Consider the following 109,010-nt stretch of genomic DNA (forward strand, 5'->3'; position numbering starts at 1 on the left):
GAAAATCTATATAACCGCAAGTTATGGGTTCTTGATGCAAATTTGTTCCTCATGAGGAGAGGCATCTCTGTGCAAAGTTTCATGTCTCTACGACATACGGGGCATGAGATATGCCCATTCAAAGTTTGCGATTTCAGTCGGTTGCTATAGCGCCCCCCTTTGGCCAAATGATATTGCTTCATTTGCATCCTTCCATGACCCTCTTCCACTTTGCCAAATTTCACATAGATTGACCAAGTCAGTTAGGACAGACAGAGTTTTTGTCATTATAGAGTAAGATAAAGCATTACTAACATCCCCTCCAGCGCTGTAGTGGAGGGTACACTGTACACAAGTATACGGACTATACCCACCCCTTTTTCTGTCTGTTGACAGTATACCCACCTATCAGCCAAAAAGTCATTGGACTATATAGAAGCGTATACCCACCTCCTTCTCAGTAACATGCCTAGAAGTAGCCTACACCCACCTCATTAACTACAACTACTGATCCCCTCGGATTTTCTCCTTCGCTTTCCTCCACAGGCTTGCTAATAGGGCCGCTGTGATCTGACTCCTGACCTCTTTGCTGTTGGTTCCTTCTAAGGCTGCTGATGATTGTTGTTGCTAATGGATACAGTTTATTGTAGTGTAAATCAATGTGAATACAGTAAACAACAGTGAACAAAAGTTGTTCTAAAAAAAAAAAGGTCACAATGAGGAAGTGACACAATACTCAACACAGCAAGTAGCTTCTCCATTTGTCTTTCACACACATCAGCTCAGAGACTCTGACAGTTCACAACTGAGAGGGGACAGGAAAAAAACTCAGGATGGCTGAATGCAGATGGATTAAAATGTCTTTAATTGTGATACTGCTTCTTCAGTTAACAGGTGAGAACACATGCAACAAATGCATTGACAACAAACATTTAAAAAAAATATTAATTATTATCATCAATATCACTTTCTTATCTAAAGACAGTCTGGTCTGTTTGTTTTCCAGCGAGGTGAATAGTGAGTTTAGTGAACAATCTTTTGTTGTATCTAAAATGATCTTCACTCTGACATTGGTACTGATTTGTTATTTATCTTTATATGTCTCTCTCATTTTCTTAACAGCAATAACTGAACAGGGCTTCCTCTCCTTCACTGCCAGAGATGGAGATGATGTCACTTTGTCTTGTGAAAATGTGATGGACAGTCAAGATAACTGTGACAGTGTTACATGGCTCTTCACTGATTCAAGAAGCAAAGCAACAGTGGTGGTTGTTAGTGGTGGGCAGATCAGTGAAAATGCCAAAGCTAAATCAGACAGACTGAGTGTTACAGCAAACTGTTCTCTGGTTATAAAGAAAGTCACACGTGAGGATGTTGGACGTTACACCTGCAGACAGTTTGATGAATCAGGAGAACAAGGTCAAGATGCTGTGGTTGAACTGTCTGTTGTTGACAGTGAGTATTTCCATCATAATGTTTTCAGCTCAAACTGTCTTGTTAGAACAATATACTGAAACATTACAATAATTATGATTACAGTGATGAAGTTCATTTTACTCTTGTTGTCTTTCTCTCACAATATCTCCATCTTCACCAGTGACTGAACATGAGTACACTGATGAGGTGACATTAACCTGCTCTGTGAGGACATATGAACGATGTCCACACACAGTGAAGTGGCTGTTTCAGGGTCAAGATGCCACTCAAGACCACCAAATTATAAAGACCTCACAGTCTCTCTGCTCTGCCTCTGTGACCTTTCTGACTTCTCTCTACACATCAAGATATAAGTTATTTACATGTGAAGTGACTGATGGTGACAGAGTGCAGGTGTTTCCCTTCAGATCTCAATCCTCAGGTGAGAAACCAGGTGAGAACATGTTGAGCTGTTTAAAGTCACTTCAAACTGATGAGAATAATCACCTCAAATATTTGTTTGTTTTATGGATTTGAAGTTTGAATATTACATCACAACACTTTGAGTTGTGTTCATCTGTTCAGGTGAGGACACAACAACAGCAGCAACAGCATCAACAACAACTGAAAACAACACTACAGCAGGTGCCAATGATCCTTCACCAGAACCACAAGGTAGTGACTCTGTATCTACATTTCTCTGACACTCGGTTGTGGATTTGAAGATTTTTTCTTATTCAGTCAGATCTCAGTCTGACCACTAGATTCACAGTCAGCAAAGACATGCAGGCAAAATAACTTTTAGATACTGACAAACATGTTTGGTCTCTGTTTTGTGCAGTTTGGGGTTTTCTGGTTTGTGTTGCATCAAGGTTGAATGTTTTGAAATGCTGTTAACAAATCAGTGTTTTGAAATGTTCATTACATCCATACACCCCCAAAGACAGAAGCAAACACATTTGTTGGAAAGTGAAAAAATAGTTTGAAGATTTTTCTTTCTGTTACAGTAACTTGTCCTTCATTTTTTTTATTGGTAATAAAAAATACAAAAGAGATGTTTCAAAGTTTTAACACCATATTCTAAATATCCATTACTAGTTTTTTTTGATGAGCTTCCATCCACTTCTCAGCTGTGATATGTGGTTAAAAGCCCAGGGAAGAACTAGTAAGTCAGCCTTCAGTTAACCATGTTTGTTTTGTCATTACTGGATGCACTTTTTGAACAAATTTCAACCTGATGAGGACACAAGGTGAAAATTAAGGGGCTCACCAAAGTTATCAATTCACCCAGAGGGGAACATGAATGTCTGAAGTTCATGGCAAACCTTTGTTGAGACATTTTACTAAAACCCAAAAATCAAAAATCAACCTGCTGGTGGCACCAGAGGATCACCAAAGCATGGCTTGATGCATGACTGATGTGTTGCCAATAACTTTTAGCTCTTTTGTTTTAAAACAATATAATGTAAATATTTTTGTAGTATTTTCTCACTGTATTTTTTCTATTCTGCTTATGTCTCTTGACTTTTACTGTTTGTTGTTATGCACAAATACACCAAAGCAAATTCCTGATGTGAAATGTGGCAATAAACCAGATTCTGATTCTTCTCTGACATTATTTTTCTGTTGCACAGCTTGTACAACTTATTGGTCTGCTCTGGACTACATCATGTTGGTGATGCGTGTGGCTGAACTCCTCTTTATAACTGTGATCACTGTTCTTCTCATCAGAGCTCCAGGTGAGAAAATTCACACCAACATTTGTTCAGACTGATGAACACAAACTGTAAGTTTAGAGCTGACATGTTCCTCTGTGCTTTATTTTCCAGGGAACCAGAGACCACCTGATGACAACACTGTGAGTAAAAAGCTGTAAAAATTGTTGTCATTTTAAGCTGTGAGTCATACTACTGTGACACAGGACTGTGAATGTCTCACAGTTTTAAACTCAGTAAGAAGCCCAACAATAAAGTGTTTAACTCCTGCAGCCAGCCAAGTAAAAAGCAGATAACACAGTAACTGATGGTGCATTCAGGTTCTTCAAACTCAACTGTGGACTGTTCAAACATCAACATTCAGCTGGGAGATGTGGGAGTTATCATAACAAAATGATGGACTGATCAGGTTTAAAGTTCAATATTCATTTGTTCCATTGTTTCACAGGTGCATCATGACGGCACAGTAAAATATGAAAGCAATGGAGACCCTTCTGTTTCTGCCAGATTCCACTGATCAACAACTTCTACACTGACATCAACTCACCAGAGAAATGAGTCCACTGCTAGACATGTCTTCACAGCATTATTTTACATCAAAACATGATTAATAATTTCATCTGGAATCTTAGATGAGGTCTGGTTAATGAGGCCAAATATTAAAGCCTTGATTTTTTTATGCCTCCATCCCGGCAAAAGCCGTAGCCAGAGACATTATGTTTTCAGGTTGTAAGTCCGTCCATCCCATCCTCATGAACGCATTATCTCAAGAATGCCTTAAAGGGAATTTCTTCACATTTAGCACAACCATCCCCTTGGACTCAACAATGAACAAATTAGATTTTGGTAGTCATAGGTCAAAGGTCATTTTTCCATTTTATTCGAATGCTGAGGAGCACCTTGAGGGAATTCTTCAAATTTCAAATTTGACATAAACGTCCACTTGGACTAAAGAAAAAACTGATTAGAATTTGGTGGTCAAAGGTCATGGTCACTGTGACCTCAATAAACATGTTTTTGGCCATAACACAAGAATTCTTACACTAATTATGACATAATTTCACACAAATGTCTAATAGGATATAATGATGAAGTGATGACATTTTATATCCAAAAGGTCAAAGGTCAACTTCACTGTGACATCGTAATATTATGCATAAAAACACATTTTTGGCCGTTACTCAACATTTCACCTGAGGAGCAGAAGGGGAGACAGTTGTTAAGATACTGAGTTGACACTAATGTTGGGTGCCCACCTTTAAACTGTGCTGATTCTGTGCTGCTGGGGGGAAGATATGTGAAGCATTCAGCATTCTTTTCACAGATATGGATGTAAACTGTGCAGGAAATTTGACTGGGACATGTTGGTATACATCCACAGGGTAGTATGTCTAGTTTCTAATTTCAAGAAGCTTGCTGTACATTTAGGTAGGGTAACTTTCTAAGGGCAATATCCATTTGAATTTCATGAGTAGTTTATCATGACCTCACTTTTATGTGCAGGAGAACTCATTTAATTCACTTTGATGTGGGTTTGCTAATCTGCAGAGTATGAATGAGCTTTGGTTCTTAATGAAGTCAGTAACTGTTATCTTAATTATAACTGATAATACAATCTGCTGAAAATAGATAGTGAACTCTTGCTTATGTGTATACATGTTATATGTCATGTCTATGACAATTAAAAGTGAAAATTCAAATTGACTTTGGAAAGACAAAAGTCAGTTTATGATCCCACCTTCTGTTAACAGTGGCATTTTGGAAGCGTTTTGGCTTTGTTAATTCTCTCTCTCTCTCTCCCTCTCTCTCTCTCTCTCTCTCTCTCTCTCTCTCTCTCTCTCTCTCTCTCCCTGTGTCATATGGATTACTGTTAATTTATCATGTTGATCTGTTCTGTACGACATCTATTGCACGTCTGTCCGTCCTGGAAGAGGGATCCCTCCTCAGTTGCTCTTCCTGAGGTTTCTACCGTTTTTTTTCCCTCGTTAAAGGGGTTTTTTTTGGGGAGTTTTTCCTTATCCGCTGTGAGGGTCTTAAGGACAGAGGGATGTCGTATGCTGTAAAGCCCTGTGAGGCAAATTGTGATTTGTGATATTGGGCTTTATAAATAAAATTGATTGATTGATTGATTGATGGTTAATGTGATAAATGTTTAACAGACACAGTAACTTCATATTGATTGATTTGAATGCTGTTTCAGTCAACATTTAAATCACACTTTCTAAGATGGAAATTTAAGACAAAACCGTCAGTAATAAAATAAATGAGTAGTGGCTTGGGTACTCTTTCTGTAGAAGAAACGTTAAAGGAAAATCACAGGTCTGAAACTGTTGAAACAGCAACTTTGTGCAGCTTTCAACAGATCGAGTAACCACATACACCTACACTTTTAGAATCAATAGTTTAAGCGACTTAAGATGGGCACAATGAAAACAACAAATCATCCTCAGATAATGCATGCAAGGACGCAGTACACCCATACTCATAGCCCATAGCTCTGGTTCTTAAACTGGTTCCACTCAAGATTCTGGGAAATGTGATGTTATCTAACAAACCAGCCTGCGTTTCCACCAGTTTTGAGGGGGACCATTGTAATCAAGGATGCATCATCAACAGAGGGCATTGCACTATGCACAATGGCAGTAAACAGTAATAGCAAGATGGTGTAGGATGGATTGTATTGATCACCTGCAAACTTTTGTTCTGTTATTACGGATTTTTTATCCAAAAAACAAGCATAAACTGACTATTACTGAAGACTCCATCCTCTTTTCCAACCTGTAAATTATGACACGCCACTGATGTCATCATAGTTTGCACTTGAGGTCAAGGAAAACTTGGAACCAACCTTTTAGGTCCTGAACTCATTTATTTTTGGTCAAAATGCTCCAAAATGTTCACATTTAGATGTGCGAACTAGAATGGAAAATGGTGGTGGGATAAGGGGGTACCAGTCAAACCATCCATTTCCAGAGATTTAGACAAGGATAGACCATTCGCCAGTTTCCTCCACCTTAAACTTTATGTTCCAAGAAATCTACCAAAAGAAATTTGAAGCTATAAAACCCAGCGCTCCTCTAGTAGTGAACCCTCCTCTGCTGCAAAATACAAATTAAAAATGCAACCAAAATGACTTTCAATCAGTGAAGCTTCTTTAAGAGGTGCTCATGGTGGATGTGTCTCGAGTATGGTGTGTAACTGTAAAGGGAGGTTTCAATAACTGCTACTGGGGAATATTACTGACCCAAATCCACATGCGGGCAGCAACTGTCAGTGTGGATCATACAATAATGTATTAAAACACAAGTTAAAGCAGTTAAAAACAAGTAAAAAAAAAAAAAGAGTCCAAGTCTGTAAGGGAGAATAAAATGTCACCAAGCCCTGGTTCCTGTGTTAACAAGGGTCCATGCAGGGCCTAGGAAAGAACAGTCCATTCCCAGCTTCACGCTGTAGTCCCTCCTCATCCAGAGGCTTCTTCAACTGGTGGAATCAGAGGATGGTATAAATCAGCAGATTTATCAATCTCAGTGCATCTAGAGTTCATAAAAAAGATAGAATTAAGCTATAAGAGCTATATAGGAGGAGTCAAAATTCCTTCAACACTGCAAATTAAATGACATACACTTGCACCCTGTAAAAGCTTAGAGAGCTCCCACCTACAAATAGTGCCGCCACCAGGACTAACCACACATACATCCTCTGACACATACATCACCATGTGACAGATACACATGACCACCCACAGTAATGTAATATAAATGTAAACACATCTCAGACAGTGTTAAAGGTCCCCTATTGAGAAAAGTCAGATTTCCACATCTTTTTTAAAAATAAAGCGGGTGCTATATAAATACTGTGAAGGTATCAAAACACTTAGTCCTCAGAGTAATGCAAACAGTTTGTGTTCAGAAACTGTAAACGAGCCGTCAGGATTTCTGTGAATTTGTGATGTCACAACCATACTAAACATGAACATTTGAAATGGCTGCTTTTGTATTTCTTATTGTAATGTTTTGCAATGTATGTGACATCAGCTGACAGGAAGCAAGCCAAAATGTCTTATAACCACTAAGATAGACAGCAGTTTATCTTTGCTGTTTGCAACAGCTTCAGTAGCATTATATTGCCACATGAGGAAGTGACTCTTTAACCACAACTGATATCTACTGCTTTCCTGTGAAGGACACACCAGAACAGCAGAGAATACATAGAAGAGGCACGATGGCTGAATTCAGATGGATTAAAACATCTTTGCTTCTGATACTAGTGCTTCAGTTTACAGGTAAGGATTCACCTCCGTTTAACAAATGCATTTGTTTTCCTTTATTTTCAAGTTAAGCTCTCTGTTAGGTGTGGCTCTGCTGCATCTCTCTGCTCAGACAACATGTTCATGCCAGTCCTCATGGTTGTATGTTCTGTAGTTATTTGGACATGATATTCATATCTATTCTGTGGATCTACTACTCTATTTCATACACAATGGACCCAGCCTTTCACCTCCCTCGGCAGCCTTACATTGCAAACACAAGTGAAGCTCACTGTATGCTGCTGAATAATCTATGGCACTTTTTAAAAGTTGTGTTTTTACACGCATGCCTTAAAATGTAATTAAGTACTCTGATTTTAGTTTATTTTCCATATTTTTCTCTTATTTTCTCAACAGCAACACTTGGACAGTACACCTCCTTCATTGTCAAAGATGGAGATAAGGTCACTTTGCCTTGTAGGCCTCACAATAAGGCAAAAGATCAGGATGATAAATGTGGCAGTACTACCTGGTCCTTCAGTTCAAGATACTCAGAAGGAGACCTGGTTTTTCATGGAAAGATATATGAAAACACAAAATCAGACAGACTGAGTGTTACGGCAAACTGCTCTCTGGTTATAAAGAAGGTCACAGCTGAGGATGCTGGTCAGTACATCTGCCAACGCAAATCAAGAACAAATCAGGTTATTCTGTCTGTTGTTACCAGTGAGTATTTCCATCATAATGTTTTCAGCTCAAACTGTCTTGTTAGAACAATATACTGAAACATTACAATAATTATGATTACAGTGATGAAGTTCATTTTACTCTTGTTGTCTTTCTCTCACAATATCTCCATCTTCACCAGTGACTGAACGTCAGGACAATGATGAGGTGACATTAACCTGCTCAGTGTCACCATATGGAAAATGTGAACACACAGTGACGTGGCTGAATGAGGATGAAGATAACAATGATATGATGACATCACAGTCTGACTGCTCAGCCAGTGTGACGACTTCTCTTTCTGAGTCAAAGCATCGTGAGTTTTTCATGTGTGAAGTCACTGATGATGTCAGCAGAAACACGAAGCAGTTCATCTATTTGGACTCAGTCAAGAAAACAGGTGAGAATCTGATGAGCTGACGTGAAAAATAACAACACCTTTTTTTTTTTTTATAAATGTTAAGATGATGTCGCTCTTTTTCATTTAGTAACTGCAGATGGTAAACGTAAGATATTTTCTTTCTTTTTTTGTTTTCTTATTTCAGGGGAGGATGAAAAAACTATGGGGTGCCGTTTGTAAAGTGTCTCACGCTGAAAATAACATCAACATTTTGCCACATTTAGCTTCAAACAATGTTTAAAAAAGTATTGTGATTTTTTTAACGTCACCTTTTACCACATTTACAGCAATATTTGTTAAATTAGAAATATATTAAATAGTTAAATCTAAATATTAAATGTGGCACCTAAATGTTAAATGCTAAATCTAAATCTAAATCTAAATATTAAATCTAAATCTAAATGCTAAATCTAAATCTAAATATTAAATCTAAATCTAAATCTAAATGTTAAATCTAAATGCTAAATATAAATATAAATATAAATGTTAAATCTAAATCTAAATCTAAATGTTAAATCTAAATGTTTTGGGTGAAACTAAATATTTAGCTAATATGCAAATTCACACTGCCGGTCACCGGAAGTACCAAAATAAAAGCTCGAGATGGTCAGACTGTTTATAGAATCAAATAACGAATTAAAACCAACTTATCGGGGGAAATGGACACTTGAACATACATTAGCGTGATAATAACTACCTAAAATAACAAGAAACGTGTTTGGAGAAATTTTATTTATTTATTTATTTATTTATTTATTTTATTTATTTATTTATTTAGATTTAACATTTAGATTTAGATTTAGATTTAATATTTAGATTTAGATTTAGATTTAATATTTAGATTTAACATTTATATTTAGATTTAGATTTAACATTTAGGTGCCACATTTAATATTTAGATTTAACTATTTAATATATTTCTAAGTTAACAAATATTGCTGTAAATGTGGTAAAAGGTGACGTTAAAAAAATCACAATACTTTTTTAAACATTGTTTGAAGCTAAATGTGGCAAAATGTTGATGTTATTTTCAGCGTGAGACACTTTACAAACGGCACCCCATAGTGACTTGGTCCCATCTCTGAATATTAAATCACAACAGTTTGAGTTGTGTTCATCTGTTCAGGTGAGGACACAACAACAGCAACAACAACAGCATCAACAACAGTTGCGACCGCAACAGCTTCTGCAACCAGTGATGCTTCAACTAAAGGTAGTGACGCAATATTTTTATGTAACATTCTCTAGAATCTCTCTGTCTTCCTGTCAGTCTCTTTCTGTCTCCATACTGAGAAAATACATGTACACGTCTAAAGAGATGTGGTTTAAGCTGATTTTGCTCTTTTTAAAATGCTTTTAAAAAATCTCTTTTAAAAAAGAATAACATTGTATTTTTGCATTGATTTTAATGAAAGGAAATGTGAATAAAAATGATATGGTCAACTCCAATCTCTCTCTCTCTCTCTCTCTCTCTCTCTCTCTCTCTCTCTCTCTCTCTCTCTCTCTCTCCTCCTTTAAGTCTAGAGGATGCAAATAAAATGTTTTTAATGTGTTTATTCTCTTTCCAGGTTGGTGGTTGAGGTTCTTCATTGTGTCTGTGGGTTTATCAGTGCTCATAATAAGTGTTGTGGCAGTCAACATGTGGACAAGAACTAAAGGTGAGAACATTCACAGATAAAATGTTTCCATGGATTTTCACTGTGGAAACTAAAGTCCACTCTTTCTCTTGTCTTTTCAGAAGAAAACACAGATGGATGAAATCACTGTGAGTTTCTACAACTAAATAATGTCATGTTTTTACAGTTGCTACTTTACACACTCTTCATTATAAAGTGTAGATAGAAGACAGAAGACAACAATAAACAGGACAAGTGAAGTGGATTCAAATACAAGTGAAACATGACAATATAATGCAGTTCATTACAACAGCGACACAAACTACAGCCTCCAAAGAGACCACAGATCTGAATCAACACCTCTTTGACACAGTGTCAATAAAAACTGAACATGATGAGGTCCAGATTAAAGGGCGGCTTCACCTAAATGACATCACATCATACAGTATGTTCTCACTTCACCTCCAGTGTCTTTAAAATAATGCAGATAGTTTTGTTTTATTACAAGAAACAACGTCCATGTTACTCTGGATAATGTACAGGATCAAATCTAGCTCCAGTGCAAACAGTCCAGCAGCCAGTCAGATAAAGATCAGATCAGACAGTGACTAATGGTGCGTTCAGGGTCTGCTGACTCAACTGTGATAACCCTCCTTCTCAGACTGCACCTGCCTTTATTGAGGTGTCAAGATATTTCTTATTTTCTTGTGTTAAATGTGGGACAGTGGGCGCCTACAGATCACAGAGGTGGGACTGGGATTGGAAAGTGTGGCTTTGATTGTGTTGTGTTGTTTGTCACAGGTGCGTTATGATGAAGATGATGGTACAGTGAACTATGAAAACATCAGACCTTCTGATGGAGTTTGACCAACACTTCTGCCTCCATCAGACTCCACTGATCAACTCATCACGTTTCACACGACCAGTTAAAGACTGGAAATAACAACAACAAAAAAGAGAGGCTTATTATGTTATTTTAGTCTGATGTCTTTTCCTCCATCAGCTGTAAAAACTTTTCTTGTCTGCAGTCAGGTCAGAACGCAGCAGCTGGATTTTAACATCATTTAACAGCAAAGAGCGTTTAACTCTTGTTCACTTCCTTAAATTGTCTTCCAGCTGAAGATTTCAGAGCTGATTTTAGGATTTACTGCCTGTTATTGAAGCTCCAGCAGCTTGAGCACACTTTCATGTCTCTGTGTGCAGAAGAACTCATTTTAATCCACTTTCATTTAGCATTGCTGTGAACATATTTGTTGGCATGTCAATGTGTTTGAATCTGTTTTCAGCTTTAATGGAGTCAGTAACAGTCTGCTCTTTATTATATCTGATAACAATATAAAATAAAGAAATGTTTATCACTTCATTCTACACTTCGTCTTGTGACTCTTTCATGTACTAACAGTGTCATTATACAAAGTAAAACATCATCCAAAGAAAACAAGTCGCATCATTACAAATATTTATTTTAACCAACAATCTTCACACTTTCAGCTTCCTCAGTTGTCGTCTTCTTCTTTTCAGGAGGTGAAACACGTCACTGTCACAAATGCACTGTGGGACTGGACACAGTGTGAACTTGAGATTCAACATGAGCATTAATACACTTTGACTGTTGCAGCATTAAACTGGATCACTGACTGCACAAACATATAACTGTCCTATGAGATGGTTTCAATAAAATGTAAAAATAGTAACATAAGGGTAATAGTTTTTGGCTGTTTGGACGTCTGTAACAAATTCAGAGATAAAATTAAAGCTGCAAGCAGCGTTGGGAGGGACCTCGGCCCCCCGCCGTCGTCCCCCAGCTCAAGTTGCAGACCTAAGCCATGTGACCTAATGAAACTTTGACATGTGCGATGATCAAACAACACACACACACAAACACACACAGGCCTGTGTCTGTCAGAGTGAAGCCATTGTTATGCTAATTAATGACCACGTACTTAGGTGACAGCACAGGCACTTCAAGTTCAGTTTGACTAATGACTAATGATAACAGAATCAGCAGGACGCATTTGACACCACAGCAGCAACACAACCACACACACCACACTATCCAGGCACCGCTGTGATAGAAGTTAACCTGCAAGACAGTGGAACACAAAGGCTCTGGAGAAGAGGCCGAGTTACTGATATGCAGTACGGCAGTTAGTGATGAGCAGAGAGGGAGAGAAGGGAGAGAGAGGAGAGAGGGGGGAGACAGAGAGACAGAGAGAGAGAGAGGGGGGAGAGGGAGTGGAGTGTTTGTGTGTGTGTGTGTGTGTGTGTGAGTGTTATTGTGTCGCTAAAATTTGCAAATTATGAGCTGCAGGTTGCTCTAAGGTTACATTATTTTTTTTCTCCATGTCTCTCTCTCTCTACATATATATATATATATATATATATATAATATAATATATCTCCCTGTCTTTCTCTCTCATACATACACCCACAATGAATATTTGGTATGCATACTCTGACTAGGAGTTAAAAATCAACAAATATATATATTTTTATGGTTGTTTTTCAACAAAGACAAAAAGTCCTGAAGGGGAACAGTGTCTATTTTTATTGAAAATAGAAACTGCCCCAAAAATGATAATGCATCAAAATTGGTGTTGTTATTTATCATTCACATATCACAGACTGTGATAAATAAAATAAAAAAAATCCATCCAACATTTATTATATAGTTAATCTTAATTCATGTTTTTTTCATTAAAGTAACAGTGACTTCATGTAAATAAAATGGCAAATATATTGTGAAAATCCTCAAAAGGAATGAATATTTGATATGCATAATCTGAGAACAAGTTGCTTAAAAGATTTAAGCAAAAAAATGTAGAGAAATATGTTAATATTTAATATTTTTTTGTTGTTCACACCGTTCCGAAGGGGACAGAAGAGTTAAAAATGCAAGGTTCTTATGAAGGTGGTGTGAGCTTATAATTTGAAACTTGTAGACACAAGCCATGTGACCTAATGAAACTTTGACATGTGTGATGATCAAACTACACATCCATATTCATTTGAAATCATGTGACCTAGTGAAAGCTTGAGTGATATGTACTGGCTGCTTTGAGGATCTAAGTGCAGCAAACAGACACAAATATATACTAAGACCTACAAATGTTGAATTAAAATCTGATTGTATACATATGTGACACTAATCATATGTGTATAATAACAGTTGAAGTATGACACACACAGACAGACAGACATAGACGGCCGAGTTCTCAACATGCAGAGAGGGAGAGACGAGAGAAAGAGGACAGAGGGAGGAGAGAGAGACAGAGAGAGAGAGCAGCTTAGCAGCAGCAACATATGTCAGGTTATGCCACAGCCGGCGGGACAACCATCACAACACCCGACACACCTGTCAATATTTACAGTCCTTGTAACTCACAATCTACATTTTTCTTTATTCAATTTTTTTCTATATTATATATTGGTGTATTGTATTGTAGATTGGTGTATTTTGTATTATATATCATATATTTAATCTTTTTTTATAGTTTTCTGACTTACTTTTATTATTGTACTTTATTTGTAAATTTTAATGTCTTTGGCAATATTGTTAATCTACAGTCATGCCAATAAAGCTTATTGAATTGAGAGAGAGAGAGAGAGAGAGAGAGGGGGGGGGATAGGGAGTGGAGTGTGTGTGTGTGTGTGTGTGTGTGTGTGTGTGTGTCTCTGTGTGTGTTCGTGTCTGTCTGTGTGTGCCATACTTCTCCTGTTATTACACACATATGATTATTGTCACATATGTATACTATCAGATATTAATATATACTTCCCACATGTTGTACCACAATAGCCAGAATCATAAGTCAAACTCAATTTTAAAAACTGTAAAGGGTTCTTATGAAGGTGGTGTGAGCGTATATTTTGAAAGTTATAGACATAAGCCATGTGACCTAATGAAACTTTGACATGTGTGATGATCAAATCAAACCTCTGTCGTTTTTATATTTATTTGTTTTAATAACATTGTGCACAAGGACCAGACTGTCAGTCTGTCAGATCAGCTCTGAAATGTTTAATGCTCATAATATGTAGGTCTTATTGTTTACATTTTAAAAATCTTTATGACGCTTCAAAGACGTACTATCAATGACTAATAATCTCTATCAATGATGTTATTAGTCACACTGATGGAACATAATTCCTATAGCCTAATATTGCAAATTATTTGTTAATATTTCTGAGTGAGCAATGGTGCAACATTGCAGAGTCTTTAAATTTACTACATCTGTAACTGAAATACTGTCACTGAATGCTATTGAGTCAAGAAACAAATATCGATCAATCAATCAATCAATATCACAAATCACAATTTGCCTCACAGGGCTTTACAGCATACAACATCCCTCTATCCTCAGGACCCCATGAGACAGAAGGGACGACAGAGAGAGATGCAGGAGAGATGATCATGACAGTAGCTTACAACAACATTAATGAAAGCAATAATATTAAAATTATAATTCTAGCAATTGTGGTACAATATGTTGAATTAATATCTGATAGTATACATATGTGACAATAATCATATGTGTATAATAACAGTAGAAGTATAACACACACAGACATAGACGACCGAGTTAGACATGCAGAGAGGGAGAAAAGGGAGAAAGAGGACAGAGGGGGGAGAGAGAGAGAGACAGAGAAAGGGGGCAGGAGTGGAGTGTGTGTCCAATATGTTGAATTAATATCTGATTGTATACATATGTGACACTAATCATATGTGTATAATAAAAGGGAGTGGAGTGTGTGTGTGTGTGTGTGTGTGTGTGGGTGTCTGTCTGTCTGTGTGTCTCTGTGTGTCCGTGTCTGTCTGTGTGTGCCATAATTCTACTGTTATTATACACATATGATTATTGTCACATATGTATGACAAAGTTTTAGGAATGAGTTTGGTAAATGTTATACTGTCATGTCTGTGTGACCACACACTTCACTCTGACAGTGTGTCAGAGTGAAGCCTTTGTTATGCTAATTAAGGACTGCATGCAGCTCAGACACAGAGCAGAATGGCTTGAAACTTTCTCAAACAAATCCTTCCAGATTCCAAACCGTGGGTCCCATCTTCAATCTGAAAGCATCACCAGATAGATAAATTTGTTCTGAACGCAAACATATAAAGCTTGTATGTCTATGGACTGAAAAATGTCACCTTAATCACAAGTTTACAATGTGTTGGCCCTCATCTTTTCTTCCAGAGATCATCATGAGGAGTTGTGTCCTGCACCTTCTAACGCTTCTAAAATCCAAACTGTTCAAGTTATGACAAAGTCCTTCACAAGTAATGTTCAGCAGGGGTAGAGCTGTAATTTGTGCAAGTTTGAAGCAGTTATGATAAACGGTGTAGGAGCAAATAATTTTTGTTCGACAGAATTTGTGAAAAACATCACCTTACATTCAAATAACATCACACACACAAACACACACACAGGCTTGTGTCTGTCAGAGTGAAGCCATTGTTATGCTAATTAATGACCATGTCATTAGGTGACTTCAAGCTCAGTTTGACTAATAACTAATGATAACAAAATCAGCATGAGGCATTTCACACTACAGCAGCAACACAACCTCACATGTCACCAGCCAGGCACCGCTGTGATAGAAGTTAACCTGCTGCACATTTCTTTGTTACTCAGGACTGTCTTAAGTTACTGAATTTTTGCAGATCAGTCATTTCTTTGAGCATCACTTTTTGTCTTAACGTTCAAATATTACACTGCACAAATTCATTCTCAGCTCAAATCAAACCTCTGTCGTTTTTATATTTATTTGATTTAATAACACTGTGCACAAGGATCAGACTGGCAATCTGTCATAGCAGCTCCCAAATGTTTATTGCACATAATGTAGCTTACAACAACATTAATAAAAGTAATAATATTATAATTATAATTCTGGCAACTATAGTACAATATGTTGAATTAATATCTGATTGTATACATATGTGACACTAATCATATGTGTATAATAACAGTAGAAGTATGAGAAACACAGACAGACAGACATAGACGGCCGAGTTCTCAACATGCAGAGAGGGAGAGAAGGGAGAAAGAGGACAGAGGGGGGAGAGAGAGAGAGAGAGAGAGAGAGAGAGAGAGAGAGGGGATAGGGACTGGTGTGTGTGTGTGTGTGTGTGTGTGTGTGTGTGTGTGTGTGTGTGTGTGTGTGTGTGTCCGTTTCTGTCTGTGTGTGCCATACTTCTCCTGTTATTACACACATATGATTATTGTCACATATGTATACCATCAGATATTAATATATACTTCCCACATGTTGTACCACAATAGCCAGGATCATAAGTCAAACTCAATTTTAAAAACTGTAAAGGGTTCTTATGAAGGTGGTGTGAGCGTATATTTTGCAATTTGTAGACATAAGCCATGTGACCTAATGAAACTTTGACAGTTTGTGATAGAAGTTAACCTGCAAGACAGTGGAGCACAAAGGCTCTGAAGAAGAGGCCGAGTTACTGACATGCAGTAACAGGACACGAGAGAGAGAGAGAGAGAGATGGGGGGACAGGGAGGGAGAGAGAGAGAGTTTGCTGACATATTGACATATCTCACATGTTCACATACTTCCTGTTTGTGGCAGACAAAGTTACAGATTGCACGAAGTATACATAATGTTGTATGCATCAAATACACAGCATTTAATTTTTCTGTCAATTACATCAAAAGAAAGGTGTTTGATGAGACTACTGTGTTGTTGAATGTAACATGTCCTCAAAGATGTATATTCTTTCCTGATGTTTGTAACACTGTTACTGACTTGTACTTGAAATGAGGTGATTTACTGCAACCCTCCAGGTCAGTCTCTTGGGTTCAGAGACATAAAATTGATAAAATACATGGAAATACTTTTAAGGTCATTTTTAAAGTAATTTAAAACCTCATGTGTGTGTGACCACACACATACACACTTCACTCTGACACACAGACTGTCAGAGTGAAGCCTTTGTTATGCTAATTAAGGACTGCATGCAGCTGACACACAGAGCAGAATGGCTTGAAACTTTCTCAAACAAATGCTTCCAGATGCCAAACCGTGGGTCCCATCTTCAATCTGAAAACATCACCAGATAGATAAATTTGTTCTGAACGCAAACATATAAAGCTTGTATGTCTATGGCCTGAAAAATGTCACCTTAATCACAGGTTTACAGTGTGTTGGCCCTCATCTTTTCTTCCAGAGATCATCATGAGGAGTTGTGTCCTGCACCTTCTAACGCTTCTAAAATCCAAACCGTTCAAGTTATGACAAAGTCCTTCACAAGTAATGTTCAGCAGGGGTAGAGCTGTAATTTGTGCAAGTTTGAAGCAGTTATGATAAACGGTGTAGGAGCAAATAATTTTTGACAGAATTTGTGAAAAACGCCATCCTACATTCAAAGACCGACAGCTCACTTCCTGTTGGAGTTAGGTCAGGGGTTGCAGCGCGACATTTGTAGGTCTTTATGAGACGAACGAGACAGTTTTGGTTTGGTCTTTCTAAGTGGTTCCTACCTGTCGCACCGGGCATTTTAGTGTGTCTAGGTGGCACAACAAATCATCAGGAGGTTTTGGCGCACATCACCTGAAACGCGCCATAACATCCAAACCAGTCGAGATTGAAAAGTTACGCACAATAATTGATAAGGACACGTTGAACAATAATCTGTGCGAGTTTGAAGCCGATACGATAAACGGTGTCGGACTAGTTGATTTTTAAAGGAATTTCTTTTTTTGAGGAAAAATCTTACTTTGAAAGGAAATAGCTCACTTCCTGTTGGATTTAGGTCATGGGTGCGAGTGCGTGATTTGTAGGTCTTGATGAGACGAACACGGCTGTTTTGGTTTGATCTTCCTACGACGTTCCTACTGGCTGCAGCGGCCATTTTAGTGGTCTAGACTGATAGGTGGCGCTACAGAGCCCATTTTGGCACTTTTCAGAATAATTTTTTCATTTTATAAAATTTTTCGCCAGTCCTGACATGCGTGCCAATTTTGGTGAGTTTTGGAGCATGTTTAGGGGGTCAAATTCCAGTTGAAAGTCGCGTACGCTGAAAGAAAGAAAGAAACAATAATAATGATAATAATAATAATAATAATAATAATAAACACTACAAGAACAAGAGGGTCCTCGCCCTTTCAGGCCGAGGTCCCTAATAATAATAATAATAATAATAATAATAATAATAAACACTACAAGAACAAGAGGGTCCTCGCCCTTTCAGGCCGAGGTCCCTAAAAATAAAACAGTCTAAAAGTCACTCTGAGGAAGTGACATCATACTCATCACAGGAAGTAGCTGCAGCGTCTCTCTACTAAAGCACTATGTTAGAAACAGTTTGAGCATCAGAACAAGAGAAAGAAGAAGCAGAGAGACAGAATCATGATGGCTGAGTTCAGACAGATTCAAATGTCTTTATTTCTTGTGACGCTGCTTCAGTTTACAGGTAAGAATATATTCTGTGTATCACATACAGTATATGAATGGAAGGCACATCAGAAAAAAATAACTTCAGTAGTATTAAAGGACTTTCTTTGCAAACTGTCTTGTTTGAACAATATACTAAAACATTACAATAACTATGATTACAGTGAGTGAACAATTTCCATTTATTGTCAAAGGGATGATGATACATGGAAACTGTCCCTGGTGTTAATTTAGGATACTTCAGGTCAGTGTGAGCTTCATACCAGCTCATGTCGGCCATGAGTGAGGGAGGTGCCCACATAAAGGCAACAAGTGACCAATGAGAGAGTAGGAAGATGATGGTTATGATGAGGAAGTGACACTTTATTTAGTACAACATTTGTCTTTAAGAAGAAATTTATTTAGAGACTGACAGGTAGAGGAAGCAGACAGAGAGGCACGATGGCTGAATTCAGATGCCTTGCCACTCCGACGGCCCACAGGCCCAGAGGGTAGTTGAACACAAACCACATCATTTACACAGCTTGTATGTTACATGGGCTACTCATGCCGCATATCTTTGGAAAGCTAAGATTCTTGTGATTCAATTGATGCCAACCATTTCAAGATATAATCATCACAGCAGGTACAATCAACGCCTTTGTCAGACTACAAACAAACACTTACAAAGCTGACATGACTCACCAATGAAGCCTCATAGTCATCATCCAGTCAAAAGTATTTCCACAAACATGGTCTTGTTACGTTCACAAAGGTCCAGTCGATCGAATCCAGTGAAGTATTTAGTCCAAAACACATTATTATACCAGTAAATATCCACAAAGGATCAGCTGGGAAACATCACATTTATTCACTTTACATGGAGCTACAGTTAATACTGAATCATGCTAAATGTTTGCCGAATGTGTTAGTATCTCTTAATAAGTCATCAGAAATCAGAAATCATCTTTAGAAGGAGCAGATGGTACCTTAAGCTAGCTCGGGACATGTTAAGCTAACCATATTTTAACGTAGCAAGGCAAGCTAATTGCTGGCGTGCACGGTTGCTTTGAGATGGCTGTCAGAGATGGCAGAGGTATGATCACATGATCCCGTTTGAGCAAAAACAGGTGGTGTGTTCCACGTTTTATTCCCCAGTTGCTCTTGGAAAGAAGAAACAAACACTGTAAACAAACTGTTACCAGTGGAAATCGCCGGTTTTGGTTCAACGCCAGAAGTTGCACCCATAATTCACGCAAGGTATCATGGGGGCTAGGAATAAGGTGGATAGCCAATGAAATTCTGAAAACAACGGTATGCTGTTTTACGAGGTGGAACCAAAGCTGAAACAGCTAATCGCATGCATAACACAAAGTACAGTGTTGTGCGTCAAGTGCAAAGAGTGCAGAGGAAGTCTGAAGTTAGCCCACAGTGTCACATCGAGGTCCGTTTAGAAAACAAAGGCTGACGGCTGCTGCTAGGCCGGACGGGTGATAGGATGGTTTTCACTGCAGCCTCTTTCCTTTCATTATCTTTGGTATTTGTTTTGTAGAGTTGATAGGAATAGAAGGAGTCAGTGTAGGCTACCCTTTTGTCAGCCATTATGGCTTCAGGGGCAAGGGGGGTTGGGGATGAGGGTGGTGGGAGCCGGGGGAAGGGAAATTCTGAGCAGAAAAGAGTTGCTTCCGGCGAGAGACCAGACACTGAAACGCCAAGAGCGGGAGAGAGTAAGGTGCAGAAAGTCATGTCTGAGGAGCTTACTGTCCTGTTTAAAGTTACAAGTCAGGGTAGGGGAGACACAGGGTTTAAGGCACTGCACCCTTAAAGTAACATCTTCCCTGGAAAGTAAGCTAGGTTAGGGATTTCAGGCAACGGTACGGTCAGATGGCCGTCTTAAAGTCTTCTGTGTGGATCAGAAACAATATGAGGCAGCTTTGAAGATGACTAAGCTGGTGGATGTGAAGGTAGAGGTGGTTCGTAGGCAGATTCAGGGAGTGAAAGGAGTAGTTTATGGAGTGTGCGCCCGCCTGACTGATAAAGAGATTTTGGAAAATGTGAAGGGGGGTCGAGTGACTGAAGTCATGAGATTTAAGCGTAGGGAGGGAGGTGAAGGCAATCCTGTGGTTCTGCTAATGTTTGCGGACAGTGCTCTCCCGGAAAGAGTGTATATCGGGAGCATGGCATATAGAGCAAGAGAGTATGTAAGACCTCCTTTGCGGTGTTTCAAGTGTCAGAGGTTTGGGCATGTTTCCAGAGCCTGTAGAGGAAAGCAAAAGTGTTTGAAATGCGGCAAGGATCATGACATTAAAGAGTGCAGAGCAGATGGCTTTAGGTGCTGTATCTGCGGAAGAGATCACGCTGCAACTTTTCATGGTTGTGAGCACTTTGACAGAGCTAGACGGGTTCAGACAGTGAGGGATCAGTCCAAAATGTCTTACGCTGAAGCAGTCAAGGCAGTTTGGAGGGAGGAGGGAGGCAGTCGTGCAAGTGCTCTGAGTAAAGCGAGATTAGTGGGGGGGAGTCAGAGTGCGCCCCCTTCAGTCTTGCCAGTTTTTTCTCAGGATGTTCCGATGTTCAGAAGGGAATCTTTCTTAGCTTTCATAGTGGATGTGTTTGTGGGGGCTAGAGGTTGTACTTCGAGGTCAAGCGTTATAAAGCTGGTTGTTGACGCAGCACAAAGGTTCCTTGACACAAAGCAGTTACCAAAGAAACTACACGGGTACATGTTTGAGAAAATGAAGGGTAATTCACAGGGAGTGAGGTCCGAAGTCAGTGAGTCGCCCGTGGGGTCGGATGATGCTGGTTATTAGTATTTTAATGTTTTATATCTTACAGTGGAATGCTCGGAGCTTGATAGCAAATGGACAGGAACTGAAGAGGTTTGTCGCTGCATTTAAAGATGCGCCAGAACTGATATGTATTCAGGAAATTTGGTTGAAGCCCTGTCTTGATTTTGTAATTCCAGGATATGAGTGTTTGAGGAAGGACAGGCCTGATAAATCAGGTGGAGGGTGTGCAACATTTATTAAAAATGGACTTCAGTATAGAAAGCTTGAGCTGTACACTAATCTTGAGGGTGTGGCTGTGGAATTGTGGAATAGCAGCAGCTCAGTAACTGTGGTGAATTTGAATAATCCCTGTGAACGCTTAATTTTGTCTGATTTAGATGGGATAATGGCGCAGATCAAGGGTCCTAGTATATGGGTGGGGGATTATAATGCTCATAACCCCTTATGGGGCAGTAATAAAAGGGATCACAATGGAGTGGTGGTAGAAGATTTTATAGATAAGAATGATTTGGTTGTGATAAATGACGGGAGGCCTACCAGGTTCCATTTTTTAAGTAACACATGTAGTCATATTGACTTATTGTTTGCTTCATCTAATTTAGCCAGAGTAGGAGAATGGGATGTATTACATAGGTACACTATGGGCAGTGATCATTTTCCAATTCTTGGTCGGTTGGTAGAGAATTGAGGTGGAGGATCAGGGTGTCTAATTTCTCTCGGGCTGACTGGGAAGGCTTTCCATTGAAAGCCCAAAGGTTAGTTAGTGAAGTAGACAGCGATGGCTCAGTGGATTCTTGGAACGCTTCCCTGAGTGAAATGATCCATAAGGCAGCTCAGTGTACTGTTCCCATGAAACAGAGTCCCAAGTCCCATGTATTGGTCCCTTGTTGGAACAAGGACTGTGATGTAGCCGTAAGAAATAGGAATAAAGCGTATAGACAATTAAGAAGGCACCCAATGGCAAGTCACGCTGTAGAATATAAAAACACAAGGGCAATAGCAAGGAGAGTAATAAAGAATGCAAAAAGAAACTGTTGGAGGAGGTTCTGTGGAACATTAGGACCTGAGACCCCAGCAAGAGACCTGTGGTCAGCTGTGCGTAGGATGTCAGGGAGTGACAAAAAAAGATCTATGCCAGTGTAGTGTTGCACGGTATACCGGTACTAAAATAGTACCGCGGTTCTAGAGTATTCCAAACGGTACTATACTGCATTTGGAAAATGCCAGTACTTTGAAATTGATTCAATTCATTAATTTAGTTCATTTATTTTACTCATTTATGCACACAAACACCTTTCTTGTTCCTACTGGAGCACAGATTGCGCAAGTGGTGTGTGTGACAACACCTGTATCAACATCCGCAGCTGGTGCACGTGAAGAAAGACAAGAGAAAGTCTGCCTCGCAAAGGGAGACAACACGCAACACATGGTTCTTGAACTGGTTCCACTCAAGATTCTGGGAAATGTGATGTTATCTAACAAACCAGCCTGCATTTCCACCAGTTTTGAGGGGGACCATTGTAATCGAGGATGCATCATCAACAGAGGGCATTGCACTATGCACAATGGCAGTAAACAGTAATAGCAAGATGGTGGATTGTATTGATCACCTGCAAACTTTTGTTCTGTTATTACAGATTTTTTATCCAAAAAACAAACATAAACTGACTATTACTGAAGACTCCATCCTCTTTTCCAACCTGTAAATTATGACACGCCACTGATGTCATCATAGTTTGCACTTGAGGTCAAGGAAAACTTGGAACCAACCTTTTAGGTCCTGAACTCATTTATTTTTGGTCAAAATGCTCCAAAATGTTCACATTTAGATGTGCGAACTAGAATGGAAAATGGTGGTGGGATAAGGGGGTACCAGTCAAACCATCCATTTCCAGAGATTTAGACAAGGATAGACCATTCACCAGTTTCCTCCACCTTAAACTTTATGTTCCAAGAAATCTACCAAAAGAAATTTGAAGCTATAAAACCCAGCGCTCCTCTAGTAGTGAACCCTCCCTCTGCTGCAAAATACAAATTAAAAATGCAACCAAAATGACTTTCAATCAGTGAAGCTTCTTTAAGAGGTGCTCATGGTGGATGTGTCTCGAGTATGGTGTGTAACTGTAAAGGGAGGTTTCAATAACTGCTACTGGGGAATATTACTGACCCAAATCCACATGCGGGCAGCAACTGTCAGTGTGGATCATACAATAATGTATTAAAACACAAGTTAAAGCAGTTAAAAAAACAAGTAAAAAAAAAAAAAGAGTCCAAGTCTGTAAGGGAGAATAAAATGTCACCAAGCCCTGGTTCCTGTGTTAACAAGGGTCCATGCAGGGCCTAGGAAAGAACAGTCCATTCCCAGCTTCACGCTGTAGTCCCTCCTCATCCAGAGGCTTCTTCAACTGGTGGAATCAGAGGATGGTATAAATCAGCAGATTTATCAATCTCAGTGCATCTAGAGTTCATAAAAAAGATAGAATTAAGCTATAAGAGCTATATAGGAGGAGTCAAAATTCCTTCAACACTGCAAATTAAATGACATACACTTGCACCCTGTAAAAGCTTAGAGAGCTCCCACCTACAAATAGTGCCGCCACCAGGACTAACCACACATACATCCTCTGACACATACATCACCATGTGACAGATACACATGACCTCCCACAGTAATGTAATATAAATGTAAACACATCTCAGACAGTGTTAAAGGTCCCCTATTGAGAAAAGTCAGATTTCCACATCTTTTTTAAAATAAAGCGGGTGCTATATAAATACTGTGAAGGTATCAAAACACTTAGTCCTCAGAGTAATGCAAACAGTTTGTGTTCAGAAACTGTAAGCGAGCCGTCAGGATTTCTGTGAATTTGTGATGTCACAACCATACTAAACATGAACATTTGAAATGGCTGCTTTTGTATTTCTTATTGTAATGTTTTGCAATGTATGTGACATCAGCTGACAGGAAGCAAGCCAAAATGTCTTATAACCACTAAGATAGACAGCAGTTTATCTTTGCTGTTTGCAACAGCTTCAGTAGCATTATATTGCCACATGAGGAAGTGACTCTTTAACCACAACTGATATCTACTGCTTTCCTGTGAAGGACACACCAGAACAGCAGAGAATACATAGAAGAGGCACGATGGCTGAATTCAGATGGATTAAAACATCTTTGCTTCTGATACTAGTGCTTCAGTTTACAGGTAAGGATTCACCTCCGTTTAACAAATGCATTTGTTTTCCTTTATTTTCAAGTTAAGCTCTCTGTTAGGTGTGGCTCTGCTGCATCTCTCTGCTCAGACAACATGTTCATGCCAGTCCTCATGATTGTATGTTCTGTAGTTATTTGGACATGATATTCATATCTATTCTGTGGATCTACTACTCTATTTCATACACAATGGACCCAGCCTTTCACCTCCCTCGGCAGCCTTACATTGCAAACACAAGTGAAGCTCACTGTATGCTGCTGAATAATCTATGGCACTTTTTAAAAGTTGTGTTTTTACACGCATGCCTTAAAATGTAATTAAGTACTCTGATTTTAGTTTATTTTCCATATTTTTCTTTTATTTTCTCAACAGCAACACTTGGACAGTACACCTCCTTCATTGTCAGAGTTGGAGATGAGGTCACTTTGCCTTGTAGGCCTCACAATAAGGCAAAAGATCGGGATAAATGTGGCAGTACTACCTGGTCCTTCAGTTCAAGATACTCAGAAGGAGACCTGGTTTTTCATGGACAGATAAATGAAAACACAAAAGCAGACAGACTGAGTGTTACAGCAAACTGCTCTCTGGTTATAAAGAAGGTCACAGCTGAGGATGCTGGTCAGTACATCTGCCAACGCAAATCAAGAACAAATCAGGTTATTCTGTCTGTTGTTACCAGTGAGTATTTCCATCATAATGTTTTCAGCTCAAACTGTCTTGTTAGAACAATATACTGAAACATTACAATAATTATGATTACAGTGATGAAGTTCATTTTACTCTTGTTGTCTTTCTCTCACAATATCTCCATCTTCACCAGTGACTGAACGTCAGGACAATGATGAGGTGACATTAACCTGCTCAGTGTCACCATATGGAAAATGTGAACACACAGTGACGTGGCTGAATGAGGATGAAGATAACAATGATATGATGACATCACAGTCTGACTGCTCAGCCAGTGTGACGACTTCTCTTTCTGAGTCAAAGCATCGTGAGTTTTTCATGTGTGAAGTCACTGATGATGTCAGCAGAAACACGAAGCAGTTCATCTATTTGGACTCAGTCAAGAAAACAGGTGAGAATCTGATGAGCTGACGTGAAAAATAACAACACCTTTATTTTATAAATGTTAAGATGATGTCACTCTTTTTCATTTAGTAACTGCAGATGGTAAACGTAAGATATTTTCTTTCTTTTTTTTTGTTTTCTTATTACAGGGGAGGATGAAAAAACATCTACAAGTAAGCCAACAACAACAGCAACTAAACCACCAGCAACAACAACAGCAACTAAACCACCAGCAACAACAACAGCAAGTAAACCAAAGTCAACAGTTACAGACAATACAATATCAATAGACAATAATACTCTAGCTCAAGGACAGGGTGACTTAATCTAATAATATTTATATGTTTCAAAACTCATGTACCATTCTCTCCTCTTGTAGCTCCTGTAGATGTTTTTTTAAAAAAGAAAGCTGCAGCTAAAGGTTGTTGAGATAAGTTTCTCTTTCCAGGTTGGTGGTGGTTCATTATTTTGCCCGTGGTTTTAGCAGCGTTGTTTGTCGTGGTGCTCATCAGATGGAAGAGAAGTAAAGGTGAGAGCGTTCACTGATGACCTAAATGTTCTGATAAACATGCATTCTCACCGTGGAGCTAAATTTGACTCCCATCTTTTGTCTGTCTATCTTTTTATGAAACAAAACGCAAGTGGACGCAAACACTGTGAGTGTTAAAATGAATCACATTTTATACATTTGACCGCTGACTGGCTGTTATCAGGCCATTATATGAAACTTTCTGCCAGAAAGATCTAGCATGGGCCTTAATCCCATCTGCGAGGAAGTCTAAGCAGAGAGAGGGGGCGTAGTGGTGGTGCACAAACACAGGACTTTCCCCCAGCAGACCGAGGTTGTAGTCCCATGTGAAGCTGATATTTACGCCAACCACACTTTTTTTCCTAAACCTTACCAAATCATTTTGGTGCCTAAACCAAAGAAGAATGAAAGAAAACCTACAGAATAGGTTACAACCATTGAATGGGCTGATAACAGCACTCTATGAAAAAAATAAGGGCGAGACCAGAATAGAAAAAAGTTGATTAGAATATAACCAGAATAGTCAATCTGTACATATCCATGTTACTGAGCAGTCATTATGTTGTGTTCATTGTGTAGGCTGATCCTGAGGATGGTGTTTCTTACACCTCTGTCAGTTTCACCAAGACGACCAACAGTAAAGCCCAGGTAAGCTGTCTGACTGGTTACACTGTGTCCAAACTGGATGCGAGTATCAGACTGTCGCACTGCATGGGGTGTCTGACAGGAGTTCAGCTCAAAACGGCGTCCTGCCTTGCATCGCGTCACTTGTGGGCAGTTAGGACATTAGATCTAGTTGTGATTCTGTGTCAATTTGTCATGCTGTCCCCCTTTTACTCCCAGGTTCAAGGAAATGTTGGTGACGATGAAGGTGATGCAGTGACCTACAGCACAGTGAAAGCTTCCTCTTCTGCTTGAACCTTCGTTGATTTCAGCAACTTCTACGCCACCACCAGCCAACCAAACATAAATCTGACACACAGTTCTCCAGGCTGCATGTAGGCCAACGAGCATGCCTTGAAACAGTAGATGAATCTTGCAGGTCCACTAGATATGCTGTTACCCATCATAGCTTTTTTTGCAAAGGTTTGCAGAAACATTCGCGTGTATCTTCAGAAAATAATAACATAGTAGTAACAGTACATTACACATCCCTTCAATGTGGCTTTCTAGCTTAGCATGTTGTTAGCTGATGGTGCTAGCTGGTTATGTTGTAGGCAGAAGTTTGTCCGTTGGTTGCTTTGTTGCTTGCGAAGGTGAAGAAGCTGAGGAAGTTTGTTTGGTTTAAAGGGTCAAGCAGCCTGCTACCAATGAATGCAACTTGCTAGGTAGCTTAACGTGGTGTTAGCTGGTGATACAGGATAGATATGTAGCCTGATTCAGAGGGCACAGTGTGAAGGTACAGGTAAAAGGGGATGGGGTGGTTCTGTTGAGCTCTCTCAGTGTTGTGAGTCCATCTCAATTATACATCAGTTATTTAGATGGACTAAGGAGACTTGCCTGCACTCTTACACTCACGCAAGTTGAAACCATGCTCCTCTTTGTTCTCTACAAGATCTTCCTCAGGGTCCTGTATATAGAAAGCTGGAGACCTCCTTTGTGCCCTGCAGTGCAGGATTTTTGTCTTGCAGCTGAGTATTTTTGCCTGAGTGTGCACAGTTGCTCCCTCTTCTGTAGAAATGTGAAAAGACATCATTTATAGCCATGCAAGGAAAAGTTTCTAATATCAGAGAAGTTGCTAAATAGTGAGTAGGCCTATTGGTAAGATTAGTGGAACCAATTAAACAGTGACTGTGACTGGCAGTCAGATAAAACTCCCTATTAAGCCAGTTAGACCAGCCATTGCCACCTAGCTTAGGTAGATACAGTGTAGATATAAGGTCATCTCAAGTCTGCTTGTGTGAGAGCAGAATTTAAAGGCAACTTAAAGATAAGTTGGATCAATAATAATGGATGATATCTTTAAATATTCTTATTGTAATTTTTTCTATTTTCTTGGCTGTTTCAGTATTTTGTCTTTCTTTGATTGTTGTTATGCACCAAAATACAAAATATAAGGCAAACTCCTTGTATGTGGAACCATAGTTGCCACTGTCATGCATTCGCCATGAGAGTCACGCAATTGGTTGATTTCCCACGGTCTTACGCCACATCTCCCATTTCTCACTCGAAAAAAACCTTACCTACAATGACCAATGATGCTCTCCTGGTAGTAAGAAGGGGAAGAAGAAATATTTCAAGTCTTGCATTTCTGACCTCCAGGTATGTTGGCATGTGTGTGTTGTGAAGTAGTTAGTGCTGAGCTTTTAAATCTTATATCTAGGGGCATGGGTAGCATAGTGCATAGTGGCCCATATACAGACTCTTGTTGCAACAGTCATGGGTTTGATTCCGACCTGCAACCATTTTCTGTATGTCATCCTCCCATTCTCTCTTTCCCCATTTCACTCTGTCCTATCCATTAAAGGCGAAAAAGCCTAAAAAATAACCTAAAAAAAAACAACTTTACATTTAGTTTCTTATATATGTTGTGAGAGCATGTAAAGGCATGTGGAGAGTTTTGTAAATGTCAAAAATGCTAAATTAGCAGCAAAGAGTACTTTATGTTAGCAGCTAAATTAAGATAGTAGCCTATTGCTGTAGCAGCCATCCTTTCAAGCAGCTGGGCAGAGATAGAGATAGGCGAAAAATTCCGCTGTCATAAATTTTGGGTGCTAACTGAGCATATGCTCATTGATGGACATATTTAGCAGAATTGAGCCATTGTTTGTTTATGTGATTGAAATTATGTGATTGGAATTGCACTTACGAGTTCATGTGGTAGGCACCACACTAAAATGGTGTAAAACAAGGCAGATTAGAAACATGATTCATGACAGTTGCAAGAGACAAATTTATATTAATATTGACACAGCATTTATTTTTTAATATAAATTTATGTCCGTGTAATAGGCCACATTATGTTAAATGAAGATTTTGTGGTTACCAGTTGTATTTGGTAAAGAAAAGAAAAATGAAGTATTAAAACATTATTGTCTGATATTAATAGATAATAATTAATAGGTATTAACGTGTAGGCCTAAACGACAAACTGTGGTCGGCCCTGCTGAATCTCACTCCAAGGTTTTGAAAAGTTGGCAGCCCTGTGGAACCCTACATGGCAATAAACCTGATTCGGATTTCTTTTAAACAAAGGTGACTTTTCTTTATTTTATGTTTATTTTTATAATTTCCAGACTAATTGCTGTTAGTACTTGTTGTCCAAAAGTGTTTGTAGTAAGAAAAGATAATGTAAAAAGTACAAATAATAACTAAACATTGGTGTCCTGTTTAAAAATAAATGAGTTTTCCATAATAAACTTGCTGCATCTCTGTTCAGTTTGTTGTGAACGTCCTGGTATAAAAGTGTCCAAAGAAAGAAAGTAGGATGTAAGGTAAGACTTTCTATGAAAACCACATAATGCATCATGAGGGCATTCATAGTAAGTTAGGATACATTCATAATGTTCTATTACCCCTTTTTAACAGTCATGGGCTGGCTTGGCTTGGTTTGGTTTGGTTTGTTTGGTTTGGGCTGTCAGCCCACAACAACAGGGATTTGCATTTCCATTACAACAGGGCTACCTTCTTGAAGGTGTGTCTTAAACTGATGATGGCTTGTCTAAAGCCCAGTTCACATGACACGATTTTCACCCCGATTTTGCGTCACGGAGACTATCGTAATCTTTTGAGTGTTCATACCTGGCGACGTGTGTTTCTGTCATCGGGAGTCTCGCCAACTGCGTTACAACCTGTGTGTGCACACCACAAGATTTCTCCACCGAGCCCTCGTCGACAGAGCCCCAGATAACGTGGTGACATCACCGAACTACGTTTTTTAACTTAGACATTTCGTAAAGACATGGATATTCTTCCCGGTGTTGAATCAGATCTGCCTCCAGGGCCTGGGTTCAAACACAACGCGCGGTAACACTTTAGTGATCCTGTGGACGCCGCCATTGTTGCTGTTGCTTCCCGGCTTGTCAGTGTTGCCAGATCTTGGGAGAGAAACAAGCAACCAGGGCTATGGAAACAAGCCCAAAAGAAGTGACTCCCCGCCCAAAGTTGCGGCTAATAAGCAGACCTGGCAACCCTGCGGCTTGTCTTCACATTTTTTCCATCCTCCTGCGTGGTGAAGTGGGACGTATCCTGCCTCTCATTTGCTGATGCTCTTTGTCAGTCGTGTCAAACAAAGCTTTCTAGCATGCCAGATATCCAGTCCCAGTCACAGACAAGGGGGGTGACTCGCTCATAGACTTGTTAACACATGAAGACTCGTCGTGGCAGACTATTTGCCGACTCACCTCCGACCCAACGTGGCTCTCAAGATCCTCTGCGACGTCAAAATCGTGGTGAAAATTGTAGAATGTGAACTAGGCTTTAGGTGATGACCTTTAAAAGCAGAGTGCTGATGGCTAAAGTCCCTGTTATTTTTGCTGCATGCGTTGTTCCACAGCAGGGCAGGAAAAAGAAGTTTGCCTGGTGGAGGTGAGCTGTTTGCAGAGATGCTGATGAAGAGCCTGTTGTCTGCAGCTCTTCATCAGCATCTCACTGTGGCTGTTTCTGCTTGTACTCTTCCTCCCTGCAATATTATTACATTTGTCTTAATTAAAGTAAAGCCACTAATACAGTTCCGCTAATTCAGTAATAAACATTTTTAAATTCCTATAGAGTCTTAAAAATAAAAGTCCCCCGTTATTTTGTTATGTAATACTTTTATTGTGAAGCAAGCAGCAAAATAAGGAAATGTTGAGTTTTCCAGCAGCAGCTTAACACAACTTCTAATATGGCAGAACATGAAACAGTAAAATAAAGCAGATATCGAAAGTGAAAACAGGAAGCAGGAGAGAAACTAAACTCCAGACTACAGAGATTCAGTTAGAAGCTCCAGACGTACTAAGAGCTGAACACACAGAGACTTTTAAAAACGCCTTCCTCTCTGGTGTCCTGCAGACAGAGGTGAGTAAGGTCTAGCAATACACAGCTTGTTTGAAGGGGAGGATGGGGGTCATTGGGGGTTGGCTGCGGACGGCGAGATGTCACTGCTACCCACTCGAGGGCAGGCGGCCCGGCTTTTGGACCCACTCTAGAGAAGGTCCATCTCCAGTGCTGCTTGGCATGGCACGGCGTGTCTAAACTGACAATAAATCAACACCAGTTATGTTATTATTGCGACATATTTTTTTGAAATATGATCCATCTGAAGCTCAGGTTTTGTTTAACTTGAGCAACTCTCACTATTCTTATACATATTTTAAGAAGCTACAAATTATATTTAGCTATACTATAAGCCTGAAATGCTTGGAAATCAGAGAGGGGAGAGTTGTTGCTATGGGAATGTCTAGTCTGGTCACATTGGTGTAAGGTTTTTCAGAACATTGTAGAACAGCGTATTGCAAGTAGTTGCAGGTTACAGCCTGTCACAAATCTTTGGTCTGAACTGGACTTTAGTCCCTCCCATCTGAAATGCAAGAGCAGAGGAGGCAAGGAAGAGACACTAGGAGAGAGGAGTGGAAGCAACATCAGTTTACCAAATGAGACATCTGTGCTTTGGTGCCCTCATTTTAGACTGACATCAATCAAATATGATGTGTGGTACAGCTTCAGTCTCTTTAATATGTCATTGATACTGAAAAGACTTCTGCAAAGGACACACCTATATATCCTTGCTCATAGCTCCTCTGACAAGCCTCCTCTCTCCTAGAGATGTATTTTATTCATCCTTCAAAATGGTGTGCAGAGATCGACAGGCAGGAGGACGGTGGAGAGTGGAGACGAGGAAGCACAAAATAGAGAAATGAAAAGACCTCCTTGTGTCCCTGCTCACTTTGCACAGGCCATATACCCTTCTGTCAACCCTCAGACTGCGATTCTTGAACCATCCACTAGATGTCCTCAGCCTTCTTACCAGTCTTGGTCACCTGACATCCCCTCTCACCTACACACCTGTTCCTACTTTCCTCACCAGCTGTGCAGTGCATAGACCAGCCTCTTTCCCCCAGTCAGTGGACAGTTTGTTAGAGTTCTGATGTCGCTCATCAAGCCTCTGTTTCTCTGTGATCTGAATCCTGTGACCTGAAATCTGTCTCTGCCTGTCTGCATCTGTTTCCTTCCCCTTTCTGGGTTGCCATTCTGTGGATTCTCACTCTCTTTTATTTGGACTTGCTACTAAACCTAGTATGTATGTACATTCACTTTTGTCACTAAATCATTAACTTCTCCTGTTTGCCTCGACTGCTGCATTCCAGTTCTTCATCCCTTATTTGAGGTGCCTTTGCAGACATTTTCGTAACTCGAGTTAGTTCTGTACTCATCATCATTGTTATTATCTGCTAGCAGTGCTGGGGTCTTGATGACCCTAAACATGAAAACAGTTTGCGCCAGCAACTGAGTTACAGTAGTTCAGTGTGGAAGAGACAGTTCAGTCAGACACTTAGCAATGTGAACCCTCCCAGCTGCTACAGTATCACCATATTGCACCACAGACATTCATTCATTCATTCATCTTCTAACCACTTCATCCTCTTGAGGGTCGCGGGGGGGCTGGAGCCTATCCCAGCTACATCGGGCGAGAGGCAGGGTACACCCTGGACAGGTCGCCAGACTATCGCAGGGCTGACACATAGAGACAAACAACCATTCACGCTCACATTCACACCTACGGACAATTTAGAGTTACCAATTAACCTAGTCCCCAATCTGCATGTCTTTGGACTGTGGGAGGAAGCCGGAGTGCCCGGAGAGAACCCACGCTGACACGGGGAGAACATGCAAACTCCACACAGAAGGGCTCCCACGCCCGGGATCGAACCGGCAACCCTCTTGCTGTGAGGCGAGAGTGCTAACCACCACACCACCGTGCCGCCCGCACCACAGACATCAAGAGTGAAATTCTGGTGGGTGAAGAGTTTGACTCTTCACCTGTCTGTTCATGTGTGCTGTCAAACATCACCATGAATCCTGTCTGGTTTCTAACATCTAAAGGAAACAAGTGGCATCATTGCAAACATTTATTTTAACCAACAATCTTCACACCTTCAACTTCCTTAGTCGTCGTCGTCGTCGTCGTCTTTTCAGCAAAGCTCAGAAAGAGCTTCCACCCTCAGGCCACAAGGATACTGAATGAAGACCCTGTCTAATACTAAACACTGATATTTATTTACTACATTATTTGAACATACAGATTGATAGAACTGAGAACTACATGTCAGTCAAATCATATTCACAGTTTCATGTTACATATGAATTGATTGATTGATTGATTGATTGATTGATTGATTGATTGATTGATTGATTGATCTATACTTAGAATGTATTTGTGATGGTAAGGGGTGTGGGGGGCAGCAACTTCTCAAGGTGACGGTCAGATTATTGCTGAAATAAGATGACCGTCACCTTGATAGACTATCCACCAGCCACAATTAAAACATCCATCCATTTTCTAACCGCTCATTCTCTTGAGGGTGGCGGGGGGGACTGGAGCCTATCCCAGCTGACATTGGGTGAGATGCGGGGTACACCCTGGACAGGTCGGCAGGGCTGACATGTAGAGACAGACAACCATTCACACTCGCATTCACACCTATGGCCAATTTACAGTCATCAATCAACTTATCCCCAATCTGCATGTCTTTGGACTGTGGGAGGAAGCACGGGGAGAACATGCAAACTCTGCACAGAAGGGCTCCCTCATGGCATTGAACCAGGAACCCTCTCGCTGTTAGGCGACAGTGCTAACCACTACACCACTGTATCACCCTCAATTAAAACATCTGATGCCACATTTTGATTTTTGGAGCTGGACGGTTCACTAGGTGCACTTTTGAAAGCAATATACCATTCAGATATCATTGCTTCACACAGATGCACTTTGCTCTCACTAACAAACAGCTGCTCCTCTCATCCATCGATCTGATCGGATCAGCTCTGATAGGATAGACTGATCAGTTACCCACCCCGCTACTCAAAACTCCACAAACTGCCACTGAGGGGGAACAAAAGAGGAGGATTGTATGCCCTGTGTTCATGGACTTGCAAAAACCTCTGACTTTAAAGAGGGGAGACAGATTGCTACACAAGGACACACAGGCAAGGAAAAGAGGGGGGAAAAAAAGAAAGTTAGTTGTTAAAGGTCAGAATTTTAGCCTCATCACTGGATTTGGGTCACCATCAACCTTTTCTCATTCTACCAGTGCTTGGGCAGTGACTTCCTGATGACACTGATGAAAAAAAGACATCCTTTCACGTCTGATACACAGCCAGGCACCTGAGTGCATAACGCTTACTGATATTGTTGGGGAAACGCGGCTGGACAACAACGTAAGGTAAGGGGGCAAAAAGTCAGAGTCGGAGAGTTGGTGGATTGGTCTAACAATAATGGACTTTCACGCAGGAGGCCGGTTCACTTCCAGTATAAATGTAAAGCCAAACCCTGTTATTTTTCTCTAAACCTAACCTTGTGCTTTTGTTGCCTAAACCTAACCACGTGTGTGTGTTGGCTAAATGTACCCAAGTGTATTTGTTGTTGAAGGAAAAAAAAATGTACCGACGTAGTAGGTTTATTCTGAAAGAGACTGTATGCAAACTGTACATTTCCTGTGAAAATGGAAGTGCATTTTGAGAACAGGCAATGCATGTAACAGGCTGATGTTGGCGTAATATCCCAGAACATCAACAACAGACACACCCAGGCTACCATGCATGTCATACGTCAACTTGGAAAGTCCATGACCAAGCGACGATATGTGACAAGGTGGGAGTGAGAATGTGTTGTCACTGTAGATGGCTACTGTTGTAACTCCGTCTGATTTTCACACTGAGGCCAACAGCTAGAGTGAAAAAGCTTCAGTCCTTTATCACCACACTGAACCACAGTTTCCTCTTCTGTATTTTTAAAACAATCTCCCCTCTGCATTTCTGCATCCCACACGCTCATTGCAGTTTGACAGCACGTTTGTCAGGCTGCTGTGACCTCTGACCTCTTATGTTCATATATTGTTGATATAAACTGTGGATTATTGTCTGGGTATTATGTGCTCAATGTGAGTCACTGTGGAGGAGCGATACAATGAAATGATGACAATGTAAAATAAAACAAATTTAAAAAATGACATTGTAAACTGCATATTCTGTGTGTTTCAGCAGTGTCCTGGCTTACGTTGTCCATCTTTGCCACAGAAACATTTCCACTGAGGTCTATATATTCAATAAAATGCTTCTAGGCTCCAACTATATAAATCAAAAAACTGACAACTGAGAGAGGAGACACAAAACTGAAGAAGCTGCTATGAGGAAGTCACACTTTACGCATCACAGGAAGCACTGTATAACCAGTGCAAAACTCAGGCTCAGAGACTCTGACAGTTTAGAGTGTGAAAACCAGAGAGAGAGAACAATGGTTGCATTCACATGGATTTACACTTTTTTTTTTCTGGTACTGGTGCTTCAGTTTACAGGTAAGAATACAAATTACAGATTTTACCTTCATCAATATTGCTAATAATATTTTATGAAATAAGCTTCATTAACTCAGGCAGATAAGTGGAGTGAATGCTGAGTTTAGTTCAGAGTCTTGAAGCAAAGAAAAGGGTCATTTACAGACATGTTAACCATTAACATATAAATCGAACTCAAATTTAAGTTGATTTTTTTTATGTTTCTTTCTCATTGTGTCACCAGTGACTGTCCAGACTCTGAAATCCTTCAATGTCACAGTCGGAGTTAGCGTCCAGCTGCCTTGTAAAAGTCTGACAGATGATCAATGTAAAAGTGTGACCTGGCTCCTGAGTCACTCAGACAACACAACAACACTGTTTGAAGACGGGAAGATTAGAGCTAATTCAGACCAGCTGTATGTTGCATCTGACTGTTCTCTGAATATAAAGACAGTCAGCCTCGAGGATGCTGGTCTTTATACCTGCAGACAGTTCAGATCAGGACAACAACACGGTGAAGACACTGTGTATGATCTGTCTGTTGTTGACAGTGAGTATTTACATCATAATGTCTTGTTAGAACAATATACTGAAACATTACAATAATTATGATTACAGTGATGAAGTTCATTTGTAATGATGCTATGTGCTGTAATCCTGTTTGACCTCTATGGATGGTGTTAAAACACACTGAGGCTGCATGAGAGTAATGTTAATATATAAAAACACTCTGTCACTGTGACCTTTATGACTGTGTGTGATGAGAAATTGAAGAGGATATTTACTGTAGAAAGTGCAGCAGTTTATCTTCAGCCTTTTGTTCTCACATTTTTAAATTAAGTGTTCAGATGACATCATTCTTTCACTGAATATGGTAAGATGGAAGATGGTAATTACTTTTTTTCATTTGTCCAGGTAAGGACACAAAACCAGGCACAATTAAACCAACGACAACAACGACAATTAAATCAACATCCAAAAGAACAAGCACATCAAAAACAACAACAACAACAACAAAGGCAACAAGCACAAAAGCCAGGACAAACACATCAGCAACTGCAACCAACGACCCACCAACAAAACAAGGTGACTTCACATTTCATATTTTTCTGTCTGTCTGCGTCTTAGACTCATTTGGAGTGTTTACACACATGTCTGAGATCAAATATGCAGTATAAGAACACATAACAGTATACTGAAGCTCATCATCGCCAAACCTTAATTCTCTTTCAGTTTGGAGATGGTGGTGGTGGGTCATCATTGCGTCTGTGGGTTCAGCAGTGCTCATAATAACTGCTGCGGTGCTCATCAGATGGAAGAGAGCTAAAGGTGTCATTAAACTTTTAGAGAAAAAGGAAGTTTGATTGAACAGTATTTTTGCTGTGTAAGCCTAAGTTGAGTTTCTTTGTCTTTTCAGGTAAGAGAACGCCAATGGATGAAAACATGGTGAGTTTACAGTAAACAATATAGAAACAGTGCAGAGTGCATTGTATTGAAACTACGTGGTTCCTCGTGGGGGGAAAAGAAATACAGTGTTAATGAAGAAAATAGCAATGTGAACAAAACAAAACAACACCACAGACTAAAGCCTCATGATGATGCCTATCCGTCATTGGTGCATGCTTATGCATTTAGAGGGTCATGGGGGGAGGGGGAGACTAGAGCCAATCCCAGCTGACACTGAGAGAGAGGCAGGGTACACCATAGACAGGTTACTGGTCAATCATGGTGCTGACGCATACACACAGTACAAGACCCTTGTTTTTCTGCTGTAATGTGAATACAGGTTCGGGAACTCATACCTGTAAAATCATCCCTTGGGTGTGGCCACACAGTGAGCTGTGGCAGCAACAGTGGCTCCTGTCTGAAAATCACCTTAAACTTTGAACTCATACGAAAAACCACTGACTAAGGAAGGTGGTTAAACTGTTGATCAGATCTGTGTTATCAGGGTCCTGCCATATGATTTTGACCTACACCTGCTGCCAGCCAGGCAGAGCAAAGTATTTTCCATGACCATGGTATATTTAGGCTATTGTTGAGCTCTTGCTTTTATTAAACAGTCACCAACGGCAATATGAAAGTTATAGACACATTCCAGTTTAATTAGATTTTATCAACATGTTCATAAAGCATTTATAACATTGTTCTTGAAAAGAAATAGGCCTTTTGGCTGCCTGCACATAGTGCCTCGTCATCTTTTCGCCTCAAACCTGCACGCTAGTAGACTTCTTTAAAAGATACCAGATGACAGTTCCGTAGACGCACCTTCACTTGTTGGTTCCCCTGTAGGTATGCTCTGCTCAATCCACTCCTCCATAGTTGGACCACCATGGAGGTTGAAGTTGACCCTAAATGCATCCATTCTGTAGCAGTGTGATAGCTAACTAGCTAGTTAAGCTAACTGAACTAAACAAACGACATCAAACAGTATAAATCCCAGTTACTGAGCAGCCCTTATGTTGTCTTCTCTGTGCAGGCTGATCCTGCAGATGGTGTCTGCTACGCCTCCATCAGCTACTCCAAGACGACCAACAGTAATGTCCAGGTAAGCTCTCTAATTGGTTGCACTGAGGATTGTACTGACTTACAACACATCTCCCCACTTACCTTATACTGGCGCTTGGTCAGTGGCCCTATGACGCTCTAGGTACCCGTCCAGCATCAGTTTTGGATGTGTAACAGATGGTGTGTCAGTTTCTGCAGTTTCCAGTTGTTACTATGCTCGCGTCTCTTTTTAAGGTCAGCACATCAAAACTAGGCTACTTGATTAGATTTAAGCCGCTTTTAAACTGCCTCTTCAAAGAGAGATTTCACACCGTAATGCCGCATCGCCGTTCTGTATAAATGGTACAGTCGTGGAATTGGGAGACAGAATTATCTTGCCTGAGCCAGGTACAGCGGTAGCAACAGTGCTGAAACGGTGTCTGTATAAATGGCAAAGCCAGCAGGATGGGATAATAGGGTCAAGGGTGTGACGTTTTGACAACGTGTTACGTGTGCAACCCACCACTGAACTCAAAGAAGAAGAGTGGCCGAAATGTCCGCATGCTGGGAAAACAATGAGGTCTTGGAGCTCCTTACCCTCTAAGCTGAGGAGGAGATCAGCGGCCATATAACAGGGACAGTAAATGATTGTTATTGCCTTGGTATGCCATTGTTGATGTTCATAAAGCGCTGCCGATGCATATGTTATAAGTCTCACTAGAGACCGACACTGTTGTGTTAAATGTTACGTCCATCACACCCCTTTTGATTCCGCGATGCCAGGATGCTGTCTAAAATAACACGTGGGAACGGCATCATGCTGCAGTCATTTGGTTCTGTGTAAAAATGCAAAGGCAAAAAAGACTTTGTCATGGCCCTGCAACGTGATGTCTGTGTAAAAAGGGTTCTAGAAAAAATATCATGGTTTGGTTTGAAATACAGTAAACATGCTTGTTACCAATGTAACTTAATGTGACGTATGTCACGTGGCATACCAAGTTGCACAAAATAACTCAACGTTAACTTTTGATTTCACATGGGACATCTGTCTCCTGCTTGAAAGTCCTGGGTTAATTTGACCCATCTGTCCACCCAGACCAACTCTTGACACAGACTTTCTTGCTCTTTATATTATGTCAGTTACTCTCGTAGATATACTTGATTTTAACCACGCATTCACATAGAGAAATGGCTGCAGTTTAAATGAATTGTTCACATACTTACATATGTTGTGTAGGTTAGGTTTAGGCAAGTAAGGTTACATAGGTTAAGGTTAGGAAAAGAAACATGGTGACAACACAAGTTCACTTGGTTTCACATGGTCCTGAACACTGGGGGAAAGTCCTGTGTTTGTTTGACCCATCCACCAACTCCATGTGATCACAGTCTTCCAAATTATGTGGGTTATACACACATTACTGGGTCATGATTATGTGGGTCATATGTGAATTGTGATGCATTACTTTTAGTAGGAACGGTGCACAAGAAGAGCCTGTCATGTTGCATATTGCTTCTTGCGGATATGTAGTGTTAATCTCCGAGAACATACAAAACCAACTTTCCAAACAGATGCAGGATACACGAGGCAGCCATCATGCACATGTGTAGTTAAAAGCCAATCAAGGTGCCAGGTTTAAAGGGTGCCACAGTGCGTTGCTATATCAGACAGTGAGAGTGACTGACCAAGTGTCAGTATTTCACAAGCTGGGAGTGGGAACCAGTATTTATCACTAAAATCTATGTCATTTTGTGATCAATTCTTCTTATGTCAGTTTATCTGTAAATAACTTTGACTCACTACAGGCCAGATTGAGGTAATGTGTATGTAATGTATATACTGTTTCCAGGTCCAGGATAAAGATGATGATGATGAAGATGATGCCGTGACCTACAGCACTGTGAAAGCTTCTTCGTCTTCTGCTGGAGCCTCTGCTGATCCCAGTGACCTCTACGCTACTGTCATCAAACCAAAGAGATAATATGTTATTTATTTATCGCAACATGTTGTTTTGATAACAATTGCATGGTTTATCATGCAGTTGTCACGTGAGTCTTTGCAGAGTAACGTGGTGTTAAGTTTCCTTTTCCTGATGTCAGACCTTTTTTGTGACGTTAATTCTCATTTATGTTGTTTTTTTTTTCAAGGCTTGCCTACACAAGCAACAAAATACACAACCTAGAAATGAGCATAATATGTCCTCTTTTAGCCTGTTTATCTGTTTATGTGTCCAACAATTTAGGAGTACCTGCTCTATGTTGTGCCATTCTTTGGGTCCTCCCTAATGCCTGTGTACGATAAACCCTCTGGGTATGATGTATTTTGTGGGATTGATTTATGTGTATATAACTACCTATGCAAGTACTTGTGACTTACTGTAAATACATGACATTTTTGTAACTATCATTTTTAGGAGTTCAGTCTAAGTCGTAGTAGTCGTAGTCGTAGTCAGTATTGAGGTGTTTCCTAATCCTTAACCCTTGATATAAATAAAAAATAAATAAATAAACTTGTAATGTGTTAACTGTCTGCTCCAGAGAGTCTCATGTGTTTCTGACTTTTATCTTGTCATCAGAGATCAAAGATATAACGAGGAAGCATCAGTGTATCATCATCTTATCTGTGCTCTTTAATAGCTGCTACAGTATCATCATACTGCACCGTGTCTGTCACCTGTCTGTTCATGTGTGCTGTTAAACATCACCATGAATCCTGTCTGTTTTCATATGAACACCATCTTAAGAAAGCAAATTGCATTCTTACAGACATTCATCTTGACAAACAGCTGTTGCACAACTTCCTCATCATCATCGTCTTTTAACCATGGGACTGAACGTGATTGTGGTTTGGTTGATAAAGCGCCTTGTAGCAGTCATGGTAGTACTAACAGAGGTTAAAGGTCACAACTTGAGCTTCATCAGTTGAGTTGGTTCACAATAGATGGCTGCTGTCTGTATGAAAGCGGATTTTCCCTCCGCCTAATCACTATGGCTAGTAGACCACTTTACCAGGTGGTGAGCAGACAACAGGTCCTTATATGTACCTTCAGTGAACAGCTGTAGCTTGTTGAATTCAGTCAAGTAAGTTTTCCTTAGGAGATATGCAATACTCAGTCTACTCCTCCATAGTTAGGCCACCACAGAGGTTGAATTTGACATTACATGTTTCCATTTTGTCTGTTAGCTCACTAGTTTGTTAGGCTAACATTTTCCTGTCACATGGAGTTTGCTCGATATCAGACAGAGCTGGTATGATACTGAACTGTGAAAAGGAATTAGATGTTTGTATGAAGAAATGATATCACAACTAACATTCAGTTAGTTTGATTGATTTTAACAATCCGTTTTTATAATCTGTTCCATGTCTCAGTTATTGTACATGTAAAACCTGCCCACCTAAAACCCTGCAGTGACTCATATTGCTCTAGAAACCAGCCAGGACATGGTGAGATCACTCACTGTTATGTGTGTTTGTTCTTTAAAATGTGTCTGTATAAGACTCACAGGGACTCTTGGAATTATAATGCAGCTAGGACTGAACTGAAAAAAAGAGATGAAAGAGTTTGAATTCATGTAAGCAGCCATTATGTTGTCTTCTCTGCAGGCTGATCCTGAAGATGGTGTTTCCTGTGCCTCCATCAGCTACACTGGTGATATTGTGTCATTGCTGAGCATTGTGTTGTGTTTATGTGGTGGTGGATATCATAATGTTGCATTTACTTGCATGTTTCTATATTTTCTTGTTGTGTATGTGTCGTGTTGTTAGAATGTTTTCTAGTTTCTGAGTAAAGATGATGATGATGATGATGATGATGATGATGAAGATGTTGCAGTGACCTACAGCACCGTGAAAGCTTCTTCTTCTTCTTCTTCTTCTTCTTCTTCTTCTTCTGGAGCCTCTGCTGATCTCAGCAGCCTATACGCCACCGTCATCAAACCAAACATATGAGTGGCCTCAGTTTAGTTACAGCTCATATTATTATTGTTGTTTTATATCGATAACTGATTCTCTTAAATGTAGAAGAGCTTTTTGTCCAGAAGGGGGTGCAGTAGGTCAACAGGTAGCACCATGTGGAAAACACATTGCAGCAGATGCAGTGCATCCCAGAAATATGCGTCTCGTCTATACAGACAGAGACAGAGAGCAGATTAAGTTTTCCTGTTAACATCAGGTTGTCCGTCTGTCCGTCCCATTCTTGTAATTTTGGTGGCCATAGGTCGAAGGTCAAGATCAATGTGACCTTCATCCATCTTATTCTCATGACCCTGCTATCTCACTGACACCTTGAGGGGATTTCTTCATATTATGCAGAAATGTCCACCTGGACTCAAGGGTGAACTGATCAGATTTTGGTGGTCAAAGGTCAAGGTCAATTTGACCTTGTCTCCATCTTACTCTCATGAATGCAATATCTCAACAACACCTTGAGGGAATTTCTTCAAATTTGACACAAATTTCCACTTAGACTAAAAAATGCACTGAGAAGAATTTGGTGGTGAAAGGTCAAAGGTCAAGATCAGTCTGACCTCACATCTTATTATAAATCTTATTATAAATTAAAATAAAACTTCACACGAATGTCTTACAAGTGAAAACGGAGAAGTGATGACATTTTATATCCAAAGGGTCAAAGGTCAAAGGTCAATTTCATTGTGACATTATAATATTTAACATAAAACACTTTTCCGGCTATGACTTAACGTCATATCTCAGAAACAGAAGAGGAGACATTTGGTCAGATACTGAACTGATGACATTAATCTTTGGCGTCCAGCCTTAACTGTACTAACTGTATAGATGTTCTGTGCTGCTGGGGGGAAGATGTGTGCAAAGCATACATGTTTTCACAGACATGGATGTAAACTGTAAAGGAAGCTTTACCAGTGAGCGGAGGCATACGACCACGGGGCAGTAATTGTAGTTAATGACTAAAACACAGCCACAAATCTTTGATCCATGTTGTTCACAACTGGACTTTAAACAGCATGAACTTTGTCGGTCAGCTATAGTACAACAAAGTAGGAAATAACAACAATAAAGACAACTGAAACACATAACAAGCCTATTTGTGGAAAACGTGCGGCCAATTAAGGCACTGTCAGACCTAGAGTTCCCTTGTTTTGGTCTGAATCAGGCACTCATTTTATTACAAAGTTGTATAATTGCCTAGAGATGGTTCGTGTTCTCACAACAGCATTTACGAGCAGATCAGATAAAATGCCTGCGCAAGAAAGCTGCTCTTGATTGGTCAGAATTTCCATGCAGGAAAAATCCAGGAAGTAAACAAAACGTTGAAGAAGAGTACACTTGCAAGATAAATGTGACACTTTCTAATGTCACAATGGAGGGACAACTACACAGGTTGATTTTAGCGCTGTTCATCGTGGACTGTATTGCTGTCATTGTTCACTTTAGTCAAACCATACAGTCTGAAAACGAGGCGCGGCTCCAACTAGAAAACAATGTTTTGATGCACTGGATGTGCTGAATGTGCATATTAAGGCAGCACAGGAGGAGGTGCACATTAATAATCCTCCAGGACTGTAACATGCTCATGTTTAACCCAAACAATGTGTCATGTGACTGCAGTTGGTTCAGATCGAGTTCAGAACATGTTCTCACCACAAAGGAACCACACAAGAGTTTGTAGGTAACTGGACTGAGACCACCTCTTCAAGAAGGTCTCGGTGTGTTTTTTTTGGTGAGCATCCGAGTGCGATTGTTGTGTTCCCACCTGCCCAAACGAACCGCACAAACACAAACTTGAGTTCGATTGAACTGAACCAAACAGGGCAGGTGTGAAAGCACCCTACAAGGGGTGAGGATTCAGTAGTCAGTGATAGTAAAAAAACAATGTAACAGGTTTTTCAGCTATTTTGAATCACCGCAACCACAAGAGATCCTTCAGCACACAGTCATAAATATACACACACGGTATGCTCTCAAATCTTTTAAGACAAATCTTAAAACTTACACGTTTTCAATGGCCTTTGGTTGTTTGTTGTGGTTTTAGTGTTTCATATTTTTTTTTAACGTATGTAATTGTTCTTACTGGTGTTATTCTGTTCTATATTTGTATACATTTAATAGTGCTATATATTTGTGCTATATTAATGACCTGATTTGATTTGATTTGATTTGATTTGATTAATGAAATCAGTATTAGTCTTCTTTTATTATATCTGATAACAATATAAAAGAAAGAAATGTTTATCACTTCATTCTTCACTTTGTCTTGTGACTCTTTCATGTGCGAACAGTGTCATAATAGTAAGTGAATGTCCGGCTTCTTCTAGTAGTCCAACCTTCCCTCTGTTGGGTTGAACAACTCTGTTCTCACTGAACACTCAAATCTGTCGAAATACAGAAAGAGATGCTGAGGCTAAAACCTCCAGACCTCTGCTGCTGTTGTTAACCACATTCTCACCAAATCACTTCTCCTTCAGTTCTCAGAAAAACAACTTCAAAGACACAATGAGGAACCAACAGGTCTCAGACCAGTGAAACATCATTTTATCTGTGTTCCCTCCCAGCTGCTACAGTGTCACCATATTGCACCACAGACATCAAGAGTGAAATTCTGCTGGGCGAGGAGTTTGACTCTTCACCTGTCTGTTCATGTGTGCTGTCAAACATCACCATGAATCCTGTCTGTTTTCTAACAACATCATCGAAAGAAAACAAGTCGCATCATTACAAACATTTATTTTAACCAACAATCTTCACACCTTCAGCTTCCTCAGTCGTCTTCTTCATTTCAGGAGGTGAAACACGTCAGTGTCACAAATGCACTGTGGGACTTGACACAGTGTGAACTTGAGACTCAGCATGAGCATTAATACACTTTGACTGTGCAACATTAAACTGGATCACTGACTGCAAAAACTGTCCTATGAGAGAAACAGTTCAAAAATTACAAAACAAGTAAAAATTTGTGAGCAGAATTTGAAAGAAGTAATCCTTTTGTGTGCATAGAAAAACTCTTAGATCTGTTAATTCAACTCGTGAAAAATGGAGGCAAAAACAAAAGTGTTGCATTTATATTTTCGTTAAGGTGTTAATATAACAAGGGACAGACGAGACAAAAAATATACAGAGTTGCTATGAGGATGTCACACTTAACTGATTACAGGAAGTACTGTATATACACATAAGCAATGCGAAACTCAGGCTCAGAGACTCTGACAGTTCAGAGTGTGAAAACCAGAGTTAGAACGATGGCTGTATTCAGATGGATTAACACGTTTTTATTTCTGATAGTGGTGCTTCAGTTTACAGGTGAGAATAAAAATTACACTGTTTAACTTCATTAATATTACTACTAATATTTTAGAAAATAACCATCATTAACTCAGACAGACAGGTGGAGTGAATGCTGAGTTTAGTTCAGAGTCTTGAAGCAAAGAAAAGGGTCATTTACAGACACGTTAACCATTAACATATAAATCGAACACAAATTTAAGTTGATTTTTATGTTTCTTTCTCATTGTGTCACCAGTGACTGTCCAGACTCTAAAATCCTTCAATGTCACAGTCGGAGTTAGCGTCCAGCTGCCTTGTAAAAGTCTGACAGATGATCAATGTAAAAATGTGACCTGGCTCTTGAGTCACTCAGACAACACAACAACACTGTTTGAAGACGGGAAGATTAGAGCTAATTCAGACCAGCTGTATGTTGCATCTGACTGTTCTCTGAATATAAAGACAGTCAGCCTCGAGGATGCTGGTCTTTATACCTGCAGACAGTTCAGATCAGGACAACAACACGGTGAAGACACTGTGTATGATCTGTCTGTTGTTGACAGTGAGTATTTACATCATAATGTCTTGTTAGAACAATATACTGAAACATTACAATAATTATGATTACAGTGATGAAGTTAATTTGTAATGATGTAATGAGCTGTAATCCTGTTTGACCTCTATGGATGGTGTTAAAACACACTGAGGCTGCATGAGAGTAATGTTAATATATAAAAACACCTGACCTTTATGACTGTGTGTGATGAGAAATTGAAGTGGATATTTACTGTAGAAAGTGCAGCAGTTTATCTTCAACCTTTTGTTCTCACATTTTTAAATTAAGTGTTCAGATGACATCATTCTTTCACTGAATATGGTAAGATGGAAGATGGTAATTACTTTTTTTTTTCATTTGTCCAGGTAAGGACACAAAACCAGGCACAATTAAACCAACGACAACAACAACAATTCAATCAGCATCCAAAAGAACAAGCACATCAAAAACAACAACAACAACAACAACAAAGGCAACAAGCACAAAAGCCAGGACAAACACATCAGCAACTGCAACCAACGACCCACCAACAAAACAAGGTGACTTCACATTTCATATTTTTCTGCCTTCCTGCCACTTAGTCTCATTCAGTGTGTTTAAACACATGTCTAAGATCAAATGTTCAGTGTAATGAGACATGACCACACAGCTCATCATCACAAAACCTTTTTAATTCTCTTTCCAGTCTCTCTGTGGTGGGTCATCATTGTGTCTGTGGGTTTATCAGTGCTCATAATAAGTGTTGTGGCAGTCAACATGTGGACAAGAACTAAAGGTGAGAACATTCACAGATAAAATGTTTCCATGGATTTTCACTGTGGAAACTAAAGTCCACTCTTTCTCTTGTCTTTTCAGAGAAGAAAACACAGATGGATGAAATCACTGTGAGTTTTTACAACTAAATAATGTCATGTTTTTACAGTTGCTACTTTACACACTCTTCATTATAAAGTGTAGATAGAAGAAGACAGAAGACAACAATAAATAGGACAAGTGAAGTGGATTCAAATACAAGTGAAACATGACAATATAATGCAGTTCATTACAACAGCGACACAAACTACAGCCTCCAAAGAGACCACAGATCTGAATCAACACCTCTTTGACACAGTGTCAATAAAAACTGAACATGATGAGGTCCAGATTAAAGGGCGGCTTCACCTAAATGACATCACATCATACAGTATGTTCTCACTTCACCTCCAGTGTCTTTAAAATAATGCAGATAGTTTTGTTTTATTACAAGAAACAACGTCCATGTTACTCTGGATAATGTACAGGATCAAATCTAGCTCCAGTGCAAACAGTCCAGCAGCCAGTCAGATAAAGATCAGATCAGACAGTGACTAATGGTGCGTTCAGGGTCTGCTGACTCAACTGTGAAACCCCTCCTTCTCAGACTGCACCTGCCTTTATTGAGGTGTCAAGATATTTCTTATTTCCTTCTGTTAAATGTGGGACAGTGGGCGCCTACAGATCACAGAGGTGGGACTGGGATTGGAAAGTGTGGCTTTGATTGTGTTGTGTTGTTTGTCACAGGTGCGTTATGATGAAGCTGATGGTACAGTGAACTATGAAAACATCAGACCTTCTGATGGAGTTTGACCAACACTTCTGCCTCCATCAGACTCCACTGATCAACTCATCACGTTTTACATGACCAGTTAAAGACTGTAAATAACAACAACAACAAAAAAGAGAGACTTATTATGTTATTTTAGTCTGATGTCTTTTCCTCCATCAGCTGTAAAAACTTTTCTTGTCTGCAGTCAGGTCAGAACGCAGCAGCTGGATTTTAACATCATTTAACAGCAAAGAGCGTTTAACTCTTGTTCACTTCCTTAAATTGTCTTCCAGCCAGGGCAGTAGTCACCATATACACTGACTTTTGACTCTTTCATGTACTAACAGTGTCATAATAGTAAGTGAATGTCCGGCCTTCCCTCTGTTGGGTTGAACAGCTCTGTTCTCACTGAACACTCAAATGTGTCTAAATACAGAAAGAGACGCTGAGGCTAAAACCTCCAGACCTCTGCTGCTGATGTTAACCACATTCTCACCAAATCACTTCTCCTTCAGTTCTCAGAAAAACAATTTCAAAGACACAATGAGGAACCAACAGCTCTCAGACCAGTAAAACACCACCTTATCTGTGTTCTCACAAATGCACTGTGGGACTGGACACAGTGTGAATTTGAGATTCAACATGAGCATTAATACACTTTGACTGTTGCAGCATTAAACTGGATCACTGACTGCACAAACATTTAACTGTCCTATGAGACGGTTTCAGTGAAATGTAAAATTGTAAGTTTTTGGCTGTTTGGACGTCTGTAACAAATTCAGAGATAAAAATCTAAAACAGTCTAAAGGTCACTTTGAGGAAGTGACATCATACTCATCACAGGAAGTAGCTGCAGCGTCTCTCTACTAAAGCACTAAGTTAGAAACAGTTTGAGCATCAGAACAAGAGAAAGAAGAAGCAGAGAGACAGAGAATCATGATGGCTGAGTTCAGACGGATTCAAATGTCTTTATTTCTTGTGACGCTGCTTCAGTTTACAGGTAAGAATATATTCTGTGTATCACATTCAGTGTCAGACACATTGCAACAAATAACTTTATCAGTATTACTGGATGTACTTTATTAGCTACATTTATTTAACTAAGATCTGTTTGTTCTTAAGTCTGTGAGTTTAGTGAACATAATAAAGATAAAGAGATAATCACCACCATGACCATGAACTTTTATTTTTCTCCCATTGTCTTAAAGCAGCAGCTGAAAATCATCCCCTTTCTGTCACTGTCAGAGTTGGAGAGGAAGTCACTTTGCCGTGTGATATGATAGAAGACCAGGGTAACTGTAACAGTGTTACATGACTCTTCACTGATCCAAAACGCACAGCAGCAGTAGAGCTGGTTACACATGGGAAGATTCACAAAGAAGCCAAAGCTAAATCAGACAGACTGAGTGTTACAGAGAAATGTTCTCTGGTTATAAAGAAGGTCACAGATGAAGATGCTGGTCATTACACCTGCAGACAGTTTAATGAATCAGGACAACAACAGGGTCAAGACTCTCAGGTTCATCTGTCTGTTGTTGACAGTGAGTATTTCCATCATAATGTTTTCAGCTCAAACTGTCTTGTTAGAACAATATACTGAAACATTACAATAATTATGATTACAGTGATGAAGTTCATTTTACTCTTGTTGTCTTTCTCTCACAATATCTGCATCTTCACCAGTGACTGAACAGAAGGACACTGATGAGGTGACATTAAACTGCTCTGTGAGGACATATGAACGATGTCCACACACAGTGAAGTGGCTGTATCAGGGTCAAGATGTGGATAAAGACAACAAGGACATAAAGACATCACAGTCTCTCTGCTCTGCCTCTGTGACCTTTCTGACTTCTCTCTACATTTACACATCAAGATATAAGTTATTTACATGTGCAGTGACTGATGGTGACAGAGTGCAGGTGTTTCCCTTCAGATCTCAATCCTCAGGTGAGAAACCAGGTGAGAACATGTTGAGCTGTTTAAAGTCACTTCAAACTGATGAGAATAATCACCTCAAATATCTGTTTATTTTATGGATTTGAAGTTTGAATATTACATCACAACAGTTTGAGTTGTGTTCATCTGGGGCCTGTATCATGAAGCAGGATTAATGTCTTAGCGAGGTAACTTCAGGGTTAACCCTGGGTTTTCGGTCTCACGAAGCCGGTTCAGTTCTTATCGGGGTAGATCACCATGGTAACTTACTCTGAACGGCTATCCTGCTCCGGAGCAGGGTAAGTTCAGGGTTGAATCTGATCCTATAAAAAGCACCACCCACTGGCCAATCAGCTGTCATGACTCTGCTGGCAGAAATGCAGCCCAGTCATGACGGGAAGTTTAATTAATTTGGTTGATTTTGATTTGAAAGTTTATTTTGAACGTTAAAAAAGAAAAGAAAGCAACAGCAACAGACAATGAAAAGATTGTTCAAAAAGGAGTGGAAAGAAGTCGAACTTTCATCCCACCCCTTCATAAGAAAGAAACTGATAATTTGCGGACACTTAATAGCACCATTAATTAGTGCCAACATTTTTTTGTTGGTGGAAATGATCCCTGTTAAAGATAATAGGCCTAATTGACAGCTTTGCTGCTGTAAATGTGGAAAGTAGCCTATCATGTCTACACTTCATGGTGTTTGAGGGATTTTCCTTTTTGTTTTTTAAAGAGGGAGACTAGGTATATTTTTGCGCAGCTGTTAATTTCTAACACAGCTCAATATCAGGATGATTTTATTCAGACTATCAGTGTGGTCTTGATATGATTTAATTGTGGCGTCAGCTTTAAGCTTTATTGTAGCATATATAACATTATAACAAAGAAGACCAATTTATCAGACGCAATGATGTTAGACAATAATTGTAATACATGCAATTCATCTGCGCAGCATTGATTTCATGGGATTCAAGGGTGTGATCAGTGTCAGATGTACAGGTACAGGTACTGTAGCTACTTGAACCAGTGATGAGTCATTTAACCTACACATCATTTTATTTGCTGCATTGTTTTGTCTTGATTTTTCTCTCTCTCCTCCTCTATTTCTTCTTTCCTGATCCGTTTTTTTTGTTGTTGTTGTTGTTGTTGTCTATTATGTGATTTCATTGATGTTTTGACAGGGGAATTTCTTTGATAAGCATTTAGTGGCTTCTAACCTCTCCGGCACTTTTCTTCTTTTAATCTTGTAAATGTTATACTGTCTGTTTTTAACATTATGTGCAAATAAACTAATCTAAACTAAAACTAAACATTATTCATCCCGTTATGTGTTGCCACGCATGTTTCCTCCTGCAGCTGCCACGGTGTTGGCCTTTTCTCTAATGTTGCTTTTCTCCTCCTCATATTTTAGTAGAATTAATCTCTGATCCTCACGAGAAATACTTTTGTTTCCTCACATACAGCGCTCTGTGAGGACGCTCAGTGACGCTCAGTGACGCTGCGCTTCACTCATGATTGTGATTGGTCCGCTGCGTGCGCGTTCACAGCTCTTGATAAAGCAACCCTGAGTTGAGTTGCCGAGTTGATATCCAGCGTCGTGATACCGATTATCCTGATTACCACTGTTAGGGTTAGTCAACCCAGGATAGGTCTGGGTAACCCAGGAAAGGTTGATCTTGCTTCGTGATACAGGCCCCTGTTCAGGTGAGGACACAACAGAGGCAATAACAGCATCAACAACAGCTGAAAACAACACAACAGCAGGTGCCAGTGATCCTTCATCAAAACCACAAGGTCGTGACTTCATCTATTTATGTATTTTCATGTGTTCAACTGTAAAATGAGGGTGGAAATTCTAGAAGAACTACTAAGTGGGCCTGTTGTTTGTTTTGTCAAATTAGTTGTGGACTGTGTTGATACTGGATGCAGTTTTTGTACCAAAAGTTATTGTTTGATTTGGTAAAAACTATCAATTGAATGTTTAAACACCTACACTACTCAAAAGAATTAAGGGAACACTTAAATGACACATCAGATCTTGATGAATGAATTATTCAAGTTGAAAATCTTTACTGATGTGTTTTGTATAATTTGTTGAGAACAAAATGACACAACAACAGTCAGTGGAAACCAAAATCATCAACCCACTGAGTGCTGGATTCAAGATCACTACAAAAATCCAAGTAAAAAATTGAAATCACAGGCTGATCCAACTTGTGTGAATTTTATCACATCCTCTAAGTAGTGGATGAAGTAGTAGTGCGACCGCACGTATGGATGTGCCATCCCGGAGCTGGACGACCTGTGCAACCTGATTTCTGACAGTGTGGTCAGAAACATGCACACCAGTAGCCTGCTGGAGGTCATTTTGTAGGCCTCTGGCAGTGCTCCTCCTGTTCTTCCTCACACAAAGGAGCAGATACTGGTCCTGCTGCTGGGCTGTTTTCCCCCTTACGGCCCTGTCCAGCTCTCCTCCTGTAACAGCCGGTCATCTGGTATGTCCTCCATGCTTGAGACTGTGCAGGGGAGACACTGCAAACCTTCTTGCGACCACACGTATGGATGTGCCATCCTGGAGCTGGACTACGTGTGCACCCTGATTGGGCTGCAGGTACTGCCTCATGCTACCAGTAGTGACAAGGACACTAGCAGAACACAAAACTAGAGAAGAATCAGTCAGGAAGGATAAGGAGAGAGCAACTGTCTGTGGACACCACATGTAAAACCATTCCCTTTTTGGGGGCAGTCTTGCTTTTGCCTCTCCATTGCACCTGTTGTCACTTTCATTTGCACCAAAGCAGCTGAAACTGATTCACAATCACTTGTGCTTCCTAAATGCACAGATTGATATCCCTGTAGTTTAACTGACTTGGTGTTACACTGTGACCATTAAGTGTTCCCTTCATTTTTTGAGCAGTGTACATGTAATAAGCCACCGGGTTTTGAACAGAACAGACAGCTGCAGCCAAACTGCCTTTTATTATCTTTGCAGACTCGTGGGCGTACATCACTGTGGCTGTGGCTTTAGCAGCACTCTTAATACTCATTGTGGCAATCATCGTATGGAGGAGAACTAAAGGTGAGAGAACAGATAGACACAAGTTTTAATGAAACTTGATTTTCTCTGTTGAAGCTTTTATTAATCTCATATTTTGTCTTTTCAGGGAACAAAACACAGATGACTGACACTATTGTGAGTTTAAAACCTGAACTTGAGTATTTTCCAACCAGGACGCTGTTTTCCCAGGTTGTTGTGTCTAAGTGACTGCTGGGAACAGCAATTTGCATCTTAAGACAAATTGAATTTATCCACTGGTCTGGTGTAGTGGATTTGAAGATATTTTTACACTCCCACCACATTAGCTGAAAGCTGCACATATGCATTATATACATGCCCCATGTGTTGTTTGTATTGTGACCACCTGACAGCATGCACACTGACATTATTCATTGTCCAGGGGCTGACTTCAAACCCTGCAGTGACTCAGGCTGCTCCAGAACCCAGCCAGGACACGGTGAGATCACACACCCAGTACAAAGTTACACTCAGTGAAATGGGTTTGTCCTCTGAGATATTTATATCGAGAGTGTGAGAATGTGCAGCAAAGATAAAAAGGGAAGTTCAATGATGCAACTGGACGACAGCAGAAGAGAACATGGGTGGCATGTGGGATGTAAAACCAGAGGCCAAACCACCATCACAAAACTGTTTGACAACATTTTGAGACATTTTGAAAGATATGTAACATGACTTTAAAGTAATAGAATTTAAAATGTTGACTGTGACAAAAAAGTCTGAGTGAATTCAAGTCTAGATGTTACTGAGCAGCCATTATGTTGTCTTCTCTGTGCAGGCTGATCCTGAAGATGGTGTTTCCTACGCCTCCATCAGCTACACCAAGAAGACCAACAGTAAAGCCCAGGTGAGCTGTCTGACTGGTTACACTGGTGATATACTGATGCTGTTTCATTGCTGAGCATTGTGTTGTGTTTATGTGGTGCTGGATATCATTATACTGCATTTACTTGCACCATTCTGTAATTTCATGTTGTGTTATTAATGTGTTTGTCTTTTGTTTTCCAGGTTTTGTTTAAAGATGAAGATGATGCAGTGACCTACAGCACCGTGAAAGCTTCTTCTTCTTCTTCTTCTTCTTCTGCTGGAGCCTCTGCTGATCTCACTAACCTCTACGCTACCATCAACAAACCAAACTAATAAGAGAGCACAGTTAGTTACAGCTCATATCGTTAGTTATTTTCCATTAACTGGTTGCTTGATATGGAAGAAAGACATTTATATGGGATAAACAAATGATTGGCTCTTGGTCAGGAGATGTGTGCACATTGTTCTATAACTGGGTTTTGTGAGGAGTTTTTATATATATTTAATGTACAAATCAAAGATCATTGTTTGCCCTTGTCAGTGTGAAAGTGATATATATGTTTATATGCACATATATATAAATACTTCATAGTATTGTCAGAGTGCATTGCTGTAAAAGTTGTTTTGTCCAGTAGGAGCACAATAATCCAACATGACATGGCAGCTGGAAATGTAAGTGTTCATAATACATGTTAATATGTGCTGTCAGGCACTTTAATGTGTCTGTATCTGTGTTCAGTTTATCTTTCATTTCATGGTATGAAAGTAATTAAAGCAAACTAACAGTAAGAAACATCTTGACTGAGTCACTTTTGAGAGTCGAGTTAAACAGCTGAATGAGAGGAAACTGTTTTAAACTGTCACTGGTGTTAATTTAGGATACATCAGGTCAGTGTGAGCTTCATACCAGCTCATGTCGGCCAAGAGTGAGGGAGGTAAAAGCTGATGTCATCTGCCCACATGAAGGTAACAAGTGACCAATGAGAGAGAAGAAGGATGATGGTTATGATGAGGAAGTGCCACTTTAGTAATTAGAGGAAGTAATTACAACATTTGTCTTTAAGAAGCAACTTGTTCAGAGACTTACAGGTAGAGGAAGCAGAGAGAGACAGAGAGGCATGATGGCTGAATTCAGATGGATTAAAATGTCTTTATTTCTGATACTGATGCTTCAGTTTACAGGTAGGGACACAAATAACCTTCATAATAACCTTCAGAAGTCTGTTTGGTTTCCAGAGAGGTGAATAGTGAGTTTAGTGAACTCTTGGAAAATGATGAGGCACATATGCAAACTTTTGTTGTATCTAAAATTATCTTCACACTGACATTAATATTCATATATTTATTTATTATTTCATTCTCTGTATTCTTCATATTTTCTCTCATCTTCTCAGCAGCAGGACAGCTTTTCCGCTCCCTCACTTTTAGAGTTGGAGATGACATCACTTTGTCTTGTGAAAATGTGATAGATGATCAGAATAACTGTGACAGTACCGTATGGCTCTTCAGTGAATCAAGAAGCACACGGACAGTAGTGCTGGTTGATCTTGGGAAGATTGTTGAAAATGCTAAATCAGACAGACTGAGTGTTACAGAGAACTGTTCTCTGGTTATAAAGAAGCTCACAGATGAAGATGTTGGACGTTACGCCTGCAGACAGTTCAGATCAGGACAACGACAAGGTCAAGATGCTGTGGTTGAACTGTCTGTTCTTAGAAGTGAGTATTTCCATCATCATGTTTTCAGCTCAAACTGTCTTGTTAGAACAATATACTGAAACATTACAATAATTATGATTACAGTGATGAAGTTCATTTTACTCTTGATGTCTTTCTCTCACAATATCTCCATCTTCACCAGTGACTGAACGTCAGGACACTGATGAGGTGACATTAACCTGCTCTGTGAGGACATATGAACGATGTCCACACACAGTGAAGTGGCTGTTTCAGGGTCAAGATGTGGATAAAGACAACAAGGACATAAAGACATCACAGTCTCTCTGCTCTGCCTCTGTGACCTTTCTGACTTCTGTCTACATTTACACATCAAGATATAAGTTATTTACATGTGCAGTGACTGATGGTGACAGAGTGCAGGTGTTTCCCTTCAGATCTCAATCCTCAGGTGAGAAACCAGGTGAGAACATGTTGAGCTGTTTAAAGTCACTTCAAACTGATGAGAATAATCACCTCAAATATTTGTTTATTTTATGGATTTGAAGTTTGAATATTACATCACAACAGTTTGAGTTGTGTTCATCTGTTCAGGTGAGGACACAACAACAGCAGCAACAACAGCATCAACAACAGTTGCGACCGCGACAGCTTCTGCAACCAATGATGCTTCAACTAAAGGTAGTGACGCAATATTTTTATGCAACATTCTCTAGAATCTCTCTGTCTTCCTGTCAGTCTCTCTCTGTCTCCATACTGAGAAAATACATGTACACGTCTAAAGAGATGTGGTTTAAGCTAATTTTGCTCTTTTTAAAATGCTTTTAAAAAATCTCTTTAAAGCAGCTGTGCGGAACTTTTTACCATTAATAAAACTGCCCCTAGTTCGTATCACCCCCCCCTTGAAGATCCGCATATTTATTTGAACCCAACAGCAACAAAAAAGCCTTTCTCTATATGGCTATTTAGCGTAGCCTCACTCGGGCCGGACACACAGCGGAAGTCAGCAAACCAGAATACGGCACCCAAGGCAGAAGTGATTCTGCTCGCCCGCAGCGATTAAACCAAGAAGGAGAAGGAGCCGTGTTTACAGTGTTCTTCGAGTAAGCAGTACGCAATGGGCATTGCTGAACACATAACACCTAACAGTTTTACCAGCGATGTATCTATGAGAACTTGGTTGTACTTTTGGTGTCATGGCGGATAACGAAGGAGCATCATCTAAAATTATCTGTGACTGTGACCATGTACACAAATATACAGCAAGCAGTTGTCCTCAGTTTATAAGAAATTCAGAGCTACACCAGAACATTTATGAACAGGTCTTACTTTACTACTAATTTGTGTGTAACGTTAGCATGTTAGCATGTTTCCACTAATTACTTGGACTGACCTAACGTTAATAGCATTAGCTTTGCAAGCGAAGGCTGCAGGTAACAGCTTTGCTGTGTTAGGATTATGTTATGTCTTCATTGTGTATCTTCACGTAAAAGAATACTCCGACGATTTGGGAGTTATGCCCTTTCTCTATCATTTTCATATTGAGACAACGTGATCAATATTTTTTTTGTGTCTGTACGTCCAGTGGTTGGGTCTCAGCAGTTAGCACTGTGCTGAAAGGGGGTCAGTACGTCCTGCGCTGTGATCCGCAGAGGGATACACTGGTGAGCAGGCACAGACGTAGCTTGTAAACAAAACTCAGCTGTTTATTTAGCCAAGCAATATCTCCGGACTATAGTAGATGCAATGGACGACTTTTAACGTGATTTTGAAGAGTTTCTTGTAGCGGACACACAGACCCAGAGCCATACCTGTTTGAGCCGGAGTACACAGATGAGGAACTCCATGCCTTGGATGCTGAGCGGGTGAGAAGAGAGGCTGAATCCTCCGCTCCCATTTTGCTGCACAGAATGGGACTTGGTGCTACCATCGTTGGGGAGATATATCATCAGGAGGAAAAGCGCCGCAGAGAGTGCATCACAAGGAGTGAAAACTTTGCAGCAATCACTAATCCTGGCGTGATTGAAACTTTTTTTCATGTTCCTAAGATGAACTGGAAAAAACGCCCCAGGCCTGCAGGAGCTGATGGACAGCTTTCAGTCGGGTGAGTAATATCGTCCGTGTCGTCTCTTTGTTTGCTTTTACCGAGTGACCTAGCGTACCTGTCCCAGAGCCAGCTGCAGCTGTTGCTCACCGGTGTATCCCTCCGCGCAAGATGTACTGACTCCCTATAAGTGCCATGCTAACTGCTGTCTCAATATGAAAATGATAGAGAAAGGGCATAAGTCCCCAAATCGTCAGAGTATTCTTTTCACATAATAATGCGGACTCAGCAGATGACTTGTTAACTGTTTATTCCTCCTTACACCGAACGTACACGGTACCTTCTCATTGTTTCCAGTAGCACAACAATGGTTACTACATTACCCAGAATAACTTGAGGCTCACACTACTACGGTAGCCTTAGTAGCTCAAAATATACAACAGATTAGATTAGATCAGAACAGAAACACGACAGGAGAATTTACTGAGTAATTTTGCTGTTTCCACTAATTACTTGGACTGACCTGACCTTAGTTAATCCTCTCGTTCTCCAAAACAAATGCATGCGGTAATTGCCGGCTGCAGTCGGAATTTTACGACACCAGGCTGTGGGTGTCATACCGCTCCGACCAAAGGGGCGCTATAATCAACGAAAACGAAAGTTCCGCACAGCTGCTTTAAAAAAAGAATAACATTGTATCTTTGCATTGATTTTAATGAAAGGAAATGTGAATAAAAATTATATGTTTAACTCTAATCTCTCTCTCTCTCTCTCTCTCTCTCTCTCTCTCTCCTCCTTTAAGTCTAGAGGCTACAAATAAAATGTTTTTAATGTGTTTATTCTCTTTCCAGGTTGGTGGTTGAGGTTCTTCATTGTGTCTGTGGGTTTATCAGTGCTCATAATAAGTGTTGTGGCAGTCAACATGTGGACAAGAACTAAAGGTGAGAACATTCACAGATAAAATGTTTCCATGGATTTTCACTGTGGAAACTAAAGTCCACTCTTTCTCTTGTCTTTTCAGAGAAGAAAACACAGATGGATGAAATCACTGTGAGTTTTTACAACTAAATAATGTCATGTTTTTACAGTTGTTACTTTACACACTCTTCATTATAAAGTGTAGATAGAAGAAGACAGAAGACAACAATAAACAGGACAAGTGAAGTGGATTCAAATACAAGTGAAACATGACAATATAATGCAGTTCATTACAACAGCGACACAAACTACAGCCTCCAAAGAGACCACAGATCTGAATCAACACCTCTTTGACACAGTGTCAATAAAAACTGAACGTGATGAGGTCCAAATTAAAGGGCGGCTTCACCTAAATGACATCACATCATACAGTATGTTCTCACTTCACCTCCAGTGTCTTTAAAATAATGCAGATAGTTTTGTTTTATTACAAGAAACAACGTCCATGTTACTCTGGATAATGTACAGGATCAAATCTAGCTCCAGTGCAAACAGTCCAGCAGCCAGTCAGATAAAGATCAGATCAGACAGTGACTAATGGTGCGTTCAGGGTCTGCTGACTCAACTGTGAAACCCCTCCTTCTCAGACTGCACCTGCCTTTATTGAGGTGTCAAGATATTTCTTATTTCCTTGTGTTAAATGTGGGACAGTGGGCGCCTACAGATCACAGAGGTGGGACTGGGATTGGAAAGTGTGGCTTTGATTGTGTTGTGTTGTTTGTCACAGGTGCGTTATGATGAAGCTGATGGTACAGTGAACTATGAAAACATCAGACCTTCTGGTGGAGTTTGACCAACACTTCTGGCTCCATCAGACTCCACTGATCAACTCATCACGTTTCACATGACCAGTTAAATACTGGAAATAACAACAACAAAAAAGAGAGGCTTATTATGTTATTTTAGTCTGATGTCTTTTCTTCCATCAGCTGTAAAAACTTTTCTTGTCGGCAGTCAGGTCAGAAGGCAGCAAATCTGTCGAAATACAGAAAGAGATGCTGAGGCTAAAACCTCCAGACGTCTGCTGCTGATGTTAACCACATTCTCACCAAATCACTTCTCCTTCAGTTCTCAGGAAAACAACTTCAAAAACACAATGAGGAACCAACAGGTCTCAGACCAGTGAAACATCATCTTATCTGTGTTCCCTCCCAGCTGCTACAGTGTCACCACATTGCACCACAGACATCAAGAGTGAAATTCTGCTGGGTGAGGAGTTTGACTCTTCACCTGTCTGTTCATGTGTGCTGTCAAACATCACCATGAATCCTGTCTGTTTTCTAACAAACATCATCCAAAGAAAACAAGTGACATCATTATTTATTTTAACCAACAATCTTCAAACCTTCAACTTCCTCAGTCGTCGTCTTCTTCTTTTCGGAAGGTGAAACACGTCACTGTCACAAATGCACTGTGGGACTGGACACAGTGTGAACTTGAGACTCAACAAGAGCATGAATACACTTTGACTGTTGCAGCATTAAACTGGATCACTGACTGCACAAACATATAACTGTCCTATGAGACGGTTTCAGTGAAATGTAAAAATTGTAAGTTTTTGGCTGTTTGGACGTCTGTAACAAATTCAGAGATAAAAATCTAAAACAGTGCTGAAGTCATTTTGAGGAAGTGACATCATACTCATCACAGGAAGTAGCTGCAGCGTCTCTCTACTAAAGCACTAAGTTAGAAACAGTTTGAGCATCAGAACAAGAGAAAGAAGAAGCAGAGAGACAGAATCATGATGGCTGAGTTCAGACAGATTCAAATGTCTTTATTTCTTGTGACGCTGCTTCAGTTTACAGGTAAGAATATATTCTGTGTATCATATACAGTATATGAATGGAAGGCACATCAGAAAACAATAACTTAAGCAGTAGTATTAAAGGACTTTCTTTGCAAACTGTCTTGTTTGAACAATATACTAAAACATTACAATAACTATGATTACAGTGAGTGAACAATTTCCATTTATTGTCAAAGGGATGATGATACATGGAAACTGTCACTAGTGTTAATTTAGGATACTTCAGGTCAGTGTGAGCTTCATACCAGCTCATGTCGGCCATGAGTGAGGGAGGTAAAGCTGATGTCATCTGCCCACATAAAGGCAACAAGTGACCAGTGAGAGAAAAGAAGGAAGTCGTTACAAAATTTGTCTTTCAAAAGCAACTTGTTCAGAGACTTACAGCTAGAGGAAGCAGAGAGAGAGACAGAGAGGCATGATGGCTGAATTCAGATGGATTAAAATGTCTTTATTTCTGATACTGATGCTTCAGTCTACAGGTAAGGATTCATAAAACATACAGTCATGTGAAAAAATTAGGACACCCTATGAAAGCCTGTGTGTTTTTGGACATATGGATATTTATTATCAATTCTAACAATACTGGGAGATTCAGGTAATATAACTAAACAATTAAAACTTAAGAAAAGATTTTTATAACTTTCTGTAAAATGTAATTTTAAAAAAATGCAATTTCTGGTGAGGAATAAATTAGGACACCCCCACATTTATTCCCACTTAAAATGGCTAAAATCACACACAGGTGTATCACATCAGGTGCACATTATTAGAACATCGTTACTTCGTATTTTGAAGGAGGCTTGCCCTTTTAAACCTCAGACATTTAGTTTGGTGTGCTCCAGACTGCTGAAGTGACAGTGAACACCATGGTGAGATCAAAAGAGCTGTCTGAGGCCTTCAGAAATAAGATTGTAGCAGCTTATGAGTCTGATAAGGGATTCAAAAAGATCTCAAAAGAATATGAAATCAGCCATTCCACTGTCCGGTAAATAGTCTACAAGTGGAGGACATTCAAAACAACTGCCACCATGCCCAGGTCTGGCCGTCCAAGCAAGTTCACCCCAAGAGCAGACAGCAAGATGCTAAAAGAAGTCTCCAAAAACCCTAAAGTATCATCACGGGACCTACAGCAGGCTCTTGCTACTGTTGATGTAAAAGTGCATGCCTCTACAATCAGAAAGAGACTGCACAGGTTTAACTTTCATGGGAGGTGTGCAAGGAGGAAACCTTTGCTCTCTAAGAGAAACATGAAGGCCAGACTGAAGTTTGCCAGAGTGAACATAGACAAAGACCAGGACTTCTGGAATAATGTTCTTTGGACAGATGAGTCTAAAATTGAATTATTTGGACGTCAGAAGAGAGGACATGTTTGGCGTAAACCCAATACAGCATTCCAGGAAAAGAACCTCATACCAACTGTGAAGCATGGAGGTGGAAGTGTCATGGTTTGGGGATGCTTTGCTGCAGCAGGACCTGGCTGGCTCACCATCACAGACTCCACCATGAATTCTATCGTCTATCAGAGGGTGCTTGATGAACATGTGAGACCATCTGTAAAAAAACTAAAGCTGAAGCAGAACTGGACCCTGCAACATGACAATGACCCAAAACATACCAGTAAATCCACCAAGGACTGGCTGAAAAATAAGAAATGGAGAGTCCTGGAATGGCCGAGTCAAAGCCCAGATCTTAATCCCATTGAGATGCTGTGGGGTGACTTGAAACAGGCTGTACATGTAAGAAACCCCTCAAACATCTCACAGCTGAAAGAATTCTGCATTGAGGAGTGGGGCAAACTCTCCTCAGACCGATGTCGGAGACTTGTAGACGGCTACAAGAAGCATCTCACTGAAGTTATTTCAGCCAAAGGGAGTTACACTTGCTATTAGGGAGTAGGGTGTCCTAACTTTTTCCTCAGTTAGAATATGCATTTTTATTGATATCTTTAGTTTAATGAGTAAAACAAGGTTAACTTTTGTTGTTTACCTGCAATTAAATCACTTTCTTTCCCAGAGATAAAGAAAAACAAGATCAGACGTCGATATGTGAACATTTGTTATTAAAGAACTGAATATTTAATGGGGTGTCCTAATTTTTTCACATGACTGTATATGAATGACAGAAACATTTTTAAAAAGCTATTATAGATATCATTAATGTTACTTCATTATCTAACCTTCATTTAACCAAGAGACACAAGTAGTCTGTTTCGTTTCCAGCGAGATGAATAGTGAGTTTAGTGAAGTCTTGGAAAATGATGAGGCACATATGCAAACTTTTGCTGTATCTAAAATTATCTTCACACTGACATTAATATTATTACTTTGGTTTTTTGGGTTTTTGGTTTTTTTTTTTCACCTATATTTCTTTCTCATCTTCTCAGCAGCAGTGACCAGACAGTCCTCCAACTCTTTCACTGTCACAGTTGGAGATGACGTCACTCTGTCTTGTGAAAATGTAACAGACGGGCAGGATAACTGCGACAGTACCACATGGCTCTTCAGTAAATCAAGAAGCACAGCAGCAGTAGCTCTGGCTCGTGGTTGGCAGATTGTTGAAAAAGCTAAATCAGACAGACTGAGTGTTACAAAGCACTGTGCTCTGGTTGTAAAGAAGGTCACAGATGAGGATGTTGGTCATTACACCTGCAGTAAGGAAACATCAGAACAACAAACCTCTGTGGTTCATCTGTCTGTTGTTACCAGTGAGTATTTCCATCATAATGTTTTCAGCTCAAACTGTCTTGTTAGAACAATATACTGAAACATTACAATAATTATGATTACAGTGATGAAGTTCATTTTCTCTTGTTGTCTTTCTCTCACAATATCTCCATCTTCACCAGTGACTGAACAGAAGGACACTGATGAGGTGACATTAACCTGCTCTGTGAGGACATATGAACGATGTCCACACACAGTGAAGTGGCTGTATCAGGGTCAAGATGTGGATAAAGACAACAAGGACATAAAGACATCACAGTCTCTCTGCTCTGCCTCTGTGACCTTTCTGACTTCTGTCTACATTTACACATCAAGATATAAGTTATTTAAGTGTGCAGTGACTGATGGTGACAGAGTGCAGGTGTTTCCCTTCAGATCTCAATCCTCAGGTGAGAAACCAGGTGAGAACATGTTGAGCTGTTTAAAGTCACTTCAAACTGATGAGAATAATCACCTCAAATATTTGTTTATTTTATGGATTTGAAGTTTGAATATTCCATCACAAAAGTTTGAGTTGTGTTCATCTGTTCAGGTGAGGACACAACAACAGCAGCAGCAACAGCATCAACAACAGCCGAAAACAGCACAACAGCAGGTGCCAGTGATCCTTCATCAAAGTCAAAGATAGTGACTTCATCTATTTATGTATCTTCATGTGTTTCATGAAGCTTTCAGTCACATCTCAACTGTAAGACGAGGTTGAAAATTCTAGAAGAACTACTAAGTGGGCCTGTTGTTTGTTTTGTACCAAAAGTTATTGTTTGATTTGGTAAAAACTATCAATTGAATGTTTAAACATCTACACTACTCAAAAGAATTAAGGGAACACTTAAATGACACATCATATCTTGATGAATGAATTATTCAAGTTGAAAATCTTTACTGATGTGTTTTGTATAATTTGTTGAGAACAAAATGACACAACAACAGTCAGTGGAAACCAAAATCATCAACCCACTGAGGGCTGGATTCAAAATCACAACAAAAATCCAAGTAAAAAATTGAAATCACAGGCTGATCCAACTTGTGTGAATTTTATCACATCCTCTAAGTAGTGTGTATGGCCCCCATGTGCCTGTGTATGCTCTCCCGATAACTCCTGATGAGTCAGCAGATGGTGTCCTGGGGAATCTCCTCCCAGACTTGGATCAGGGCATCAGTGAGCTCCTGGACAGTCTGTGGTGGTACTCGGCAGCGTCAGATGCATCGATATATGACATTCCATAGGTGCTCAGTTGGATTTAGGTCAGGGGAACGAGAGGGCCAGACAATGGCATCAATGCCTTCAGCATCCAGGAACTGCCTACACACTCTGGTCACATTGTCCTGCACTAGGAGGAACCCAGGGCCCTCTGCACCACCGTAAGGTCTGACTCATCCTGGTACCTAACAGCAGTCACGGTACTGTTGGCTATGACATGGAGGTCTGTGCGACCCTCCAGGGATATGCCTCCCCAGACCATCACTGATCCACCACCAAAGCAGTTGTGCTGGATGATGTTACAGGCAGCATAACATTCACCAAGGCGCCTCCAGACTCTCTCATGCCTGTCACATGCTCAATATGCCTGCTCTCATCTGTGAAGAGAACAGGGCGCTGATGGCAGACCTGTCATTTCTAGTGTTCTCTGGCATATGCCAGTTGAGCTGCACAGTGCTGGGCTGTGAGTACAGGTCCCACTAGAGGACGTCAGGCCCTCGAGCCACCCTCATGGAGTCTGTTTCTGACAGTTTGCTCAGAAACATGCACACCAGTAGCCTGCTGGAGGTTATTTTGTAGGCCACTGGCAGTGCTCCTCCTGTTCCTCCTCACACAAAGGAGCAGATACTGGTCCTGCTGCTGGGTTGATGCCCCTCTACGGCCCTGTCCAGCTCTCCTCCTGTAACAGCCGGTCATCTGGTATGTCCTCCATGCTTGAAACTGTGCAGGGAGACACTGCAAACCTTCTTGCAACCACATGTATGGATGTGCCATCCTGGAGCTGGACTACCTGTGCACCCTGATTGGGCTGCAGGTACTGCCTCATGCTACCAGTCGTGACAAGGACACTAGCAGAACACAAAACTAGAGAAGAATCAGTCAGGAAGGATAAGGAGAGAGCAACTGTCTGTGGACACCACATGTAAAACCATTCCCTTTTTGGGGGCAGTCTTGCTTTTGCCTCTCCATTGCACCTGTTGTCATTTTCATTTGCACCAAAGCAGCTGAAACTGATTCACAATCACTTGTGCTTCCTAAATGCACAGATTGATATCCCTGTAGTTTAACTGACTTGGTGTTACACTGTGACCATTAAGTGTTCCCTTCATTTTTTGAGCAGTGTACATGTAATAAGCCACCGGGTTTTGAACAGAACAGACAGCTGCAGCCAAACTGCCTTTTATTATCTTTGCAGACTCGTGGGTGTACATCACTGTGGCTGTGGCTTTAGCAGCACTCTTAATACTCATTGTGGCAATCATCGTATGGAGGAGAACTAAAGGTGAGAGAACAGATAGACACAAGTTTTAATGAAACTGGATTTTCTCTGTTGAAGCTTTTATTAATCTCATATTTTGTCTTTTCAGGGAACAAAACACAGATGAGTGACACTATTGTGAGTTTAAAACCTGAACTTGAGTATTTTCCAACCAGGACACTATTTTCCCAGGTTGTTGTGTCTAAGTGACTGCTGGGAACAGCAATTTGCATCTTAAGACAAATTGAATTTATCCACTGGTCTGGTGTAGTGGATTTGAAGATATTTTTACACTCCCACCACATTAGCTGAAAGCTGCACATATGCATTATATACATGCCCCATGTGTTGTTTGTATTGTGACCACCTGACAGCATGCACACTGACATTATTCATTGTCCAGGGCTGACTTCAAACCCTGCAGTGACTCAGGCTGCTCCAGAACCCAGCCAGGACACGGTGAGATCACACACCCAGTACAAAGTTACACTCAGTGAAATGGGTTTGTCCTCTGAGATATTTATATCGAGAGTGTGAGAATGTGCAGCAAAGATAAAAAGGGAAGTTCAATGATGCAACTGGACGACAGCAGAAGAGAACATGGGTGGCATGTGGGATGTAAAACCAGAGGCCAAACCACCATCACAAAACTGTTTGACAACATTTTGAGACATTTTGAAAGATATGTAACATGACTTTAAAGTAATAGAATTTAAAATGTTGACTGTGACAAAAAAGTCTGAGTGAATTCAAGTCCACATGTTACTGAGCAGCCATTATGTTGTCTTCTCTGTGCAGGCTGATCCTGAAGATGGTGTTTCCTACGCCTCCATCAGCTACACCAAGAAGACCAACAGTAAAGCCCAGGTGAGCTGTCTGACTGGTTACACTGGTGATATACTGATGTTGTTTCATTGCTGAGCATTGTGTTGTGTTTATGTGGTGCTGGATATCATTATGCTGCATTTACTTGCACCATTCTGTAATTTCATGTTGTGTTATTAATGTGTTTGTCTTTTGTTTTCCAGGTTTTGTTTAAAGATGAAGATGATGCAGTGACCTACAGCACCGTGAAAGCTTCTTCTTCTTGTTCTGCTGGAGCCTCTGCTGATCTCACTAACCTCTACGCTACCATCAACAAACCAAACTAATAAGAGAGCACAGTTAGTTACAGCTCATATCGTTACAGTTATTTTACATTGACTGGTTGCTTGATATGGAAGAAAGACATTTATATGGGATAAACAAATGATTGGCTCTTGGTCAGGAGATGTGTGCACATTGTTCTATAACTGGGTTTTGTGAGGAGTTTTTATATATATTTAATGTACAAATCAAAGATCATTGTTTGCCCTTGTCAGTGTGAAAGTGATATATATGTTTATATGTACATATACAGTACATATACTTCATAACATTTTCAGAGTGTATTGCTGTAAAAAGGTTTTTGTCCAGAAGGGGGCGCTGTAGGTGAAGTAGGAGCACAATAATCCAACATGACATGGCAGCTGGAAATGTAAGTGTTCATAATACATGTTAATATGTGCTGTCAGGCACTTTAATGTGTCTGTATCTGTGTTCAGTTTATCTTTCATTTCATGGTATGAAAGTAATTAAAGCAAACTAACAGTAAGAAACATCTTGACTGAGTCACTTTTGAGAGTCGAGTTAAACAGCTGAATGAGAAGAAACTGTTTTAAACTGTCACTGGTGTTAATTTAGGATACTTCAGGTCAGTGTGAGCTTCATACCAGCTCATGTCGGCCATGAGTGAGGGAGGTAAAAGCTGATGTCATCTGCCCACATAAAGGCAACAAGTGACCAGTGAGAGAAAAGAAGGATGAAAGTAATGATGAGGAAGTGATACTTTAGTAATTAGAGGAAGTCGTTACAAAATTTGTTTTTCAAAAGCAACTTGTTCAGACACTTACAGGTAGAGGAAGCAGAGAGAGACAGAGAGGCATGATGGCTGAATTCAGATGGATTAAAATGTCTTTATTTCTGATACTGATGCTTCAGTTTACAGGTAAGTATTCATATAACACATATGAATGACAGAAACATTTCTAAAAAGATATTTATAGATATCATTAATGTTACTTCATTATCTAACCTTCATTTAAGCAAGAGACACAAGTAGTCTGTTTGTTTTCCAGAGAGGTGAATAGTGAGTTTAGTGAACTCTTGGAAAATGATGAGGCACATATGCAAACTTTTGTTGTATCTAAAATTATCTTCACACTGACATTAATATTCATATATTTATTTATTATTTCATTCTCTTTATTCTTTATATTTTCTCTCATCTTCTCAGCAGCAGGACAGCTTTTCCGCTCCCGCACTTTTAGAGTTGGAGATGACATCACTTTGTCTTGTGAAAATGTCATAGATGATCAGAATAACTGTGACAGTACCGTATGGCTCTTCGGTGAATCAAGAAGCAGACGGACAGTAGTGCTGGTTGATCTTGGGAAGATTGCTGAAGAAGCTAAATCAGACAGACTGAGTGTTGCAGAGAACTGTTCTCTGGTTATAAAGAAGGTCACAGATAAGGATGTTGGACGTTATGCCTGCAGACAGTTCAGATCAGCAAAACAACAAGGTCAAGACTCTGATGTTCATCTGTCTGTTGTTACCAGTGAGTATTTCCATCATAATGTTTTCAGCTCAAACTGTCTTGTTAGAACAATATACTGAAACATTACAATAATTATGATTACAGTGATGAAGTTCATTTTACTCTTGTTGTCTTTCTCTCACAATATCTGCATCTTCACCAGTGACTGAACAGAAGGACACTGATGAGGTGACATTAAACTGCTCTGTGAGGACATATGAACAATGTCCACACACAGTGAAGTGGCTGTTTCAGGGTCAAGATGTGGATAAAGACAACAAGGACATAAAGACATCACAGTCTCTCTGCTCTGCCTCTGTGACCTTTCTGACTTCTCTCTACATTTACACATCAAGATATAAGTTATTTACATGTGCAGTGACTGATGGTGACAGAGTGCAGGTGTTTCCCTTCAGATCTCAGTCCTCAGGTGAGAAACCAGGTGAGAACATGTTGAGCTGTTTAAAGTCACTTCAAACTGATGAGAATAATCACCTCAAATATTTGTTTGTTTTATGGATTTGAAGTTTGAATATTACCAGAGATGGGGACTTGAGTCATTATGACTTGGACTCGAGTCGACTCGAGTCGCTGTTTTGATAACTTGTGATTTGACTTGACAAAAAATAAAAGACTTGAGACTTGACTAGGACTTGGAAGTTCAAGACTTGGGACTTGACTTGAGACATGATGACTTGAATGACTTGAGTGTAATGCAAATCATGTTTTCAGTTTGAATGTAAAATTAATAAATTAATTTAAAAAATAATGTTGATTACCCGGTAGGAGCGCAGGCTGAGAATGGCGTTGTCATGATTGGATCACTACCCTGTCAATCAGTCATGCCCTTTCTACGTACCTTACGTGTTTATTGGAGAAACAGGCCCTCTTATATCAGATAGGCATCAACATGTCAGCGGGAGGGGTACTGAGAGTCATCGTCTTCAGCTTTTGGAATTACCATTATTACGGCAAAAGATGAACAGCACAGTGCAAGACATGCGGCATAAACATCTCGGACAGCCAGGTGACAACTTCAAACTTTGTTCGTCATTTGAAGAGCCATTCTGCCCAGTAAGTGCTTGTCAGTTAGCTGATATGATCAGGGGGGCGTTTTGGTGGAACTTGTTTTTTAATTTATTTGCTAACATTAACCCCAGAAATCATGAGCGAACATTCCGACCGGTTCATCACAAGGCCGGCTGTATGTTTTATGAACGAGCAACACAGGGTTAAATGAGCTAAATGGGTGATTTTGGCCTTGGATAGTGTGTGTGTGTGTGTGTGTGTGTGTGTGTGTGTGTGTGTGTGTGTGTGTGTGCCTGCACGCATGGGGGTCGTCCCTGCAAAATAAACATTGCAGCGATGAAGTCGGTGTTTACTGACAGTTACTTATATCATGTCTTTTCACTTTATTAAGATCAGATTCTGCAGGTCAAATTACAATAATATGGTGACTTGACTTGACTTGCCCAAGAAAAAATGACTTGGACTTACTTGAGACTTGAAGGTTAAGACTTGAGACTTACTTGAGACTTGCACATGTGTGACTTGGTCCCATCTCTGAATATTACATCACAACAGTTTGAGTTGTGTTCATCTGTTCAGGTGAGGACACAACAACAATAGCAACAACAACAGTTGCGACCGCGACAGCTTCTGCAACCAATGATGCTTCAAATAAAGGTAGTGACGCAATATTTTTATGCAACATTCTCTAGAATCTCTCTGTCTTCCTGTCAGTCTCTTTCTGTCTCCATGCTGAGAAAATACATGTACACGTCTAATGAGATGTGGTTTAAGCTGATTTTGCTCTTTTTAAAATGCTTTTAAAAAATCTCTTTAAAAAAAGAATAACATTGTATTTTTGCATTAATTTTAATGAAAGGAAATGTGAATAAAAATTATATGGTTAACTCCAATCTCTCTCTCTCTCTCTCTCTCTCTCTCTCTCTCTCCTCCTTTAAGTCTAGAGGATACAAATAAAATGTTTTTAATGTGTTTATTCTCTTTCCAGGTTGGTGGTTGAGGTTCCTCATTGTGTCTGTGGGTTTATCAGTGCTCATAATAAGTGTTGTGGCAGTCAACATGTGGACAAGAACTAAAGGTGAGAACATTCACAGATAAAATGTTTCCATGGATTTTCACTGTGGAAACTAAAGTCCACTCTTTCTCTTGTCTTTTCAGAGAAGAAAACACAGATGGATGAAATCACTGTGAGTTTTTACAACTAAATAATGTCATGTTTTTACAGTTGCTACTTTACACACTCTTCATTATAAAGTGTAGATAGAAGAAGACAGAAGACAACAATAAACAGGACAAGTGAAGTGGATTCAAATACAAGTGAAACATGACAATATAATGCAGTTCATTACAACAGCGACACAAACTACAGCCTCCAAAGAGACCACAGATCTGAATCAACACCTCTTTGACACAGTGTCAATAAAAACTGAACGTGATGAGGTCCAGATTACAGGGCTTCACCTAAATGACATCATATCATACAGTATGTTCTCACTTCACCTCCAGTGTCTTTAAAATAATGCAGATAGTTTTGTTTTATTACAAGAAACAACGTCCATGTTACTCTGGATAATGTACAGGATCAAATCTAGCTCCAGTGCAAACAGTCCAGCAGCCAGTCAGATAAAGATCAGATCAGACAGTGACTAATGGTGCGTTCAGGGTCTGCTGACTCAACTGTGAAACCCCACCTTCTCAGACTGCACCTGCCTTTATTGAGGTGTCAAGATATTTCTTATTTCCTTGTGTTAAATGTGGGACAGTGGGCGCCTACAGATCACAGAGGTGGGACTGGGATTGGAAAGTGTGGCTTTGATTGTGTTGTGTTGTTTGTCACAGGTGCGTTATGATGAAAATGATGGTACAGTGATCTATGAAAACATCAGACCTTCTGATGGAGTTTGACCAACACTTCTGCCTCCATCAGACTCCACTGATCAACTCATCATGTTTTACATGACCAGTTAAAGACTGTAAATAACAACAACAACAACAAAAAAGAAAGACTTATGTTATTTTAGTCTGATGTCTTTTCCTCCATCAGCTGTAAAAACTTTTCTTGTCTGCAGTCAGGTCAGAACGCAGCAGCTGGATTTTAACATCATTTAACAGCAAAGAGCGTTTAACTCTTGTTCACTTCCTTAAATTGTCTTCCAGCTGAAGATTTCAGAGCTGATTTTAGGATTTACTGCCTGTTATTGAAGCTCCAGCAGCTTGAGCACACTTTCATGTTTCTGTGTGCAGAAGAACTCATTTTAATCCACTTTCATTTAGCATTGCTGTTAACATATTTGTTGGGATGTCAATGTGTTTGAATCTGTTTTCAGCTTTAATGGAGTCAGTAACAGTATGCTCTTTATTATATCTGATAACAATATAAAATAAAGAAATGTTTATCACTTCATTCTACACTTTGTCTTGTGACTCTTTCATGTACTAACAGTGTCATTATACAAAGTAAAACATCATCCAAAGAAAACAAGTCGCATCATTACAAATATTTATTTTAACCAACAATCTTCACACTTTCAGCTTCCTCAGTTGTCGTCTTCTTCTTTTCAGGAGGTGAAACACGTCAGTGTCACAAATGCACTGTGGGACTGGACACAGTGCGAATTTGAGATTCAACATGAGCATTAATACACTTTGACTGTTGCAGCATTAAACTGGATCACTGACTGCACAAACATATAACTGTCCTATGAGACGGTTTCAGTGAAATGTAAAAATAGTAACATAAGGGTAATAGTTTTTGGCTGTTTGGACGTCTGTAACAAATTCAGAGATAAAAAAATAAAAGTCTAAAAGTCACTCTGATGAAGTGACATACTCATCACAGGAAGTAGCTGCAGCGTCTCTCTACTAAAGCACTATGTTAGAAACAGTTTGAGCATCAGAACAAGAGAAAGAAGAAGCAGAGAGACAGAATCATGATGGCTGAGTTCAGACAGATTCAAATGTCTTTATTTCTTGTGACGTTGCTTCAGTTTACAGGTAAGAATATATTCTGTGTATCACATACAGTATATGAATGGAAGGCACATCAGAAAAAAATAACTTCAGTAGTATTAAAGGACTTTCTTTGCAAACTGTCTTGTTTGAACAATATACTAAAACATTACAATAACTATGATTACAGTGAGTGAACAATTTCCATTTATTGTCAAAGGGATGATGATACATGGAAACTGTCACTGGTGTTAATTTAGGATACTTCAGGTCAGTGTGAGCTTCATACCAGCTCATGTCAGCCATGAGTGAGGGAGGTGCCCATATAAAGGCAACAAGTGACCAGTGAGAGAGTAGAAAGATGATGGTTATGATGAGGAAGTGACACTTTATTTAGTACAACATTTGTCTTTAAGAAGAAATTTATTTAGAGACTGACAGGTAGAGGAAGCAGACAGAGAGGCACGATGGCTGAATTCAGATGCCTTGCCACTCCGACGGCCCGCCCACAGGCCCAGAGGGTAGTTGAACACAAACCACATCATTTACACAGCTTGTATGTTACATGGGCTACTCATGCCGCATATCTTTGGAAAGCTAAGATTCTTGTGATTCAATTGATGCCAACCATTTCAAGATATAATCATCACAGCAGGTACAATCAACGCCTTTGTCAGACTACAAACAAACACTTACAAAGCTGACATGACTCACCAATGAAGCCTCATAGTCATCATCCAGTCAAAAGTATTTCCACAAACATGGTCTTGTTACGTTCACAAAAGTCCAGTCGATCGAATCCAGTGAAGTATTTAGTCCAAAACACATTATTATACCAGTAAATATCCACGAAGGATCAGCTGGGAAACATCACATTTATTCACTTTACATGGAGCTACAGTTAATACTGAATCATGCTAAATGTTTGCCGAATGTGTTAGTATCTCTTAATAAGTCATCAGAAATCAGAAATCATCTTTAGAAGGAGCAGATGTTACCTTAAGCTAGCTCGGGACATGTTAAGCTAACCATATTTTAACGTAGCAAGGCAAGCTAATTGCTGGCGTGCTCGGTTGCTTTGAGATGGCTGTCAGAGATGGCAGAGGTATGATCACATGATCCCGTTTGAGCAAAAACAGGTGGTGTGTTCCATGTTTTATTCCCCAGTTGCTCTTGGAAAGAAGAAACAAACACTGTAAACAAACTGTTACCAGTGGAAATCGCCGGTTTCGGTTACAACGCCGGAAGTTGCACCCATAATTCACGCAAGGTATCATGGGGGCTAGGAATAAGGTGGATAGCCAATGAAATTCTGAAAACAACGGTATGCTGTTTTCTGAGGTGGAACCAAAGCTGAAACAGCTAATCGCATGCATAACACAAAGTACAGTGTTGTGCGTCAAGTGCAAAGAGTGCAGAGGAAGTCTGAAGTTAGCCCACAGTGTCACATCGAGGTCCGTTTAGAAAACAAAGGCTGACGGCTGCTGCTAGGCCGGACGGGTGATAGGATGGTTTTCACTGCAGCCTCTTTCCTTTCATTATCTTTGGTATTTGTTTTGTAGAGTTGATAGGAATAGAAGGAGTCAGTGTAGGCTACCCTTTTGTCAGCCATTAAGGCTTCAGGGGCAAGGGGGGTTGGGGATGAGGGTGGTGGGAGCCGGGGGAAGGGAAATTCTGGGCAGAAAGAGTTGCTTCCAGTGAGAGACCAGACACTGAAACGCCAAGAGCGGGAGAGAGTAAGGTGCAGAAAGTCATGTCTGAGGAGCTTACTGTCCTGTTTAAAGTTACAAGTCAGGGTAGGGGAGACACAGGGTTTAAGGCACTGCACCCCCTTAAAGTAACATCTTCCCTGGAGAGTAAGCTAGGTTAGGGATTTCAGGCAACGGTACGGTCAGATGGCCGTCTTAAAGTCTTCTGTGTGGATCAGAAACAATATGAGGCAGCTTTGAAGATGACTAAGCTGGTGGATGTGAAGGTAGAGGTGGTTCGTAGGCAGATTCAGGGAGTGGAAGGAGTAGTTTATGGAGTGTGCGCCGGCCTGACTGATAAAGAGATTTTGGAAAATGTGAAGGGGGGTCGAGTGACTGAAGTCATGAGATTTAAGCGTAGGGAGGGAGGTGAAGGCAATCCTGTGGTTCTGCTAATGTTTGCGGACAGTGCTCTCCCGGAAAGAGTGTATATCGGGAGCATGGCATATAGAGCAAGAGAGTATGTAAGACCTCCTTTGCGGTGTTTCAAGTGTCAGAGGTTTGGGCATGTTTCCAGAGCCTGTAGAGGAAAGCAAAAGTGTTTGAAATGCGGCGAGGATCATGACATTAAAGAGTGCAGAGCAGAGGGCTTTAGGTGCTGTATCTGCGGAGGAGATCACGCTGCAACTTTTCATGGTTGTGAGCACTTTGACAGAGCTAGACGGGTTCAGACAGTCCAAAATGTCTTACGCTGAAGCAGTCAAGGCAGTTTGGAGGGAGGAGGGAGGCAGTCGTGTGAGTGCTCTGAGTGAAGCGAGATTAGTGGGGGGGAGTCAGAGTGCGCCCCCTTCAGTCTTGCCAGTTTTTTCTCAGGATGTTCCGATGTTCAGCAGGGAATCTTTCTTAGCTTTCATAGTGGATTTGTTTGTGGGGGCTAGAGGTTGTACTTCAAGATCAAGCGTTATAAAGCTGGTTGTTGACGCAGCACAAAGGTTCCTTGACACAAAGCAGTTACCAAAGAAACTACACGGGTACATGTTTGAGAAAATGAAGGGTAATTCACAGGGAGTGAGGTCCGAAGTCAGTGAGTCGCCCGTGGGGTCGGATGATGCTGGTTATTAGTATTTTAATGTTTTATATCTTACAGTGGAATGCTCGGAGTTTGATAGCAAATGGACAGGAACTGAAGAGGTTTGTCGCTGCATTTAAAGATACGCCAGAGATATTCAGGAAATTTGGTTGAAGCCCTGTCTTGATTTTGTAATTCCAGGATATGAGTGTTTGAGGATGGACAGGCCTGATATATCAGGTGGAGGGTGTGCAACATTTATTAAAAATGGACTTCAGTATAGAAAGCTTGAGCTGTACACTAATCTTGAGGGTGTGGCTGTGGAATTGTGGAATAGCAGCAGCTCAGTAACTATGGTGAATTTGAATAATCCCTGTGAACGCTTAATTTTGTCTGATTTAGATGGGATAATGGCGCAGATCAAAGGTCCTAGTATATGGGTGGGGGATTATAATGCTCATAACCCTTATGGGGCAGTAATAAAAGGGATCACAATGGAGTGGTGGTAGAAGATTTTATAGATAAGAATGATTTGGTTGTGATAAATGACGGGAGGCCTACCAGGTTCCATTTTTTAAGTAACACATGTAGTCATATTGACTTATTGTTTGCTTCATCTAATTTAGCCAGAGTAGGAGAATGGGATGTATTACATAGGTACACTATGGGCAGTGATCATTTTCCAATTCTTGGTCGGTTTGGTAGAGAATTGAGAGTTGAAGTGGAGGATCAGGGTGTCTAATTTCTCTCGGGCTGACTGGGAAGGCTTTCCACTGAAAGCCCGAAGGTTAGTTAGTGAAGTAGACAGTGATGGCTCAGTGGATTCTTGGAACACTTCCCTGAGTGAAATGATCCATAAGGCAGCCCAGTGTACTGTTCCCATGAAACAGTCCCAAGTCCCATGTATTGGTCCCTTGGTGGAACAAGGACTGCGATGTAGCCGTAAGAAATAGAAATAAAGCGTATAGACAATTAAGAAGGCACCCAATGGCAAGTCATGCTGTAGAATATATAAGAACAAGGGCAATAGCAAGGAGAGTAATAAAGAATGCAAAAAAGAAACTGTTGGAGGAGGTTCTGTGGAACATTAGGACCTGAGACCCCAGCAAGGGACCTGTGGTCAGCTGTGCGTAGGATGTCAGGGAGTGACAAAAAAAGATCTATGCCAGTGTAGTGTTGCACGGTATACCGGTACTAAAATAGTACCGCAGTACGAGAGTATTCCAAACGGTACTATAAAGCATTTGGAAAATACCAGTACTTTGAAATTGATTCAATTCATTAATTTAGTTCATTTATTTTACTCATTTATGCACCTTTCTTGTTCCTACTGGAGCACAGATTGCGCAAGTGGTGTGTATGACAACACCTGTATCAACATCCACAGCTGGCGCACGTGAAGAAAGACAAGAGAAAGTCTGCCTCGCAAAGGGAGACAACACGAGACAACACAAACTTGGTGGAACATTTGAGTTACCAAACCGTGACGTCCATACCGAGGTACTTACCGAACCATGATTTTTTTGGTACCGTTACACCCCTACTATTTATTGTTCTAAAGGTTTGTATCCCAAAGGACTTTTTCTTAGGAAAAGTATCGAAGAGTATCGAAAAGTATCGAAATTCATATTGGTATTGGTACCGAAACAAAGATTTTGGTATCGTGACAACACTATGCCAGTGTTTAAAAAAAACAGGGGAGGTGGAGGCAGTTACCAACACAGAAAAGGCTGACATGTGTGGAGTCTGTCCAGGAAGTGCATAGCTCTGATAGTCTTGGGGAGGTGAGAGGTCGGAAGAGGAATGAGTTTATGTTAGTTAACCAGTGGAAGTCGGATTGGAGTTCCGATAATGTTAGTCCTGTGAACACCTTTTTTTACACTGAAAGAAATGAGGGATGCAATTGCTTTAGAGGCAAATACTACCCCAGGAAGAGATGGTCTGGCTTATGCCTTTTTTAAACATCTGGGGGAGGAAGTCCTACATGAAATTTTAGCTTTCTTTAATACAGTGTGGGATGAGGGCAGATTGCCATCTGAATGGAAACATGCAGTCATAATTCCTATCTTGAAACCAGGCAAAGACGGGTCTGACCCATCTTCATTTAGCACTGACATCAGTGCCCTGCAAAATTATGGAGAGAATGGTAACTAATAGGTTGGTATATTTCTTGGAAACAAAGGGTCTTATTACAGATGATCAGAATGGTTTTAGGATTGGTAGGTCAACTATGGAGTCAGTGGCAGTTTTGGAATACGATGTCAAGAAGACATTTGTGAATAAAGAAGTTGTTGTAAGAGTGTTTTTAGACATTGAGAAGGCTTATGATTCTTTTTGGAAGGAGGGTTTGTTATTTAAGCTGTATGACCACGGGGTTAGAGGTAAGTAAGGTTTGGGGGGGGGAAAGCTCTAAGACAGTGGAAATAGAAAATGGTACCCCACAAGGAAGTGTCATCAGCCCATTCCTCTTTAATGTTATGATTAATGACATCTTTAAAAACATTGGAGGGGGGTTCGGGCGGTCCCTATTTGCGGATGATTGGGCCATTTGGAAAAGAGGTAGAAATGTCGAGTTTATTTTAAAGCAGGTTCAAAAGGCCTTGGACTCTGTTGTGGAATGGGGAGATAAGTGGGGCTTTAAGATCTCTGCATCAAAGTCTAAATATATGATTTTTGGTTTTAAAAGGAAGCTTCCTAATAATGGATTGAGCATATATGGGTGTCCTTTAGAGAAGGTAAAAGTTTTTAGATTTCTTGGAGTCTGGTTTGATGAACGACTGACGTGGGCAGCACACATATCTAAAGTGTTAGAGAAATGTGAAAAAGTGATAAATATTATGAGAAGCTTGGCTGGATGTGGCTGGGGGCAGACAGAGGGGTCATGTCCTTAATATATCAAGCAATGATAAGATCAGCTATTGACTATGGGAGTTTTATTCATGGATCAGCTTTCGAATCAGTGCTTAACAAATTAGATGTGATTCAGGCCAGGGCACTGAGACTCTGCTCTGGGGCTTTTAGAACCTCACCGATCTCTGCTTTGCTTGTAGAAATGGGGGAAATGCCCTTGTCTCTAAGGAGAATTAAACTAGGTTTGCAGTACTGGGTCAAATGAAGCTGCTCAGGTCAAGCTAAGTGCATACTACTAGGATCATGGGAACCATTTTTTAATACTGTTAATCAGTGGGCCGGCAAGCTAGGATTGGAACAGTCAGTAATTTCTATTCATAAGAGCTGGGCTCCAGTGCCTTACTGGATAATGCAGGAGCGGGATGTAAACCTGACCTTTTTAGAAGAGAGAGACAAGAGTGGGGCCTCTGCGTGTGCTCAGATGTGTCTCATGAATGAACTGGAAACACATAGTAATCTTCACAGATGGGTCCAGGGATCCAGCGAGTGGAAGGGCAGGGTTTGGAGTACACGTGGCAGTTAGATCTTTGGTCTGGCCTGCGTGTTACAACAGTTCTGTCTATGTGACAGAACTGTTGGCTTTTCTCTTGGCCCTGTGGTGGTTCGAGGATGTGAAGCCAGAAAGGGCACTCATATGTTCTGGTTCCTCAGCTCCACTTATAGCTTTAAGAGAAGGTAAATCAAAAGCGCGGCCTGACCTTATCTATGAGATTCTGTGTGTATTGTATAGACTTGAGAATGCCATTTGTGAAGTTAAGTTCTGCTGGGTCCCAGGTCATGCTGGAGTTAAATTTCAGTTTATTTCAACCTGTCTCCTATCGTCCTAAATTTGTTTCAAGTCACTAGTGACATAAAGATAATACTTAGCATGTTAGCCATTAGCCTAGATACAGCCAGGGCGTATAGTAGCGTTAGACCTGTTAAAACGTAATTGAACGGGCATACTTTAAGTGCAAAGTTAGTCCACTAAACAAGCTTTTTTTCCACAAAGACCGCCTCATATCATTAGGATAAATGTCAGAGAACATATAGAAAACGACATGTAAACGTGTTGTCTTACCCCAGCGTGTTGCCATGTTTGTTTACCATTTAGCTCTGCTTCCCAAATCGCTGCCGAAATATTGCGAGAACAAGCAGCGATCTCATACCGTGCCTGAAATCTCGCAAGAACAAGCAGCAACAGCTGCAAGGCAGAACCGGACAGTGGCCTGAAAAATTCATTCATTTATTTTATGAAAGATTTATAGAATAATGGCTGACGTTTTGCCAGACTTCGACTTTGTGGAGGAGGAATTTGATTTTGCAGAGTTTGATGGCTGCCCTTATTTATTTGAGCCAGAATACACTGACGAAGAGCTTTGTGAAATTGAAGAACGGAGGAGGAGAGAGAGAGAGAGAGAGGAGCAACAGGTTGAGGACGAGAGAGGAGGAATGGCTGCTGCAAGGCTGCGTAGCTCTGGAGACTGGTGGTGTCCCTGTGAATGCTGTGCCCCAGTGCCCACAGAAGAGGAATGCCTTTGTTGCAAGGAATGGGACTGGTTGCAGCCTTATTTTCAAGGTCTGGATGTGACCGAGGACGACACACCTCCACCTGGAGTAGTATCCAGCTGGGCTTTATCTAGAGCTTGCCATATTTCGGCCGTGCTTTGGAAAGCAGAGCTAGATGGTAAACAAGCATGGCACCACACTGGTAAGGTAAGACAACACGTTTACGTGTCGTTTTCTATATGTTCTCTGACATTTATCCTAATGATATGAGGCGGTCTTTGTGGAAAAAAGCTTGTTTAGTGGACTAACTTTGCACTTGAAGGTTGCCCGTTCACTTACGTTTTAACAGGTCTGACGCTACTATGCGCCCCGGCTGTATCTAGGCTAACGGCTAACATGCTAACTATTAATTTTATGTCACGAGTCACTTGAAACAAATTTAGGACAATAGGAGACAGGTTGAAATAAACCGAAATTTCCCTTCAAGGGGAATGAAATAGTGGACTCTCTAGCTAAGAGTACCTTAGATAAAGAAGACATAGATCTGTCTATACCTCTAGGAAGAGAGGAGCTGAAAGGGAAAATCAAGGAGGGGGTGCTTAAAGAGTGGCAGGGCATGTGGGAGAAGGAGACCAAGGGGAGACACCTTTATTCCATTTTACCTCACGTTAGGACTCAGGCTTCTTATTTTGTAGGAACAAGGAGAGACTCTGTCAAAATATGCAGGTTAAGGCTGGGTCATTGTGGGCTCAATCAGTATCTGTATATTGTGGGAAAACACCCCTCTGGGCTGTGTGAATGTGGAACACCTGAAACTGTGAGACATGTTTTTCTAGAGTGTGTCAGATACAGAGACCAAAGGGACTTGCTTTATAAATCTTTAACAGCCTTAGGAGTGAGTTCCTTTTCCTTTTATTCTTTCTTTGGTCTGAGTGAAAACCACCAGTGGACAGTGGAAGCAGTCTTACAATTTCTCTCTGCACGACACAGAGCTGTATAATAGAATATAGAGCGCTGTTGGTTTTGTGAAGACAAAGAGGCTCCTAACCGGTGGAGGGCAGTAATATGCCAAGACGCGTCTGCGCTGCCGGAAACCCACAGAAGAAGAAGAAGAAGAAGCAGAAGACGAACAAAGAGCGCGGCGAAGAGTGAATGAGAGGTTGGAGTTTGACGGTGTTTGGCAGTTTGAGAGTAAAAAATGGCGAAAATGGTGCTAAAAACGAAATATATTAACGAAGAAGCTGCAGACCTGTGCACTCGGCGTGCAAGTGATGACTCAGGGGCAGAGGTATCAGAGGAAGACAGTGAAATCTCCTCTGATGACTCTGTGGCAGAGGCAATGTTTCTCGGGGGAGAAGACATTACTCTTGACCAGTACGTATTTTATCATATTATAACTTATATTACATTATAATACTACCTATATATTGTGTTATTATGATTATATTATTACTATATTACGCGTTATTATACGTATTATAATAATGAATACAAAGTTTGTTTATAGTTTGTGTATGTGTGGGGGTGGCCCCCAAACCCTACTGCAAAACTATAATACAGAAAAGATGGAAAGTAACTTATATTACATTATATTATAATATTACGTATATCTTGTATTATTATGATTATATTATTACTATATTATACTGCAATGAATATAGAGCTGTGTGTGTGTGTGTCTGTGTGTGTGTGTCCTGCCCCCCTCTGTGTTTCACTATGTAAAACTGTAGAATACAGAAACGATGGAAAGTTTTGTCAATAACTAACTGTTATTTCTTTATTTTCACATGATAGGCAACCATCTGAAGAAGACTCAGATGTGGAATGGGAGCCAGATAGTTCTCCTGCAGGCAAGCGGCCTAGAGAGGAGCAGGACAGTAGTTCCTCAGGAGAGGAGCAACCTACCCCAACTTCAAAGAGAGGTTCTACCACTCCCAGCAGAAGATCAGGAGGCAGAGGACCAGGGAGAGGAAGGCGGAGGTGGAGAGTCGTTGCAGCAGGAGCCAGGACCAGTCAGACAGGTTTGTCAACCAGCCCTGAAGAGAAATGGAATGATGTTGACGAGCCAGATATCACACCACCACAGCCCACCTTCAGACCCATCCGTTCACCTGGACCCCAGCTCATACGTACAGCCACTTACACAGCCCTGCAGCTTTTCCAGCTTTTTTTCACAGACACTGTTATAAAGACAATTACCCAAAACACAAATGACTATGGCTCCACTCACCATTCAACACCCTCCAACCCGTGGATTAATATAACGGTGAAGGACATGTTGGCTTTCATGTCTTTGATCATCTACATGGGTATAGTAAAATGCACTGCATTTACCGATTACTGGCGAGGGGGTAAATTGTACAGCCTCCCATTCCCAAAACAAATAATGACTGGAAAGAAGTTCCTCAGGATCTGTCAGTCCCTTCACCTCAGCAGCTTGGTGGATGATGCTGCTAACGAGCAGAGGAGAGGCACACCAGCCTTCGATCGCCTCGCCAAAACAAAGCCACTCTACTTGGAGATGAGGGACGCCTGCAGGAGGAACTATCATCCTGGCCAGGAAATAGCTATCGATGAGCGAATGGTTGCCTCCAAAGCCCGCATTGGGCTAAAACAATATATGAAACGTAAGCCTGTTCGCTGGGGATACAAACTCTTCGTTCTGGCGGACTCCAGGAACGGTTACACGTGGGACTTTTTTGTCTACGAGGGAAAGTACCATGGAAACAGTGGGAAGGGACTCAGTTATGACTCAGTGATGGAGCTTATTGACATAAAGTTGCTGGGCACCGGCTATAAGCTCTTTGTTGACACTTTTTACACAAGTCCAGCCCTTTTCCGTGACCTCCTTCAAATAAAGGTCTGGGCGTGTGGGACCATCCGCACAAACAGAATTGGCTTCCCAACGGCCAAAAACAACAGTCTGGTCTCAAAATCTCCCCGCGGCAGCATACGCTGGATCAGGAAGGACTCCCTCCTCTTTGTCCAGTGGCGAGACACGAGGGACGTCTTCATGTGTTCAACACTCCACACAGCCCATTCCGATGACACAGTACAAAGGAGGGTCAAAGATGCAGATGGGCAATGGCAGATGAAGGACGTCTCAATTCCACCAGCGGTGAAGGAGTACAACCGGTACGTATTGTATATTCAACTATACATGATGAACAGGTAAAGATAGCGCGCACATCCCAAAAGACTTAATGCTGGGTGCTGGACCAAAAAGTGAGAATGACATAAAAAATAAAGTCTGCACATTAGAAGCTGCTCCTTGAAGAATTTATTGTCTGAAGAAGGGCAGGAGCCCAAAACGTTACATCTAATAAATTCTTCAAGGAGCAGCTTCTGGTGTGCTGACTTTATCTTTTATGTCAACTATACATGATGCCCTTTGAAAAGTAATAATTTGTGTGCTGCATATACTTATGTCTTTGTATGTTTTTCTCTATGTTGTTCCAGGTGTATGGGTGGAGTGGACCTGTCTGACGCCCTGATTGGGTACTACAAAGTCCTCCACAAGACCCAGAAGTGGTACAAGACCTTCTTCTACCATTTCATGGACACTGCGATTGTGAACGCCTTCCTCCTCCACAAAGAAATTGCAAAAGGTAAAGGAGAGACACCTCTGCACCAGAAGGCGTTCAGAGAGACCCTAGCCAAGGAGCTGGGAGAGGCTTCCTCCACACCCAAACCCGCTCCACGCGGAGCACATCACAAACCAGTGCATATCACTGCGCACAGCTCCAGTGGTCGGCTGAAGTGCAGGCATTGCTATGCAAAGACACCAGTGAAATGCTCCTTCTGCGATGTGCCTTTGTGCTTTGTCCCAAGTCGTGACTGCTATAATGACTGGCATGTTGCTAACAACCTATAATATGTTATATTTCTAACATAATGGAAATAGGTTGCTGTGAGTTTGCTGTGTAAAAGTTAAGTATTATGTTTACATTTCATATAAAAAACACTTTTCCATAACAGCACTTGTCTTGACTTTTTTATAATATTGATGGTGATTCTGGGATTGGGTACCTCTAAGTGTCACCTTTCATTAGAGCCCAAAATTATGACTGTACATTGAAGTGTTCAAGAGTTCTGCCCTTTTATCCAGCTATGTGACCATGGTTATCCAAGGGTCCTTTTGGAATCTCCAAATGGCACATTTTTGTAAACGCCTAGACATACCATTAGAAAAATGTGTAAAATACTCATTTTCTGTAGGATTGTTATCAAATTTGATCCGGGACTAGGTAAGGCTTCATGTTGTTGTCCCATTGTGCTAAAAAGTCCCAGCAACACTCATCTGCAGGCATCTGTTTGCAAAACAAATTCAGGCGAGAATAAAAACCTTCTACTTCAGTGTGTTCAAACTCAAACTACTTCAATGAAAGTAGCACTTACAGTGATTCTTATAGTTTGGGAAAAAACCTTTCAACAGAGACCAAAACCATCCATATTGTCCAAACGGTTCAAGAACAGCGTTCAATTTAATTTGGGTATGCCTTGGATAGACATTTTAGGCAAATTTTACAGGAATGGCAAGGGGAATGTCTTTATGACACTGCTTCAGTTTACAGGTAAGAATATATTCTGTGTATCACATACAGTATATGAATGGAAGGCACATCAGAAAACAATAACTTAAGCAGTAGTATTAAAGGACTTTCTTTGCAAACTGTCTTGTTTGAACAATATACTAAAACATTACAATAACTATGATTACAGTGAGTGAACAATTTCCATTTATTGTCAAAGGGATGATGATACATGGAAACTGTCCCTGGTGTTAATTTAGGATACATCAGGTCTGTGTGAGCTTCATACCAGCTCATGTCGGCCATGAGTGAGGGAGGTAAAAGCTGATGTCATCTGCCCACATAAAGGCAACAAGTGACCAGTGAGAGAAAAGAAGGACGATGGTTATGATGAGGAAGTGATACTTTAGTAATTAGAGGAAGTAATTACAACATTTGTCTTTAAGAAGCAGTTCATTTAGAGACTTACAGGTAGAAGAAGCAGAGAGAGACAGAGAGGCACGATGGCTGAATTCAGATGGATTAAAATGTCTTTATTTCTGATACTGATGCTTCAGTTTACAGGTAAGGACACAAATAACCTTCATAATAACCTTCAGAAGTCTGTTTGGTTTCCAGAGAGGTGAATAGTGAGTTTAGTGAACTCTTGGAAAATGATGAGGCACATATGCAAACTTTTGTTGTATCTAAAATTATCTTCACACTGACATTAATATTCATATATTTATTTATTATTTCATTCTCTTTATTCTTCATATTTTCTCTCATCTTCTCAGCAGCAGGACAGCTTTTCCCTTCCCTCACTTTTAGAGTTGGAGATGACATCACTTTGTCTTGTGAAAATGTGATAGATGATCAGAATAACTGTGACAGTACCGTATGGCTCTTCGGTGAATCAAGAAGCAGACGGGCAGTAGTGCTGGTTTATCTTGGGAAGATTGTTGAAAATGCTAAATCAGACAGACTGAGTGTTACAGAGAACTGTTCTCTGGTTATAAAGAAGGTCACAGATGAGGATGTTGGACGTTATGCCTGCAGACAGTTCAGATCAGCAAAACAACAAGGTCAAGACTCTGATGTTCATCTGTCTGTTGTTACCAGTGAGTATTTCCATCATAATGTTTTCAGCTCAAACTGTCTTGTTAGAACAATATACTGAAACATTACAATAATTATGATTACAGTGATGAAGTTCATTTTCTCTTGTTGTCTTTCTCTCACAATATCTCCATCTTCACCAGTGACTGAACGTCAGGACACTGATGAGGTGACATTAACCTGCTCTGTGAGGACAGATGAACGATGTCCACACACAGTGAAGTGGCTGTTTCAGGGTCAAGATGTGGATAAAGACAACAAGGACATAAAGACATCACAGTCTCCCTGCTCTGCCTCTGTGACCTTTCTGACTTCTCTCTACATTTACACATTAAGATATAAGTTATTTACATGTGCAGTGACTGATGGTGACAGAGTGCAGGTGTTTCCCTTCAGATCTCAATCCTCAGGTGAGAAACCAGGTGAGAACATGTTGAGCTGTTTAAAGTCACTTCAAACTGATGAGAATAATCACCTCAAATATGTTTATTTTATGGATTTGAAGTTTGAATATTCCATCACAACAGTTGAGTTGTGTTCATCTGTTCAGGTGAGGACACAATAATGGAGGAAACAAATGTTTGGGAAAAGGAAAATCATTTCCTTGACCCACAGAAGACCATAAGGTCCATCAACTGGAGTGGAAACCTGATGATGTTTTTGCAACACACAATAATAAATGCAGTTCTCTTAGTTACAAAGAAAAAGCAGCAGCCAAAAAGCGCTTTGAATGTTTTTATTCTCCTTCCAGGTTGGTAGTGGTGGCTCATCGTGTCTGTGGCTGTTGTATCACTGGTAATAATCACTGTAAGTGTCATCAGGTGGAAGAGAAATAAAAAGGTGACAACATTCACTAAAGAAACTTTTATAAACAACAAGTTTAACCAACCTGGATTTTTAATGTTAAAGCTAAACTGGACTCTTGTCTCTTCAGGAAACAAAAGAGAGTTGGATGAAAACATGGTGAGTTTTACAGCTGAATAATCAAATGTTTCTACAGTTACTGGGTCAGCTCCTCTCTGGCTGTGTCATCAAATCTAAACAGCGTCCATAGAGCCAGTGTTTGACCAAATGTAAGTAGACTTTGTTTTAGTTCAGGGACTGAGCTTAAACACTGCAGTGACTCCAGAAACCAGTCAGGACACGCTGAGATCACACTACACCAGTACAAAGTTACACTCATTTATGAGACACTCAGTGATGTCACAAACTGGCTCAATATGTGACAAGAAGGGAGTCCACACAAGATTCACTTAAAACAAGCTGAATTTATTAAACTAAAATTAACTTAATAATCAATGGAGTGTGTAGATCAGCAAAGTCAGTCATGAAAGCCATGCATGGGTGAGTGTCAAGTGTTCTGTGGAGGTGTTGAAGGTGCAAACCAAAACCAAAGATGCTCAGTGGATGTCAGCTGAAAGGAAGGGAGAGAGCAAATGAACAGATTAGGCAGCTTTTATAGCTTGGAAGCCCAGGTGAGCCTAATCAAGGTAACGACCCTCCCATGCCAGCTGCCTGATGAGACTGGCTGAAACATTCTCAAAGACATTGGGAGGGGCGTCACAGTGACTCTGCAGTCTGACTGTTTTAGGAGAAGTGTCAGAGTGTGATGATGCAGCTTGACTACACCAGAATAGAAGACAGTAGAACATAATGAAGTCCACATGTTACTGAGCAGCCATTATGTTGTCTTCTCTGTTTAGAGTGATCCTGAAGATGGTGTTTCCTACGCCTCCATCAGCTACACCAAGAAGACCAACAGTAAAGCCCAGGTGAGCTGTCTGACTGGTTACACTGGTGATATACTGATGTTGTTTCATTGCTGAGCATTGTGTTGTGTTTATGTGGTGCTGGATATAATTACGTTGCATTTACTTGCACTATTCTGTAATTTCATGTTGTGTTATTAATGTGTTTGTCTTTTGTTTTCCAGGTTTTGTTTAAAGATGAAGATGATGCAGTGACCTACAGCACCGTGAAAGCTTCTTCTTCTTCTTCTTCTGCTGCTGGAGCCTCTGCTGATCTCACTAACCTCTACGCTACCATCAACAAACCAAACTAATAAGAGAGTGTCTTTTTTTAGTCTGATGTCTTTTCCTCCATCAGCTGTAAAAGCTTTTCTTGTCTGCAGTCAGGTCAGAACGCAGCAGCTGGATTTTAACATCATTTAACAGCAAAGAGCGTTTAACTCTTGTTCACTTCCTTAAATTGTCTTCCAGCTGAAGATTTCAGAGCTGATTTTAGGATTTACTGCCTGTTATTGAAGCTCCAGCAGCTTGAGCTCACTTTCATGTCTCTGTGTGCAGAAGAACTCATTTTAATCCACTTTCATTTAGCATTGCTGTTAACATATTTGTTGGGATGTCAATGTGTTTAAATCTGTTTTCAGCTTTAATGGAGTCAGTAACAGTCTGCTCTTTATTATATCTGATAACAATATAAAATAAAGAAATGTTTATCACTTCATTCTACACTTTGTCTTGTGACTCTTTCATGTACTAACAGTGTCATTATACAAAGTAAAACATCATCCAAAGAAAACAAGTCGCATCATTGCAAACATTTATTTTAACCAACAATCTTCACACTTTCAGCTTCCTCAGTTGTCGTCTTCTTCTTTTCAGGAGGTGAAACACGTCACTGTCACAAATGCACTGTAGGACTGGACACAGTGTGAACTTGAGACTCAACATGAGCATTAATACACTTTGATTGTTGCAGCATTAAACTGGATCACTGACTGCACAAACATATAACTGTCCTATGAGAGAAAATGACAGTTCAACAATAAAAAATGTAACAAATTCAGAGATAAAAATCTAAAACAGTCTGAAGGTCACTTTGAGGAAGTGACATCATACTCATCACAGGAAGTAGCTGCAGCGTCTCTCTACTAAAGCACTAAGTTAGAAACAGTTTGAGCATCAGAACAAGAGAAAGAAGAAGCAGAGAGACAGAATCATGATGGCTGAGTTCAGACAGATTCAAATGTCTTTATTTCTTGTGACGCTTCAGTTTACAGGTAAGAATATATTCTGTGTATCACATACAGTATATGAATGGAAGGCACATCAGAAAAAAATAACTTAAGCAGTAGTATTAAAGGACTTTCTTTGCAAACTGTCTTGTTTGAACAATATACTAAAACATTACAATAACTATGATTACAGTGAGTGAACAATTTCCATTTATTGTCAAAGGGATGATGATACATGGAAACTGTCACTGGTGTTAATTTAGGATACATCAGGTCAGTGTGAGCTTCATACCAGCTCATGTTGGCCATGAGTGAGGGAGGTAAAAGCTGATGTCATCTGCCCACATAAAGGCAACAAGTGACCAGTGAGAGAAAAAAAGGATGATGGTTATGATGAGGAAGTGACACTTTAGTAATTAGAGGAAGTAATTACAACATTTGTCTTTAAGAAGCAGTTCATTTGGAGACTTACAAGTAGAAGAAGCAGAGAGAGACAGAGAGGCACGATGGCTGAATTCAGATGGATTAAAATGTCTTTATTTCTGTTGCTGATGCTTCAGTTTACAGGTAGGGAAAAAAATAACCTTCATAATAACCTTCAGAAGTCTGTTTGGTTTCCAGAGAGGTGAATAGTGAGTTTAGTGAACTCTTGGAAAATGATGAGGCACATACGCAAACTTTTGTTGTATCTAAAATTATCTTCACACTGACATTAATATTCATATATTTATTTATTATTTCATTCTCTTTATTCTTCATATTTTCTCTCATCTTCTCAGCAGCAGGACAGCTTTTCCCTTCCCTCACTTTTAGAGTTGGAGATGACATCACTTTGTCTTGTGAAAATGTGATAGATGATCAGAATAACTGTGACAGTACCGTATGGCTCTTCGGTGAATCAAGAAGCAGACGGCAGTAGTGCTGGTTTATCTTGGGAAGATTGTTGAAAATGCTAAATCAGACAGACTGAGTGTTACAGCAGAGAACTGTTCTCTGGTTATAAAGAAGGTCACAGATGAGGATGTTGGACGTTATGCCTGCAGACAGTTCAGATCAGCAAAACAACAAGGTCAAGACTCTGATGTTCATCTGTCTGTTGTTACCAGTGAGTATTTCCATCATAATGTTTTCAGCTCAAACTGTCTTGTTAGAACAATATACTGAAACATTACAATAATTATGATTACAGTGATGAAGTTCATTTTTCTCTTGTTGTCTTTCTCTCACAATATCTCCATCTTCACCAGTGACTGAACGTCAGGACACTGATGAGGTGACATTAACCTGCTCTGTGAGGACATATGAACGATGTCCACACACAGTGAAGTGGCTGTTTCAGGGTCAAGATGTGGATAAAGACAACAAGGACATAAAGACATCACAGTCTCCCTGCTCTGCCTCTGTGACCTTTCTGACTTCTCTCTACATTTACACATCAAGATATACGTTATTTACATGTGCAGTGACTGATGGTGACAGAGTGCAGGTGTTTCCCTTCAGATCTCAATCCTCAGGTGAGAAACCAGGTGAGAACATGTTGAGCTGTTTAAAGTCACTTCAAACTGATGAGAATAATCACCTCAAATATGTTTATTTTATGGATTTGAAGTTTGAATATTCCATCACAACAGTTGAGTTGTGTTCATCTGTTCAGGTGAGGACACAATAATGGAGGAAACAAATGTTTGGGAAAAGGAAAATCATTTCCTTGACCCACAGAAGACCATAAGGTCCATCAACTGGAGTGGAAACCTGATGATGTTTTTGCAACACACAATAATAAATGCAGTTCTCTAGTTACAAAGAAAAGCAGCAGCCAAAAGCGCTTTGAATGTTTTTATTCTCCTTCCAGGTTGGTAGTGGTGGCTCATCGTGTCTGTGGCTGTTGTATCACTGGTAATAATCACTGTGAGTGTCATCAGGTGGAAGAGAAATAAAAAGGTGACAACATTCACTAAAGAAACTTTTATAAACAACAAGTTTAACCAACCTGGATTTTTAATGTTAAAGCTAAACTGGACTCTTGTCTCTTCAGGAAACAAAAGAGAGTTGGATGAAAACATGGTGAGTTTTACAGCTGAATAATCAAATGTTTCTACAGTTACTGGGTCAGCTCCTCTCTGGCTGTGTCATCAAATCTAAACAGCGTCCATAGAGCCAGTGTTTGACCAAATGTAAGTAGACTTTGTTTTAGTTCAGGGACTGAGCTTAAACACTGCAGTGACTCCAGAAACCAGTCAGGACACGCTGAGATCACACTACACCAGTACAAAGTTACACTCATTTATGAGACACTAAGTGATGTCACAAACTGGCTCAATATGTGACAAGAAGAGTCACACAAGATTCACTTAAAACAAGCTGAATTTATTAAACTAAAATTAACTTAATAATCAATGGAGTGTAGATCAGGAAAGTCAGTCATGAAAGCCATGCATGGGTGAGTGTCAAGTGTTCTGTGGAGGTGTTGAAGGTGCAAACCAAAACCAAAGATGCTCAGTGGATGTCAGCTGAAAGGAAGGGAGAGAGCAAATGAACAGATTAGGCAGCTTTTATAGCTTGGAAGCCCAGGTGAGCCTAATCAAGGTAACGACCCTCCCATGCCAGCTGCCTGATGAGACTGGCTGAAACATTCTCAAAGACATTGGGAGGGGCGTCACAGTGACTCTGCAGTCTGACTGTTTTAGGAGAAGTGTCAGAGTGTGATGATGCAGCTTGACTACACCAGAATAGAAGACAGTAGAACATAATGAAGTCCAGATGTTACTGAGCAGCCATTATGTTGTCTTCTCTGTGCAGAGTGATCCTGAAGATGGTGTTTCCTACGCCTCCATCAGCTACACCAAGAAGACCAACAGTAAAGCCCAGGTGAGCTGTCTGACTGGTTACACTGGTGATATACTGATGTTGTTTCATTGCTGAGCATTGTGTTGTGTTTATGTGGTGCTGGATATAATTACGTTGCATTTACTTGCACTATTCTGTAATTTCATGTTGTGTTATTAATGTGTTTGTCTTTTGTTTTCCAGGTTTTGTTTAAAGATGAAGATGATGCAGTGACCTACAGCACCGTGAAAGCTTCTTCTTGTTCTTCTTCTGCTGCTGGAGCCTCTGCTGATCTCACTAACCTCTACGCTACCATCAACAAACCAAACTAATAAGAGAGTGTCTTTTTTTAGTCTGATGTCTTTTCCTCTATCAGCTGTAAAAACTTTTCTTGTCTGCAGTCAGGTCAGAACGCAGCAGCTGGATTTTAACATCATTTAACAGCAAAGAGCGTTTAACTCTTGTTCACTTCCTTAAATTGTCTTCCAGCTGAAGATTTCAGAGCTGATTTTAGGATTTACTGCCTGTTATTGAAGCTCCAGCAGCTTGAGCTCACTTTCATGTCTCTGTGTGCAGAAGAACTCATTTTAATCCACTTTCATTTAGCATTGCTGTTAACATATTTGTTGGGATGTCAATGTGTTTAAATCTGTTTTCAGCTTTAATGGAGTCAGTAACAGTCTGCTCTTTATTATATCTGATAACAATATAAAATAAAGAAATGTTTATCACTTCATTCTACACTTTGTCTTGTGACTCTTTCATGTACTAACAGTGTCATTATACAAAGTAAAACATCATCCAAAGAAAACAAGTCGCATCATTGCAAACATTTATTTTAACCAACAATCTTCACACTTTCAGCTTCCTCAGTTGTCGTCTTCTTCTTTTCAGGAGGTGAAACACGTCACTGTCACAAATGCACTGTGGGACTGGACACAGTGTGAACTTGAGACTCAACATGAGCATTAATACACTTTGATTGTTGCAGCATTAAACTGGATCACTGACTGCACAAACATATAACTGTCCTATGAGAGAAAATGACAGTTCAACAATAAAAAATGTAACAAATTCAGAGATAAAAATCTAAAACAGTGCTGAAGTCACTTTGAGGAAGTGACATCATACTCATCACAGGAAGTAGCTGCAGCGTCTCTCTACTAAAGCACTAAGTTAGAAACAGTTTGAGCATCAGAACAAGAGAAAGAAGAAGCAGAGAGACAGAATCATGATGGCTGAGTTCAGACAGATTCAAATGTCTTTATTTCTTGTGACGTTGCTTCAGTTTACAGGTAAGAATATATTCTGTGTATCACATACAGTATATGAATGGAAGGCACATCAGAAAAAAATAACTTAAGCAGTAGTATTAAAGGACTTCTTTGCAAACTGTCTTGTTTGAACAATATACTAAAACATTACAATAACTATGATTACAGTGAGTGAACAATTTCCATTTATTGTCAAAGGGATGATGATACATGGAAACTGTCACTGGTGTTAATTTAGGATACTTCAGGTCAGTGTGAGCTTCATACCAGCTCATGTCGGCCATGAGTGAGGGAGGTAAAGCTGATGTCATCTGCCCACATGAAGGCAACAAGTGACCAGTGAGAGAAAAAAAGGATGATGGTTATGATGAGGAAGTGACACTTTAGTAATTAGAGGAAGTAATTACAACATTTGTCTTTAAGAAGCAGTTCATTTGGAGACTTACAAGTAGAAGAAGCAGAGAGAGACAGAGAGGCACGATGGCTGAATTCAGATGGATTAAAATGTCTTTATTTCTGTTGCTGATGCTTCAGTTTACAGGTAGGGAAAAAAATAACCTTCATAATAACCTTCAGAAGTCTGTTTGGTTTCCAGAGAGGTGAATAGTGAGTTTAGTGAACTCTTGGAAAATGATGAGGCACATATGCAAACTTTTGTTGTATCTAAAATTATCTTCACACTGACATTAATATTCATATATTTATTTATTATTTCATTCTCTTTATTCTTCATATTTTCTCTCATCTTCTCAGCAGCAGGACAGCTTTTCCGCTCCCTCACTTTTAGAGTTGGAGATGACATCACTTTGTCTTGTGAAAATGTGATAGATGATCAGAATAACTGTGACAGTACCGTATGGCTCTTCGGTGAATCAAGAAGCAGACGGGCAGTAGTGCTGGTTTATCTTGGGAAGATTGTTGAAAATGCTAAATCAGACAGACTGAGTGTTGCAGAGAACTGTTCTCTGGTTATAAAGAAGGTCACAGATGAGGATGTTGGACATTACGGCTGCAGACAATTCAGATCAGGACAACGACAAGGTCAAGACTCTGATGTTCATCTGTCTGTTGTTACCAGTGAGTATTTCCATCATAATGTTTTCAGCTCAAACTGTCTTGTTAGAACAATATACTGAAACATTACAATAATTATGATTACAGTGATGAAGTTCATTTTTCTCTTGTTGTCTTTCTCTCACAATATCTCCATCTTCACCAGTGACTGAACGTCAGGACACTGATGAGGTGACATTAAACTGCTCTGTGAGGACATATGAACGATGTCCACACACAGTGAAGTGACTGTTTCAGGGTCAAGATGTGGATAAAGATCACTCAAACATAAAGACATCACAGTCTCCCTGCTCTGCCTCTGTGACCTTTCTGACTTCTCTCTACATTTACACATCAAGATATAAGTTATTTACATGTGCAGTGACTGATGGTGACAGAGTGCAGGTGTTTCCCTTCAGATCTCAATCCTCAGGTGAGAAACCAGGTGAGAACATGTTGAGCTGTTTAAAGTCACTTCAAACTGATGAGAATAATCACCTCAAATATTTGTTTATTTTATGGATTTGAAGTTTGAATATTCCATCACAACAGTTTGAGTTGTGTTCATCTGTTCAGGTGAGGACACAACAACAGCATCAACAACAGCATCAACAACAGCATCAACAACAGTTGCGACCACGACAGCTTCTGCAACCAGTGATGCTTCAACTAAAGGTAGTGACGCAATATTTTTATGCACCTTTCTCTAGAATCTCTCTGTCTTCCTGTCAGTCTCTTTCTGTCTCCATGCTGAGAAAATACATGTACACATCTAAAGAGATGTGGTTTAAGCTGATTTTGCTCTTTTTAAAATGCTTTTAAAAAATCTCTTTAAAAAAAAAGAATAACATTGTATTTTCGCATTGATTTTAATGAAAGGAAATGTGAATAAAAATTATATGGTTAACTCCAATCTCTCTCTCTCTCTCTCTCTCTCTCTCTCTCTCTCTCTCCTCCTTTAAGTCTAGAGGATACAAATAAAATGTTTTTAATGTGTTTATTCTCTTTCCAGGTTGGTGGTTGAGGTTCTTCATTGTGTCTGTGGGTTCATCAGTGCTCACAATAAGTGTTGTGGCAGTCAACATGTGGACAAGAACTAAAGGTGAGAACATTCACAGATAAAATGTTTCCATGGATTTTCACTGTGGAAACTAAAGTCCACTCTTTCTCTTGTCTTTTCAGAGAAGAAAACACAGATGGATGAAATCACTGTGAGTTTTACAACTAAATAATGTCATGTTTTTACAGTTGCTACTTTACACACTCTTCATTATAAAGTGTAGATAGAAGAAGACAGAAGACAACAATAAACAGGACAAGTGAAGTGGATTCAAATACAAGTGAAACATGACAATATAATGCAGTTCATTACAACAGCGACACAAACTACAGCCTCCAAAGAGACCACAGATCTGAATCAACACCTCTTTGACACAGTGTCAATAAAAACTGAACATGATGAGGTCCAGATTAAAGGGTGGCTTCACCTAAATGACATCATATCATACAGTATGTTCTCACTTCACCTCCAGTGTCTTTAAAATAATGCAGATAGTTTTGTTTTATTACAAGAAACAACGTCCATGTTACTCTGGATAATGTACAGGATCAAATCTAGCTCCAGTGCAAACAGTCCAGCAGCCAGTCAGATAAAGATCAGATCAGACAGTGACTAATGGTGCGTTCAGGGTCTGCTGACTCAACTGTGAAACCCTCCTTCTCAGACTGCACCTGCCTTTATTGAGGTGTCAAGATATTTCTTATTTCCTTGTGTTAAATGTGGGACAGTGGGCGCCTACAGATCACAGAGGTGGGACTGGGATTGGAAAGTGTGGCTTTGATTGTGTTGTGTTGTTTGTCACAGGTGCGTTATGATGAAGCTGATGGTACAGTGAACTATGAAAACATCAGACCTTCTGGTGGAGTTTGACCAACACTTCTGCCTCCATCAGACTCCACTGATCAACTCATCACGTTTCACACGACCAGTTAAAGACTGGAAATAACAACAACAAAAAAGAGAGACTTATTATGTTATTTTAGTCTGATGTCTTTTCCTCCATCAGCTGTAAAAACTTTTCTTGTCTGCAGTCAGGTCAGAACGCAGCAGCTGGATTTTAACATCATTTAACAGCAAAGAGCGTTTAACTCTTGTTCACTTCCTTAAATTGTCTTCCAGCTGAAGATTTCAGAGCTGATTTTAGGATTTACTGCCTGTTATTGAAGCTCCAGCAGCTTGAGCTCACTTTCATGTCTCTGTGTGCAGAAGAACTCATTTTAATCCACTTTCATTTAGCATTGCTGTGAACATATTTGTTGGGATGTCAATGTGTTTGAATCTGTTTTCAGCTTTAATGGAGTCAGTAACAGTCTGCTCTTTATTATATCTGATAACAATATAAAATAAAGAAATGTTTATCACTTCATTCTACACTTTGTCTTGTGACTCTTTCATGTACTAACAGTGTCATTATACAAAGTAAAACATCATCCAAAGAAAACAAGTCGCATCATTGCAAACATTTATTTTCACCAACAATCTTCAAACCTTCAACTTCCTCAGTTGTCGTCTTCTTCTTTTCGGGAGGTGAAACACGTCACTGTCACAAATGCACTGTGGGACTGGACACAGTGTGAACTTGAGACTCAACAAGAGCATTAATACACTTTGACTGTTGCAGCATTAAACTGGATCACTGACTGCAGAAACATATAACTGTCCTATGAGAGAAAATGACAGTTCAAAAATAAAAAATGTAACAAATTCAGAGATAAAAATCTAAAACAGTCTAAAGGTCACTTTGAGGAAGTGACATCATACTCATCACAGGAAGTAGCTGCAGTGTCTCTCTACTAAAGCACTAAGTTAGAAACAGTTTGAGCATCAGAACAAGAGAAAGAAGAAGCAGAGAGACAGAATCATGATGGCTGAGTTCAGACAGATTCAAATGTCTTTATTTCTTGTGACGCTGCTTCAGTTTACAGGTAAGAATATATTCTGTATATTACAAACAGTATATGAATGGAAGGCACATCAAAAAAAATAAAAATAACTTCAGTAGTATTAAAGGACTTTCTTTGCAAACTGTCTTGTTTGAACAATATACTAAAACATTACAATAACTGATTACAGTGAGTGAACAATTTCCATTTATTGTCAAAGGGATGATGATACATGGAAACTGTCACTGGTGTTAATTTAGGATACTTCAGGTCAGTGTGAGCTTCATACCAGCTCATGTCGGCCATGAGTGAGGGAGGTAAAGCTGATGTCATCTGCCCACATAAAGGCAACAAGTGACCAGTGAGAGAAAAGAAGGAAGTCGTTACAAAATTTGTTTTTCAAAAGCAACTTGTTCAGAGACTTACAGCTAGAGGAAGCAGAGAGAGACAGAGAGGCACGATGGCTGAATTCAGATGGATTAAAATGTCTTTATTTCTGATACTGATGCTTCAGTCTACAGGTAAGGATTCATATAACACATATGAATGACAGAAACATTTCTAAAAAGATATTTATAGATATCATTAATGTTACTTCATTATCTAACCTTCATTTAACCAAGAGACACAAGTAGTCTGTTTGGTTTCCAGAGAGGTGAATAGTGAGTTTAGTGAACTCTTGGAAAATGATGAGGCACATATGCAAACTTTTGTTGTATCTAAAATTATCTTCACACTGACATTAATATTATTACTTTGGTTTTTTTGTTTTTGTTTTTTTTCACCTATATTTCTTTCTCTTCTTCTCAGCAGCAGTGACCAGACAGCCCTCCAACTCTTTCACTGTCACAGTTGGAGATGACGTCACTCTGCCTTGTGGAAATGTAACAGACGGGCAGGATAACTGTGACAGTACCACATGGCTCTTCAGTAAATCAAGAAGCATCCCAGCACTAGCTCTGGTTCGTGGTTGGCAGATTGTTGAAAAAGCTAGAACAGACAGACTGAGTGTTACAAAGCACTGTGCTCTGGTTGTAAAAAACACCACAGATGAAGATGCTGGTCAGTACACCTGCAGAAAGCTAACATCAGAGCAACGAACTTCTGTGGTTATTCTTTCTGTTGTTACCAGTGAGTATTTCCATCATAATGTTTTCAGCTCAAACTGTCTTGTTAGAACAATATACTGAAACATTACAATAATTATGATTACAGTGATGAAGTTCATTTTACTCTTGTTGTCTTTCTCTCACAATATCTCCATCTTCACCAGTGACTGAACGTCAGGACACTGATGAGGTGACATTAACCTGCTCTGTGAGGACATATGAACGATGTCCACACACAGTGAAGTGGCTGTTTCAGGGTCAAGATGTGGATAAAGATCACTCAAACATAAAGACATCACAGTCTCCCTGCTCTGCCTCTGTGACTTTTCTGATTTCTCTCTACATTTACACATCAAGATATAAGTTATTTACATGTGCAGTGACTGATGGTGACAGAGTGCAGGTGTTTCCCTTCAGATCTCAATCCTCAGGTGAGAAACCAGGTGAGAACATGTTGAGCTGTTTAAAGTCACTTCAAACTGATGAGAATCATCACTTCAAATATTTGTTTATTTTATGGATTTGAAGTTTGAATATTAAATCACAACAGTTTGAGTTGTGTTCATCTGTTCAGGTGAGGACACAACGACAGCAACAACAGAATCAACAACAGTTGCCACCACGACAGCTTCTGCAACCAATGATGCTTCAACTAAAGGTAGTGATGCAATATTTTTATGCACCTTTCTCTAGAATCTCTGTCTTCCTGTCAGTCTCTTTCTGTCTCCATGCTGAGAAAATACATGTACACATCTAAAGAGATGTGGTTTAAGCTGATTTTGCTCTTTTTAAAATGCTTTTAAAAAATCTCTTTAAAAAAAGAATAACATTGTATTTTTACATTGATTTTAATGAAAGGAAATGTGAATAAAAATTATATGGTTAACTCCAATCTCTCTCTCTCCTCTTTTTAAGTGTAAAAGCTACAACCAAAATGTTTTTAATGTGTTTATTCTCTTTCCAGGTTGGTGGTTGAGGTTCTTCATTGTGTCTGTGGGTTTATCAGTGCTCACAATAAGTGTTGTGGCAGTCAACATGTGGACAAGAACTAAAGGTGAGAACATTCACAGATAAAATGTTTCCATGGATTTTCACTGTGGAAACTAAAGTCCACTCTTTCTCTTGTCTTTTCAGAGAAGAAAACACAGATGGATGAAATCACTGTGAGTTTTACAACTAAATAATGTCATGTTTTTACAGTTGCTACTTTACACACTCTTCATTATAAAGTGTAGATAGAAGAAGACAGAAGACAACAATAAACAGGACAAGTGAAGTGGATTCAAATACAAGTGAAACATGACAATATAATGCAGTTCATTACAACAGCGACACAAACTACAGCCTCCAAAGAGACCACAGATCTGAATCAACACCTCTTTGACACAGTGTCAATAAAAACTGAACATGATGAGGTCCAGATTAAAGGGTGGCTTCACCTAAATGACATCATATCATACAGTATGTTCTCACTTCACCTCCAGTGTCTTTAAAATAATGCAGATAGTTTTGTTTTATTACAAGAAACAACGTCCATGTTACTCTGGATAATGTACAGGATCAAATCTAGCTCCAGTGCAAACAGTCCAGCAGCCAGTCAGATAAAGATCAGATCAGACAGTGATAGGGCTGTCAAAAAAATTTGAAGTTCGAAATATATTCGAATATATATATTTTTTATAAGTTCAAACCTAAATTTGATAATTGGAATATCATTAATAATTCATTAATAGTATTAATATCGTCGTATATCACGGCGAATCCCTTTCGGGCAGAAATGGCTTGCGCACAAGCCGGGCCAGAGAGAGACGCAGACCTTCAAATTCCACCAGATGCGTGTTGGTTGCGTCTGTTCACGCAGCAGGTAACATAGTGCCTGACTGATAAAGAGATTTTGGAAAATATGAAGGGGGGTTGAGTGACTGAAGTCATGAGATTTAAGCGTAGGGAGGGAGGTGAAGGCAATCCTGTGGTTCTGCTAATGTTTGCGGACAGTGCTCTCCCGGGAAGACTGTATATTGGTGGCATGGCATATAGAGCAAGAGAGTATGTAAGACCTCTTATGTGGTGTTAGCCTGAGTGTCAGACTGAAGCTCTCAGAACCTTCAGTCTGACATGGCTTCCATTGAAGGCGATTTACAAGGGGGAGGAAATTTGATTTTTTCCCTAACCAATCAGACGAGATCAACGACTCACCCAGAATCTGACGTCATTAGTATCCATGCCTCGGGGGTGCCGAAAACAAGCGAGTATTGCCCTTTTAAAATGTCTCCGTTGTCGTGCACGCCCAGCTGCATCGCCGTTAAATCCATTTTAGCAGCTTCCTTAATTTGGTCCTCCATTAACGCGAGTAGTGGCGAAATACCTCGATAGCATCGTTAATGTGGTCTGTAGGATCTGTAGCGGTCGCCATTGTTGCTATCCTTACCAGTTACCCACCGGCGTACAGCTTGACATCAGCGTGGCGCTGATTGGCTAATCGCTAGACCCCCGGCGTCCATTGGTCTGTCCATCGTTTGGACGAGATAAATCGCAAATTCAGTGAAGTATGCCAGACCAGTAATGCAAGCCTACTCAGTTGCGTGGGCGGGGTCTATGGTCTGGAACCAGGCTATTGCGGTGTTTCAAGTGTCAGAGGTTTGGAAAGTGTTTGAAATGTGGCGAGGATCATGACATTAAAGAGTGCAGAGCAGAGGGCTTTAGGTGCTGTATCTGCGCAGGAGATCACGCTGCAACTTTTCGTGGTTGTGAGCACTTTGACAGAGCTAGACGGGTTCAGACAGTCCAAAATGTCTTACGCTGAAGCAGCTTAGGCAGTTTGGAGGGAGGAGGGAGGCAGTCGTGTGAGTGCTCTGAGTAAAGTGAGATTAGTGGGGGGGAGTCAGAGTGCGCCCCCTTCAGTCTTGCCAGTTTTTCCTCAGGATGTTCTGATGTTCAGCAGGGAATCTTTCTTAGCTTTCATAGTGGATGTGTTTGTGGGGGCTAGAGGTTGTACTTCGAGGTCAAGCATTATAAAGCTGGTTGTTGACGCAGCACAAAGGTTCCTTGACACAAAGCAGTTACCAAAGAAACTACACGGGTACATGTTTGAGAAAATGAAGGGTAATTCACAGGGAGTGAGGTCCGAAGTCAGTGAGTCGCCCGTGGGGTCGGATGATGCTGGTTATTAGTATTTTAATGTTTTATATCTTACAGTGGAATGCTCGGAGCTTGATAGCAAATGGACAGGAACTGAAGAGGTTTGTCGCTGCATTTAAAGATGCGCCAGAACTGATATGTATTCAGGAAACTTGGTTGAAGCCCTGTCTTGATTTTGTAATTCCAGGATATGAGTGTCTGAGGAAGGACAGGCCTGATATATCGGGTGGAGGGTGTGCAACGTTTATTAAAAATGGACGTCAGTATAGAAAGCTTGAGCTGTACACTAATCTTGAGGGTGTGGCTGTGGAATTGTGGAATAGCAGCAGCTCAGTAACTGTGGTGAATTTGAATAATCCCTGTGAACGCTTAATTTTGTCTGATTTAGATGGGATAATGGCGCAGATCAAAGGTCCTAGTATATGGGTGGGGGATTATAATGCTCATAACCCCTTATGGGGCAGTAATAAAAGGGATCACAATGGAGTGGTGGTAGAAGATTTTATAGATAAGAATGATTTGGTTGTGATAAATGACGGGAGGCCTACCAGGTTCCATTTTTTAAGTAACACATGTAGTCATATTGACTTATTGTTTGCTTCATCTAATTTAGCCAGAGTAGGAAAATGGGATGTATTACATAGGTACACTATGGGCAGTGATCATTTTCCAATTCTTGGTCGGTTTGGTAGAGAATTGAGAGTTGAAGTGGAGGATCAGGGTGTCTAATTTCTCTCGGGCTGACTGGGAAGGCTTTCAATTGAAAGCCCAAAGGTTAGTTAGTGTAAGTGATGACAGTGACAGTAGACAGTGATGGCTCAGTGGATTCTTGGAACACTTCCCTGAGTGAAATGATCCATAAGGCAGCCCAGTGTACTGTTCCCATGAAACAGAGTCCCAAGTCCCATGTATTGGTCCCCTGGTGGAACAAGGACTGTGATGTAGCCGTAAGAAATAGGAATAAAGCGTATAGACAATTAAGAAGGCACCCAATGGCAAGTCACGCTGTAGAATATAAAAACACAAGGGCAATAGCAAGGAGAGTAATAAAGAATGCAAAAAGAAACTGTTGGAGGAGGTTCTGTGGAACATTAGGACCTGAGACCCCAGCAAGAGACCTGTGGTCAGCTGTGCGTAGGATGTCAGGGAGTGACAAAAAAAAGATCTATGCCAGTGTTTTAAAAAAACAGGGGAGGTGGAGGCAGTTACCAACACAGAAAAGGCTGACATGTGTGGAGTCTGTCCAGGAAGTGCATAGCTCTGATAGTCTTGGGGAGGTGAGAGGTCGGAAGAGGAATGAGTTTATGTTAGTTAACCAGTGGAAGTCGGATTGGAGTTCCGATAATGTTAGTCCTGTGAACACCTTTTTTACACTGAAAGAAATGAAGGATGCAATTGCTTTAGGGGCAAATACTACCCCAGGAAGAGATGGTCTGGCTTATGCCTTTTTTTAAACATCTGGGAGAGGAAGTCCTACATGAAATTATAGCTTTGTTTAATACAGTGTGGGATGAGGGCAGATTGCCATCTGAATGGAAACATGCAGTCATAATTCCTATCTTGAAACCAGGCAAAGACGGGTCTGACCCATCTTCAGCACTGACATCAGTGCCCTGCAAAATTATGGAGAGAATGGTAACTAATAGGTTGGTATATTTCTTGGAAACAAAGGGTCTTATTACAGATGATCAGAATGGTTTTAGGATTGGTAGGTCAACTATGGAGTCAGTGGCAGTTTTGGAATACAATGTCAAGAAGACATTTGTGAATAAAGAAGTTGTTGTAGGAGTGTTTTTAGATACTGAGAAGGCTTATGATTCTTTATGGAAGGAGGGTTTGTTATTTAAGCTGTATGACCTCAGAGTAAGAGGTAAGTAAGGTTTGGGGGGGAAAAGCTCTAAGACAGTGGAAATAGAAAATGGTACCCCACAAAGAAGTGTCATCAGCCCATTCCTCTTTAATGTTATGATTAATGACATCTTTAAAAACATTGGAGTGGGTTCAAGTGTCCCTATTTGCGGATGATTGGGCCATTTGGAAAAGAGGTAGAAATGTCGAGTTTATTTTAAAGCAGGTTCAAAAGGCCTTGGACTCTGTTGTGGAATGGGGAGATAAGTGGGGCTTTAAGATCTCTGCATCAAAGTCTAAATATATGATTTTTGGTTTTAAAAGGAAGCTTCCTAATATTGGATTGAGCATATATGGGTGTCCTTTAGAGAAGGTAAAAGTTTTAAATTTCTTGGAGTCTGGTTTGATGAACGACTGACGTGGGCAGCACACATATCTAAAGCGTTAGAGAAATGTTTGCTGGATGTGGCTGGGGGCAGACAGAGGGGTCATGTCCTTAATATATCAAGCAATGATAAGATCAGCTATTGACTATGGGAGTTTTATTCATGGATCAGCTTTCGAATCAGTGCTTAACAAATTAGATGTGATTCAGGCCAGGGCACTGAGACTCTGCTCTGGGGCTTTTAGAACCTCACCGATCTCTGCTTTGCTTGTAGAAATGGGGGAAATGCCCTTGTCTCTAAGGAGAATTAAACTAGGTTTGCAGTACTGGGTGAAATGAAGCTGCTCAGGTCAAGCTAAGTGCATACTACTAGGATCATGGGAACCATTTTTTAATACTGTTAATCAGTGGGCCGGCAAGCTAGGATTGGAACAGTCAGTAATTTCTATTCATAAGAGCTGGGCTCCAGTGCCTTACTGGTTAATGCAGGAGCGGGATGTAAACCTGACCTTTTTAGAAGAGACAGACAAGAGTGGGGCCTCTGCATGTGCTCAGATGTGTCTCATGAATGAACTGGAAACACATAGTAATCTTCACAGATGGGTCCAGGGATCCAGCGAGTGGAAGGGCAGGGTTTGGGGTATACGTGGCACAGTTAGATCTTTGGTCTGGACTGCAGATGGTAGAGACAATTCTGGCTAAGGCAGGTGTAGAGGGCGTTGCAGTAGTCTAAGTGGGAGGACACAAGGGCATTTACAATTTTGTTGAGGTCATGGAAAGATAAAAACGATCTAATTTTAGAAATGGAATCTTAATATGGGCAACAGATGTGGATGTTAAAGTTTCCAAGTATAATAATATTGTCAAAGCGCTGAGTGATGAGGGACAGAAGTTCAGAAAATTCAGTAATAAAGCCAGAATTCAGTTTTGGGGGTCTATAAATTAAAACACAGAGTACTGGGTCTCTCCTGTTAATTACAAAACTACAGATTTCAAAGGTGGCAAAATTTCCAAAGGATATGGGAGAACATTTATGAACATTCTTGTAGAATACAGTGAGGCCTCCACCTCTCCTTGCTTGTCTTGGTAGGATAAAATAAGAGAAATTAGAAGGGGAGGTTTCATTAAGAGGAACATTGTCCTCTGGGCTAAGCCAACTCTCGGTGATCATAAAGAAATCAATATTATTTGATAGAATGAAATCATGACAGATGAAGGACTTGTTGGACAAGGACCTGACATTTAAGAGACACAGTTTAACAGGGGAAGAGATAGGTGGAAGATGATAGGCAGGCTGACGATGAATAGTAGGTCTGACTAGGTTGTCATTGTTAACAGTGCATGCTTGGAGAGCACTCAAACGGGGCCTATTACTAATAATAACTGGAATGACCATAGAGCAAACAGTGGGAGAGTTCATTAAAACAGATGATGAATCAGCAGAACCCGCATTATCCAGTTTTCTGCTTTTTAAAATTATATAATAAGCATTGTCCTATAAAAATGTGTAGGGTGAAAGATCAATATGAAGGTAAACCATGGATTACAGAAGGTCTGCAAAAGGCATGTAATAAGAAAAACCAACTGTACAAAAGTTTTTACAGCAGAGAACTAGTGATAGTGAGGAAAAATATAAGCGCTATAAGAACAAACTAACTACTATTATGAGGACTCAAAAAAGGAATACTATAGTAAAATATTGGAGGACAGTAAAATAACATACAAAAACTTGGAAGGTAATCAATTATATTATTCATAATAAAAGTAATAATTCAGAACTTCCAGATTTCTTTATAAATAAAGTTAATAATAAAGTGGATGATTTAAGAAATATTGTTGATGAGTTCAATGACTACTTTGTAAATGTTGGAGCTTCTTTGGCAAAAGAGATTACTGTATCTGATGACAACAAATATATGTTTAATAATTTGATTAATACTAATGCTAGTTCTATGTTTTTAAGTGGGGTACATGAAACTGATATTATTGAAATTGTAAGAAAATTAAAAAATAAGAGATCCCTTGACATCCATTCCATTGATACTGTAATTATTAAAGATGTTATTGATTATATTGTCAGACCCTTGACCTATGTTTGTAATCTGTCTTTCCAAAAAGGAATCTTTCCTAACAACATGAAGATAGCAAAGGTGATCCCAATTCATAAAAATGGAGATAAACACTATATGGAAAATTACAGACCAATATCACTATTTAATTTTCTAAAATTTTAGAGAAACTGTTTGTGAAACAATTAAATTTGTTCATTCATAAAAATAAATTATTAAGTGAAAATCAATATGGATTCAGAGAAAGCAGAACCACTGCTTTTGCAGTAATGCAAATGGTAGAAGAAATAGCAAATGCAAATGAAAATGGTGAGTGTTCTATTGGTCTGTATATTGATCTGCAGAAGGCGTTTGACACCATAGATCACAGACAGTTATTGAAGAAATTAGAGATGTATGGAATACGAGGGGTTGTTCATTCTTGGCTGGAAAGTTATTTAGGTAATAGACACCAGTGTGCACAAATTAATGATATTATGTCAGCACTGAGAAAGATTACATGTGGCGTACCACAAGGATCAGTGATTGGTCCAATACTGTTCATTCTTTATATCAATGACATCTGCAATGTAACAGATTTTTTTAGATATGTAATATTTGCAGATGATACCAATTTGTTTTGCTCTGGTAAGAATTTAAAGGAACTTTTGTGTTGTGTAGAAATGGAGCTGGAAAATCTCAAGACTTGGTTTGATGTCAATAAATTATCTTTAAATATTAAGAAAACAAAATTTATGGTTTTTGGGAATCCAAATGAAAGTGATTGTAATGTTAAATTAAAAATCTGTAATGTTGACATCGAAGGAGTTTCTGAGACTAAATTCCTTGGGGTTGTCATTGATCAAAAGCTAACATGGAAACAACACATTGAATATATTAAAGGGAAAATCTCAAAATCACTTGCAATCCTGTATAAATCCAGAAATGTATTGAATTCCACGGCTTTGCATTTGATCTACTACTCATTGATTGTTCCTATATATCTTACTGTGTGGAATTGTGGGGATCCACCTTTAAAACCACCATAAATTCAATAATAAAACTGCAAAACGAGTTATACGTATTATCAATAAGGCTGATTATTATGCTCACACAGAAATACTTCTTCTAAATTCCCATGTTATGAAATTTAATGATCTGTTTTATTATAAAATAATGCAAATTATGTTTAGAGCAAAATCAAAAATGCTCCCTGACTCAATACAGAGGTTCTTTTCAATTCAGGACAGTCCTTATAATCTTAGAGGTGCTTGCAAGTTTACTGTACAAAAAGCTAAAAAAGGTATGAAAAGGAGATGTGTCTCCATTATTGGCGTTAAATTCTGGAATGATGCCAACATAAATTTAAAAACATGTCATTCTCTTTTGGTTTTTAAGAAAATGGTTTGTAAAGCTATTTTTGAAGCTTATAAGTGCGATTAATTATCTGTTGTTGTGGTTTCTTTGTTTTTTGGAGGTTGGTAGGCTAAAAAGTTGATAATATAGGATAGGCTCTTATAAGCAGTCTGCTTCTGCCTATGCCTTTTCAGTCAATATTCAACACATGATTCTTGATTTTGTGATTTTGTGTGAAATGTCAATACTGTGTACAATGTTTGGTGTTGTCATGACTGAATAAAACTACTACTACTACTACAAGAAACAGATGGTGAAAGAGAATGATGCAGATTCATCTTTGACAGCTCAGAGGACTGTTTCAGACGTGGAAGATGAGTTTTTTTGATTTTGATTGGACATCAGAAGACATGATTGACCATTACCATACATTACAGAAGAGAGACACTAAGTGGAAGGCATATGGATTTGATTCCTCTGTGTTACAAATGGCAAACCCATGGGTAGGAAGGAATTTATGGTTCCAGCAGTTAACTCATTCTGTAAGATCGGTGAGGAAAATTAACTGTCCATGTGTGGTGAAAGTTCCATCACCAGGCACATGGCCTTAAATTTTAGAGAGGGTACCAGAACCACTAGCTACTGTATGCCAATCTTATGCACTATCATGGCTATTGTATAAGCGGCAATCAGCAGACGATACAGTGATGGCTTTGTCAGTGAATCTGTTTAAACCTGGACTTAATTGTTCTTGGTTGAGGGAATTACCATATGTGAATTTACTTGATCAGTATGACAGCAGTCCCTGATGCAATGGAAGTGAAATCTGTGAGGGCTAAAGATTGTTTATGTTCAAATGATACTCATAATGGGCATGGGATGTTTATGGGAATCTCAGATTATAACAACTATATGATGAATGTGGGTAAGCGTAAACATGAGGCTATTGATGACTTGATGACATGAAGTGACTTTTTATGCACCACATCACAAACAGAATAGAACTGTGATGGTGCAGAACCAAATTTTGCCTGGAAACGTGACTACAGGAAATTTCAAGGATATTTGGTGGGGTTTGTGGTCATAAGGCATACATATTTCTACCGTATGGGTGGACAGGATGTTGTTACATGGCAACGCTGAAACTCCCATATGAGGTTCTTGCTGTCCAGAAGGGAAAAGTACCTGATGAGGTTCAATCTAATGCTGTTTCTGGAAGTAGGAAGAAAAGGGACATGGCACGATTTCATAATCTGGAGTCCTACCATTGGAGGATAAGTCTAGCAGAGAAGTGGGGTATAGGATTATTTCCATGGTATGGTGAGACATTTTTGGCAGATCACATTGATAATATAACCTACACCCTACAGGGTTTTGCAAATGAGACTAGGTGAGGTTTTGGATACTTGTCAAATACTCAAAGGAGTCACAGACTGACGTTGCTAAAACATGACATGGCTCTTGGCCAAACAAGGTGGCCTGTGTGTGGCTTTGAACTTAACTGGGGATGCTTGCTATACTTTGATTCCTGATAGTTCTGACAATATGACTTGTGTCATGGATGCATTGAAGAATATAAGGGATGCATTTGGCTCGTCGGAAGGATCTGGATGGTCTGCGAATGCTTGATTGCATGAGAAATTCGGACCACTGGGAGCAGTGTTGGTTCAGATTTTGGCAGTTCTTCTATCATTATGTGTGATGTTTTGTTTTTGTACGCTGCTATTGACCTTTGCAAAGGCTATGATATTGAGATGGGTTGGAGTTGTGATGCCTGGGGATCATGTTCAGATGCCATTATTACATAGGACTGACACAGACGCTGACAAGGAAGTGGTGATAGAAGGTGGACTGGTGGAGAAATATCCATTTTGAATGTTTAATTATATTATAGTCTTAACATCTATTATTTTGTTATTTAGTAGTTTCATACTATAGAGTGGTATGATCAAAGGGGGGAAATGGAAATGTGACTTATAATTTGGAATAATGTGAAAGTATGATATTGTGAATTTCACAGCTACTTATAAGGTGTTAATCTGCATCTGATGTTTTAATTAATTTGCATCGGCTGTCTTTGCAAAGATACTGCTTGGTGTTTTCTTTTCTTTCCTCCTAGGACGATACTGGGGGAAGACCACCGTGAGGGTGGTTGGTTGTTCAGAGACCCCGACGTTCTGAAGGGATTCAGACACTCAAACATGGACAATAAAATGGACTGGAGGGCCCTGAACAAGGACATTGTGATAAAAATGTCCAGATTTAAAACACCATTGACACTACACTGAGAGTCAACGCTGCTGAGGAGTTGCAGTGTGATACATTTTTATGTCTTCTCTTACATATATTTTTGGATTTTGTTCTATTAAATTGTAATTTGTGATATTGATATTGATATTGATATTTATTTTACTGCATGAGTAATACTTAAATTTTATAATATTCTCTTTAATTTAATTGTTTTAGAATGATGGTTTCTGCTATGGGGTAAATACACTGGGACCTCAGATGTTTTCTTTTTCTCGGGTGCTTAGGGATATTGGTGCTAGGCAGGGAAAGGTCCACTGGAAGGTGCGATGGGTCGACCAGCCTTAATTTGGGCTTTTTTTTTTAATTTTATTTACTGAGGTTTCCACATGTATTTGTTCAAGTCATATCCCTACACAAAATGTTAAAATTCCTCCTTTTTAAATTGGTCTGGAGTACTATATGTGGTTGCCTAAGGCAGAGGGGCCGTGAGAGAATTTTTCCTGTCTAGATTGTTTGATGGACATTTTAGGAAAGATAGATGCCTGACAGGTTTTCGCTCTCGCACTCCATAAAGTTGCTATATTGTTAAGGTTATGCTTTAGGCAGTACTGTAGGATGAACTGTTATTTTTATCACAACTGCAAGTATGTATGTATTACTCTTTTATTTTCAAGACTCTGTGTAGTCTCGAAGGGGGGAAATATGTAGTATCTGACGTGCCATGTTATGTGACGACCGGAGTCTTTTATGATCAGTTAAGGGGCCCAGGTAAAGACTTTATTATGGCCCAGGTCAAGGGTTGATAAGCTAGGTTGAAAGGTTTGATTCCATCTAGACTGTCTCTCTGTCACCTGTCACATTTTGTCTCAAAGTTCACAAAAACAACCGACCTATATAGGCAGGGTAGTTGGAGCTGTTATTCAGAGCAGTTCATATTGGCTTCGAACCCTCTCCAGGCAATCTAGATGCTTGATTTGATGCTGTACTTCTTGTAATAAACCTTTTCTGTATACAAGCAAGACAGTGTCAGCGGAATCTCCTTCATCACCTTCACATCATCGCTATTTAATAAACAACAATGCCAATTGTGAAGTTAAGTTTTGCTGGGTCCCAGGTCATGCTGGAGTTAAGGGGAATGAAACAGTGGACTTCTCTAGCTAAGAGTACCTTCGATAAAGAAGGCATGGATCTGTCTAGCATCTGGCATGTGGGAGAAGGAGACCAAGGGGAGACACCTTTATTCCATTTTACCTCACGTTAGGACTCAGGCTTCTTATTTTGTAGGAACAAGGAGAGACTCTGTCAAAATATGCAGGTTAAGGCTGGGTCATTGTGGGCTCAGTCAGTATCTGTATATTGTGGGAAAACACCCCTCTGGGCTGTGTGAATGTGGAACACCTGAAACTGTGAGACATGTTTTTCTAGAGTGTGTCAGATACAGAGACCAAAGGGACTTGCTTTATAAATCTTTAACAGCCTTAGGAGTGAGTTCCTTT

The 109,010-nt window shown here is 40.0% G+C and overlaps 5 protein-coding genes and 2 long non-coding RNA genes across 13 annotated transcripts; all 7 read left to right on the top strand.

Moving 5' to 3' along the window:
* The first annotated feature begins 764 nt into the window (after positions 1–764).
* Positions 765–5,259, top strand: LOC125896881 (uncharacterized). Of its 2 annotated transcripts, none has more exons than XM_049589831.1 (7): positions 765–873; positions 1,102–1,434; positions 1,577–1,849; positions 1,981–2,070; positions 3,030–3,134; positions 3,225–3,253; positions 3,559–5,259. In XM_049589831.1, exons 1-7 carry the CDS (start codon positions 813–815, stop codon positions 3,625–3,627), a joined length of 960 nt encoding a protein of 319 aa, XP_049445788.1. In that variant the 5' UTR covers positions 765–812; the 3' UTR covers positions 3,628–5,259. The 2 variants fall into 2 exon arrangements, with proteins under 2 accessions (XP_049445788.1, XP_049445789.1); XM_049589832.1 differs by having other exon boundaries at positions 1,577–1,837.
* Positions 5,260–26,125: 20,866 nt separating this feature from the next.
* LOC125896896 (uncharacterized) lies at positions 26,126–27,006 on the top strand. Its single transcript, XR_007450356.1, has 3 exons — positions 26,126–26,229; positions 26,682–26,750; positions 26,946–27,006. It is a non-coding gene; the product is annotated as an uncharacterized LOC125896896 (long non-coding RNA).
* Positions 27,007–35,497: 8,491 nt separating this feature from the next.
* LOC125896887 (uncharacterized) lies at positions 35,498–40,583 on the top strand. Its single transcript, XM_049589844.1, has 7 exons — positions 35,498–35,596; positions 35,820–36,125; positions 36,491–36,661; positions 36,809–36,904; positions 36,993–37,021; positions 38,055–38,123; positions 39,910–40,583. Exons 1-7 carry the CDS (start codon positions 35,536–35,538, stop codon positions 40,039–40,041), a joined length of 864 nt encoding a protein of 287 aa, XP_049445801.1. The 5' UTR covers positions 35,498–35,535; the 3' UTR covers positions 40,042–40,583.
* Positions 40,584–54,346: 13,763 nt separating this feature from the next.
* Positions 54,347–87,257, top strand: LOC125896883 (uncharacterized). 3 transcript variants are annotated; one of them, XR_007450355.1, is made up of 8 exons: positions 54,347–54,422; positions 54,635–54,958; positions 55,101–55,367; positions 55,511–55,597; positions 57,812–57,901; positions 57,982–58,010; positions 58,666–59,553; positions 87,143–87,257. XR_007450355.1 is itself a non-coding variant. In XM_049589835.1 (7 exons), exons 1-7 carry the CDS (start codon positions 66,890–66,892, stop codon positions 70,476–70,478), a joined length of 930 nt encoding a protein of 309 aa, XP_049445792.1. In that variant the 5' UTR covers positions 66,561–66,889; the 3' UTR covers positions 70,479–70,932. The 3 variants fall into 3 exon arrangements, 2 of the variants coding, with proteins under 2 accessions (XP_049445793.1, XP_049445792.1); XM_049589835.1 differs by lacking the exons at positions 54,347–54,422; positions 54,635–54,958; positions 55,101–55,367; ... (3 more) ...; positions 58,666–59,553; positions 87,143–87,257 and adding exons at positions 66,561–66,953; positions 67,242–67,565; positions 67,708–67,986; ... (2 more) ...; positions 69,732–69,760; positions 70,413–70,932; XM_049589836.1 differs by lacking the exons at positions 57,812–57,901; positions 57,982–58,010; positions 58,666–59,553; positions 87,143–87,257 and adding an exon at positions 56,502–56,656.
* On the top strand, positions 59,527–66,385 carry LOC125896876 (uncharacterized). Of its 3 annotated transcripts, none has more exons than XM_049589820.1 (9): positions 59,527–59,743; positions 62,129–62,449; positions 62,591–62,869; positions 63,001–63,063; positions 64,865–64,951; positions 65,037–65,065; positions 65,330–65,386; positions 65,726–65,794; positions 65,956–66,385. In XM_049589820.1, the coding sequence occupies exons 1-9, from the start codon at positions 59,680–59,682 to the stop codon at positions 66,076–66,078; spliced, it is 1,092 nt and encodes a 363-aa protein (XP_049445777.1). In that variant the 5' UTR covers positions 59,527–59,679; the 3' UTR covers positions 66,079–66,385. The 3 variants fall into 3 exon arrangements, with proteins under 3 accessions (XP_049445777.1, XP_049445779.1, XP_049445778.1); XM_049589822.1 differs by having other exon boundaries at positions 62,591–62,857; XM_049589821.1 differs by having other exon boundaries at positions 62,132–62,449.
* Positions 79,804–82,641, top strand: LOC125896867 (piggyBac transposable element-derived protein 4-like). Of its 2 annotated transcripts, XM_049589772.1 has the most exons (4): positions 79,804–79,965; positions 80,014–80,051; positions 80,472–81,812; positions 82,137–82,641. In XM_049589772.1, exons 1-4 carry the CDS (start codon positions 79,876–79,878, stop codon positions 82,549–82,551), a joined length of 1,884 nt encoding a protein of 627 aa, XP_049445729.1. In that variant the 5' UTR covers positions 79,804–79,875; the 3' UTR covers positions 82,552–82,641. The 2 variants fall into 2 exon arrangements, with proteins under 2 accessions (XP_049445729.1, XP_049445727.1); XM_049589770.1 differs by having other exon boundaries at positions 79,804–80,051; positions 82,137–82,639.
* A 6,244-nt stretch (positions 87,258–93,501) lies between the features above and the next one.
* On the top strand, positions 93,502–94,818 carry LOC125896899 (uncharacterized). The gene is made up of 3 exons (XR_007450361.1): positions 93,502–93,539; positions 93,620–93,648; positions 94,302–94,818. It is a non-coding gene; the product is annotated as an uncharacterized LOC125896899 (long non-coding RNA).
* The last annotated feature ends 14,192 nt before the right edge of the window (positions 94,819–109,010 follow it).

Source organism: Epinephelus fuscoguttatus, linkage group LG11 (assembly GCF_011397635.1).
Source record: "Epinephelus fuscoguttatus linkage group LG11, E.fuscoguttatus.final_Chr_v1".
In the NCBI taxonomy this organism is placed as follows: domain Eukaryota; kingdom Metazoa; phylum Chordata; class Actinopteri; order Perciformes; family Serranidae; genus Epinephelus; species Epinephelus fuscoguttatus.

Excerpts from the sequence above, each read along its gene's own strand:
- LOC125896881 (XM_049589831.1), top strand. The coding sequence starts at position 813 with ATGGCTGAATGCAGATGGATTAAAATGTCTTTAATTGTGATACTGCTT. Across the intron at positions 1,435-1,576 it reads TGAACTGTCTGTTGTTGACA|TGACTGAACATGAGTACACT; the intron begins GTGAGTATTTCC and ends CATCTTCACCAG. Across the intron at positions 3,135-3,224 it reads TCTTCTCATCAGAGCTCCAG|GGAACCAGAGACCACCTGAT; the intron begins GTGAGAAAATTC and ends TTTATTTTCCAG.
- LOC125896887 (XM_049589844.1), top strand. The coding sequence starts at position 35,536 with ATGGTTGCATTCACATGGATTTACACTTTTTTTTTTCTGGTACTGGTG. Across the intron at positions 36,662-36,808 it reads CGACCCACCAACAAAACAAG|TTTGGAGATGGTGGTGGTGG; the intron begins GTGACTTCACAT and ends ATTCTCTTTCAG. Across the intron at positions 37,022-38,054 it reads CGCCAATGGATGAAAACATG|GCTGATCCTGCAGATGGTGT; the intron begins GTGAGTTTACAG and ends TTCTCTGTGCAG.
- LOC125896876 (XM_049589820.1), top strand. The coding sequence starts at position 59,680 with ATGATGGCTGAGTTCAGACAGATTCAAATGTCTTTATTTCTTGTGACG. Across the intron at positions 63,064-64,864 it reads CGAAAACAGCACAACAGCAG|ACTCGTGGGTGTACATCACT; the intron begins GTGCCAGTGATC and ends TTATCTTTGCAG. Across the intron at positions 65,387-65,725 it reads CAGAACCCAGCCAGGACACG|GCTGATCCTGAAGATGGTGT; the intron begins GTGAGATCACAC and ends TTCTCTGTGCAG.
- LOC125896883 (XM_049589835.1), top strand. The coding sequence starts at position 66,890 with ATGATGGCTGAATTCAGATGGATTAAAATGTCTTTATTTCTGATACTG. Across the intron at positions 67,566-67,707 it reads TCATCTGTCTGTTGTTACCA|TGACTGAACAGAAGGACACT; the intron begins GTGAGTATTTCC and ends CATCTTCACCAG. Across the intron at positions 67,987-69,152 it reads GTCCTCAGGTGAGAAACCAG|GTGAGGACACAACAACAATA; the intron begins GTGAGAACATGT and ends TCATCTGTTCAG.
- LOC125896867 (XM_049589770.1), top strand. The coding sequence starts at position 79,876 with ATGGCGAAAATGGTGCTAAAAACGAAATATATTAACGAAGAAGCTGCA. Across the intron at positions 80,052-80,471 it reads GAAGACATTACTCTTGACCA|GCAACCATCTGAAGAAGACT; the intron begins GTACGTATTTTA and ends TTCACATGATAG. Across the intron at positions 81,813-82,136 it reads GCGGTGAAGGAGTACAACCG|GTGTATGGGTGGAGTGGACC; the intron begins GTACGTATTGTA and ends ATGTTGTTCCAG.